Consider the following 142,017-nt stretch of genomic DNA (forward strand, 5'->3'; position numbering starts at 1 on the left):
TGCATCGTGACATATTACCTCTTCACTAGACGTTTCTGATGGAACTCTGCTCTAATTAGACAGCTTCCTCTTTATTGTGACTTTATTATTTATGTCAATTACAAGTCACCGTAAGCTGTGCCAGACGATGTTGTTGCAATTCCTTAGTATCTGATGGAGGTCAAAGGGTTAAAGTCATAAATTACTTAATGTCCCTTTAATACGTGCTCGGCTACTCTTTCAGTTGTGTCGTGCAGCTGAGCGTAATCCAAAGCACAAGAACATTATTTCTTTACACACTTAAATCTGCAAGTTGTAGAACTTGCATTTTAAACAAACTTGTCAGTTGAGAGCAAGATATGGTTATGGCCTTACCATTTTATCAAGGTGCTCAATAGATCTGTAGATCTCCCCTTGAGATTCATCATAGTATGTGTAGCGGAACCGTTGACCTTCCAAGAAGAAATGAGCATCAGTACAAAGCTGGATAGAGAGTCATGACATTTTAGGCCCTGAGGATGAAACTATCCCGTGAGCACACAGACTACACTTTTATAATGAGGTTATTTCCAAAGAATGAATTGCAATTTGAATGCAAAGTTATTTGTCAATACGTACCCCAGTGGCAGAAGTCGGATGAGATGATGAAGAGGTTGGAAGGGTCTGCCAAGTACTTGCTGAGCAGCTTCCCATACTCCTGTTCCTTGGACTCGCTCAGAGCGCCCACCAGCACAGGGACGATGCTAAACTCGTCTTTGTGGCTGCAAATGGAACAAATCAAATGACTTGATTAAACAACCTGGATGCAATAACAGCGTCTCACTGCAAAGATTCAGTTTGAGGAACATAGGTGGAAACAAAACAGAGCATCCATCAATGAAAACTAATTAGAAACCTCCACACACTGTAAACAGATCTGGCCAGCTGACTGCCCCCAACCCCTCTATGCGATACCTATTTTTGGTTTTTGGGTAAACATGGTTGGATGGTACGTTGAGCTAGTGTGCTAAGTTCTCTTTATACTACCTGATCTCTGCTTTTCTGAAGCAAGAGACTGCCTTTGACTCCTGCCAACCTAACAGAAGGCTGTATCAATTATGCATGTCAACACATCCCATGTGTCACCGCCCAATGTGATTTGGGTTTACGTATAGAAAGGCAATGGAAAGCATGAAACACATAACTTAAAAAAATGCTGTCTTCTATGGTTCTGTTAATGGTTGCAGATGTTTCAATAATGGTTAAGAAAAACTCTTTCATCCTGTTTTCCTTCAAGGTTTATAGTATCAGCTCTTTTGTGTCTTACCTCTCCATGGCTTTAGCAGTGTAAGGCAAGTGCATTTCAATACTGTGCTCATCTTCATCTGTCTGCAGACTCATCCGCTCAAACATCCCAGTTTTCCAGAGGTCAGCATAAACTGCAAGACAGAGGTGACTTTTGTTTTAATTTGTGAGTATTATCATGTTCATTTCTCCTGATGAAGTCATCTTTGGAGCCAAACACTCATTTAAAGTGGGCATCTTGATGTGAGTGCTCAGCGGCACTGAACCTCATCACTGTGAAAGCCTTTATCCTCAGAGTCGGGGAGATGTCTGGTCCCTAGAGGATGCTTAAAAGTATTTCACTTCCCAAGACTGCTTCAGGTCTGCATATTGGAGCTGGCACCTGCAATACTGTGTCCAATCTAGACTACAACTGACACACTCAAGGAAGAGCACAACTTGCCGCCATTTTTACTAGCAATGCTTCAGTTTTTTCTACAATTCAAATGACCAAGAATGACTGAGAACTATTTCTTTCATCACATTTGTTTTATGATATAAAACACTGCTACAGGAAACTAGGCAAAACTACAATGCAGTCCACATCACCCTGAAAATGAAATTTTCATTTTCAAGTAAGCCCTTGTGAGCTTGTGAGCTCAAGGAAAGAATAAAAGAAATAGTGTGGATTTGCAAATGATTGTTACGAGTGACAATTTAATGAGGAAAATACCCTTCTGGTCGATCCTCAGGTCGTAGAGGGGCGTTCTATAGACCTCTGCAGGTGAGAGGGCACAGCGGGAGAGGGGCACATGGTGTGAGGGTCCCAGGATGAACACCCTACGACTGAAGGACAACAGGACTTCATCTCACTCACTCTGTTCAACAAAGGCTCACCACCAATACTGTATACTGCTACCTGAACTAATATCTGTTCATTCTGTAGCCATACAAAGCATTTCCTACAAACTGATGATGGTTAGGAAAAGGAAAGTGTAAAAATGACTCACGTAACAGAAGGATCAACTTGCTTGTAGGCATGTGCCGCACAAGCACCACAGTAAGTATACCCAGCATGCCTGGAAACACAAACATGTCCAATAAGAATAGGATGGCAGCACATCAGTTATGCCATATGACATGTTCAGATGATATTTTTCTGTCTATTCATTTCAGAATGTCTGCTTACGGTGCTATGATGGCTCTAGCAGGTCTGATAGTGGATTGTGCTTGGGACAGCCAGCCTTCTAGTTGTGCATTCAGCTGGGATCCTGGAAAGGCAGAAGCAAAAAGAGTATATTGTCATGTCAGGTTTTGTGTTCATTGCCTGTTTAAAATTCAAAATTAATCATACACAAGTAGCACAAAAACATCAACATCTTTAATTTATCGCACATCATTAGGAAATACCTGCAACCTCAGGACTTCTCATTACTGAATTTGATCTCTGATCAGTGGAATAAAGTGGAGCAGGCTACTCACTCCATCCACAAGGTATGAACTGTTACTGCTCTCTCCATGTCCCTGACTTACATGCCCAAGAATGTCATAGTGGGTCAGCACTAGCAAATGACAATAAAAAGATACAATAGGGATATGTTCAATATGTTCAATACGGATAAGATTCAATGGACACATGAAAGCTTCAAGTGATGGTCTTGCAAAGACAGATCAAAGTTGTTTTAGAGATTAATTTAGCCTCTGTAAGAGTATGCTATATTGAGTGTGGTATGCAAATGAACTAGAATGAGCTTCAACATATCCTCCCCAAATGTTGTACAGCCAAAATCCCACCTCTGATGTCACCTAATACCGCTCTTGCCAAGCTCTCAGATGCCTGACCTTTGAGTGAAACTCAGCCTTCACCATCAATCTAGAGCAAACCAGTCTATAACTGTTCTGATCTAAACCTTAAAAGTGATCTATATTTTGAACTAAAACCCATTTAATTTTTAACCAGCTTCATGACAAATCAACTTGCTAACTATGCTTGACTATACTGGAATGCATAGAGATAACTGGGTGTTAGACCTGACACCATCTTCACCAGTGTCCAGAGCTGATCCAACAGCAATCAATGACTACATAATTAAGTGTGTAGGAAATAGACAAATCTAGACTCCTTTGTATAGAACCTATCATAAAGAACTGACATTTTTTCTAGTCTGAGCTAGGGTCTAATGCCTATACAACTAGCTTATGGATACTTTTATTGTGCATATGCAGTTAACACAAAGGGTAGTGTACCTATAGGCTAGTGTAGGGTGTTTAGCTACATGTTCAGACGTAAGGGGGAGGGGTATTACTAACATTGCAGTAGGACTGGCTTAAGAGGGATAAACAAGCAAGCTTGCTGGGCTTAATAAAAGAGAACTAGCAGCTAGCTTGTAAAATGGGGGAGGGGGTAGTCGGTGCAACATGAACCTTCAATTTGCTGCCCTGCCCTACCCAGTCCCTTTGTTCCAAGGCAGGGACAATTCTACACTTAACTTAAGCGAGTCGGGGTCAGAAACCAGCAAGACCACAAAATAAAATAGTAGCAGCTTAAACAGTTGCTGGCAGGCTGGCTCGAGAAAATGTCTTATCTAGCCACCTAGCTGGTATAGGCCAGGGAGTTCTGTAATGTTAGCCAAGTTAGCTATTCTTAAGTTGATGCTGACGTTAGCTTAGGTTGCTTGACAAAAAAAGCAGACTTGCAGACGTCCCTTTGTTTTTAAAATTTCCAACGGCCATCCGGGGAGAAAGTGCTGAATAAGCTCAAAACAACCATGCACCGACTGAGATAACAGAGATAAGACAATATATCAGCTAGCTAGCCTAGTTTCCATTAGCTGGATCACAGCCCTTCGATGTCTGATTTGTGAAATCATGAATCCGACAGTTGTTAACGTTAGATCTCAAATTAATAAACGTTATGAAAAATGAAAAGCCAACAAACCCATCAAAACACGCTGCCATGCGAAAAAAAAACAATAGCTAGCTAGCATATGGTGTGCTAAAGCTGCCGGTGCTCTGTTGACAGTTACCCGAAGCAGAGTACCAGCTGCCGGCGTGACTTGCTTCTCTGCACACCACTCGGTTCGACATCTTGGTTCCCAAGCCGCCTATCTTGGTTCACTTAACTCTTGTCAGGCGAAAAATAAAATCTTAAAAACCGGTGTTAAACCCAAAGAGCAAATAACGCCTGCTTGCTAACTTGCTTCTCTAGTAGAGACAAAGGGCAGTTCAACCAGAGAGCTGGGCTAGCTGGCTAGCAAGCTTGCTGTACCGTCAGCTCGCCGTTGTGTTGTTACCGGTATAATACCAAGTTAGCCGGAGAGAGCAGCTAGTTAGCCAGTCTAGCAATAATATATAGCAACTTTAGAGAGGCACAAGATCTTTGATCTTTAACTGTCGAACGATTGACGGCGGATCTAGCAGGTTTGTAGTAGGCTGCCAGAAAAGCAATAACAAAACCAAGAACTGTCACAAGTCGGGATCTGTGGATTACTGGTCCGTAGGGCTATCGAAGCAGGTAAGGGGCGTGTCTGAAACTCTTGTCAGCATGACGCTAGTGTATGTTGATTGGTTACTTGATCAGCAAACGTAAAGTGATTCGTAGAAAAATATTGTAGGCGTGGTATTTACTAAGATGTACGCTCGTTTTCCTGATTGCTCAGCCCGGCCGCCAGTTGAGCGGGTACGGTGTGTTCAAGTAGCAGTTTGAGTGGGGAAATATAGCATGTCATATTGTATAATGTGTCATTTAGTTTAATCTCCAAAGGAGAAATTAAAAAGTACCCCAAAAAACACTTCATTTTTAAATACAATACCTTTAGCTCGGGGTCAATTTAAAAATGTAAATGTGAAGAGTACAATGGCCTTGTGCCTTCCTATTTCATGTGTATCCCAGTGTCACTCTCCTCTCTACTTTCGTTTACAGGATTTAAAAAACGTATTTTAAGGAAATGATTGTTAACAGTCATGATCAAACAAAAGCCCATGTCAATTTAAAATCTGGGCAAAATTGTAAGTGCAAAGGGTGTAGTAAGTGTCAAGTGTCTTGCTACAAATATCTAAAAACAACAGTCTAGTACAGGCCAGTTCGTCTTGATCGAGCGATTTGATTGGCTGAGAAACAGCCTACCAGTGACGTTGTTATCAAAGATGTTTAAAATGACTAATTTTAAAGCCATCTATTCCAATGCGTCCCGAAACGTCTCCGCTAGAACGATTTTGCACTTGCGCACATACACACAAGGGCGTGAGATAAATCAAAAACGGATTGCCCTTTGTCATTTGAAACAAAGATGCATCACAAGTGACATCGATACAGAGGCGGTCTGGTACGAAAGAGTAAATACGGAAGTAAGCTCGACTTTATGGCGATTCTTCTCTCAAGCGTTATATACTCTTCGACAGCAAACCGGAAACTAGCGTGGAGCTGTTTGTGTCAAGATGAGGCTTCAGAGTTACTGGTGTCTTTTTAGCAAAAAAACTTGTCTATGAGCTGCCGGACTGCGGATTGACCCGGTTATAAATACGCTTTAAAAGATACATTTAGCCGTTTCATGTGTCATAAGTAGCTAACACTAACTTAGTTTCGTTACAACTGCGGGCAACGAGACAAAATCATGTCGGCCAAAATAAGCGTCCCTAAGAGCAAAGACAACACCGAAGTTGTTAAAGGCCACCATAAGCAGGCGTTTGAATACACATCTCTGGCATTAAGGATCGATGAAGATGATAAAGGTTTGCTTATTGTGTTATTCATGAGTTATTAATGTGTTGTGGTGTGTATGGCAGCTTGCTATATCACCCCACGCCCTCTCTCTCTCTCTCTCTCTGATGGCAGGTGTAAAGGAGGAGGCTGTTCAATGGTACAAGAAAGGCATTGTTGAGCTTCAAAGGGGTATTGCAGTTGAGATCACAGGACAAGGTGATGCCTGACTCATCAAAGGAGGTGTACATAATTGTGTGTGTACATGCTGTGGCCTTACTCCTTGTTTGTTGTTTTCAGGAGAGCAGTATGACCGGGCAAAGAGACTTCAAGATAAAATGCTCACTAATCTCACCATGGTAAAAGACAGGCTTGCACTTTTAGGTAAGTGTGCATTTTGCTAGTCTGGCGGCCTTAGGTCTGGCTCAAAAAAGAAATGACCCAGGCTGTCATGTGATAGCCTTGAGTCATGAACTGGAATCTGTTTAGTAGGTTTACCGAAAGGGTATCACTACTCGATCTAAACTGCTCTAAATAAATCCTGATCAATAGTGATCTTATTTCACAGAGGATAAATTGGCATCTCAGAGGAAAAGTGATCCCCCGAAGGCCTCAAATCATGTTCTTCCCCAGCCGAAGCCCGTCCCCAAAAGCCAGTCTGGAGCGGGCGGTGTGTCCGGTCTCATCAAGCCCTCCAGCGCTGTCAGACCCGGTCCCAGGTCCAACGATGTAAAGGTAAATTTTTTTTTTTAAGCCATCAGTTATGTAGTTGTACATTCATTTCAAACTGTCTGCTTCTTGTAATGTGCCTGGTGTTTTCAGCATGGTTTTTTTCCCCGTCTAAGGTTACCCCGCGGGTGGGGAGAGGTCAGAATGGCAAACCTGTAGCTTTGAAGTCGCCCCAAAAGAGGGATATGAAAAACTTCAAGAATGTGGACAGCAAACTGGCCAACTTGATTCTGAATGAAATTGTTGACAGGTACGGTGAAGGGAGGCTCTCACCACACTTACTGATGTGACTGTCAGTGAACTGCAAAATTGAAATAAGCTGCAGTTGAAGTAGCTTTCTGTGTTCATTGCAGTGGAACGACTGTATCCTTCGAGGACATCGCTGGACAGGATCTGGCCAAGCAAGCGCTCCAAGAGATTGTCATCCTTCCTGCCTTAAGACCAGAGGTGACCGCTTGAAAAAAACAATGTCTTCAGTGTCATTGTCTCACTCTCACCATCATTCAGATTGTGAGGCTCATACAGTTTATGCTATTTCACATTTTGCCATTTAGCTCTTCACTGGCCTGAGATCTCCAGCGCGTGGTTTGCTGCTATTTGGGCCTCCTGGAAATGGGAAAACCATGTTGGTGAGTTGAGAAAATGTAAATAATTCATGCAGATCTGACTGTACTGTCTGCATATGGATGATAAAAGTGATGCCTCTCCCTAGGTGAATCCATATCAAACTCTTGTTCAGTCATCATCAGTTGAATCGCCTTTACATTTCCTCTTACCAGGCCAAAGCAGTCGCCAAGGAGTCAAACGCTACATTCTTCAACATCAGTGCTGCCAGTCTGACCTCTAAATATGTAAGTGGGCACTGATCATGCGCTCTTGGGGTGTTGGACTCCATGGTCATTATTCTTTGAGCTTTCCTCTTATCTCCATCACAGGTGGGAGAGGGCGAGAAGCTTGTCCGGGCGTTGTTCGCAGTCTCCAGAGAATTACAGCCGTCTATCATCTTCATCGGTTTGTAGTCCTCTCTTTACAGACCCAACAGAACATGCTGCAAACACATTTCAGCCCATAACAGCCCATGATAAGCGTCTATTTATTATTTCTATCTGACATTCTTACTCAGATGAAATCGACAGCCTGCTTTGTGAAAGGAGGGAAGGGGAACACGATGCCAGTCGTCGATTAAAAACAGAGTTCCTCATCGAGTTCGACGGGGTAAGAGCAGCAGCACTGTCACACTCAGGCCTTTGAAACCTGACTCTTTACAGCACTCGATTCTAGCCGCTGTTATCTCTATCTGTGAGTATTGATGTATTTTCATAAGAGCGCTTGTTGTTTTCAGGTGCAGTCAGGAGGGGATGACAGAGTGCTGGTCATGGGAGCTACCAACAGGCCTCAGGAGCTTGATGAAGCAGTGCTCAGGTACATGCCGCTCTATCTATAGTATAATGTGTTTGTTTTTTTTGTTGTTTTTGTGTTTTTTTTTGTGCAAGGTGTCATTTTTCTCTTTTTTTTAATCTTACAGACGCTTTGCAAAAAGGGTGTATGTGGCATTGCCAAATGAGGAGGTATGTACTGGAGACCATTTTGTGTCTTGTGATAGTATTGAAAAAACACATTATCTCAGTTTATTACACTGTGTGTCTTTGAAAAGTGAATGGTGCAAGATTGTTTGGTTTCAGTTAGTCATATGATGTGACTCTCATACCCCCAGACAAGATTCAAGCTGCTCAGAAATCTGTTGGGAAAGCATGGGAACCCACTGAACCAAAAGGAGTTGTCCCATCTAGCAAAGTGAGTTCGATATTTATCATGTCCGTATTTATCCATCATACTATATTATTATTTTATTATTTTTATTTTAACTTTCATTAATACCTGGATATGTATCTTGGCAGAAAGACCGCAGGATACTCAGGAAGCGATCTCACTTCATTAGCCAAAGATGCTGCACTTGGGCCAATTAGGGGTAAGACTGGTTCCTCACATTAGCCTCAAGTTGATGTATTCATATTTTGGCTTTCATGATGTGCTTGATCAGCTTGTTCTTCAATTAGAAAATGCTCTTTCATGCAGAATTGGGACCAGAACAGGTCAGGAGTATGGCTGCTAGCGAGGTGAGATAATACCTTTTCATGTTTCTGCCTCTAACAATAATTTTGTAATAACCTTTACCTTTAAATATACTCTTGTGTGTGTGTTTGCAGATGCGGAACATCAAGTGTAAAGACTTTGAGGATTCCCTGAAGCGTATAAAGCCCAGTGTCAGCCCACAGACTCTTGATCTGTATACCAAGTGGAACACGGACTTTGGCGATACAACAGCTATTTGAACTTCACAAAAGTTGTTCACAAAAAAAATGCAAAACAGTCTGATTGTTCTGTTTTGCTTTGCTCTTGCAGGTTCAAATTGAAATTGAGGAATGCAATTAATCTTAATGTGTTTATAAAATCCTTGTACATAGACATGCGGCATCAAAAAGCCTTATGAGCAAGCTTCCTGTTTTATGGGAATGCTTTGCTAATTATTGAGATTTTTTTTCTTATGAGTTTCTTTTCAGTATTAACTAAATGCACTCCTCAAACGCGGTCTTGCTACAAGATAAAACATATTTATTCTCTACTACTCCTAAACCAGAACAGGTCTCTCTCCTGCCTCAGGAGGGCAGCACATTTCTGTAAAACAAGGCAGAGCCTGGCTGACATTTCTATTGATGATCATTCATTGGGTAGCTGATTTATTGACATGTAGATGGTATTGATCACTGCTCTGTGTACTTTTACTCACTACAAGACAAAAGTGATTTGCCAAATTTAATGCTTTAAAATTTCCATGCTAACCATTAATTGTGGGAGTGTTGTGGAGAATTTTTCATACATAGTCACAGACACAAATACATGACTTTGATTTAAAAGCAGGAGACCTAATGATTTGGTTGGGCTGCCCAACTGTTTTTTTTTTCTGTTGAACTGATGACATTTTCTTTTCATTCTATGAGTTTTGACACATTTAGTGGATTTAGCATTAGCATTTCTTTGAGAGGAATCGTGTCATGGTTGCCACTTCCCTTGTGTGACAATAAACAAATGTCTAAGCAGTTACTTTAGCAGTGTTTTTTTTTTCCTTTTCTTTAAAAATAGATACTTTAAGCCACTGATTCTCAACCTCTTCTCTTTTCATATCAAGGACCCTAATTTAGTCCACATTAGAGCCACAGACCCCCATTTGATGAGATTTAGTCTCTCAGATTCAAATCTGAGAATAGTTTTGTCCAGAATTCCATGACTATCTGTATTGTAGGTAGAGAGATAACAGTGAAACTATGATCAAAACATCATTCATCTACATTTTCTAATTGTGTTAACTTCTTGTGAATTAAATAATGGTGAGGTTTAACACATCATCAATTTGCTGGGGACCCCCTGGAACCCCCTCAATGACCCCTGGTGGTCCCTGGACCCCATGTTGAGAACCACTGCTTTAAGCACCTGCACAGATGATTCACATGCTTTGCTCTTCTGGATAGATGGCGCCACAGTTCTACATTTGTCCATTTCGTGTTTCCCTGCTGTGGCCTCAAGCCACATCTACACTGAATATGATATTTGCCCACAATATGTGGAATGCAGTAAACCACTGTTCATGAAAACAAATTCTGTTTTCTAGTGTGGTGATTTTGTTGTCAGGCTGAGTGAAGCGCTGGATGGAGTGTGAAGGTTTGAGTATGCCAGATAGTCACTCTTGCACATACATGCGGGTGCAAGCGCTCCAGAGAGAGGTCACTGTGTTGACGACTGAAGTCATGTTATACAGCTTTCTGTGGCCAAGGCCCCATAACTAGCCAGCACCTAATAGCGTGCCAAGTGACTGAGCAGGCAGAGGGGTCATCAGCTGTCAGGACATGCAGCGAGCCGACTCTGGCTCGGTTTGCGGTCAGGCGTAGACCTCAATCTTCGTTTCAGTCCGCGCCAAACTTTTTCACTGGAAATGCCATCTAAATTCAACCTCTCTCCCAAAGGCCCTTCCCTTGGTCAGCTAGCGGTGTTGCCTGTGGCTTCTGTGGGCTTCCAGCTGTACTGTCTGTTCCTGCAGATGTTTACAGGTCCAGTAAATGTAAACCTGCTTTTGGCAATTAATTTCACCTCAGAAATCTGTCTTTAGACGTTCATTTCTGCACTGCTCAAAGTCATCTTCCACCCGTGAGAAGAAATGAAAAAGCACACAAATGAACAGTCAGACGTGTTCAACACACACACACACACACACAGAGTCCCAACCACACCTAGGACTACTTTCCCCCAGGGGAGAGATGTTGGATGGGGTGTTTTTATTGCGTGTCATGACTGAAGAGCTTCTTTCATGGCTGCAGGCTGGAGTGCAGAGTGTTAGGGGTTGTAGATTAGTCATCACTGTATTTTTTTATTTACTCTTCGCTGAGAGCATCCTGCACATGAAACAAATGGGCTTTATGGCAGACTATTACAAGTCGCAAGACGATTAAGCCTCATTATTTCCTTACTGACAACATTCTCCCAGCTTTTTTTTTTTTTTTTTTTTTTTTTTTTTAACGTGTCTGAGACTTAGCTGGCTGCCTACAGGTGGTAAGCTTAGGGAGCATTTACCAGGCTTTTTGCTGAACTACCTTCTTACAAGCAATTATTTTAACGAGGGCGTATCATTACAATCTCATAATCAGCTGTGCTTTGAAATGAATACACGTCAAATTCTAACCCGCAGAAGACAAAGCATCACTGAGGTGGATTCAAACATGCAGGTGATTGACAGCTTTCCCTCTTCAGTTGCGTGTCAGAGCCGTCCGCCTCCACAGTGGCTCATTGATGCTTTGACCACTACATCCACTCAGGGGAAAACAGAATAGGTGATCATTTGACACCTCCACTGAAATAGCCCACCCTGTAGTGAGTAGAATAATAGTCAACACAGTGAGGACCACTCACCAACTGAGCAAACAGAGCATGAGTGTTTCTTCAAGTGGCCCGTTATCAAAACAGTGTGTGGATGGGAGGGTTTTGTTATGCTGCGTCTCGCTTTGAGGCTACTGGAGCTGCGGGGAGTCGTTCTTTGAGTTCGTGGAAGTATTAATTGCAAACTTGACATCATTTGTGAATAACCTGGACTTACAGTACAGTACATTAGACACTGAGAGGCTAAAAGAAAGACAGTACACCAAGTGTGTACAGAGAGTGGCTGTGAACTGCACTATTTTTTAAGAAAAGCCTGATTGTAAATTGTTCAGCTGGTGGCAAGGGATTTCCTTCCAAATATGGGATTTGGCCCTTTTATCACCCCTGGTTTAGAGGTGTGTTTCAGGGCTTACACAGTGGAAAGCGTTCAGGACTGAGTGTGTCCACTTTCCAGCACTGGCTGCTACTGTTCCACTGGCCTGCACAACCAATATATAACTTCATTTACCATGGGAGTATTATCTTTCTCTCTCACGGGAGGCAAGAAGCCGAATCTAATCTTGTATCCAATGGCAACATCTGTCTTTTATGAGCAAATTTATTTTTCTTACTAGCTATTTATTTATGGTTTGTGTGTGTGTGCCTATGGGTGTCTCTGTGTGTGTGAGAGTGAAAAAATGTGGTGCTGGTACATGGATATGCACATATGTGTATATGTGAACATGGGTTGTCTGTGATATTTTCAGCTTCAGCCCTAGGCTTTTAGAAGTGTTATGGGTATCTAGTTCTTCCATGTGAAGTTTACACTTTAAAAAGTTTCAAATATTTTGATCTCTAAAACTAATGTCATAAATATTATCAGTAGCTTCATATAGGAAGTAGCAGAATTTAATTATTAAAAATGCATTTAATTCTCTTTATATCAATATATAATAGTAACACTGCATGGTTTGGAATGATTTGGGGTCAGATTTTCACCTTTTATATATTGACTTTTTATTTACCTAACCAGTTAGCTAGGCTGAGCTGACGCTGTGTATTTTTAAATTCAAATGGCAAAACATGACACACATGAGCATTTAAATTGGTTTCAGTTGAGCTAAATGATACAAAAACACTAACAGGTGAAGTGGGATGTATGTATGTATGTATAATGTTTTATGTCATGTATTTTTTTATGGTGAAGCCAAAGGCAAATTTCCACATTGTAGACAATAAAGTTTTGTATCCATATCATATTTGTATTTGTATTCGTATTCGTATTCATATTCGTTTTCATTTCGATGGAATATCATAACCGATACAAACTACTGCCAACTTGCCATGCAGCAGGACACTATCTATCACATAAGGGTGTTTCATTGGGATTAGGCCGACAGGAAACAATGAGATTTTGCTGTGGAATTGCAGTGAGTTTAACATGGCAGTATAATCTTCTTTGTGGGGACAACTGACATCGCAAGTATTTCATTTTGCCACACCACACACTGAATCTAAACTAGGCCAACACCTTGGAAACCATACCACCCACTCTCAGTTCAAGAGCTCATCATAACAAAGCTGAAATGAGACACATGCATGCTATCAGATGAGAATCAGCTATATTTCACATATGTTTAAAGAGAGCTATGTAGGTCTAAATCCCCAGCTATTCAGGAGCCTGAGGGGTTTTTGTGTTTGCTGGCTGATTTGTACATGCCTTGCACTTGGGGAATCAGTTTAAACAAATCACCTGACTGTGTGTCATTTCTTCATCTTCAGTCTGGCAGTGATAGGTCTGTGGTGAGGTCAGTAATAGCAGGTCTTACTACCTCACTATCTAATTTGGGAAGCCACCACCTTTTTACAAGGTTTTTACAACTTATTCTTTTGGGGTTATAGTGTGTATGTAGGTGCTTGATAAAGGCAGGGAGGGGATTGTTTCTGCCCACGGGGGATTTTGGATAAGAGGCTGTGTGAAATGCTTTTAGAAACCCCACACAGCAGTGCAGGAGGGGTCTCAGGGTGAATGTATTCCATGTCTGCATGCCTTGGACTGCACCAAGCTAAGTTCACATGTGTTTTCTCTTTGACTGCAGCCTGCAGCCACAAAGCTATAAATGACTGGAGTGGACAGAAGGGAAGCGAACTCTCCGTCATGCCCACACATGACCTGTACAGGCATTAATCTCAATAACCTGTGTGAGGCGATGAGAGGCCGAACCCTTTGCCTTTGACTTCACCGACACCTTGGCAATGTGTCAGACAGACTTGACTGGACCCGGTGCAGCTGTGTCTGACAAATCGCTAACAAGGTTTTCAGTGTCACATCAGGCTGGTCAAAGCCATTAATGTTAAAATATCAAATGGATTCCATGTCTTAAGCTAAATGCTCATGCCAAAATCATCAATACATTGGCTGGGTATGTGAGCGTCCCCATCATGCTGGCTTCCCTTTATGTCCCCTACCTCCGTGGACAAGTATCCCTGCCAGATGATGCTCAGGATGCGTACGGGACCGGGGCGGACATGTCGAGACGTGGGCTGGGATGCGGGGAGGGAGGGGTGCAGTGTCAGGGTGAGCTGCAGGCTGCCCCGCGGTGCATTCCTGCAGCCCGTGCGCAGCCAAAACACTTGATGAAAAGTGAAAGTGCAGCGAAGAGTGTGTGTTTTCACAAGAGTAATGCTCCGTCTGTCTGTCACTGGGCTTCTCTCTCTCCCCTCGTCCTCCCCGCTTTTATCTCTTTGTTGCCTCTCCCCCCGGTCATTCATGTGAGGACAGGAGCGGCTGGTTCACCTCCACCTCTGACCCCGGCCAGGTTCACCGTGCCGCAATTAGCCTACCACCCCGTTCCCATCTCGCACCACCTGGTCAGCTTGGGCCCTGCCCTCCAGGTCCAGGATTAAAGACAGCTAATGAACTCGATCTATTCATCAACTCTTACTTCCGCTTTTCACCAAGCAGAATATCATATATCATATCATATATCATAACTAACCCCCGTTAGCAATGCCCGCATGTGACTTTTCCCAGGTGTTAAACTAAATTTGTATGTGATGGAAGTCATGTGTTGTAGTCTTCAAACGACAGTGATGATGAACTTCAGGTGCACTGTTAGGGAACCCACACAAGACAATGTAACTATTCTCTTCAGCATGCTTGGGTGACACCCATCTCCAGACAGAAATAAAGACCAGATCAAGTGACTATAGGAGTTCTGGGCTGATATTGTGAATTTGGAGCTTTATCCTCAGCTAATCATACTAAAGTCAGTCATGAAAAATAAACTGGATCTGATGCCAGCGAGTCTACTTGACTTAAAGAAAGGTTTAACAATGATCAAATAAGTTCTTCATCTTAATAAAACTATTTCTTAAGCCTCCTTCTTAGTCTTCAAAATCTGGATCACAAAGCACAAACTGTTGTTCTTGTCCAAACACTCTTTTGTATGCAGAATAAATATGTACAAAGATTAAAACAATTAACTGTAGGTCTTTTGAAGATGATTTTCAGTGGGTACTGAGAGAGTTAAAGAAAACACTCATTCCAGCTTGACATTAACAATAGACCCAAAAGGACTGAAGCTGTTTGCAGAGCGTAGCAGATCTGAACACGTTGGCATGCTCCACCTGCGTGCTGCCAGCTTGTACACCTTCAGCATCTCTGATTGAACAAAAATAACTATTTGGCAAAGTAACCCAACGAGTTATCCTTCTCCCACTGGAAGCAAAATGTTCATCTTGGGACTGGAGCCCCTGGAAATCCTTCCTTTAGAGCCTCAACTCACAAAGTAGTTTAAAGCAGTGGTTCTCAACTGGTTGTGTGTGTTTGGACCCAAATTTTACCTTGGTGTTGAAGTCATGACCCATTATATGATGTTAAAAACTCATTAATTAATAACCAAAAGTTAATCAAAAGTGGCCTTGAATCTGCATTCAAAACAGATTTACTCAGTTTAAACCTTTGAACTTGTGGATCCCCTCATGGGAGTTCATCATTTCAATGTGATCACTATGGAAATAACAGTATTAAAGTATCACACCTAGGAACATTCCTTCACCAATCCATCCATCCATTTCCCATACCCGCTTACTCCTATTCAGGGCCAGGTGGGGGCTGGAGCCTATCCCAGCATGCATTGGAAGGAACAATCCAACCAGAAATTCATTAATTTTCTGTCATGGTGGATTTCATGCTCCACGGATCTCACTGCCTACCTTTTTATCATGTTGCACGCAACATATGTGTTCTGGAGCATTTGTGGAACCTGCGTGAAGACGAACATGTTTGCACCCGTTTGCACGGGATATCAAAGCCTATCGAAGACATCACAGTGAAACAAGCTTATGGTGCAGTTCGGTTCCATCAGATGTTTGGAAGCAGGCCGTCTTGGCCACGTGCCCAGGAACAGGCCTGGAGCCCTTTCATCTCTCTGTGTCTTACAGCATCTCACTGTCTCACAGCACCACTGTGAAATGACCACATGACACAGAACACACACACACACGTACACAGCAATATCTCAATCCTAGTCCTATTAATCGCCACAAAGTACCATAAAGCGTACCACAAAGTACCACAAAATGCACCACAAAGACCACAAAGAATTACAAAGTACCATAGAGACCCTAAAGTACTGCAAAGCCTACCACAAAGTATCAAACAGTACCACAAAAAAAATACAACAAAGTATCACAAAGTACAGAAAAGTACCAAAGAACCACAAATAGCCTTTTTTTTTGTCCACTTTCAGAATAACAGATAGAAAAGTAACTCCATACACATGTGGATGAACAGTAGACACATACAGCCTCACATACACGCACTCTTCTTTGTGGTACACCTTATGGTAGTTTGTGGTTCTTTGTAGTACTTTATGATACTTTATGGTGTGCTTTGTGGTATTTTGTGGCTCTTTGTGGTACGTTGTGGTACACTTTTGATACTTTGTGGGGATCAGTGAGAATCTGTGTATTTTTCATATAAATAAATGTCAATTTTGCTACACTCTATCACCAGCTAATATAACACAACAGTGATCGAACCTAGGGAATATCCATTGGCGCATAGGAGGTGTTGTGATTTATAGTTTTGACAACAGCAACAGCAATTTGCTTGGAATGAACAGAAGAAGAACTCTGTAGTTAGGATTACCAGTGATAACCACCATGGCTGACAGACAAAGAAAGGAGTGGGGTGGAAAAAAAAAGAAAACTGAAAAGGCAAAAAGGTTTACAGAGATTAACACTTTAAGCTTAAACGACTCATTTGACAGGACTCTTTTTACTTGCCATAATCTCAAACCAGGGCAGAGACACAAGAGTCTGGGTCTGGATCAGGCTTTGAGACGGAGCCAGTATCTCCAATCAGGACCTGTTTCTCCCTTCTCCTGTGTCTAACAGTGCACAGTCAAGGAGTAGACCTTGACCCCTATCACATGACCTGTTAAACAGAGGTCTCGTTATCCAGAGCATCAGACCACGAGGTGCAGTCTACTGGGGGATGGGACAGGGGAACGGGGTCACTCTGAGGATGTTGTTTTCCAAATCTGTTACTGCATTTTTAATGATAATTCTCTGAGAAATTTTGTGGATTTTGTGGCATGGTAAACACAGACTGCAAGAGTCAAGAAGCAAATTAAACTTAATACAATAAAGGCTCAGAGTTGACATTCAGTATATAATATATAACCTTTATTTAACTAGGAAGTCACATTGAGATTAAAATCTCTTTTACAAGTGAGACCTAGCCAAGACTGGGTCAAATAGCAGCAACAAACACATAACAGGACAATAACATAATAACTAATCACAACAGCAACAATAGGTGTGACAAGAATACATTACATAATAAAGTGCATAAACAAAAACAAGGCAGCAATATTTAATCAAGTGTTTGTTAGTTGAAGCAACTGCAGCTAACAGTGACCGCTTCCATTATTCTAAATGTAAAATAATTTAAAGGGGTACGGGTATCAAGTTTAAGATTGGCCTGCAAATCGTTCCAGGACCAAGGACCGTAGTAGAACAAGCTTGATTATGATTTGCCAACCTCTGTTCTGCTAGAAGGCACTTTAAACTGAAGCCATTTGTGTGACCTAAGATTATGACTGCTTTGCAAAGGTAAAAACTTCTGGCTTAAGTAAGTAGGTAATTTGCCTGAAATAATCTTATAGACTAAAATGTACCAGTGTTGAAGCCTACGCAAAGTGAGGGATGACCATCCTACCATGCTGTATAAGGTACAATGATGGGTCCTAAAGCTAGCATTAGTGATATACCTCAAGGCTGAGTGATACAGGGGATCGAGTTTGGACAAGGTGGACGATGAGGCAAAACTATAGATAGTATCACAAAAATCATTCTGAGTCAGAAAAAGGTCAGCAACCAAGCGTTTTCTTGATGCCATGGAAAAACAGGACTTTAGCCTGTACAGAAAGCCCAGTGTAAATTGTAATTTCTTTGCGAGATAGTCAGTCAATGTGGAATTTGAAATTTAAACTTTTGTCCAACCAAATTCCCAAGTATTTGTAATTATCAACGGACTGAATAGAGACACCATCAAGGGTATTGATGGAGAGGGTTGGAGCCTTTTTATGCCTAGGGGGAAAAAAACATCGTTTTAGTTTTGGTTGAGTTTAAAAGCAATTTCAGATCCGATAGGGCGTGCTGCAGGGTGTTGAAATCAGTCTGCAGATTAGAAAAAATCTCTGCAGTGGGGGTACATGACTGTATCGTCTGCATACAGATGGTACTTGCAGAATTTGAACTTATCACTAGAAAGATCAAGGGTCCCAAAACCGATCCTTGTGGAACACCCTTTGTAACAATGACTGGGTTGGACATGGCATTGCCATGTTTAACAATCTGTGAATGATTAGTCAGATAGTCGTGGAACCACTTTGCCGCTTTGCATCCAATGCCAGCACTCAGCAAGGTGTTAATGAGTAATGGGTGGTCAACAGTGTTGAAAGCCTTTGTAAGGTCTATAAACAGAGACACACATATGAGTTTTTTGTCCAAAGCTTCTTTGATATCATCCAAGACTTTCAAAGTAGGGGTTACAGTGCTATGCCTTGATCGAAAACCGGATTGCATATCGTTTAAAATATTGTATGAATCCATATATGATTTCAGTTGGTTAGCGACTAATGATTCCAAGATTTTTGAAAGGACAGAGAGATTAGAAATTGGCCTGTAATTATTCATATCAGATCAGTTGCCAGATAGGTTGCCAGCTTTAAGTAGGGGTGTAAGGTAAGCTTGCTTCCAGGTAACTGGAACCTGATTAAGACTAATTGACATGTTAAAAATGTGGATGATGGGCTCCGCTATGACCAATGCAGCAGCCTTTAACAGGAAGGGGACATTCAGTGTATATCTATTGACCAAGTTCTTATTTTCTTTTTTTAGCAAGTTAGCAGATAGCATCAGACATTGTCACACTGCACATGTGCAGAACGGAAACAACTTTCTAAACTAATTTAATTCTAAAAACGCTTCACTAAACGGTAAAAGGTGTACTAACAATCACCTCAGGAAATTGTGTCATAACCCTACAAGTCCTTCTGCAAAGCCATTTTGGAACGGTCAATTTGATAACATCAACTAGAGAACTGTTTTGAATTTAACGTGTTGTGTCAACAACACAACTGAAGAAAATTAACCTTGAGATTTTCAGTTCAATAGAAATGTACATACAGAATAACATAAGTCAGCACAGCAATCACTTTATATTGGAATTACATGTTTACCATTATTGATACTGTACCTTGTTGAGAAACTCTGGCCCCTGCTCTGTCAGCAGTCTTTCAGGTGCACCAAATTTGTAAAATAAATCCAGCATACAACTGGTTACCTCATCTGCTGTTTTGCTCTTTAGTGGGTAGGCCTTTGCCTTTTCCTTAGGATTGTCTCTCTTAAACTGGCACTCTGGATACTGAGCTATCTAAAGCAGAAAAATATCAATATATAATTATGAACAAACCAATAATAAGATACACAGAAGGTGTTTAAAGCATATCAACAGAGATTGATAGTATTCAATGGATATGTGGATAGATTTCCTCCATTCTCAAATAAACAGTCATCATCACCCTGAGCTACACTAATAATAGGATTTAGTCCACCTCATTACTTTCAAGATGTCAACTTACCCACTTGTGATTGTCATCCTTCATGCCAGGCCAATAATAACGGCTTATTATTGCACTGTGGGTTTTTCCTGCACCAGCGTCCACCAAAACGGCTAGAAACAGGCTATATTATGAGCCTCCTCAGTGCTGCAGACATTGACAAGATGTTCCATTCAGTTTCTTTTATGTCTGCAGATGTAAAACAGGTCTCCATCTGGTTTGATAAAGTCAGAAGATTAACTTTGATTTTTTTGAGAGTGCGTGGCAAATCATGACTGATTTTCAAAAGTATTATTCCATACCCTTTTCTCTTTATTATAAATCTCTCTCTACTTGTTGATCCTGGTTGTGGAGTTTTAAATCCATTACCTCTCTAATGATTTTTGGATCCATTTTGTCAGTCTCCGGTCTACACAGTGTCTTCCACTGTTCTCTCTTCCTCCGTCTACCTCCTTCTCTCCTTCACACACACCAAAATTGGATGTGGATGGTGGGTGAAGACTGGAGAGAAGGTTAAGAAATCATCTGTTTTATCCTACACCAGGTGATTTCACTGATTAGTTCCTCCTCTCTGGTTGAAGGTGTGTTAATCAGTGAAATCAGCTGCTGTAGTCCTTGCTTGGAATGAAAACCTGCATACACTCGGCCCTCCATGGCACAGGAACGCTGTCCCTGTGCTGTTGCTTCATATCTCCTTGTTTTCCAGGTTGAATTTTATCAACTACATCTCAGTCCCAAAAACTATTACATTTATTCAATATTCACTGAAACCCAGAAACACTTTGACAGGGTAGCCTACTAGAGCTGTTCAAATCCATAACTTCAAATCGGCGCTGAGGAGAATGAAAGCAGAACGAGCGTAAGATCTGTTCTGATCGTGTGATTGGTCGGGAGTTGGTGAGGCTTATGGGTATTGTAGTAGGTGTGATGGAAACGTGTCGGAAATTAAAAAGCTTATTTTTCAACACAGAGGTTGAACCACAGCCATTGATGATAGCAATCACATAATGGAGCCTTGATTCACCCCTAGAAACTTATCAGCCTACTTGATACAGATGGGCTGTAATCAATGACAGAAAGAAGTTGGACGGGTGGTTAAACGTAGATTTGATTGAGGAGAAATGTGTGAGAGCTGAGTCACAGGAAAAGCTGTTAAATGGTAAACGGCCTGTTTTAACTACCTGGAAAGCACTTCTGAACTGAGGACATTTTAGAAACTACTTCATATAGAAGGGAAAGAAGAGGTGAGATACTGAATGCCTGCAGTGATTATTAGATGTTTCAAGTGGTGATTTTGATATGGAAGTATCTTGGAGGTAGCATTATGGGTAGTAAAGTTAAATGCATACCCTTGCAGCATCCTGTGCAAACCACTGTATAATTACTGTAAAGTGTGAATCAGCCTCTGCAATGTGCCCAGTGGTAATACTGCTAATTGGCATTGCAGCCATTCCTCAAGGTCACAGGCATGGACGCAATACCACAGTCAAACCTGTGTTTTTAAAGCTTGAAAGGGCATTACTGCAACGGAAGTTAGAGCAGAGAGCATTTGTGTCATCCTGGACTGTTTTTTGACATCAAGAAGAGTTGAGCATATTGCAGCTGAAGATGAAGATGAGAAGCTGGAAGCATCTGCACACAAAATAAACAATTACTCTAGCTACAAGCATGCTATGCGCTCTTCCACATGTGGCACACAGAGAGGGTGAGAGGGAAAAAGATGAAGCTACAAACTTTATGATCACATCAATTAATGGGCTGGTGTAAAATCAGGAAGCATTATTTATGGGAATGGTGCTATGGGAATCCTCAAGGGATGAGTAAATTTACTGTATCCTAACTCACATTCCTTTCATCACCCTTATAGATTTATGACTGCTCTCAGATTTTTATGATGTGTTACTTTTCTGATAAACGAAACATATGTATTTTAACAGCAGACCGCAAAACAGATTCTAATGAGGAAATAGTGATAGATTTAATTGTGACTAAGCAGATCGTTGCAGCAACAAGCAGCAAACCATCTATTTGATCTGTAGGCTCAGCTGTTCTGTAAACACACACACTGTTAACATACAATGCCATGTGGCTGGTATTTTTAGTGGAAGCCTACATCTTGCCAGGTGTGCTACAGCTGGGTGTTGAACACTTAAGTGAGTCACTATACGGACTGTCTGGTATGTTGTCCAGGTGGTCAGGAAAAAGTTGCCCTCTAAGTGAGACCAGGCCTCAGAAGGCTGATCCTTCATATTGGAAATGAGCCTGAAAAATATGTGAGAACAGCTTTGAGAACTTGTTTCCTTTGCTTAAACATGCACATCCACCGTGTCACTCTGCACATCTGCCCATCTCTGCACATCTTGAACATTTCTGATATGTGCGTTCATGCACATGACCTGTTCATGTTTCTGTACATATCACTGTATATGAGCTGGTACATACTTATGGATGCATTTGTGTACAGTTTTGTAATGCTACTTCCTTCTATAAATGTGATCTGATAACAAGAACAGCTAACAATGCACCTTTGGATTGTTTACAAAGTGTATTTACACATTTCAACAAATTTGCAAGTCTAATTCTGTACAGAATTCTGACAAGTTCTGTACTTAAGTTTTTCCATCAGAATATCTCGCACTGTGAACAGCTGGTGCTGCACACTTGCACATGCTCTACACATTGAATAATGTGGTGCACCAACAATTTTGCACACCCTGTGTATATGTGGTTAATTATAGATCAGTAACCTGTAAACTATAAGCTTTATCTTTATTTGTATTTGGATTAGCTGCAATTATTTGTTGCATTATCCTCAATACTCTGTAGGCCTATTTGTTCTATTCTTACCTATCTTATCCTATTATCTGCCACTGCAGTGACCCAATTTATCCACAGGGATCAGTAAAGTTTCTTCTACTCAAGAAACAGAAATGAAATGTACTGGATTTATAGTGTACAGTGGCTCAGTGGTTAGCGCTGTCGCCTTACAGCAAGAAACACCCAGCAATTTCCAGCAATTTTTGTGTGGAGTTGGCATCTTCTCCACATTCCCAAGACATGCAAGTCAGGTAGACTGGAGACTCTAAATTACCCGTAGTCACTAATGAGAGTGATTGTCTATCTGTGTTAACCATGTGGTGGACTGGCAACCTGTCTGCAGTGTTTCCTTGCCTTCCACTAAATGCATGTTGGGATAGGCTCCAGTCCTCTGTGACCCTGAAAAGGAATATACAGGTAACGACAATGAATTAATGAATGGATTTTCCATCAGCATGAAGATTTTGCTTCAGTTGGTCTGTTGAATTTGAATGGTCCATTGAAATATTTCTAACTACATTTGAAGGTCTATGATAGATGAGTTCATTGGCCCTGACAGGGGCCACATTCACCCAGCGGTCAGCAGGTCAGTTTGAGCGTTGTCCTGTTCCTTCTTAATTAGGCCCAAACAGGCATGTGTCATGGGTCATCAGGTGAAACGAGTGTGTCATCTTTGGGGATAACAGCTTTTGTTGCTGAGGGAGAGGGTAATGGTTTACCCCAGTAACCCCCTGTCACACACGGGTCAAACCACTGACCCTGAGGGGGCGTCAGGACAGCTGAGAACATCAACGTTGTTAACGGGGTCACGCTTTTTTAAGGAGATTTGAAATGCTTGTTTGATCCGACTTTGATCCTGAGTGACAGTTTCAAACTTGTTGACTCCCTTCCACCGGCGACTGAGGCGTCCATGTGTTACAACACAACAGGCTGGGGGACAGGTGAGCTTCCCTCGAGATGCCCGTAGAGATCTGCGATGTGATAGGACGTCAGTCTGTCAGGCTCCTGCAGCTGCAGCTCCACAGAGGAGTCAGTGCACTAATCTCCTCAGTCCCCACAAGGCCCAAGGAGAGTATCCAGTGTCCAGTGTCCGTAAACAGACCTTTCACTCAGAGTAGGAGGCTGAAGCGATCAGCCATCCATAAGCTCTTCACCCGTGCCAAGCAGAGCTATAGAGATGCCAGCTACTCCAGTCAAACCTCAGTGGAAGCAAAGGCCTCAGTCTGTAAGACATCAACCAGCTGGTCAGACAGAAACGATGGCAAGGTTCCCTTGAAATTACATTCAAAACTCTCCCAAGGTGTGTATGTGTGTATGGTAATCATGGTTGCTTGATTTCCCCTTATTTCTTTCAATCCTCCCTGTTTCTTTTCCATATTGTCCACACATGATTGTGTCCACATCCCAACAGGATGTGAAGCTTAATTTGCACATTTCCATTTCCTTGTGGTAATCACTTTATATTTTGGCAAAATATCCCTTCATGTCAAAACTGATGTGCCTACCCCTTCGGGAAAGGCATGTATTCAACCCTAAATGAGACCTACTTACATAAGTTACCTGCTTAAACAAACACAGAGTCTGGAGGAGAAATTGCAACCTGGACACAGTGCCTAAATAAATGTTTGTATGTGGTTCAGTGCCAAAGATCTTGAGCCACAAAAGCAATCCACATTGCTCCTTGGGCTCTACACAGAGCCTGTGTTCACTTGCTTTGGACTGAATACTAAACTATTCAGGTATTCTTTTCCTATGGGGTTTATTATGGGGTATTATGCATAAAGTATTTCACACAACAGTGCAGTCCTTCTCTCTCCACCATAATAGTTACAAATAAGACCAATAATACAAAGTGCACTTTGCCTGTGTGCAATTTCATGAATCTCGACGTGATGGCAATTTAAGCATGACTAAAAATCTGTTACACCATGCATTTGCTTGCAAATATCATTTAATTTTTGTATTTTAACAGCAACTTCTACCTCTGCAGGCTTGCCTCGTCAAGACTGGGAACTGTTTTGACGCAAGGGAAAGAGGAAAAACAGTCCAGTCTTTGTACCTTTGGTTAAGTCACTGTATGAGCTGTGGTCTGCACTGATGAAGTTTAGCAACCCTTGCCCTGCCGGGAGCACTTCTCAAACCTCAGAGCCATACCATGAAGCTTTGGAGTGAGGTAAACACGCTGTCCAGCTGTTACCTTCCATATCCTACATCCATGTCACATCCATATCATATCAGGGCATGGATTTTTCACAGGGCTGGAGATGTTGCAAAACTGCCATAACGATATTGTGCCTAACACTATGGAAGTGTAGTATCAGTGTATCTTCAATGTTACACAGTTGTTCTGTTGAAAAATTGCTCTCTAGTGAAATAACAATGAATACCCCATTTCTCTAAACCAATATTACTCCTAGGAGACTCAGAGCCCTTGAGAAGAAGGTGTGAACATGCAGTGGGCAGGCAGCAGTGATTTATAGGTTTTTGTTACTGGACCCATGCCACCTTCAGCTGTAAGCCAGCTGGATGTTCCTGTCAATGAGTCTTCCTGTTTCTGAGAATATGGAGTGGAGATGAAAACCTTTTCCTCGTTTTCATCTGATGTTCCCCAGAACAGCTGTACTCTCTGATAGGCTTGCTGTTGGAGGCACGGTCACAGGTCTGACTCCCATCTGAGAGACAACTCATAAAATAGGCCAGGCTTTGAAAAGCTTCCACGAACAGAGATTCATCCCAGATTTCCTCAAGACGTTGTAGATTATTCCAACCAATATCTTGTAACTGAAGATAGCTGCAAACTAAAAGAAACTATAGAATAATTTGTTGCTGTGAAGGTCATCCACTGAGATCAGCCATTTATCAATATCCTGCACAGTTTGACCCAAAAGAATTACAGGGAAGCCATTTACCTCAATACTGTGTGGAGCAAATTCACACAAGCAGTCCTTGTGTCTGTGCGCCCTCGCTCAGTGACAGGGAGAGAGAGTGTGTGTGGACCATTTCTCCCATTTTCAGTCTTGAAAGTGAACCTTTTTAAGGAGAACCTATATTGGTCTCTTGACCTGGTGTATGTCCTCTGTGAAGAGAGGCTTTGTTGCCCTCAGACAGCTCATAGCTTTTAACACACACCTCCATAATAGTATCTGTGTCTGTGATTTTCCATTTGGAAAATTGTGAGCTTTTAACCTCACATCCCCAGCTCTGCTATAAAGAGAGAGAGAGAGAGAGAGAGAGAGAAGGAGCGAGAGAGGCAATCATCATAAGCCTAATGATACAGTGGCCCACTGTGGCTCCACTGTGATTGCCACGCTTCACACACACATGCCAAAGCACACAGACGAGAGTTAAGATAACCATGACAACCACTTCCTGTAACGTGCTCACACCTGAGCATTGTACACTGTACAGTACGTGTCAGTGTACTGTGCTTAGCGTAACCTCATTTGTGGTCAACTTAATGCTAGGCTAACGTTTTGCCACAACAGAACATGAAAGCCTGGATGATTAAGGATTAGAAAATCACTGCAGAAAATGACCATTAACTATCTGACTGTGACACAGAATGCAGAGTTACTTTCCCTGGGTTAGCACACACTTATTTCATGTCCACTGCCTACTGCCACAGATACTCTTGGTCCTTAGCACCTGTTGAATGCAGGTTCTGCCTTGACCTTTGGCCTCTTAGCTTAGCAACAGTGTAATCTCAATAGCAGCTGTCCGCAACACTGACGGCACGACAATTGCTGCTGATGGCCTGGCTGCTACCTAGACAGGCTGATCTCTCACTTTCACTGTAGGAAGATGACCCTCCTAACAAGGTGCAACAATCATTCATGAGAGTTTACAATACATTCCCATTGTCCTCTCAAGTGAGACATAATTTTTCAGCCCAAATAAGGGATTCCCCCTTTCAGTCTGATCAATACGGGTGTGAAATGGTAGCATTTAACTATGTCCAATGCTAATATTGATTATTTTTGCTTTTAGGGGAGTCCTCTGTTATGCATTCCTATATTTGTTGAGGTGGATTCTGAAGGGTTTTGAAGCTGCAATAACAAAAATCCAAAAATCGCTAGCCATACTTAGCTTAGCATTCCAGCATTTCATGGCTTTGTAAAGCGAGGATAACATAGAGTGAATGGAGGATAACGCAACGCCCCATGGTTGTAAGAAAAATATTTTTGAAAATTTAAAGTGTTAAAATATGTAACAACTTTGTCATATATCATTACTACTTACATTATTTCACCCATTAACAGATAACAAACGGGGTTTGCCAATCGTTTTGAGGACTTGAGAGGACTATTGTAAATCTGTTATAATTTCCAATCATGAACAACAAACCTGTTATGCAATAAATTCATTAGAGATTCAGTATTCAGTATCTGTATTACATTAAACTTAGCACCTGGCACAGCTTCCATGAGCTGCTACGTTATGCCATACTCTTTATACAGGCTTCTGTGTGATGCCTCCCACAACCATTATCACATTATCCAGTCTGACCAGAAGACTCACACCACAGCTGCATCAGAAAACCTCCCTCTCTCTATGGGCCGCACACACAGGGACCGCTGCCGAGCCGAGGCCTTGTCGTGTGGCGTCTGGGGTGAAGGTGGGGGTGAGAGATGACTGGGAGCAGTGTTCGCTGCTGGACGGGTGACAGTCGGGGTCAGAGGTTCACTCTCTCTTGGCTCCTTCTCTCCTCGGACTCTCTTTCTGGGGCTCAAAGGAAGGGTTTGACGAGAAGGACTCGGAAGCGCCAAGGCATCTGGCAGCAGCAGCCCTTCCCTCCACATCCTGAGGGCCAGCAGCGGCTCTGTGGCGGCTAGAGGAGGGAAACAAGGTGTACACTGTGATCTAAACACAGGCCGGGGGGGGGGGGGAGTTCAGGTTACCCCCATCGCTAGGTGTTTTACCACAGAGAAGCTCACTGTGAAGAGGGAGAGAGAGGGGGGGTGGGGGATGGAGAGTTGTGGTGCAATTGTAAGTTTACTAGCATACAGAACAAAAGATTTCAATCAATACAATTGTACTAACACATGTTGGAGGGATCCCAAACATGTTCTTCCCCCAAACTGTCATTGATAAGTGCCCTAGTTTGCCTTTAATTTGTTTTTGTAATATATCATGGGATATTCGGTTCAACAAGACACTTTCATGTGCTTGTTTCCTCTTGTTTCCAGATGCTCTTACGCTCACATATGAATCAATTTGTCGGTGCACATATTAGCTCACACAAATGTAATCATACTTCATTATACTCCTGACCCCAGTTAGCTGCCTTGTACATGGGGATGACTGTGTTCCACATTTCAGCCAAGTGCAGTCATGTTGGTAGGACTGCAGTCATCACCTGCATGACCCTTCCTAAATGGAAGTGATTAGAGAAAAGTAGAACACCTCTCTGGGGGGAACGCAACCTCAGATCCATTACCCCATAGTCATCAGTGTAGGAGTTAAGTGCAAAGTGCAAAGGAATTTTTTTAATGGTTAGGGTGTTGCAAATTGTTGCCAGCCTATATAAAGTCCAGTAAAAGCTTAGCCACCAAAACATTAAAAGAGAGGAAATATAAGGTGACAAGAGGTTTCCCAGTGCAGTCCAGTATTACTGTTTTTCAGCATATATGTTCGTGAAGTTCAGTGTTTCAGTATCTTGGACAGCATGTTGTCTCTTAAGCATTTTGGCTAGATGTTGGATGTTGTCTTCTTAGGATTATCAAAAAAAATTTTCATTGTTCACAAAGTTTGATGGTGTTACATTAATCTGTTTGGACGTTTATATTTGTGAGAATCCTCAAAAAGTTATGAATGGATTTGCACGAAACTTGGTCATGGGGCAAGGAAGAACTGATTAACTTGTCGTACTAATTGGTCAAAGGGGGGCGTGGCGGTGGGTGTTGCTTCTCACTAAAATGCATGTAACGAACGAACAGATTCTTGTAACACCATCAAACTTTGCGGCCTATCAGCAGACAGAGGAAGACGGAAACGCTCCATTATTGGCCCAATCAAGCAACATGGGGGCACTGGAGAGCTCATTTCCAGTTTAGACATAACCGCCCTGCCAATTTTAACAAAATTTGGTACAGTGGTAGAAGGGCAGCCCTGATGGCCACTTAACAAATTTAGTACTGATTGGCCATGTGATGTTGCAATAATCGTCTAAAATGCTTAAAAGTAGCTAGAATTTCAACATGCATATCTCAAGTCTGATTTCAGGTCCAGTCATGAAAATGTGTGCATCTCCTGATGTGAAACAAGGTGGTAATGGGGCATGGAAGAAATCATTAGCATTTGGTGAAATTCCGGCATGTTCTGGCATAGTGCCCTCTAGTGTCATTTAGTTGTCTCTGTGATGAAGTGGATTTTAGGATTAAAAATTAATTTAAGTAAAAGAAAACCCAAATAAGTCACATTTGCTTTAGTGGAATGGCTTACTGGACTTTTTCTCTATTGGTTAGGATTTCCCCCCAAAATCTCTGCTTAGTCGTTAAGAAATAAATGGGATTACAGGTGCTATCATTTGGACAGTGAGTTGTGGGGTATTAGTGAGTGTCTAAGCTGGATTTAGGAGGAATTGACCAACAGTCCCCACTGGCATAGCGCAGCAGTGTCCACTGAAAGCAGAATAGCGAGCACAGAAGCCAGCAAGGATTCATGCCTTGGTATCGAAATTCAGGCCATGGAAATAACACTGAAGAGTTATCCTGTCAAGGTTGTCAATATTCCATGGAGGAATAATAACCTCAGCACTCTGCACACTGAGCCTCCTCTGTCAGAGCAAGGAGAAACCATCATTGGAGTTTATCTGTTAGTGCTAGGTAAGTCATATATTTGGAAATTGTATAGCTTTATAGGACTCATTTGAATTGCTTACTTCCAGTGTTTAATTTGCATACATTGTGTACACTGTGTAGCTCAATGTGTAGAGCATGACACTACCACTGCTAGTATATGGGTTGGATTGTCATTGAGACTGCCCATACCAGAAATATATGCACTCATGCCACTGAAAGGCACACTACATAAAAATGTCCACCCAATGCTACATGTGCATTGGTGATAAATATCTTCTTCTTGGAATCCCCTCACAGTGCCACCATGAAACAGAAAGTTTTGCCCTTTATGTTCTTTTTACCAGAATATTAACAAGAAAGAAAGAAAGAGTCACACATTGCTGAAGTGCCAGCAACAAAAACAGCTGTTGTCCCTAATGTTTCCAAGGGCCAGTCCCCAGCTGACACATACAGCCTGGCTGCTGTGTTGGTGGCACAGTTGTCTGTGTCCCCATGTCAACTAACACAGTCAGGGGATTTAGAAATACTTTCCACAGACTGAGGGACAAAGAGAAGCGGGCTACTGTTGGGCTCCTGACCGCAGTTCTGAAGTGGTTTAAAATTGACCTTATATCTACTAACTTCTATTACTTCTATTATTCAGAAGTTTTGTTTATTTTAGTATTTCAGCACCGTGATACTGTTATCAGGAATCAGGAATGGTACAATACAATACCATGTAATAAATATGACATACTATACTATACTATACTATACTATACAGTACTGTACTATACTATACTATACTATACTATACTATACTATACTATACTATACTATATGCAAGGTATATTTGATACTGTTATCTGGAATCAGGAATGGTACAATACAACACTACACTGTATTGTACTGTACTGAACTGTACTGTGTTATACTATAATGTACATACTGTACTGTACTGTACTGTTCTGTACTATACTATACTATACTATAATATACTATACTATACTATACTATACTATACTATACTATCCTATACTATACTATACTATACTATACTATATTATGCTATGCTATGTTGTGCTATGCTATGCTATGCTGTACTGTACTGTACTGTGCTGTGCTGTGCTATGCTATGGTATGCTATACTATACTATACTATACTATACTATACTATGCTATACTAGACTATACTATACTATACTATACTATACTATACTATACTATACTATGCTATACTAGACTATACTATACTATACTATACTATACTATACTATGCTATACTAGACTATACTATACTATACTATACTATACTATACTATACTATACTATACTATACTATGCTATACTAGACTATACTATACTATACTATACTATACTATACTATACTATACATTATTAAATGTGGCTACATCAATAAGACTATGAGGTTGTATAATAAATGCTATTCGTTCATTATAGTATTCATAATGGACCACTGTTGGGTTGAGTTTTGTGTGTCTGTCTCTCTTAGGTTGGCTCTCCTGGTTTGGGAACAGTTTAGTGATCTTTGTCCTGTACAGACAGAGAGCCTCGCTTCAGCCATCAGATTTCCTCACTTTAAATCTCGCCATCTCTGATGCCAGCATCTCAGTATTTGGCTACTCCAGAGGGATTCTAGAGATATTCAATATCTTCAAGGACGATGGATATTTGATCACCTGGATCTGGACATGCCAGGTAAAAACCAGGCCAAGACGCTTATCATTTTTCAGTAAGATTGAACTTGAATTGGAGTCAGGTGTGTACAAAGATATTATGCTGTAAATTCCCATAACAATATCCAACAAATCTCTGTCTGTCTGTCTGTGGTACAATTAAACAACATATTGTAGGCGGCTTTAACAACTTATCAAAACCCAGGAATGTTGGTTTGGCTTAAAATGATGACTGTGCTTGCAAAAGGGACTTGTGTGTATCCATCTGCTAATTTCTTTGGCCAATCCCAATTAATGAAGTACGGTAAAAGACCCTGAGGAAGTCTTACAATAAAGCGTGTGTGTGTGTGTGTGTGTGTGTGTGTGTGTGTGTGTGTGTGTGTGTGTGTAAGGGATTATACTAGTACCCATGTGGGCTGGAGGTTAAATCTAATCAGATTACTACTGTGGGGCCCTTTAAATGGGGAAACTATTCAAGCAGCATGGCACCTGTCAACAACCAAATAGGCAACAAATAACAAGTGCAGGGTGGATATTTGTTGCATCATTTTATTAATAGTTCTTAGGTTGCTTCTGAATTATGTTGTAATCCAGTGAACAATACTGCTTTACAGGACCAGGTCAACATAATCAGCAGAGAGCAATTATTGGCCAATTCTACTGATACTTTTATATTAACTGTGTTATTCCAGTGATCTTGGATAGCTAAAAATATTATCTACCAACATTAACAAACGTATCTCAAAACTCAAAACCCGGTAGTGTGAGGTTATCAAGAGACACTTTCTGGTGCTGCTCCATCAACACTGAGATGGAGACTGACTCTGTGGCATTTTAAGCTTTTGTAGCCAACATTTTGACAAATCTATACAACATAAAATATAAGTCATAGATAGATAGATAGATAGACAGACAGACAGACAGACAGACCTGCTCTTAGAGGACATACAGTACTTTAACATCTTTCTGCCTCCAAAGATAAGCTATAAAGTGTCATATTAACAACATTTTTGTGTGCAATTTGCAGGATGCACTATTCATTTATGTTTGCCTCCTCCCAAGGCCTTTGCCTGCAATGAAATAGTTGTCATACTTTAGCTTGGAATTCTTCCAGGTTATTTTTCTTGCTCAAGGCTAGCCTGTGGTGGAAACCGTGATATCCGCGCTCCTATGAGAGGAGTCTCTGTGGAATCGTAAAAAAACATCGGCGCAACAATAACAGCTTCAGTCTCAGAAGCGCCAGACCCCATAATCTGAGATAGAGATAGACCGAGGGTCACTGCTGCCTGGCTTAAGCACAGCTCTATTCAAGAAACAGCAACTGAGGTGATCTCATCTCTCAGCCATCCAATCTGAGGGTTTTCAGGTGAAGGAGAAATATTGGGATAGCAGTACGCCCCTCTCATTTCACCCTCCCCCGAGAGAGGGGAGAGGTAGAGGAAGGGGGCAGAAGAAGCAGAGAAGGGGAAAAGCAAGAAGTGGCAGAAATAGAGGAGGGACGGAGCAGGAGAGTGAAGGAGACAGGCATGTGAGAGGCATTAGCAGATTACTGCATCAGCATGATGGGACATGAACATGTTACACACAGTGTGGGCTGAGCCAAGCTGGGCCAGATCCCTGTGTTTTCCACTTTATGGGACAGGAAATTATTGAATATGATGGAACCTAATGAGACCCTCTCACCTTGCAGGGGGAAAGAATTGCACAAAAGTGTATACGGTGTATAAAGATTTTGGCCTCCTGGTTTGGCATCATTACTTTTGTGATGCTTGGTCCACAGTCCAAAGTGTCTTAATGCCAACATTTTCTTGTCAGCACAGAGGCAGAGGTGAAACATAGCTGGATGTGCGTTGTACTGTGAGATGGGCTGGGAGGATCAAATCACATCAATTCAGGCAAAAAAAACATCCCTATTAAACGTGCAATAACCTCACCTTGAGTCAAAAACTAACTGTTTGGGCAAATGCAGAGACACCGGCAGCACCGCAATCTACAGAATGTGACGGTTAAAAAACGTGATGATTGACAGTAATAGGATTAGGACTTAAGGAAGATCAAGAAGTAATCAGTGAGAGACCTTAACGGAGCCATGTCACCCGGCAATGTCACAGCAGGGTCCGTGGGTGTCACCCAGTGGGAGCCATATTGGAACACAGCAGGACAGTTTCCTGAGAGAGGAGCTGTGATTATAGGATCAACATCTATCTTTGCCCACAGTAGACTGTATGTATGATGCTAACATGTTTTGGTCATTTTAAATTTTTTATTATGTCCACAGAAAATTTCCATCGAAATTGAGGTGAAAACTGTGTGGTGCATTGGTATTGTTATTACTGTGCCACATCCGAGCTGAGACTTCTAGTAATGGCTATAGTGAAGATTCTCATTTTAATCTCCCAGTGCCGTTCCTCCAGGTTAAAACGGAAACGCTCTGGGTCTGGAACATATCAGCTAACTGTCAGGAAGGGATCTTAAGCTTTAGCGTCTCTATCTGATACAGTCCAAAGCAAAACAAACTCAACAAACAAAGGTCTGGGACAATTAGGCAGTCAATGGGTTCATCCCTTAGAGCTCAGACACTTCCACAGACCTGTTAAGTGGCAAACAGACATTTTGAAGATGTGATCTCATGATTCACTGACCCCCTCTTTCCCTCTTTGTGTCTCCTTCCAGGTAGATGGTTTCTTCACCTTGCTGTTCGGCCTTGCGAGCATCAACACCTTGACGGTTATCAGTGTCACCAGATACATCAAGGGATGCCACCCAAACAAAGGTGAGATCTAACCTTGTTCCTCACAGTGGGAATGTAAAAAAAAAATGCTTGAGGCCGGCGTCTCTGCCTTCCTCACATTCCACTAGTTCTTATCTGACAGAAAGTGTGTTTTTCTGTGCTAATGAAAGCTTATTACTGACTTCAGCTGTGGGAATAACTACCGCTTGACTCCGGCAATTTCATTTACATTTCGCCATAACATGTCATTAAGTTAATTTGAGGTGAGGCTTTCTATTTTTGGGTGTAATTGATGCTGAAGAATGTCTTAATTATATGGAAATTAGGTAGAGCAACTACCTCTGCTGTCAGCGTGGAATAAGAGTGTTACTGTTTGTGGTTGTTCATAAACACAAGCTATATAAACTTTTTAAAGGTTTTTTTTTTTTTTTTTTACATTGCTGCCTAAACTATGGATATTAATGGCAGAAGTAGGAGTTCATTTTTGTGCCAGTGCACAGCCTAAATATTTTCCCTCTTTGATTGTGAACGCACCTAATATTAATCTTGTCTATAAAAACTAAATCAAGAAATCCAAAAATGGAATGTGGCTTTAGGTCTACAAATAAAGTGAATTTAGCCTAGTAAAGCTTGCAGGTAAACTTGTGCAGGTTGGAAAACAGCAATATAAGGTCATACAGCCTGACAGGTTGAATAACCCATAGGAAGGTACTGTATATGTCTATCTTCTCTCACAAAATGTACTGCAGATATATTTACATAAGATATGTGAGCACCGCTTTATGAATAGCCTTGGAAATAGAACAGACCGATTGATTTTTTTCTTCTCCTGAATACAAAGCTATGTGTACTTTGTCAACAGAGGTTCTTTTCAGTCAAAGTTGTTTGCAAAGGCTGTCGGGACTAGAAAAGAACTCATTGTTCAATAAATGTCACAATCTGACATTCATAACAAGGCAAGAATGCTGCGTCTTTAAGTGCCTCTCACTTTTTCTGTCCCGTGTTTGCCAAATTCGTAACATTTAACCTTTCTAAACAGCTGTTCCAGGACTTGGGATTCATATATTTGGTCTTGTAAATCACATGGTATTCATGCCACACTTCCTTGTTGTGTGTATCTGCAGCGCACTGCATCAGCATGAACACCATCGCCGTATCACTAATCTGCATCTGGACCGGAGCATTCTTCTGGTCTGTGGCTCCACTGCTGGGCTGGGGAAGCTACACAGGTCAGTTATATAACACCATATAAATAAACTAAGAGCAGAAAGAGAGATGTATGAAGCCATGATCTGATCTACGTGTCCCATGTTCCACAGACAGAGGTTATGGTACCTGTGAGGTGGACTGGTCCAAAGCCAATTACTCCACCATCTACAAGTCGTACATCATCTCCATCCTCATCTCCTGCTTCCTCATCCCCGTCATGATCATGTTCTTCTCCTACGTGTCCATCATCAACACGGTGAAGAACGCTAATGCCATGTCAGCTGATGGTTTCCTCACCGCCCGTCAGAGGAAGGTGGAGAGAGATGTCACCAGGGTAGGTGAACAGGATGAGGCCTAGTTTATTTTGGCACTTGCCCGCCATGAAAACATAATATAAACTAATCACCAAGATCAGATGCAGTTGGACGAGTTTGTAGCGTTCAGATTTTTACTTCCCATTCATTTGAATGAGGCCACGAAAATAGCCTGAAAACTTACATTTAACATGTTCATGAACAGATTCAACAACAGATCCCACTACTGTGATTTTCAACTGATTATGGGTCCAACGTTTTAGAACATAATTTCGCCAAATAGCATTTTATTGATAGAAGAGAACATAGCAGAGGGATACCATTTAGGAGAGATAGTACCTGTTTGGGAGACTGGATCTACTTTCATTTTAAAATACAAATTTTTGTGTAAGCCAAGAATAGAAATGCTAAATGACGATGGACCAATTACTGCTTTATTGTCTTCAAAGGGGGATTAACCAACATGTTAAATGTAAATTTGCAGGCTATCTTCATGGCCTCATTCAAATGCTACTCATCCCAGTTGCATCCGATATTGGTGATTAGTTTATATTCTGGTTTTCATGGCGGTCAAGTGCCAAACCCCCATGTTAAAACTAAGTGGAATATTGCTTCAAGGATGTATTGAAAAGACTCGGTGGCAAATGGAAAATGAGCAGCTAAATGACACTTTAAAGCGCCTCTCAGTAACGACCCTCCTTCCCACACCTTTCCACTCCTGACAGTTGTTTCCTCATGTTCCTCTCTAGATTTCCATTGTAATCTGCACAGCGTTCATCATGGCCTGGTCGCCCTACGCGGTGGTGTCCATGTGGTCGGCCTGGGGCTTCCACGTGCCCACCACCACCAGCATCGTCACCCGCCTCTTTGCCAAGTCGGCCAGCTTCTACAACCCCCTCATCTACTTCGGCATGAGCTCCAAATTTCGCAAGGACGTCTCCGTGCTGCTGCCCTGCGCCCGGGAGAACAGGGAGGTGGTGCGTCTGCAGCGCTTCAAGAACATCAAACCCAAGGCCGAGGCCGCGCCCCCCGCCGCCTCGCTGCCTGCCCAGAAGCAGCAGGCAAAATACGCAGCAGGAGAGCTGATCCAGCACAGTCCTGACAGCGACTCGGGGGTCAACAGCCCTCCTCAGACCCCGCCGCTGGACACACAAGGGGTCTTCCACATCGATGTGCCCTCGCACATTGAAACATCACAGTACTGGTGCGACAGACTCTAAACACAGCAACTCTGATCGTTTCTGTTTCCATTTTACTTGAATGAAACTGCTACTTGAATTATAGGGGGGAGATTGAGAGTATTTTTGTATTTTTTGGTCTTGCCCATGTTAATAAATGATATGCTTTACACATGTTGAAGCAAGAGTTTTCCTTTCCAATTCCCTGAAAAGTCACTCATCCAGTCAGTGGTGCTTAACTGGTCAGCCTGAATGGATTCAAACTGTATCCAGCTGATGAAATGTGTAGTCAGCAATGGTAGGGAGACAAGTGATGCATGTTAACATCTGGAAACACTGGACTGTCGTCGGCCCGATAGAAGCAACATGATGGCATGGTATTTGGTCATTTCCCCAGCGACCCCTGAGGGGGTACATGCTGTTCACATCTCCTGTATGTCCCACATTCCCCAGGAGATGCCAGCCAGCACTCTACCAAGCACTGCTGCCCCACAGAAATGTGCCCTTTTACTGTAAATGTCCCACATTAAAGCAACAGGCATCAAACTGATCAGTATACCAAAGAACACATACTTGGCAAAACATCATCACATCAGTCAACTGAGTAGCAGGTTGGAGCAAAGGTTTTGATTGGGGGAAGGAGGGTGGCTGTTTTTTTTTACAGTAAACTGTCAGAACTCTACCAGTTGCCTATGGGTGAATTAGAACAACTCTGGTCTGTTGACAAGCTATCAAAGTAAGCAGCCTGTTGAAAGAAAAATGGGCAACTCTGAAACAGCACCATTTTTTCTAGCAATATCAATGGGCAATTATCTACTTGAGGCATGAAAGTGTAATCTCAAAAGTCCCCGAGGCGGTTTCTACATTTGCAATGAATGACCATAATCACAACACAATGAGCTCTTTTACAGAGGCCCTTAAGACCATTAAATCAAAATGGCAGCCAGCCTCAACACAGCCATCCGTCCATAATAACACAACTTTGTGTGCCAATCTCCAATCTGCATAAACCAACACGCTCTCCCTGGTGCCCTACCCCTCCTCACAGAAGGTTGACATAGCAGTGTGTGTGTGTGTGTGTGTGTGTGTGTGTGTGTGCGTGCGTGTGAAATGCCATGCAGACAACAACAGCAGACAAAACCCCTAAAGTGAAAGTGAGTGTGACTTGAAGTGTCTGTTTCCCAAACAGGTGTTGATTGGTTTATTTGGTGGCACACTGGGAGGAGGAGTGATGGTTCTGGTGTGAGTTTACACACTTGTCACTCTTGCTTGTTGTATTTCTCAGTCAGTGGATGGAGGAGAGCTGGAGTCAACAACTTAAGCAGAATCATACCAGAAACATTTTCCCCCCACAGTCTTGAAAAGAAGCTTTCCACATCATGCAATAGTCTGTTTGGGCACGCTAAAATCCTAAAAAAATGTTTAGTGGTTCTGTCCTAAAGTAACTTGTCAAACACACAAAAAGATGCTGACAAGCTGAAATGCTCGCGCTGGTATGCTGGAGGTTGCCAGCAGCTTGCATCCTCTCTCTCTCTCTCCTGATGGCCCTGGGCTACTGCTCTGCTGCTTGGGTGAAGCTGTGTGAGCCTGGAGTGGGACGGGCAAAGGGGGTAAACTCTGGCCCCGTCCCGTTCTCCACTTTTAATGAGCGCTCCGATCATGCAGACCTAAAAGTCCAGGTGGAACAGTTCATTGGTTGTTGATCCGCACTAGGTTTTCAATGAAGCAGGCGCTATTCTGAAAAACTTGCGCCGGGAATTATTTTTTTCTAACGCCTGGGGAATTATTTCATCGTCTCAGGTAAGTTTACCTTTATTGCTCTGATGAAATTTGAATTCTGACCAGACACGACTCTATACTACTCCACGCACCGAAATATGAATTGGGGATTGTGTGTTTTCTATTGCGTGTCACGATGCGGGTGAAAGAATTATCCACTTTCTTGGTGATGGAGCTATCGTGCGTTATTGATGACCAATTGTGTTCAAACGCGTTTTTCCTGGTTATACTAGGCTATTGGTCTTGAAATCTATTGGTGAATTTGAATCAATAACATGAAGTTTTGCTGTTGTTAAACTTTTTAAATATTTATTTTAAAAAAAAGTTTTCACTTCAGCAGCGCTAGTACGGACTTGACCGGCTGCCCAAAGCACACTGCTGCTTAAATTCTGTTTTTTCACAGCAAAACGCTCCTTTCCCTCTTTTCTCAAGTGAGTTTTAGCTAAATCAAGTCGTGGAGGTGAGGCACTGACCATTCATACTGGGCTTCTTCTCATGGGTGATGGTGAAAATCCTTGGAAAATGATCAGGCTTTATTTCTGTTATTACTAAATCTCTATTTTCAAATGCCATATTTGACTAATCTCAAAAAGCAGCATGCCTTAGAAGTAAACTCTTCAGTTTTTATTTTATTTCCATGCGCAGTATAATTTTATGTTTTTCATATTTCTGTCTTTGTACGTTGGAAGAGCCTGATCAAGCACAGGTGGTCCTTATACAATATGTCCAGCAGCAGGCTACAAGCTCTGGCTTGCATGGGAGACAGTGCCAAGAATTAAAGTAATTCAGCCTGTGCTGCACTCAGTAAACAAACAGTGCCTCAGCAGTGGTAGAATATGAAATGCAAAAGACTGCTGTGCAAGGAAATGACCTTGTAGAGACATGTTGGTTTTCCTGTGTCTCTGATCTCTCCTATGGGTCTTAGTTGGCTTGTTGCTACAGCGCTTGGCACATTTCTGACACCTGTGAATTAAAGCTGGGATTGAACATTACCAGGCCATTTTTTTATGTAGTGGCTGTGTGTAAATTAAATGTCTCACACCACCCATGCCATCATTCAGAAACACTATAAAACCAGCTTCACAGTTGGTCATGATACTCACACAAGACTCAATCCTGTCCAATACTTCTGTGCCTGTCTCTGTATCCAATGGTTACCCCAGACAAGGAATGTGGGTGCTGCTGAAATGGGGTTAAATTGAAATACAGTCCTTGTGTTTTGGGAATGAAGTTTCATGGCAGGACAGTTATGCCCTAAAGTTCACTGTGATTGATGGCAACTGAATTGGTTGAATACATCAGGAGTGAAATGTGGATTAACTCCTGGCTGCATGTCCTACTCAGAATTTATCACTGCTTTTGTTCAACACACATAGCAACAGCTCCCATTCAAGCATTTGTAAGCAATTTTGCCTTTGATATTGACTGAACAGAGACTTCCCTCTCATTCAAGCTACCTGCATGGTAAGGCAGGTGTGTGTGTGACCTGCTTTGTGAGCCTATTGTGTGCTGGGCTTAGAAATAGGCCTAGACAGCTACTGTGTATCCTGTTTGGACCATACAGTATCTACTGTATCTTATCAGCAGACACCTGGAACACTCCAGTAAAGGAGGATTTCAGCCAATACAGTGTCAGATTCCCGGCGGTTATGCATTTGAATTTGTCACTTAAGAGAAGGGAAATATTCCCGCAGGAGCTGAGCCGCTCGCTCAACTGCAGCAGCAGACCGATAAGCTTGGCTTTGTGCAGAACAACTTGGCCTTGTCTAATCTTGGTATTGTTATTTTGCTACATGTAATCCAGTGATCTAACGTCGTAGTGAGAATGTTATCCCAAATTCAATAGTGGTTTAATTCCTCAAGCTATGCGACCTGTCTGAGCCGTTGAGTATTGTATAAAGTGACTGAGGCCCCTTCCACGCACAGACACACATCTACACGTCTACTTTTGCACTGGCTGTGAAACCGACTGGCTTTTGATGGAAATGTGATATTGGGAACGACATACATGTTATACGAGAATATAACATTTCTAAGAGGCAAGCTGAAGCCGTGGCAGTGGCACAACCCATATCTAAAGTTCAGCACAGGTGTATGCAAGATGTACATACAACACCTACAGTACGCAACCCCTCCCTCTTTGTAATTTATGGCGATAAGCAGCGGGTCTGAAAGCCCCTTGCATACCGTGACATTCTCCACAGCTTCCTGAGCAGGTGATAAGCTCTCACTGATCTATGTGCTCTCTGTTTGTTTAGTTTTGATCCTTTCTTTAGCTGAATGCTGCTTGGAGATTGTGTCTCTGCAAGTCCCCTCAGGATCCATTATCTACAGGAAACTCCCCACGGTGTTTGTGAAAAGAAAGGATATCATTTGCATTGCCTTTCATTGCTGGAGGAGGAGGCGTTTAGAGGCGCACGCTCTCAGGACAGAAAGCGAGAGGTGTCAAGTTATTGCCTTTTTTTATTACTCATTTAAAGATTTTTTCTGACAATGAATGTGTGGCTCTTTTAAGATTCTTCAGAATAAACTAAATTAAAGACCTTTTAGGAAACTTTTTCGCTAAAAGTAGTTGAAGGCTCTAGTTTGGGAGATAGGGCTTACACAGTAGGCTTTAGTTCAGATGTAGTCACAGGTGTTTGACAAATTCATACTGTAGTTTGCCTCAGTCAGTGGAGCGCGCTGACTCACCTCTCCTACGCTGCAGGTCTGTCTTCTACAGACGCACATATCTGCCCCGGCTTGTTCCCGGCCTCAGCCCTCTCTTCCCTGCGAGGACAAATTGTAGTACTATGCAGCAGGGGATCTACCTGCCTGTCAAAGCACAACACTGTGGAAAAATCATGTCAATGCTTATGAATGTCAGATAAGAATGCAGAGCTGCATCAGAACTTTCACACCACCACCATATTAGTTTTACTTTAACGTGATATGTTTTGTTTGCAGAGTGTATATACTGTAAAAATCCCAGTATGAGATGAGAAATCATACACTTCACAAGCAACTCATGCCCACTTTACTTTAGGTTAAAGCAACTTCACATGTTGGCAGCTCCAAATGGCAGCGAGAGGCAACTGTGTGAAAAATTTTAACTTCAATACCCATGACTGTAGCACACTCATGTTTACCAATTAATTTATACCTCACTTTGTAATTTAGGCCAATAAGACGGGTGCATCTTTACATAAAAATCTCGCTATTTGTTGCTTTAATAGGAGTATGTCACTCCCATTTGGCCCGTATACACTGTATGCTACATGTCACACTGAACTGCATCACATCTGACCCTGCCTGAGAGGTCGCTGTACGATCACATGTCCCCACTTGATCAAACTGAACCTGCCGGTGTGTGTTGGCGGTGACAGACGGGACGCCGGCCTCGTGGGAGGTGCGGCATTCCGCCGGTAACAGGGAGGCTTCAGTCGTCACCTCCCCAGTGAGGAGTTCTGCCCCGCTACATCCTCAACCCACAGTGTGTGAAGGGCAGCAGCAAGGAGCTGTAAGGCTTTCTCTGGCTGTCCCTCTGATTACAAGTTCTGCTGTGCAGGAATACAGTAAATCTACACCCACAGAAAGACCTAGTTATCCATTATCACCAGCGCTATCATTACTACAAGGGAATCGCAGTGTCTGGAAAGAAATCTTGGCGACTCAGTTATTTTCTTGTTTACACAGGCTCTGACATCGTTTCATGACTTCATACGGGTTTACCTTCTGAATCAGCATGACTTTGATTTGACTTTATTGTCCTTCTCAGTGGAAATTTGTCTCAGTGGAAATTTGTCCGCGAGACATTTTCTGTGTGTACTGTAAACAGCCATAAATTAAAGGATCTGTATTTGAGATCGTGATTCGACTTGATGCGGCTGTTGCTGTCAAACATAAAGCCAGCTGATTAAACAGAGTTCCCCATTCCTCATGGATGATATTATGTCTGTGTGATCTCTCTAATTGCGTCTGACGCCATAGGTATTAGTAGGAGACACTTCTGTCTCCGAGCCCAGATGTTTGTTGCCATGCAATTCTTTCAGGCTTTTGTAACACATATCTGATCTAGCTGTGGGAGCAAGTGATAAGCATCTAAAATGTTTGTAAAATGTATGATTGACCGAATTGGCATTATTTATGGTAGCTATGATGGTTGTTGTTGGTTCTGGACAAAACATTTTCTCATATCCCATACGATTAGTACTGGTGTTGTTCCACTAACTCAGTCTCCTCTTTATTCAAATGCTCCTGAAAGCGTTGGCTGATGACACAGGTTTATTCTGTCTTGTTTCAAGCCAGCACTTGTCATGCTCACAGATGTAGATTTATGTGTCAAAAGTTGCTTTTACAATGACTTTGAGTGGGCGGAGGGAAGGTGAGGGAAGGTGTTGCAGAGGATAACGTAATGAAAGTCTGCTGCTTCTCCTCTCCACCTAAGGTTGGGAGGTTATACAAGGACATCTGGCTGACCGGCTGAACCAGCACACCACCCAACATGATCAGAGCATCACTCACTGCCATCTGCCTCGGTAAGCCTATCCCCCCCCCCCCCCCCCCATTCTCTTTCTGTCCCTCTCATCTCTCTCTCTACACATACTGTACTCTCTGCATGAGTACATTGGCTTTATATGGTTTTATATATCATTCTTGATGAGCATGTTTCCATAATACCCTCGGTGCTAACTCCGTGTTTCCTGCACATTAATGACAGTGAACACAAACACTCTCTGTATTCTGTGTGTACAGTAAACACACTGATGATTATGTTACTTTGTCTGCTAATACGTGAATCTCCCTGGCTTATTTCTGCTTTCCCCACAGCTCTCCTCCTCCTGTCCTGTGCTTGCTGGGCCAGGCCAAATGGATCAAAGAACAAGAAGCCAAAGCAAGGTAGACATCACAAACAAACAAGCCTGTAATCTCTGTGTCAGTCCCAGTATTATCGTCTCCACTTGCTCTCTCCACTGCAAGATTGCAGTGAATTCATTTAATTCACTCAACTAAAAATATATAATTCAATTAATTCAGGTGCAAATAACCTAATAGTTTCTTTCTAGGCTGGATATAAAAACTTTTTGAAATCCACTTGACCCCAACCTTGCTCTACCATACCTCCTTCCCCCAGCTGTTCCAGCCATAGAGTGTGATGTCAGAGCAGGAAAGATCATCCTCCCCGAGTTCATAGTCAAATGCCCAGCCCACTGTAAGGAGACCAAGCAGCAAGTCTATGGGACAGGGGTGTTCGCCTCCATCTCCAGCATCTGCAATGCAGCCATCCACAGGTAGAGTACTAGACAATGAACTGCAATGATAAATCTGATATACGCCCCAGAAAACATTATAGGTGATTCACTATCCTGAGGGTGACCAATTTGCAAGAATTTTTACTTTTGGATGATTCCTGGTCCTTCTACATTTCTGCAATGGAAACGGCCTGAAAAAGCTCCTGTGGGACTTCTTTGTTGTAATTTTTTTGCCCCAAAGACCCAAGAACCTAGAAGGGCACTCGGAGAGCGCAGACCTCCGCCAAGGTTTGTGCTATTATTGCTTGTTCGTGAGTCAGATCCGGATCCACTCCAAAATTTAATGGGTTCTTCCTTGGCCCATGCTACACCCTTCCACAAAGTTTCATGAAAATCGGGCTAGTAGTTTTTTCCGTAATCCTGCTAACAGACAAACAAACAAACAGACAAGCAAACAAACTGCACCGAAAACTTAACCTCCTTGGCGGAGGTAATGATACCTGCTGCAGTACAGTATGCAGTGTTGTGCCTCAATCAAAAGCATTTTAGAGCATTCATTCCCAGTGTAAATTCTGTGTCCACAGTGGAGTCATCACCAACGCAGGGGGGAAGGTGATCGTGAGGAAGATGGCGGGGCAGAACGTCTACAAGGGCAGCAATTCCAACGGAGTGCGCTCTCTCTCTCTGCCTAAGTGGCGGGAGTCGTTCGTTGTCTCAGGTATTACGGTGAAGAATACGATGTGAATCACGGCTCCTTCGGGTTAGGCCCCCGGTCCTCAGTTGACTCTGTTGTGTTTCAGTGGGGAAGCCAAAGAAAGGAGTGATGTACCCTTTTACCCTGGACTACGCCCCTTCAAGACCCACCTATGTGAAAACAAGTGAGGAAGGAGTTGGTTTTTTTTTTGCCATACACATTTTAAATGAACATGCATTGCTAGAGTACTAACTGCAGCCTGTCAATGGGTTGATTGACAGATGCTTAGTGTTTCACAATGATCAAACAAACCGATAAGCACAGAAGGTTATTAGATAAACTCTTGTCACCGTTCAAGGATCCCATGATGGGCTCAGGCATTCTGAAGCCCCGCTAAGGCTGAGTGAGGAGCCGGGGCGCTGCGGCCCGGTGAAGAATGTCAAGAATGCATTACAACACAGCAGTTACTGTAGACGCTCTTCCTCCCTATCCATCCATCTTGTGCGCTATACCTCCTCCTCCGTCTGTCGTCTCCTCGCAGGTCAAAAGGAGGCCAAAGCTGCCGTCACCACAGTGCTGCCGGCTACGACAGCGCCTGAACCCACCACGACCGCTGCACCCGAACCCACCACCACCACCACCACACCGGCACCCACAACCACCACCACCACCACCACCATCGCCAGCACAACACCCCCACCCACCACGACCAAGGCTCGTGCTGCGGTCCACAAAGTCAGGGATGCAGGTGAATTAAACACATACACACATACATGATACATACACCTCAAGTTTAGCATACATACATGTCACAAGAGAGCATTTTCTCTCTCACATCAAAGGATCCATGTATGTTATGTGATGGATTGTGTATTTACTCGGATGCAGGACAACATTAACGATTAATAAACTTAACACCCGATCCAGTAATACCAATCCACAACACCGCAGATCCACCACAGTCAGTGTGTCGGCTAGTGATGTTGACGTCTAACTGACAACTGCGGCATGGAGCTTACAGTTGGAATCACTCTGATTGCCTGAACAAGCTTTCATTTGCGTGCTACTGAGTGATGAAGATGAATGATTGCAGTTGGTAATTACAAGTCGCAACTGCAATTATGACAAATTACAGTTGGTCAGTGCTGAGATTAGGACTGTGCTGCTCTCCTTGCTTGACTGACCGAATGCACTGTACATTTGATCACAAGACCATTCATCACTTAAATGAAAACATAATCAGACGGTAATCAGTGTGAGTCGTCCGCCCCATTAGGATATAAATGCAGGTATGTAGACAATGCTGCAGTGTCTTAAGGTATGTGTACGAATGAAGTGGACTATGTGCCCCCCCCCCTCCTCTCTCCCTCACTTTCTGTAACTCTATCTCTCTCCTCTCACTGGCACCCAATGTGTGTTTCTTCTATCTAGGCAGCAGTCACCCGTACTTTGCCTCTGTGGCAGCCGCAAGCTCAAGTAAGTGAAGCAAAGCATAGAGGGGTCGGGACCTTGGTTGGTGGCATGAAGGGGCGCGGTGGTGTTGCTTACCACTGGGGTGCGCAGTAATGTTTTTTTATATACATATATCAAGCATCAGGTGTTTGCTTCGCACTAGTCCTCTGGGATTTGTGTGCATCAGGATTAAAAGCATTCTGTATTAAAGCTCATAAGGACATTGGTAGTCCTGACATTCAACAATTTCCAAAGCAAGTTTGTCATATATGAATGGCACAACTTGTGTATTTAAAAATGGGTGAAATCAATCCAGTTGTTTTAAGCCAAAAACTTAAAACACCAGTTTATTCTAATCTACAGTTATGAACTGAGCTAGTTGCTTATACTAAAGGCAAAATAATGGTCTATGTTGAATTTGCTACGTTTTTTACATTGAAATAATACAAAGATTTTTTTTACCTAAATTCGCCCACATTGTGTTATTCTCAACATTGGTATAGGACAGTCACAGAATGGTCAAGGAAAGCCAAGCCAAGGTATGTCCAAACTCTCATTGATTCTGACGCTCTTGGAAAGTCCTTTGCAGAAACATACAATAATTCAAGTTTGACTAAACACTTACATTTCTCCAAAGTATTCAGAGGAAGTGCCTATCCGAATAGATTTTCATCACGTGCCAATCCAGGTAAACCAAGCTTTAATCGTCCTGATGTGTCTTGTCATTCTACCTTTGGAGCCCAACATGCAGCTGGAGTTCTGTTCTTTTATATGCTCTTTTTTTCCCCCTTTCTCTCTTTTTTCTGTCTTTCTTTCTTACTGATCTACAATCTCTAAACTCTGCATGGCTTCTCTGTTCTCTATGTGCACAGCTGCCTTCAAGACTTTTACTAGACCGCTAACACAGGGCCAGAGCAGAATGTTCTGGAGCAGCCCAGCGTCTGTTCTGTTATCCTTAAAGTCGAAAACCACTCAATTACAGGATTCAAATGTGTTTTTCAAGTGCCATCGGACAGGCTCAGTCTGTATTAGTGAACATTTATCGTTGCCCCCTATGGCCAGAAATGAGAGAAGAGTTTATCTTACCTCTAATCTAATGGATTGTTTCGGGGAGAATGGATGGTAAAATATGGAAAATGTGACTGTTAGAGAATCTGCCACATTTATCAGGAAATATGGGTATATTTTCTGGTTAAGAGCTGTTAGCACTACTATAAAATAACACTCATCTGGCTGTAAAAGTTCAAAGATGGCGTGTGTCCATCACATCAGTCTCCAGTCACAGCTGCAGGCTGTGCATCTTGATGTCATCACACATCACATTTTCTCCACAGATGAGGTTTCTAGTTTGGTGCATGAGATGTTCATGTTCCCACAAAAAACTGACCACATGAACCACATGTGAATTGTGTAATTGAGAGGTATTCCCTTTTAAACAAGGCCATACTCCTGGCCCATCTACACTCCTGTATCAAAGCTAACACCCTGTTATTTTCTCTCTGGCTTACAAAACATCGTTGCCATTGTTACCAAATCAAAGCATTCTTTAATTGTACCATTGTTTCGTTGGAAAGGTTACCATAGAGTAGATCATTGCAACACATGAATTCATATTTTTAGTTATTCAGTTATTTTATATTATGCCATGTTATGTTTGTCTCCCGCTTTTGGTCCCAGGTCTGCGCAGACCAGAGGCAGGGTCGACTATCAGGAGACAGCCAGCCTCTCCTGTTGGCTCAGGTCAGCCTCATCACACACACACACACACACATACACGCAAGTTACAAACAGGTAGACACGGTGGGACGGACAGGGAATGTGGGTCAAGGGCAGCAGTAGACAGCAGGGGGGACAGATGGCTTTGTGGGAGCAGGAGTCCAGGAGACGGTGACTGTAGGCTGTAAGTCTGACCCTGGTGTCCACACCCATAAGCCCCTGTGATCTTCACCCCAGGGTCACCGCTAATCCGCTCCATCATGCATCTCGGCTAACATCGCATTCCTTTCAAGATCACCGCTGTTAACGGCTGTCCTCTGCCATCAGGCACATCCTCTTATTCATGTTTTGATTTTCCGAGATGAAAAGAGCAAATGATTTTGCTAAAGCCGAGTTAAGGCCTGTAAATTTACCCGGCATATATCCTCTTGTTTTTGATATCATGCTGCGGAGAAAATGCCTTCAACTTCAGTCAAAGCAAAACAGCTGGGCTGCATTTGTGGATGGAGCCCTCGACCTGAAGCTCTCTTCTGCTTTACCACCCCCCACCCCCCTCCACTCCTCCCCATCCTCCCCCTTTCCTCTCCTTACTCCATCTGCCTGTTTCTCATTGCTACAAACAGCTTTTAACAGGGTTCAGCCAGCCCCACCTGAGAGGACTCCCAACACTGGCCAGTCCAACCCCAGTAAGTATCTCCAGACCCTGAGCGGGACTCCTGAAGCCATACTTCAAAACATCCATACTTAGTGGAGGTAGAGAAGCAGACAGGTCTGATCAAACAGGGAAATAACCCGAGCAATAAAACCCCAGTTGAAATGTTTTATAAAGCAGCACTAATGTTAACCCTCTGTGGGACGCTGTGGTTCAATGCCTGTATAGAAATTCAGGCAGATATTCAGGTCGACAAACATCCAACCGACTTTCACGGCACCCGACATGACATGGTGGCAAATGGACGGCAGGTATGCAGATATGCCTCAAAGATGAGCGGAGGTGATAGCATTGTCCCGAAGTCATCTTGTGACATATCTCTGTGAGACAGCTTTCTCTTTAGATAAGACCACGATGAGAAACGCACTCTGTCAGTACTGTAATAATATCCTATGACAGATCCCATCTGGTGTGGCCTCTTCCCCTCCCTTGTAAATGCTTACAGAGGGAGAGAGATGAAAGCAGCAGCACCAGAGTGGCCCGATGGAGCTCCCAGAGAGAGAGACTCATGACCCAGTCCTCAACGGCGCAGACGCCTGCAGGATCTGGGTCCTCTCTCCAGCTTGACTAGAAATAGGAATAGAAAGCTCTTGCTATTCAAGTCCAGTCCAGGCTTGGCCCGCTGAGGAATGCGCCTCTGTTTTGCTTCTGTGGAATGCAAAACCATGGATCCCTAAAATTAGATTGGATTATATCCTCTTAGATTATGATTCATGGTATAATGCGGTTTCTGAACTGCAGTGCAGGCTGATTCAAGCCAGCGGGTCAGTTGTCCCGTTAACTTGTTGCTGTTTGGAAGCTATTAGCTGTGATGTTGTGGGCTAAATATAAGTCTACATGAAGGTGCCGTGTATTGTCTGATCAGTGCTGAGAACAGGTACAGAGATGGGTGGTTTAGGGATAATAATGTGATACGTTATTGATCCCCTTAGGGACATTCTTTTTATTCGCCCCCTCCACTGGGAGGTCAGAGGTCAGGGTCAGATACAGAGCAGCAGGCCTGGAGCTGGTAGGGATTCAGTGTCTTGCTCAAGGACACTTCACCAGGGTGGATGCTTGCTGACTCTGGGACTTGAACCCTGGTTTACAGGTTGAAGGGTGATCTCCCTACTCACTATGCCACCCTGCTGCCCTCAATCAGTGTCTGAATTTACTGTTGAGCCTTTTGGAGACGATATGACCCAATTCAATCTAACATCTGCAATGAGAGACGCCCACTTGATAAGCGCAAGATATACCCACACTCACCCACCACCTTTCCATGAATATTAAAGCCAGGTTTCTCCGTTTACCCATATTTAAGAGCGCAAGAGATAGCGTGAGATTGTGTCCAGCAGGTTCTGTGTCATACTGCAGACCCCGAGGTGAGGATCACTATCCTCGATTCTCCTCTGACCTTTTGGCCGCAGCGTTCAGCGAAGTGTGTATGAATCCGAGAGTTAAAGTCAATCCTTTTAAAGCACCGGTTTCATCAGAAAAAAATAACATTACTGTCTGCTGTATAGTGCTTGGCCTTTGACCAGCATCAGATTACTCTAATCTCTGTGTCCTACAGTATATACTGTCCCTGGGTTGACACCAGCATTAGAACAATACTCCCACGCTCCACCGGGCCGCTAGCTGGGCTCTCCCAGCCGATCCCAGTCAACAAAGGCCCAGTTTGCTAGCTGCCACTGGATGGGAACCCAGGGCCCAGGCCGTGTGTTTTTGTAAGCTCCTCATCCACTGTTAGGGAGGGGTTAATTGAAGTGTTGTCATGGCTAAGTTAGATCAGACAGATGCAATGTACTGTTATGGGTTTACTCGACTGTTTTTGCTACCGGTGCTCTGTAACATTCTTGCACACTTAGATTAACCTCTAGCCATGCGAGCCTCTGACTTAGTCCTTTAACTGCCTAATATGTTGCCACGTTACCGGTTGAAACTATGCTTTGGAGTCTGTGCAAACAAACTGTGATGCCAGGAGCAGCAGGTAGCAAATGTAAGAATGAGAAACACATTTGCTCAGTGAGTTGGGCTTCCTCTGTCAGCTTGTCTCTCTACTCTACAGGTAGAGAGAGAACGGCTCACAGTGGAAACAACTCGGTGCTACGCTTCACATAAACACCCCTTAGTCGCTTAGTCGCTGTATGGCCCCGGGCGACTATGTTTAGTGTCTGACTGAGGCTGAACATCTTGTGCATACCCCACTAATCAGGTGGCGCGGCAGGTTTAGTGGAGGTCACAAGTATGCTAGTCCTGGTGATGACACTGGCTGGTGCTTGTTCATGAACGCAGCTTTCTAATCTTCTCCTGCACAGCTTTTCCCAGAAGGGATTGGCTGCCCCCCTCCTTTGTTCGTCCTGATTGGTTCCCTGGAGCTAGACGACCAGCAGGTATCAAACAGAGGATACATCATCCTCCTTAACACTTAAACAAACCATAAACATATTCTAATCCAGATATAAATTGTTTTATAAAGTGTTCAAACTAGCCAAGGTAAGATGGTCTAGATAGAATTATTGTAATAAAAATCAAAACATTTTGACTTAAGGTAGGTTTTATAATAACCTAATGACCTAGATCCTTTTTATATACCTTGGAAAAAACTCTTGAGCTTTAACAGTTTAACATTTAAGTTAAAGGGGAATACCACTGAATCTATGCTCAGAATTTGGTCTGTATAAATAAACATTCAGAACTGTCACTCATAGTCTAACCAGTATGTAAGTAGTTTTACCCCCTAATCTATGGTGACGCACTGATGCACAACTCCATAGAAAATTAATTGGAAAAAAGCTTATTTAGATGTAAAAATTTAGATGAATCATATGTATTCACTAGACATTTGCAGGTTGCACATCCATATGATAGATTAGAGATTCTTGAGTCTTGAGTCAGCTATTCACACATTATCATAAATACAGATTATATTCCATAAAAATAACATGACGTGAATTTCGAATGTGTGGCATTCCCCTTTAATTGCATTAACTCTACTTCTGATCACTTTAATTCCCATTAAAATGTGCATAAGGGGCTACTGACTAAAGACCCAATCCAGACTATAACACCCTTCTATCTCCATCACCCCTGACCCAAGTGCCACTTGATTTTCTTTCATGTACTTTATTGGATTGCAGACATTTCTACCTCTCAATTTCACTGAGTGAGCATAGCAGTTTAAGATATCATGTGCTAATTTGAAGCTCTAAATGGGTTGCTTATATTGCTTTTGAGACTTTCTCCATCAGCCATCAAGAATCACCATGTATACAGCCATCATTTCTATTGGATTGGAGCTTTAAGGTCATATGAAGCTAACAGTCCTCTACTCCCTGAAATGTTATCCCTGTAGTTGCTGATGCCTCCACCTTCTCTACTGTACATTCAGATGTTAGTTACCCAGCTCCAGACTCAGGCTACACGTGGAGCGAGGCGGACACACCTGAGATCCCAGGTAAGTCACCACCCACTGGCAGACAGCACCACATGACAGCTTGGTGTGTGCCGCCCCCCCTCACAGGGGCAGGTCACTACACCTAGACTTGTATGCATTTACGTCTGCGTCCAGTGCATGTTGGAACACGGCATGCTTGTGTGACTGATCCAGTTTGGTATCTGCTGATCATGTGTGTGTTCAATGTGCTCGCCTCTGTAAGTATGTGCAGTGCCAGTGTTTCTCAGGATGTTTTACTACATGCCATCTGCCTGCCATATGACAAGATGTACCATTCCTGTGATGTATGGAAGGGATGAGCATATGGGCAGGTTTACTGTTTGTGCATGTCAAGAGAGACTCTGTAAGAGGATGAGTCTGCACAAAGTCATTCTCTGCAATGGTCTGCGATTGGTTGAGAAGGAATATGTGCAGTCTGACCAATCGCAACCATGGAAATCTGTGCATCTCCCTCTGATGTTCACTGTGGGAATACTAATGGGTCTGATGACGTCCTCCTCTAGCTCGCGATCACAGGCCTGATATCTCAGAGTATGAGCGGTGGTATTATAACTTTGGACCGTACCGTAAGTGTTTTTCCATTCTATTTGCTGGGAACTAACAGGTGTTGGTGTTGAGGTTTTATGTTGTCATGATGTACAGTATGTGATTCTGTAGACTTAAAACCTGTTTTGTCTTAGAACCAAAGTGCAATGTTTTCTCTCAGTAACACAACACACTCTATCCTTCCCCCTCTCTCTCTCTTTGATCACACACACACACATGCACCACCACATTCTCACTTTCCCCATGAGTTCATTTTCTGAAACATGGCTACTACAATTTTATCTCATTTAGTTTCTGTTGTCCAGTTTGTATGTTTGTTTGTCATTGTGACTTTTTTCTTTTGAGGTGAGATGCAAGAAGGTGAGATTTATAAGCCATTTGGAGTTTCTTTATCTCACCTGCACATTTTTCCTCTTTCTTCTCTCTTCTGTGTTTTATTATTTATATTATCACATAAATTAAACCAAAATTCTCCCACACATATGCTAATAATTAAAAGGATTTCTCCATACAGTGTTGAAGCAACCGTACAAGCTCACTAAGAACCGGGCCATAACAATTCAGTGCTTTGAAAGCAAAAGAATTTGATTTGTTTTTAGTTATAGCCTTCACACTAAAAAACAAACCATTTACTACATGGCCCAATGACAAGACACAAAAGCATGCACAAAGCCCTCAGATTCAGATTATAGGCCATGGCTCCATCTGTTTGATGACACTGCCGAGGCATCTAAATCTAGATAGAAGAGCCAGGGTTTGGAAAACCAAGTGGCTTAGCTGTTTCCAGCGCGTCCCACAGGAATACAACCACACATCCTACCAAATGAAATGTTTTGCCATGGTGTATTTGCATTTGTTTGAGATAATGTCATGTGTCAAGGTCTGAGATGACTGTTGAAGTCTTTACTTTCAGCTCCCCGTGCCACTGACTCAGATGGCAACCGTAAAGTGCCACTGGATACAACCCACACTAGAGGTGAGCAGTGCTTACTGTGGAGCGCCAGCTTGTATCCATTAAAGCATAAGGTTGCACACTCCATACAGCGTTCATAAGGCAATCTTCATTTTGACTTTTGCATAGGGGGTAGAAAATAACTGCCACTTCTTTTGCTCTGCTATTAGTTGCAATTTTTCTGAAAGCGCTGCTGCTTTAGCTTTCCAAGTGTGAGGAGGGCCAATGATTAAATCTCAAGAAAAGCAGTATTTTCCTTTTGTGAAGAAGAGGCCCATTTCGCCTTTTTGTGTAGTCATTATGGTGAGTGGTGTTAGTTAGCTACTTGTTGCTTTGTGGTGGAAGTTTGCTAATGCTGAGCTTGTATGATATCATCTACACAGTGGAGCCAGTGGATGCCTGGAAGCCAGAAGCAAACATTTATGAATCAGGTGAGATAGCTTGCACTGCTGCAAACCTCTTTTCTGCCTTTCAAAACAGCCGCTTTGCCAGAAAGTGTTTGGTTCTGACTCTGAAAGTGCAAGCCTAACCGAGGTTATCCAAGGTGAAGGCCTCTTGAACCCTCATCCTAAAAAGCATCTGGGTTTCCACACCACTGCTCACTCTGTAATTGTACGGATCTGGAGTGAAATTCAAATGGCATGGTTGCTAGAGTATGAAATCAGTTCCTGTTTGGTATAATTCTTGCCACAACAACTACTGAGGCTGGGAATACTTGCCAGGACTCCTATGGTTTTGGATATTTGGAGAGTGGACAGCTGTAGATCTAAAGGGCAATTCCACCAAAACTGGCTTGCAGGTTGTTATTCTGCAAAAATAGAACTTTTCCTAAAATGTACCAAGGGTTTTTCTATTGTTTTATTAGAGTTGTGGTATGAGTTCTGAAGGTTTAAGAATAAACACTTCCATGACAAGATTGCATTGCCTGAGATGGTTGAAAGGCAGTGACTGTCCATAAAATTGTTTCAACCATCCCAAACAAATACCATAGAATTGAATTTTCCATGATACTGAGAACTCATAACTCAACAGCCATTAAAGGACAGAATTTTTGAGGGGAATTCTAAGAAACTGTTTTCTTTTGCAGAATAACACCTAAAAAGTTAATTTTGGTGCAATTCTGCTTTAAGGAGTTGTGTGTTTCTTGATTTTCAGGCTTCAATGTGAGAGATCAAGACTCCATACCCAGAGCACCGGAGCCTGCGTCCCAGGGAGACCCGAGTATGTCCCTCGTACTTCACACATGTATGAAATAAACACACAGTGTGGCATCTGTTGCGTGTTGCAATCTTGCAGTGTTTCTTTGTTCCTGCAGACTGTATGGTGGACCTCGCCTTCCTGATGGACGGAAGCTGGAGCATCGGGAAGCGCCGCTTTAAGATCCAGAAGGACTTCCTGGCTGAGGTGGCCCAGGCCATCAACGTGGGCGTGGCTGGACCCATGATGGGCATCATCCAATACGGGTAACCTTGCTGTCCCTGTTTCCTCTATACACCATTTGTACAGGAGAAAATACCTACATAATGATTGTTGGTCTCTCCTGTTTTGTCTGCAGGGACGACCCAGTGACAGAGATGAGCCTGAGGTCTTACTCCAGCTCCAGGGATGTAAAGACAGCCATAGATAAGATCGTCCAGAAGGGAGGCCTCTCCAATGTGGGTGAGTGACCTATTTGCCAGCTAAATGCCTACAAACGCAAGTGTGAAAGTGAAAGGAGCACAATTATCGCATGGTTCACTAGCCAGATCACATTTTCACATGCAAGGATAGAATTAAATCTAAATTTGCCGCGAGACACTGTTACCTAAATTACAGTCCTGCTTCTGTAAGCCGTATTTTTCTCTCGGTCTGACCAAAAGCATTTGGTTTTACCAGCCCAGGGGGTCAGTTTACAGAAAGTAAGTGCTGTTTTTCTGCTTAGGTTGGTGCGTCAGCATGCATTCACTGCCACATGTGTCTTTATGACATGCTAAATTTTGCAGCCTGATACAAATAGTGTTGTTTGTGTTTGCCCAGAGGTTCCCTCTAATCAGGCAACAATGCGAGTGGCTGTAAAGCCTCCATAGTCATTAACAGCAGATCCTCTCCTGTTGTTAGACCACCAACCACGCTATGACAGGCTTAATGATATATTGTTGCTACTTTCTGCAAGGATATACAGTACAGGCAATAGACTTTACAGAGACTCGTGTATTTTTGTATACAAAATACATGGTAAGTAATGCTTGTATCTGGCATAGATGAATGTAGGTGTTTTTACAAGGTAGCTTCTGTATGGTTAAATGAAGCCATACTGACCCTGACTATCAGCCTCTGACATACACAACATCTGGTCCATTGAATGCATGTAATGAACACTACATTTTTACAATTTCTTTTTTTTATGGATCTAATAGCATGCAGAGATGCAAAATGAGCAAATCTTTTAGAATCCATGTGCATGCATTACTCAGAGTTTGAGTAACAACTGAATACAGGTTTAATGGTGTGAAATACTTTGAATATTTGAAAGCATTTGACTGCACGTAACATTTTATTATCTCAACTCGACTTCCATTCTCAACAAACTAGAGTGTACTCTTAACAGGGGGCTTCTCGCACTTGTTCTCTCCAAAGTCCACGCATGTGTTTTACTGTAATCATCTCTCTACTGCCCCCTTGTGCCCTAACAGGGAAGGCCCTCTCCTACATCAACAAGCAGTACTTCAGTGATGCCAACGGCAACCGAGGAGGAGCTCCCAACGTGGCTGTGGTGCTGGTGGACGGCTGGCCCACTGACAAGGTGGAGGAGGCGTCCCGCCTGGCTCGGGAGTCCGGCATCAACATCTTTTTTGTCACCATCGAGGGCCCCGATGACAACGAAAAACAAAATGTGGTTGAGGCCAACTTTGTAGACAAGGTAGAGTGCTGTCACAGAGGGGGGTGTATCAGGGCTGGGGCCATTCATGAACTGAATTGAGAATGCATGGTAAAGTCCAAATCAATTCCTGGAGTTGGAATTGGAATTGCACACAGCTCTAAGGAAACAGAACTGGAATTGAATTGGAATGACAGGAAACAGAATAGAATTCCATGAAATTCCATGTAATTCCACTTCTAAGAGAGGCTGTCTTGACTTGCTAAACATTATAAGTCAAACATTATGAATCAAATAAAGGACAGTTTGACAAATCAAATACATTCAATCATAATGTATGTATTCACAATTATATGTTATGCATCAAATACCACCTGAAAAGTACCTTTAACATTTTATGATATACAGTAGGCTATTGATAATAAATGATACAATGTGTAATCTCAGATATGTGGTAAGAAAAAAAACCCATGGAATTTCATAGAATTTTGTTCGAGTTAAATTGAACTTCCTAAAATTCCAATTCAATTCCAATTCTGGCTTCTGTAGTTTTTTTTTTTTCAAATTCCAATTCCTCAGTTGAATTGGAATTGATGAGTCCTTCATGAATTGACCCCATAATCACAACATAGGTTTGAAAGAAATGACCATGTGCCACTTCATCCCCGCAGGCTGTGTGTCGGACGAGCGGCTTCTTCTCCTTGCCCGTGTCCAGCTGGTTTGCCCTGAGGAAGGCCGTGCAGCCGCTGGTGAAGCGCGTGTGCGACACCGACCGCCTGGTGTGCAGCAAAACCTGCCTCAACGCCAACGACATCGCCTTCGTCATCGACGGCTCCAGCAGCGTGGGGACCGGGAACTTCCGCACGGTGCTGCAGTTCGTGGCCAACGTCACGCGGGAGTTCGAGATCTCCGACACGGACACGCGGGTCGGAGCCGTGCAGTACACCTACGAGCAGCGGCTGGAGTTCGCCTTCGGCCAGCACAACAACAAGGCCGACCTGCTGAACGCCATCAAGCGCATCAACTACTGGAGCGGCGGGACCAGCACCGGCGCCGCCATCACCTACGCAGCGGAGCAGCTCTTCAGCAAGTCCAAGCCCAATAAACGCAAAATCATGATTGTCATTACAGATGGGCGCTCCTATGATGATGTTAGAGCGCCTGCACTGGCTGTCCATCGCCAAGGTGAGGGAGGTCCAATCACACAAATCATAAAACATAACTATCCAGCTATCTGATAGGAAATACTGACTTAGTTTATGTTTTGCAGTCTCCCAGTTGTCTTGCCTCCTCTGGTCTGTGATCAGTCCACAGTGTGGCGTCACGGTGTGTGTGTTTGATGTAACGAGCAGGTGTGAGGCCTGTGTGTAATCTCCTGTCTCTCCCATGACCCAGGTGTGATCGCCTACTCCATCGGCATCGCCTGGGCGGCCCAGGACGAGCTGGAGTACATCGCCACGGACCCCGACAAAGAGCACTCCTTCTTTGTGGACGAGTTCGACAGCCTCTACAAGTTTGTGCCCAAGATCATCCACAACATCTGCCAGGAGTTCAACTCGCAGCCCAGGAACTGAGGAAGGCATCGTGGGCAACATCACCCAAGGGACACTGGGGTTGGGGAACCATAGATTGGGAGGGAGGGAGGGAGGGAGGGGCAGAGTGGGACCAAGTGGGGGGTGGGTGAAGCGGGTGGGGGGTATATGGAGTTGGCCATCTTGATCCTGGACTGTCACTACGTCTATTCGGGGCGGTCTTAACAGAAAACTGTAAATTTTCAGATTCTGGTGCCCAGATGGCGGTGCTGGATTGGCTACAGCGCCCCGAGTTTGAACAGGGAGGTGTCTAGGGGAGGATTGTGGGTTTGGATAAAACAAATCTAAAAATGAAATGGCACTGGGTCACAAATATACAGTTGGTGCTAATGGTAAAGGATTTGGATACACACAGTGGCTCATAATCACATTGACATATTGACATCTCAAAGGATACTTTGATGTTCAGTTGTTCTCTGTGGTTGTCATAGAGACAGGGTGTATTCTCATCCTTAATCATGCAATATGATTGACAAAAGTAAAGCTACCTTATTGGGATACGGTGCTTGCAGAGAAATGTAGATTTTAAGCATGCCTAGCACTTCCTTTTATGGCTTAACATACTGCATAAACTTAACATGGTGCTTTTTTATACAATTCTCTGTAAAGAGGACATACCTTCTTAGAATTGGTGCATTTTGATCTTCCTAATAGGAGAGATTTGATAGTAGGGACATTGTTCAAGTTCCTCACAAAAAGACTACGGTGCTGATATTTACTTGCTATGTTGGTATTAAAGGTACTGTGTTGAAATAAGGTTCATGTGCAACTAACAACACATGTTAAAGATGGATGTGGGAAGGCCATGCAGTCCTTCCAAATCAACAATATGGAACAAGGAATTAGACAAAGGTGTTTCAGATGCGAGGATAGAGGAGCTTTGCAGGTTGCTCAGTACATAACCTTGTATGCAGTGATGGCAAATCATACGTTTGCTTCTCAGGAATGAAAGCAGTTCCTCTCATCACTCTTATTTTCTAATAGTGTGGTTGCTTTTTACGTAGCAGGTATTTCTTGGTTTTGTTGAAAGAGTATTTATGATATTCTCCCTGTTATGTCCTGTTTGTACATATGCATATTAAAAAGCCTTTCGCTTATAATGTTCAAATACATAATTGATCAATATTTTATTGCAATTTTTAATAAAATAATGAAAATGAAGAGAACACAATGTGGTACTGTTTTCTATTGAATCATTTGAGACATTTAGTGACAAGTCTGAAAAATTCGGAGAATTGATTGATAATTCCTGAAGAATTTGGCATCTTTAGGTATTCTATCGATCGCAAATAGCATCACTTCTGATAAATAATGAAAGTAGGACCCAAGGTAAGATTTTACAGCAGGTTTTATTTTGAACAGACTTTCATATACAAACCAGTGACTGAGAAAATGGCTCATTTGAAGCTGTACTGTACATGTACAATATCTTGATGGATTTGTATTAGTTTCCTCCTCACAGAACTTACAGTAAACTGTAATCGCAGGTCTGGGTAGTCGGGACATTCCCTTCCCGACGTTTTGGATGCATCACTCATATTATTTCAAATAGTCCTATAGTACTGCACTAACGTCCTGCTAAACATTGGACTACTGTAAATATCTGGACATGATACATCACACTGTAGTCAGGCATGTCCACACAATTGGGGAAAACTACATACAGTACAAGCCATTCAATTCAAACGAGAGCAAACTGGCCAAAATCAATTGGTTATTCCTAAAATGGACATCTATATCCAAGTTTGAATTGTAACCATATAACCCAAGTGGTTTACTTGGAGACATATGTTTGTAATCTTACTTCTGAAGTGTACAATTACTTGAAAATCTAACAAACAGGCAATATATTTAATGGTCTGTATCACTCTGCCAGCTTTGCTTTGAAATGCACAAAACTGATTCCCCAACCACACTTATCAAAAAGGAGCACTCAAACTCACGCTGCACAATAAGTTTTTAAGACTGAATATATATTTTGTTTATTATAAGTATTTGTAATTTTACATCCAATGTTTTGTTAAAATGGACAACATTGTGACAACCAGCTCCATCCCCCCCCCCCCCCCCCCCCCCCCCATTCCCCAAAACAAGCTTGGTAAAATAACATTTTCAAGACCTTTTTAAAGCAAAGGCACATTTGTCAATAAGTGTTTTAAAAAGGAAAGCAAAAGGCAGGCCGGCAAGCAGAGTCGGTCTCGGAAGCGAAGAAAAGTGAGAGGCTTCCACGACAGCTCCGGCGAGCCTTCAGTACCCCACGTTTCTGGAACAACACAACACAAAACCTGACTTGGAGGAAGGGCCCTCGACCGCACTCGTCTGAGAGGAGAGGTCGTGGGCCACAGGGATTCGGGGTGAGCATGAAGTCATAGGGGCAGAAGACCGGCTTGAAACCTCGTTTCTCCGGTCCGCACTCGTAACACTTGTCCTGACCCTCCTAGCTATGGAGGGCGAGCTTTAGTTTGTCTGTGTAGGTGCCGGGGGCCCTGTGGCCGGTCACACCCAGGCCTGCCTGGATGGTGGATGGGGACTAGAGAGCCGTGCGCCCGTAGCAGTTCTCCTCCTAACTGGCCTCCCAGCTAACCGTGGCCCTTTCTGCGAAGAGCCTGTTTGAGGCTAGTGGCTACAGAGTCAGCCGGTCCAACAGGAAACCAGTGGCCAGAGAGGGCTATGTGAGGGGGGGACTGGACCCATGCCTGAAGGTCCTTCCCCTCCTGTGTCTCTATTGGTCCCTGATCTTGGGGAGGCGGTGTCAGAGAGCGGGGCTGCAGGGCGGGAAGGCAGCTCCGCGTCATACAAACACCTTGGCGAGAGCGTCTGCCCCGGCACTGGCAATGTAGCATTTAGACGGATGAAACGCCACGTCGTGAATCGACTCCTCGAACTTCTTTCTGTGAGCTGTGAACTCCTGGATGCAGGTTTTACTTTCCAGGTTCCACAGGCGGATAGAACAGTCATGACCTGCAGAGGAGAAGATGAGTTTAAGGTTAATGGGGGTAAATGGGGGACACAAAATAAGAACTGAAGGTATTTTGCTAACCTAGGATAGTGCAATCAGTAACAATCAGTAACAATCAGTAACTGCTTTCTCCTAAAGCTTGAAACTGACTTGGATCTGTGGTATGATATGTGCCAACGCTGTGCTGCCTGGATGGTGTGAACATTTACTTTTAAAAAAAAATAGTACTTGTTCATATTAATGGTGTGTCTCATCATAGTGCCAAGCAGATAATACATTTATCTGCTTGGCACTATGTGGATTTACAAATTGGTATGGTATTTTCCCTTTAGAAAGAGGGTAGAACATGAAGACCTGTTTAGATTGTCTGTGAATAAATTTGTCTCTTTCACAGACCTGCTGCAACACTGAATAACATATCGCTACTGTCAAAAAAACAACAACACATGCATCTCCACAAATTAAGTTTTTCAGGAATAGTTTTGTGATTTCAGATCGCTGTTAGACAAAGCTCAATAGTAGCAGTTAGACAGCAGATACTCACTGCCCGACATCAGATACAGTCCGTTAGGGTCCACAGCTAAGCTTGTGACGGCGTCCAGGTGGGCCACCATGGAGTGGATCATCTTCCCTGTGTTGTTGTCAAAGAACTTGATGTGTCGGTCCTCCTGTGCAGTGATGGTGATGGGAAGGGTGGGGTGGCTGAGGACCTTGTTGATCTGACAGGGTGTGCCTGGTTCAAAACAGACAACTGCATTACACTTCACACAGTAGGAGTCTGGACTAATCTAACCTACAGTCAGTCTGGTTATCATGACTAACCAAGTTGCCTAAAAATAGAAAAACAAAAGCAGGCTTAATCGATGACTCTTTTCTTTTGCATGGCCAAAGCATACAACCCCTATACAAGCTTAGCAAGCAAAATCTGCAATTGTTACTTAAATTTAGATATTTATTTTTAAGTTAAATAAATAAAATTTTGTTAAACAAGTATTTATTTTAGGTTAGGCTCATATATCAGACAAAATCGGATCCCAGTATGTCAGTGTCGTCCACCTCCAACATGATGGATATCACACAGTTTGTTTGAATACAAAGTGATCATATAATTTATCAATACTACACTGGTTGTATGGGAAACCCAAATTGATTCTAACTTAACATTTTGATCAGATTCCACAAGTACACCTGAATATGTTTTTATTATTATTATCATTATCATGGTTGTTAGTTATTGTTGAGAGTTTTAGTGTCCTGTGGTCTAAATGCTGTTTCAGTTGCTTTTCCACTCTGCCAATTATAAAATTCTCACTGAAACCTGTGTCAGTCAAACCCCAGTTTACTCTTGTTTGGTAAGTACATCATCCAACAATGAACCAACTAGTCGTTTAATTGTTCCAGTCTCTATCATACAGTACATCAGGCTCAACCCAGTCCAGTCCCTGCTACTGATCCTTGACTCCAAGTCTACCTGGCTCCAAAGTGGACTCCAGGTTGAGGACCAGCTGACGGGTCTCCATGTTGAAGAGGCCAATCTGCCCGCTGGTGAAGGACGTGACCATGTGGGCCGGTTCACTGCACACCAGGTCTACTGAGGAGGGCACTCCCAGCTCTGGTGCAGGGAAACACACAGGTGACTTGACATCAAAATCTTCCAGTAAAGCAAACAATTAGTATAGTGAAAAATCATAATGCAAGAGAAAAGTCGGTGTATATATTTATCTGTACCTTTGTTCTCGTTGAATACAGCAAGGGCGGGGGAGGTGCTGTTGGCGTCCCACAGTCTCACGGTGCCGTCTGCGGAGCAGGAGAGGAGGCGCTGGTGGGCGCTGCTGTACACCAAGCCCCACACCGAGTCTGTGTGTCCACACAACGCCCCCCGCAGCACTGATGGCTCTGGCAGAGAAAACACAAGAGGAACCAGGTCAGTTCTCCTGGTTTGACTTGAATATCCTCAGACCCAAAGCGTTTGGGACAGAATTTTGTATGAAGGATGAAGATGTTGGATGACATTGTTACCGTAGGAGTCGTAAGGGTCGATGTTGGGATTGGGAGTGTTCCAGCTTTGGATGGTCCCGTCAACCCCTCCGCTGAAACACTGCTCCCCTGTGCTGCTCATGACCACACTCAGTACAGCCCCCCTATAGGTAAAACACCATGTTATCAGTGATGATTTAACAAGACTTCTTGTCTATTGAATCAACATTGAAACAGAAACATTGTCCTTATTCATGAGAAATGTATTTACCTGTGGGCCCTGAAAGTGTAGATTGGCTCCACATCTAAAGAAGCACTCCTGTGGAGAAAGAGAGCGCTCATCAAATTTTTAACATACAAAGGCAATCAGCCATAACTACTTACCGTAATAAATTCCAGCCATAAATGCTAATTATATACTGTTTACTTCTGTACCAACAATCCAGGGAAAGGAAAAACTCTGAAGTCATTTTTCTTAGTTTCACTGCTTGCACAGTTGCAGCTCTTTGGCTTTGCAGGGCAGAAATTATGTTCAGATCTGTTGGCTTGTTTTCTGATAAAGCCATCCCTAGAGTTGGGAATTGCTAAGATTTTATCAATGTTGATTCCTTAACGATTTCCTTATCAGTTATTTTCTTGTGTTGCCTTCAAAGCACCCAAAAAATAAGTCTGTAACTGAATTGACTGAAATTCCACCACCAATCCCAAATGAGACTAACAAAAGATTATTAGCCGTTCATGCCATATCGTTTTATTGTGTTACTATTGTGTTACAATACCCTTGACTCCAAAATGACTCCAGCCTCCACAACTGAACACACATCACACAACTGTACACTGAGTGACTGTGAGGTTGTGACGTGACATAGTGAAGCTCGGGGAGCAGAGTGTGTTCAGTTCAGTTCTCCGCCACATGGAGGCAGTTTCCTCATAGCTGAAGCACGTAGCAGTATAGCGACAAAGAGGACAAGCTACACTCTTCACTGAAGTGTAGCTACACTTTGGATCTGTTCTTTCTAATGCTGTCATGCTTGCTCTGCTGCTTCAGCTACAACGAATCTGCTCCCACACTGTGGAGAACTGAACACACTCTGCTCCCCGAGTGTAACTGTCTCCCAGACACACAGTAGATGAGGGGCGAATGGACAGCAAGTCAATTTGATATTAAATTAAAAAATTGTGCATTTCTTCCCATTTAAAAAGGAGCAGGAAATCGATAATGGGAGTCAATAAGGCAAATGCGCTTCGATCCCGGGGATTTTGGAACCAAGTGTCTGTTCCCAACCCTGATGATCACACATCTAGAGGTATTCACTTAGAGACAACTGAAGACATCCTTACTTTTTGGCAGGAGCAGTCTTTTGCAGGTTCCACATCTTGAGTGTGTGGTCCTCTGAGGCTGTGACCAGGACGGGCTCCACAGGGTGGAAGGCCAGACCACGGATCCCGTCAAAGTGGCTCCGCAGAGTGAACTTGGGGTTCCACGTCTTTCTCAGCGCATCCTTATTGTTGCCGATCTGAGGAGGGGACATCTGATCAGAACTGAATATTGTTGACAGTGCTAGTAGCTTCACCACCAGTAATTAGTAGTTACCAGCTAAACTGCATTTGCAGTAGCTTTATGGTGATTCAACTAAATTCAAATTTGGATAGTGTTTTTATGTTTTTGAGGTGTAGTGAACTACTGCAAATATTAACTATTTTTGGCTGTAAAAAAGAAGGGAATTATACCGTTTCATCCATTTATTTACTCATTTTTCATTTGTAATAATCTTGCTGCCAAGTGGTATTTTTTACAGCCATGTGATTTTGTATTATAGGACACTGCAGATATCAAATATGATCATTTTATACACGGTAGTTCGAAAAACTTTTTTCTAAGTAACTTTAGTTAACAAAACTATTTCTCCTGAGGGTAGCTTGGCTATAGTTCAAGTTCTCCCAGTTCAAAATAACTGGTAGCTTGTAATACTACACTTTCAAAGCAGCTTCCCCGGGCAATGTTAATTAATAATAACTGTATGATGTATGAATACAAGTTAAGCTGCCGGTGGTACTAGGCGTCTTTGCAGTGGAGCTTAAGTAAATGGGAAGGATACATCACTCAAGGCTGCAGGTTCTGAAGATAAGGTGAACAGAAATAGCTTTCCCCAGAGAGAAATCCATCGCCCTCCTGCGCTACTCACGTCATACGCCAGACTGTCGGCCTCATTGGCCACGGTGAGCCCAGCCAGCTCCCCCAGGCCCAGCTCGCTCTCCATGGCCTCGTCACTGCCCATAATGAACGACTTCCCTGAGGTGGGAGGGAAGGTCAGCGCCTCCACTGGGGAGAAAAAACACCCAACGCGGTCAATAACTAACAGCACAGTTACAAGGGGTGAGGGGAATTAGATGCTTTCATTTAAGGCCACGCTTCAATGCAATAATTGAATCAACTTAAATTTCTGCTCGAGACTCGTAGGCACCTTCATCTGTCCGGTTCGCGTCGTGCTCGTTGAGCCGGGCCACGTTGGGCCGGGCCTGGGGCGTGGATGGAGGCTGCATGTGGGACATATCCTCAGCATCTCTCAGGTTAGCCAGCATGTCCTGCAGCTTGGACCGGTTGGGCCCTGTTCAACAAGTCAGGTAAACCGTGTTACCACACAGACATATGGTGATGGGAGAGAAAGAAAAATAGAAAGGAGGCCAAAAATATGAGAAGAAAAGCAAAATGTCTTGATAAAAATGAGAATATTCTGAAAGAAAGCATACAGAATGAATAAGGAGAAAAAGAAGCATTAAAAAGGGAAGAAAAATAGATGAATAAATTATAAGCTGGTAGAGGGGAGAAAATGAAAGAGACAGCAGTGGAGAGTCCTTGTTAGATGAACTGAAAAAGTAGAATAAGAGGTTTTCAAGAGTGTGGAGGCAGATTCATCTTTAGGACTGCAGGCTGCAGATCCTTGAGATCTCAGACCATCAAGGATTATTTAATATGAAAATTATGGATGCTTTATCCAAAGCACCTTAAAGTATCATGAGTGCAAACATTTTAGTGCAGGTGGCCCAGAGAATCAAACCTTAACACTCTGGTGCCAGTGGGCTATACCCGAACCATATCTGCCAAAATAAATAAATAAATAAATTCAAGAAATCCCCCACATCCTAACAGATGATCTCCCTTCACACACCCACAAAAGTGATACAGCGTGAAGAACAAAAATAGAGCTGTGCTGAAAACGGAGCAGGAGAAAGCAAAGTGAGGAAAATGGTGATGCACATATATGGAATAAAGAAAGTGTGATGAACTGTTAGGCGAGAGCTGTGGGTTGTTGATCTAATGATTCAACCGCAGTAAAAAAAACAGCAGCACTGCAGAGCTTGGGCCTTGCAACAATATGAAATCTAAGGGCTCTCAGCCTTTGAGAGGCTCAGTCTGAAGAGGGCTATTATTCAGAGTGCAGGAGTATTCAGTTGAGTCACTTCACTGAGTCACTGAAAAAGCTTTTATGGGAATCAATCTACAACAGCAGCAGAACTATTTACTACTTTATTATGAACATGGCTGACAGATGATGATGATAATGGTGATAATTATGTTTATAATGACTGGAGAAGATACCAATGTAGGGAACAGATGATTGTAGAAGCTAGTGCTAGTCCAGATGGGACACAGATGGACTTGCCGTGGAGACTAACATTGATATTAATCGCTGATGTTTGAGCGTGTGGACAAGATGGTGTTTTGACATTAAAACCAATACATTCAAATGGGGGACAAACGCATGCAACATAGAAACATTGAGCATTACATTTTGTACGGGAAGGGAAATAATGGCGACACTGGTTTTGTATGTACAGTGCAACACATAGTACAAACAAACACATTGCACGCATTCACCAGCAGACAGAGCCGACATTGTACATGAAATGACACACAGGACAGAGTTGAGGACAGCCGTGCCAAGTAGAAGGCGTAAGGAGGAGCGGCTAGAGAGGGAGATGAGAAAAAGAGTGAAGATGTTTGCTCTTGATTTGAGGCTTTTTTTTGGCCGAACTCAGGCTCAGAAAGTCAGGCTCTACAGAGAGAGGAGAGGGAGGCAGCAACGCCCGACAGGACTTACTCTTCACCCCCTTTTTCCCCTTGCGCTCCTTTCTGTACTGCTCCTTGAGTTTGGTTATCAGGCCCTGGTCCACATCCCAGGCCTCAGAAATGGGACCCTGCTCGTCCTTCTCTACACAGGGGGACAAAACCAGACCGAGAGGCTGTTGAGGCACTGCCCTGGTCGGGGCCCAAGTGGCCAGGCAGGGTGGGTAAGGTGCAGACACCTCTCTCAGACTCATACTCTCCTGGAGGTTTTTATGCTCATCTTGCATTTCCCCCTGCATCGCTGAAGCTTGCGGACCAGACTCAGCTGGGTAAACTGCGCCCAGAGTCCAGTCCAACAGTTCAAGAAGAGTTCAGAGGTGGGTAGAAAGCCTCAAGGAGAGTAGTAGGCCTTTTGGACCTGGGATTAGCTTTTTTTTATTTAAAGAGACCACCGCCACCACAGTGAGATCTGAATCCCGAAGTTCATTCTGACCATGAGAGGCATAGAATTGACTTCATTTAGAGTCACTAGATGTGGCAGCGGACTCTGCAACTCAGCCATCTCTTTTAATCTTTTACACCTTTGCTTTCTTTTGTATTGAAGAAGTAAGAGTGGTGGGAAGGAATTTGATGCCAGCTGGGGAGTTCTTTCATTTGAACATTTGGATTCTCAGTTGTGAGAAATTCAACTTAATAATCAAATTGTTGGATACCCATGAATCACATGATATAGGTCAAATACAAATTATTCATTATAGGAGCATGTAATTACTCAAATCCATGTCCAAATACAAAGGAACACCTCAACGTGACATCAAGACCTGTTTTTCTGGCTTTAGTCTGAGGATCTGTAGGACTCATGTCACAGACTCAAGGGAATCAGGTTGATCTGACGACACACCAACACAGGAGTGGAACAGACATTGTGGTCACAGGCTGGCTATGGGAACACACAGTGGAAGAGATCACAAACTATGGGTTAAACAGAGAAACTCCAAGCATCATGATTTATGACCACAGCATGATATGTGAATGATGGACACGAGGACTCCATGAACAGTCGCCAAACTATGAGCAGATGTCAACTGGACCGGAGAAACGGGCAAATCATAAGATTAAGACATAAACAAAAGAATTAGCAATCTTTTCAATGACTCTTCAACTGCTAGGATATATTTCTAGGTAAATAGGACATTTTTGGAATGACACGTTTCAATCACTGTAAGAGAAAGGAAATATGAACTTTCATACATTTGGCACCTTACTTGCTTTTGACAGTAGTAAATAAAAAGTGTTTTCCTGTTCGATTCCAACCATGCCCTCCATGCCCTGCTCTTAACAGACCCTGTATCTGTACTCTCAGCAGTCCCATCATGCCTCTGGCCCCCCAGGCACCACGACTCACCCCAGTCTGTGCCGTCCCCCGTGCCTCGGGACTCCGGTGATGTGTCCATGTCGTCGGGGCTGGACAGGAAATCAAAGCCCTTCAGTGCCTCCTCTGTGTCTGGGTCCTCGCTGGTGTCCATACTGGCGGGCGATGGTGAGGCAGCGGGCTTCTTCCTCATGATCTGGGGAAGACATAGGGGGCCGTTACAATGATAAAACTGCAGATGGCTGCCCCTCCACCCCAATTCAGCTTTGTATTGGCGCAGAAAGTGAAAGCCCAGGTTTTCTTACCGTCCTGGATTCCATGATCGTCCTGTCCTTCCCCTCACTATCCTCATCCTCATCTTCATCACTGAAGTCAGCTGCCGCGCTCTCTATGAACTTGAACGCCTCCAGCACAGCGCTACTGTCAGAGAGCTCCGCTTTCCTGTTAAAACAAAATGATGCATGCATGAACATATGGTCGCAATTAAAATGTGTAACCGCTCATGTGTCACAGTTCCTCCTTACTGTATAATGACATTATTGTATATGGACAATGTAGCGGAAAATAAGGCCATAACAAATACATGAAGGCTTGAACAGGCATGAACAGCTTGCTTGAAGACACAGAAAGCATTTTCACTCAGACATGATGATGGGCAAGCAACTAGTAAATTGTCTCATTATCACATTCAGAAATGATCTCACCCTATCCCTACTGGGTGCATCTCACACTGGGTGCATCTCTGGGATATATGAAAGCATGATGGGCATGTTAGTAACAGTTTGTGATCATGTCCCTTTATCTCTCATAAAAAAACAGAACAGTATATATAAATGTATATACACAGTATATTTCCACCTTTAGCTGACCAAACAATATGCTTACAGGCTGAGTCTTCTATATTTCTGAGTTCATAAATGATGAACTTCAGGTAAGTCCAGGTAGGATTTTTCCCAAAAAAATGAACATGAATTTCTTCAAAGATATAGAAACTATGGGACTGATTTCTATCTGCTGTGGTTATATTATCCAAGCTGGTGTAACATTAGAGTAAAATAAATCAGGCTTAAAAGCAGACTGGTACATGATTTATGCATATACTGAAAATATTGGAAAGTGGAACACCTGAGATAAAAACCAGGTATATCTATTCTATGTTGCAATATTGTATAATTTTTTGTCGAAATCTTTAGGTGGTCTTTAAATTTAACATAGACTGACAGTGCTGTGAGTAGAACATGGGGAAGTAACACGCTTCAAGCACTAATTTTCCAGTTTTCTGCTTCAGTCTTTGGGCCTGACTGGCAGTATTTGGACTAATAGCTTTTGAGAAAACATTAAATCACACCTCTCTCTCTGCATTTGGAGTACTGTCTTACCACCAGGTATTGCAAACAGCCATTCATTCAGATGGCATTAGATGTCACAACACATGGTCAGAGCATATTGTCAAATTCAACATTTTCGTTGTTATTTCACTAAATAAATCTAGAGGTCCTAAAACACCAGAAGTCCTTTATTTTGTTTTAATAAATACTTAACAAATTGGAGGCATTTTTACACACAGTACAAGTCTGCCCTCTCCAAAGCCTCTCACTAAATTAATGCTTTGATTTACATACTGGTTTGGAAATATGGTCAAGACCCATTACCTTGTTAGATTATAATGAGGAAGATAGCATGGATGTCTGGTGATACGTTTTTATGGAAAGGGAGGAAACTGAACATGACACTTTGAACTTTATGTACAGAACGCGTTTACAACATTGTGTGCAGGCTTTGTGTTTGCACCACAATGAGTCAATCAGCTTTGAAATATACATAAAACATCAGCACTTGGGACTTATCGCATCAATGCAAGAAAATAAAGAAAATATTACATTATATAGCTGTACTGATTCCCTGCACCACTCTTATTGGAGAGCACTCACCCCCTGGTGCCCATGCCCTTTGTTGATGAGTCTGTCCCGTTGACCAAAGGCTCAGTACTGGTCCTTTCACCTGTTCTCCCACCTCCTCCATCCCCAGCCAGGCCCAGCAGGGCTCTGACCCGCTGGGACTTCACATCCAAGATGGTGTCTGTGTAGCCCACCTCCTGCAGGTACCTGAAACAAGTTAGATGAACTCAAGGCTGGTTGCATTTGGTCTACATCAAAATGCCGTGTGTTATGAAAGGAATGTGGAATATAAACATTAAGTGCACAGAGCATTATTTACGAACGGTGAAAATGCTTAGATAAAATGCTCAGCAATGAAGATGCTGGAAGACTGACGTAAATTAGTTTAATAATGCTGTAAAGGGACTATTAAGTTGATTCTACTTTTACAATATAGTTGACAATAGGTTAATCTACTATAAGTCTTTAAACATGTTCATAGACAAGCAACAGTACAGTACTTGTTACTGTCAAATGCGTGATGTCCTCTGGCACTAGGCTAGTTACCAATGTCAGCATGTGCAGTGTCTCATCCTATATTACACCTATCCTGTAGGGACTGACACAGCAGAAGCTCTAGTGATTTGAGCAGGCGACTGACTGGGGGGAGAAGGGTGTTTTAGCACATTATTGATCTGCCGCTTGACACAGGCTCAAGAATAAATTGGCTGCCTCATGAGCCGGCGTGTTGGGGCAGATGATGTGTGAGGCTGCCTGATGGTGTCTGGGATAAAGGCCTGAACCCCGATCATTTACAGAGACTGAGTGGAGAGTACGATGAGCAGATAACAACACTCTCCTGAGCCTGCTAGGTACACAGGAGAATAACCAGAGAGGGCAGTGACTTGTGCTGCCCAGATGAGGGAGCTCTTCTCCATAGTTTTTCTGGTCATAGCACTGCTGGCACAGCAGTATACTTAGTTCAGAGATCCTGTTATGTCTGGCACCCAACAGACAAAGAGACTGACACCAGTAATGCAGACCAATGTAGCTGGGGGCCTTTCAACATCCTGGTATTTAGATACAGTACATCTTAGTGAAGTAATATTCACCTATGATAATGTATTGTTCTCTGCAGTAGTTGGGTTGGGATATTGGGATATTGGGATACTGGGATCTGGGTCGGGATATTGTCATGTAAGGATAAAAGCGTCAAGTATACTCACTGTCTGAGGAGCTGGCGGCCTTGCTTCCACGACAGCTGATTGTTGAGTGATCCAGGGCCCTCGTTCTCATTGGCCTCATCTGGGGGAGAAGAGGACACAAATCACAGCTCCACAAACACACAGCCACTGACATTAATTCCACTCTACAAACAAAACCAGAACATTCCTGTATCATAGCATCAAGGCAACTATGCGCATTCAGCCCATAGCAGTTGCTTTCACTAAGTCAACAGAGGATTATAATTAAGTAAAAGGGGCTGTTTGAAAACTGGATGAATCCTCTATTGCTTCTCTTGTGCCATTGAAAGTATACTGAAATATAAGCTTGGTTGTTTAATGTCAATTTAACCTCCTACCCCTGCAAGTATGATCAGTAACTAAGCTCTAACCAAGTCATCCTCTTGTTAAATTGTTGGGTTTGGACCTAAATCAGCATTTGTGTTACCATCTGCAACTGCAATAACTAGCCTATTCCTAATGTTTACATCCCAGTGGGCACTTATCGCCTTATTAAAACATTGCAGACAGTAGCAGTGGAAACAGAGGAGAGCGGATTTAAAACTCATTAGCAATGGCTCTTCCTTGGCGCTAAAACAAGAAACAGCCTCGGTCATTATGGAACAGTTCAATATTTAATGACGCATTCCAACACCTTCAAAACGGCTGTTCTCTGCTCTAACCAGGTCCCATGACATACTAGAAAGAGCAACAACGTGTGTCTGTGCCTGCAGCATCTAGAACAGCATAGTCTTTATTACTGTCTAAAGCACCGACTGAACAAACAATGATGGGATTCAAGGCTCACTTTCATATTCAACATCATCAGCACTCTGGTGGCGAGTCGGCTGGGATTCTAGCATGGGGCAGAAAGTCGTGTTAATAAAATGTAGATGGGGTGCGAGTGTGTATGTGGGGTGCGAGTGTGTGGTGTGTGTGTGTGTCAAGGTATTGAGTTGGCAGGGCAAGGAGAGGAGGTTGCCTCAAAAGTGGGTCATGCCTAATTCAGGAGGGTGAGGAGCGGGCAGGTGCGCCACCATACGTGCAACAGCCCCCCCCCCCCCCCCCCCCCCCCCACCGTCCGTCCGTCCTCCCATCCCGTCCCCTCCACCTAACACCTCTCCCCCTCACCTCCCTCCTTCATCAACACTTCAAGGGCTCTGGTGCTTTGAACCGCCTTCATGAATAGAGATGAAGATGGTAAAAAGGGAAATATCACAATCTGACTTAATGATGGGAGGGGAGTTGAACATCCAAGTCCAATTATACTACAATAACAGGAACAGGTAGCGTACTGATCGGATATTGGGGCGATACCAGGGTAAATCATTGAATCCTGTGTCATATGTTGATATGTCAGTAGGTTGGGTGATTGTACAGGGCGGTGATTACAGCGTTCTTATTTCTTCATTAGCTATTATAGTGTTTTATGTTGTTTGTGTCGCAAATTAGGTGCTACTGTGACAGTTGTTAACTGAAGTGTGCGTCTGTCAGATATTAAAGCAAAATGTCTCAACTCTGCCTTTTTCCACACAAAGGGGTCTTAGATCTCTTCAAATGAGTAAAATGGATTATATTTCAAATTCCTGTTACATGTACCCACATGAATGGTCTAAATCTGTACTATTCTCTACAAGTAATGGATCGGTGTTTGGTACAGGCTGACACTTTTAGTAGCTTAAAAAGCTGAAAGTGTCATCTCAGTGCATCCACAACACCTCTCAGGAAATTACACTGTGATGAAACTATTGAGGCAAACAAGATTCAACATGAATGCAGTCTTCACACACGTACCAATGCTGTCACTTGAGGTATGCGAACACAACAATCACAGTGATTTAGCAAGGAGAAATGGAGGTGGTTCTTTGTGGTTCCATACTTACCAGAGTCGTAGCTTGGGGGCTTCATGTCACCTTGATTCAACTCTGTCCCATATTTTAATTTGTGGTACTTTGCTCTGGAAGTTAAAAAAGGGGAAGCACACAAATAAGCAAACAGTGCTGATCAAAAAGGCTTGACAACAAGCTATTTAAAAAACTCATTATGCATGGCATCTGCATAGGCTTTGAAAGTCATCTCAACACTAACTTGCACTACTTACCACAAACTCATTAGCTTGTTTGACAGAGTGGCTTGTATGCCTGAATCAACTGCAGTGATTCCATTCACACGCAATTAGGGACCAATGTAGAAAAGCGGCAATGTGTGGCTTATGTCTATTTTGATTATGTCCATTTTGGTATTCTCTGATGACCAAAATAATGCAGTTTCTCCCATGACTGCACACATCGATATCAGTAGAATAGGTAAAGAGTAGATACCAGGAGAGCTTGCATGCGCGAAAGCTCACATAGTCCACACCAGTTCCCCAGTGATCCAGAAGAAGCACCCTGTCAAACCATCAAATTCCTTTTAAATTGGGAACATCCTGCATTTCAGAAGGCCATTCCCGATATTGCTTTTAGATACCCTCTGAGACGTGACCTGTTGCTAAGCAACCGGGGAAAGCGGTAGTCATTCTAGGTTAAGTGTTGCTCCTGAGGCAGAGCCTGTGGTGATATCACTGGAGAAAAGTAGATAAATATACACTACTAACAGCTAGTGGACAATTCCACGCATAACAAACCTAATGATGATGTTTCTGACAGAGCAAAGGTAAGGAAAATTTAACTACCCTTTAAGCAGACTAAAGGAACGACAGAGCACTAACCTATTTTGACACCTGTCTAACTCGGTTGTGTCATGGCCCTCATTAGCCTAGACAATCTCAGACTCCCAGCTCAAATTAACAAGAAGCCTGCAGTCAGTCTTTTCATTTGCTACCCTCTGAACAACCTGTCTCAGTTTCCATTTTTCCATTCTTAACCTTTATTTATCCAGGGATGGTTTTGCTGAATACACATTCTCTTTTTAGCAATTCTCTGCCTCGCATTCATACAGTTCCACACATTCCCATCTGGTAGTTCAATACAACCGCAGCCTTGTACTGTCGGCCACGGAGCAGCTCTACTGGTGCGGTCAAAGGTTAAGTGCTGTGCTCAAGGGCATCCTCAGTGGTAGCTGTTGAGGGAGGCGAGAGTTGCTTGTTCACTTTCCCTACCTTTCCGGTTTCAAGCCTGCTTCACTAACCTTTAGACTACATATTGAATCATGCCTGGCTCCTACACAAAGCCACCAATAAACCACACCTGTAGGGAATGGCCAAAACACTGTGAGCTACAGCTAACATTTCAAATTGCTGATTCTGAGCCATGCTGATAGAAACATTTCTTGTCATCCCTGTTCTGCTTTCTGTGAGCTAAGTTATTTGCATGATCCAGGACAACTGATGCTGGCTGCGTGAAGTGTTGACATCATCAATATATCTCTGCTCCAGTGTGCAGCCATGCGTCAAGGAGGAAGGAAAATGCAATGTGTGTCACCTCTGTTACCGCAGGGAAGCAAGTTGACGGGGCTGGCGCACGGGGAGAGTGAAGGCTACGCAATTCTGCTGGTTTACTGGAGAAAGAAAGCAGCAGCGGTGACCTTGTCTTGCCTGGAGAGAGAGTTCTCCTCTCCTCTCCCATCCTGTCCCGTCCTTCCACTGAGGACGCTGCAGAGTCATCAGTATCAGACAGCAAACAAAGCCTTCCTGCCCACACATCCTCTCGCCCAGAGACATTACACCAGCTGCACTCCGGGGAATCTCTCTGGCACTCTCACTCCATTACTGCTTCTACTGACACCAGCTGAGACATAGCTCTAGTACGTGCAGTGTATAAACCAGTGGAAACTGGAATAAAAAAATATATATATATTTTCCCTTTTACAAACTATTTTCCATTTTACACACTATCAATTATAAACAAACTTGTTAGAAAGCTATGCAGACAGTTGCACTCTAGAGTGTGTCTGCTCTGTGCAGGTGCAGCAGATGTTGAGTTGTTGACCAATCAGAATCCCACACTGCACATTTACTGCTTTTCCAATTTTCTCAGTGGGAGTAATTTATTTTTAGGAGCAGACAAAAAATAGAAACACTGCAGTTGTTCTTATGTCCTGTGGGTGCGTAGACGCTGAGGTATTTGTGTGTGGTGGGTGGGTTGTAGTGTTGGCAGGCAGTAAAGCACCCACCTCTCTTGCTTCAGGGCGTACTCCAGCATCTTGATCCTCCTCACTAGGTCCTTCTTCAAGTTCTCCTGGCCTTTCCTCTCCCCCTGTAGGAAGGCGATTTGGGCCTGCAAACACAAAAATAGGATTGCCAGGGCACAGTCTAAAGCAGGAGGGATTTAAGTTGCTTTTATATATATTTAGAGTCAATGCTTCCGGTATCTTGGTATCTTGGGCATGAGCTCGCTACATTAAAAAAAAACTGCCTTAGAAGTGAACTGCAAAGACAATCTCCATGAGGCACCAACATCTGAAGAGAACAGCCTCTGTAGAGACTGAAATAGGATGGTGTCAAATCAATATGCATGGCATGATGGGAAATAAAAAGACAATCTGTACAATTCTATTTTAATCTAACCTACTCATTCTCCCACACACCATCCGTCCCCCCTCCCTCCATCTCAAATCCCTACCCTCTGCACACCAGTTTCTCTCTTCAGTAACAGGCAGCAGCTGTTGACGCACTCAGTCTGAGTCAGCATTACGTTGCAGGGTACCACACACACGCATGCACACACACACACACACACACACACACACACACACGCATACACACTTTTAATGAGCGTAGTAGAGCACAGCTCAGAGTACAATAGCATCCAGGAGCTGCACCAGACAGACCAAACACACCAGGACAGATGACACATCTACCATACGGGTGAATATACTGTATAAATCGATACGGTACGATTACTATTATTATTGTCACAGAACTCTCTAAATTTAGTTAAAAATTACTGTTGGTGCTAAAAGCCAAACACATCAGCCTTTTGCACTGCAAAAATATGTTTTTATTTAACAGTATGTAATGATCTATCTAAATCTTCACACATTTGTAAATTGCACACTGGACATTTACCAGCTTTTGCTCTACTTAAAGCTTCACATTTCATCTAAGTTTGTACCTTTAACACTGTATAGTTAAAGTTGTTAAGACAATGATCGCTGTGGTCATGGTACCACCGGTAGGCTATCTGTTAATTTTGTTACTGTTTCTTAGTGTGGTATATAGCAATATTGGCCCAGCCCTAGTGATAGTCTGAGGAGCAGAGATCGACCACAACTAAATACAACAAAGCCTGTCCACACAGTCTGTCCAGTATGTTGTGGGTTACAGCAAGGTAAAGACTGCCAAATGACGAGCGAGCCCTCCTCTCAAAGCTGCTGAGGGCTGCCTTGTTTAAGGAGAGGAGGATAAGCTTGCTGTTGTTTCCCTTTCAGCACCTCATCATAGCTACTCTTTATCCCTTAGACTCAATCTCTGTTGTGGTAAATCACTACTAAAAGTGGGACAGCAAGACAATGAAGCAAAAGAGGTGGACTTAAAGTGACACTTAAGGGTAGAAAAGATGGCAAATGCTTAAAACCTATTATGAATCAACACAAATATGAAAAAACACTTTGAAATACAGTGAACCATCAGTAAGCAAGAGCGACAGCAGACGCTTTGTAAACGTATTACAAACCAGCTGTCTAGCTTCAGACAGGGAATCCAAGTTTTCTCTTGGGATTATTTAGATAGTTTAGAAATGTTTTTTCAGAGTTCAAATTTCCCTCCTAAAACTACATATTAACATCTTGAAGGCAGTGAAATCTAGCTAACTTAAATCTTTGCGTTTCAGTCTGCATGCAGGGGATGGTGCGAGTTTGAGTGGGCTGCATCACAGTTTCTCCCGAATAGCACTGCTGCTACTGCCTGCAACAATGAGTCATGACGGCACTTCAATCCGCCTTGTATTAACGATGGGATTTCATACCATCCACATTTCTCTGCAAAGAAATTCAATCATAACAACCTGCTCTAACTCCACAGTGCCCTTAGGATTTAGGGCCCTGTCCTCAGTGTGACACTGTTCCCAGGCCGGTTATTTGTAGCTCTCCAAAATAATGCCAAAAAAAAAAAAAAGTTTACTAAGTGCAGTTGGCACCAATCACATGCTAGCAGTCTGCATCCATGCCAGCAGTTGATGCTTTGAAAGGTAGCTTAGCTCAGCAAAGACATCACTTTCTCTAATACATTTATAGTCTGCAGTTCCTTATTCATCCTGTTTTATGTCCATCTGTGCTCAGCTCGATCCATACTAATGCATTCTTGATCGACAAGAATGTTAACAGAGTTTGGTCTCCTTTACATGCATGAGCCAGGATCATTGGGCATTACCACATAAAGCCAAAACGAGGAAGAAAGGTCCTACTAAAGTGCCACAGTACTGTGTGCTTGGCATAGTGGCCATCTAAATTATTTTTCACAATTAATATTGGAAGGTGAGCAGTACAATATAAAAAACAGATATGATTAACAACCACTGTAGCTGACAGGTATGAACCAGGCCTATCTACAGTATAGCCTCCGCTACCAATATGGCCAACAGAATATGCTTTGGGTGGCATGATCCTGATATCTGAAGTCAGATGTAGCCCAAAACCTGATTTAGAAAAGAAGCCTAAACTTCACTAAATTACAAATCTGGTGCATTTATATTTATAATCTCAGCTACTGTGTTGTAGAATAAGATGACAGAAGAGAGAATGCAAAAGCCCCAGCAGTCAGGGAGCAGTGAGTAACCCATTCATTTTTTTGACTGATCAAAACCAATTTATCTGGGTATACACATCAATGCATTAAAAATAAGCTTTCTTTAACTTCATTATATGAGAGGAGAAAAGTGTTGTAGATGACAGATGATGGCAATAAAGCAGGCATCACTTGTATTTGGAGGATGGGAGAAGGGGCACATCAATGGGCAGAAAAAAGGCATATGGAAATATGGCATAAGGAAAATACTGCATATGGAAAAATATCACTGTTTGGACAGGGCCAGACTGTGTGGCTCCCAGAATAACTTACTCCGGCTTAAGTGGCTCCCGTCCAAAAATCTAAGTGAGGACCACTGCCTCAGGGCCTTGAAGCTGTATCATCTGCAACAGGCCGGCACAATCTACAAATACTAATTAATTAGGCTAATTGCAGAGCTATTTTCCAATAAATGTCTCTTGGTGTCCAGCTGGAGGTACTGAATATTACTGGTTAAACTGTTACAGAATTGCAAATAAATTCACAACCCAGAACCTCCAGTAGAGTAGCATTGTTTCTTCAACAGACAAAACAGCTTACTCATGTCTACAATGAAAGCTAAAGTAAGGCCACAGTTCAGTTACACAAAGTCCGACTGCAAGTGTGTCACGCCCAACACAATGACAAATATAGCCTATGAATAGGTTGCCAGGAGCTTGTTATACTGGATGCGCCCAATAGATTACCTCAGTTGATGCATCACGGATCAAGAAACAAGAAAACACACTGACAAATTTTTCACTGTAGATGAAACCGATACATCTGTGTTGATTAAGATAGTAAACTACCATTCACTTCCTAATCCAGATAATGTGCTGGCCCCAGAGCCCTTGGCGTCCTGCGGTGCCAGTGCCAGAGCCAGAGAAGAGAGCGGCTCTGTGAATCTCTGGCTCAACATCTCTCCTCCATCAAACATTAACCTTGGGAGGAATGCAATGAGTCAACTCGGGCCATAAAGAGACACAGGAAGCGTTTAATTCCAGGCCTCACACTGACTGCATTATTGGGCTGCTGGATAAGGGCTCCTTAGTCTGTCCCAGTAAGAGACATGTAGAAAGGGGCATCCATCTAGAGCTCAGGCCTTTTCAGAGACAGGAAAGGGAGACAGAAGGGATAGCCTAATGGCTAGGGAGGGAAATAAACACCAGCCACCGGCCAAATGCTGATCAGCTTAAGTACGTGTAAGTTTGTTTACTCTACTAGCCACTTTGGCAGGCAGTAAGTCATGGTTTGGGGGTCCATTTTTTACTTTAATACTCAATTAAATTAGTAAAATATAGAAAAGTGGTGGGTACATTTTAGAGACCCACAGCCACTTTGGCTGGTGAGCAAAAAACTTTTCGTTTTTAACATTTTCTTTCCTAAATTGTCATCTGAGAGCCAACATTTGAGGAGAAAAACATACAATAACTGCAATCACACTGCAGCTGGACCAGTTATGCAAAGATATAGTCCAGCTCTTTTTAATGCAATGGTGAGTATCTCAGAGGGATACAAATTCAATTCGCCTGTTAAGTTTATTTGATGTCAGATGAGTTAAATTTAAGGATTCTTAGTCCAACAGGCAAGTGGGAGTTTCATAGCAGTGAAACTGTTTTCTTCAGTTTCACAGTCGGAGCACTGGCATGACAATGGTTACATGTAGTTATTCAGAGTAAGAGTAAGTGAGAGTAAAAAAGAGAGAAAAACAAATTGTCACAGCCTATATCTTCTGATTCAACATTAATTTTTACTCATTTATAGAATGACGACTGCAAAACCACACTCCCACTATTTTCAACAGTGGGAAAGCCCAGCGGATCTTAAAGGAGTTTTGTGAATTCCAGACATGTTTTCTTCCAGACTAGTTTTGCGTCATCGCCAAAGACATCCGAAATACAATGAGGCCATTTAAAGTAGACACAGTGAACTCTGTGAAAAGACCAGCACATCTCAGCGGCAAGACTGAGCTCACTCCATTTCAAAAACAAATTCTATGGATATTCACACAACCTCAGGGCTTAGACACCGACAAAATGGTCACATATGCTGCAACTTGGGCTATCGTCAGAACTGAAGCAGGAACAAGGGCTGGAGTAAAACCCACATTTACAATGCAAACAACCTTACTTTCAATGAACACTGGGTTTACTCTCACAGTTACCACAAACCAGTGAACACCAAGATGGCCGACCTGATAACTAGCCAAGTACATTCCACACATTCCATTACACTAGTAGCAACAGACAAAAGCAGCAAAACAACAGAGGAAAGACAGAGGTGCTGTGCTACAGGGACTACTGCTGTACAGTGGTCACAGCAGAGTTTTTTTTCTATTTGTCAATACTATCAGTTCAAGATAATGTTATCGCCAAAACAGTAAACACTAAGTAGGTTTATTAATTTATTAATATATACAGCAACTTTCAACAAAATTGCCCAAATTCCCATGACATTTCAACTTTTGAGTCATAACCACTGGTCAATTTATATTTTTATCACTTCAAAGACTACATTTACTCAAAGAAATGTGTTTCAAATGGCTTTTGTCTATGCTCAGTTAATTTATGATCCTTTTAAGTGAAAGGTGTCCATAAAGTTTCCAATATATTGTCAATAGAGCAGTTTCAGATATTGTTGCTTCTCTGTATTCTATATTTGATAGAGAGTTGCCAAACTATAGAGACAGTGCATAAAATAGGCCACGCCCATCGTGGGGAAAATCACTGCACCGCTCTCCATTCACTTTGTGTGACTGAATGTACATCCTCGTCATTATTGCCCAAATTAAACATGCCTAAAAGCTGTTGTGTGGTGGGTTTCACAGCCAACAAACTTAAAAACTACGAATTACAGTTTTTTGTGTTCCCGAGTAAAACAAGGGAGCCATTAAGAAGAAAAATGTGGATCCAGACTGTAAGGAGAGAGGCGCTGACAGTGGCTCATGGTAGAAGAGGGGGGGAAACTTTGGGACCCCGAGAGTAAATACACTTATAATGTGGCTAGTATTTTGTCACTGGTAAGTAAGTTAAGTTCATTTTTCAATGTACATTTCCCTCTCTGTTGGAGGCAGTGTGCCGAAATAATTCTTTGACAAACTTGTCTACTCGAAAATAGGAAAAACCTTGTCAGGCTGTCCATATCTGAAAAGATTTCCTCCCGACCGATATTGTTTTCCCCCATGGTGGGCATGGCTTTCGAAGTATGCCGTGCTCCGCAGTGTCTCTATTGATTGATTTGTCCCAAGTAAGGCTGAGTTTGGGTGGATTATCCCTTTTGAGTAAAATAAGTACTAACTACACTTCCACTTCCAGATGTCCCTTCAGCTCCACCTCACCTCAAGAAGGCTAGGATCATTTCACTGGTTGCACAAGAACTGGTCTCTTACCACAACCACTTTCTGTGTTGGAGAATACCTGAACAGGGCGTCAAAGCGGTTGAGGGCACATATTTATGCATATTACCCATTTCTAAGCCCAGTGATCTTAAAATCACCCACAACTGACCTGGACTAACATGCAGGTAGTCAGACCAAATGCTGTGTTTAATCTACTGGTCCATTTTGCTATTTCTGTGCCTTAGAACTAATGCGTTACACTGTGAGAGACTGAAGGACTCCGATCACGGCTGGATCACACCCCTGCAGACGAAGATATCGCACACAGATCCACCCGACTCACATCCAAAGTCCTGGATTCACACTGTTCTGATCAGAGTGCGGTCAGTCAGACAGTGAGCAGCTCAAACCGGGATTTAATAAAGGATTCCAGCTCTGTTGTCTGGAATGCTCCAAGCTTTGTCTTTCACCTACAATACGGATAAAACAAAAATAACAGCCCTGTACAGCGAGGAATTGCTCAGCATAGCAGTCTGACCCATCGTTCTCTGTCCCTAAACCCTCAGAGAGACACCGATTTGCTGTTTTCATCTCATCACTAGTTTCCACTTGAGCTTCATTTTACACTTTGCTGTTACATTGCTGACATCAAGTTGACGCCATGGTGCTACCTTGCAGGAGGTGCAAACAAAGACACTATGTTGGACTTGTTGAGGACGAGGGTGCTGCATCCCATGTTGCTGCATTAATATTACATGGGGCTCATGGCACACACACACACACACAGGCAGGCACAGAGCTGAATCTTTCAACATCAGCGTTTTCCCTGACAAATGGGAGTGTGTGACTGCAAGGTGCAGTCGTGGCACACCTAGACTGATAACAACATCCATGGATTGTATTTATGTCTCATCATGGAGATAGCTGACAACGCCTCGGCAATCTAGAGAGTAAATATATACTGAAGAGCTAAGACGCTTGGAAACGGGAAAAAGATCTAAGCAAACACAGATGCCAACAGCTTTGATGAGAAGAAATATATTATGGCTCTGGGCTTTCATTCAAAGAGTGATGTGGTGCAAAATCAGCAAATGGTAGATCTGACTGTTTTGGTATGCATTTCCTGCAAAATGTCATCTGTCTAGCCAACAAACTAGCCAAGCAGCTAGCCAACATCAGCAACAATGGGCATTTGTACAGTTTATTAAGAGAGAGAGGATTTACATTGATATGGCCAAGCACCTAAACAGGAAAACAGGAACAGCCAATAATGCCTATATCAGAATATGAATTGAGTAAGAGATGATGAAAGGTAATGTACTCATGCAGAGGAATAGACAGAAACATTGTGTCCCCCTAAAGCCTGTCAACCCTCAAGAGAGTAGCAAGCAGGCGGAGGCGCCCTTTGGCCTCTCCAGCGTGTGTGTGGCACCGCAAGATAGAAAAGCTCAGTACCAGGTAACAGCCTGCTGCTCATTTTCAATACCTCTTTGGGATGTCAGGGCTGCCAAACAGGGCTTATAGTTCACTTTTTGGCTTCAGGTCACTATATCACAGATTTGACATGAACAATTATTAAAGCAATGGCTTCCTTGAGAGGAACATTTTCACTTTTCAGCATGCACACCTCCATAGAAGCTCAGGAGCAGTCAACCCTCAGGATTAACTGCCCTGGGGGTCCGCTATTTATTGATAACTGCAGACAGGCAGACTTCTTAAAATGTTAGATCCAGGATACATAATAAAATGATATTATTAGGGTCTATTTTTTCTTGACTGTAGATAAAAAAAGCATTATTTTTAGATAAGGTTTTTCAAAATGAAAAGAAAATGAGGGCCCTGGTATATCCAGTTTTGGTGGTTGACCATTTGTAGACTTATAGAAGTATGTGTAAAAAATACAATTGCCAATGCCAAATGTTATTGTAAGGTAGGAAAACATCGGTGTGCCATGAACAAATGGGGAAAACCAACTGCTAACACATACAGAGCCAGACAATTTCAACCGGAAAGTACACAAGTTTACAACTCTGACAGATTGGCGACCTCAGATTTACTGTAAAATTGGGGGAGGCAGGCAGCTCTGCGGCACAACCAGGCAGCTGTCCTGCACACCCACGTAGACAGATGAAGCCTGTAAGTGTGAATGAAGGAAGGAGAGGGGAATTAACAGGCCGACAAGGCAGCTCTACAGCATGGTGAAAGGCTCTGGTGTGATTCCAACAGGGACAGTGGAGCACAGCTCAGAGGATTAGGCTTTAGTTAAGAGTAAACATGGCTCCCTTCAGCTACTCTCACAGGAAAACCCTGGCTAACCCTTTTAAACTACTCACTACGATTTGAATACAGTAGAATATGTAGTGATATGCACTGCAAAGACTCCCCTCTTTGTGGTGCTTTGTTGAGTATTAGTGCAGTGTTTCTTAAAATTAGGGTTGAGGGAAAGTGCTGGGCTGTTTCTTTGTGAGCAGTTTTTGTGAGGTCTGCAGTCCCTGAAATTTTGTGTCGGTTCCTGAGACCAATAATATTGAGAAAAACAGTAGGCCTACATGGATACTCTTATTGAGGGAGCCTGTACTGTCTTGCTCTTTTGCACTCTCCCATTCTGAGCCACCCATTGAGAGGGCAAGCAAAAATAACTACAGCTTGGGGGTGGAGGTAGTATTGACCGAGGAATGACGGTGCCACCCATTTGGATTTCTGAATGCCACAGTATGCATATATGTGTGTGTGTGTGTGTGTGTGTGTGTGTGTACGTGGCTCAGCGTCTTCCCCCTTGTTGCTGCACCATTGAGCTGAATATGCCTCAAGCATTACCATTAGAGAAAGTAAACATGAGACCAAAATACATCTAACCGAGGTAAGCTATTTCTAGCAGCTTGCTCCACAATTAGCCAGAGTCTTATCAAACATGCATAGAAGCAGCTGAATAACATGAGCCACTTCCTCTTGTTCAAGTTAAAGGCGTTCCTTTAGGTATACAAGGAAGATTTCAACCCAGTAAAGATCAGCTGGTCCGCCTTTCACTCCACACCCACATGGAGCCACCTTACACCCTGAATAACCTTTGACCTTCTCCTGGTGTCAAATTATGGCTGCTGACAGATACTTCTGGGAAGGAGATACCCCCATCGAGCAGGGGTTTCCCCATGACTAGAGGGCTGATGAAGCACACTGGATCACTGCCTGGCCCACACAAGCGTAACTTGACTCAACCTCATCAATCAGGCCTGGAGAGGATCTGTGCTAATCAGAGTTTTAAAGTCTACAGCAGCGTGCTGTGTGTACTCCACTAATTAAAAATAAATACACTTAACTGGTGTGCCTTCACTAATCTGCCTTGAAGCCAACACAACTTGGGCTAACCTATCCTCCTGTTACAGTGCCAAATTTAAGTAACTTTTAGTACCAAGATAACGTAGCACAAATAGAACTGAGCCATAAAATTTCGCTATTGCTAATGAAGCAAATCAGCTTGAGTCAGTCAATCAATTGATTATCAATGACCACTCAAGTGGAGTCTAATCACGGATGACAGCAACCTATGCACTAGACACAACCAGCACAGCAGCAGATCTAGTCAGGCATGTATTGTGCTTCTGTGCCGCTCCAATAGAGAGGAGTGGCTCCTAGCATGACCTAACAGGCTGGCTGGACGGCATTCCTAACAAACACTGGGGTTGGCCTTTATCCCATCCAGTGCCATGGGCCACAGCCTATGTCTTCCATGGCAACGTCTTCACAACCAACAAAAGCGAGAGAGAATTATGGGATGAGAGCATTCATTGGTAAAGTGTAATCACTTTAGGTACAGTCATAAATCATAGATCATAGGTAACCATATGAGGCAAACGATAACATGTCAGGTTGATTCTGTGATCAAAACATAAGTATGTGGCCGCCATGATGATGAAAACATATGTTGGACAAAGGATGAAGCGGAACGGAAAGAACATTGCTGCATGGTATCCTCCATTAAGGCTTTTAGCCCACTGGAACTTTTCATTATTCATACATGTCTATTTCCTTTCATTTTAATGAGTTTGTATCTTTTCTTCCTCGCTGAGGCCCTTTCACTGAGAGCTAATCCACCAATACTTTCTGTAAGTAGCAGTAGTCAATTTGCAATACGTAACCTTCTTCCCTCAAGAGCACAACAAGGTTACAGCCCCACGTGGATTTGACCAGCTTTTCGATATCCAATTCATCTTGATTGCTCAGCTCTACTGCAGCATTGGCAAAAAAGATATTAAAAGACAGAAAACAACAGCTGCTCGCAGTTGACAAAACACAGTAACTCTACTTACATCTATTCCTGCACAGTATATGGAGGTTCAAATACTGTTATGAATAAGCCAAAGGTTTAAAGTAGTCTACTGCAGTCTGAACAGTCAAAATAGCAACTAGCTTTACATTTATGGTAGCTGCACAGCAGTGGGAAGGTGCAACAAAAACAAGAACTCAAATTGAGCGCGCACAATTTTGCCGCCACAAACAAACCACCAAATAAGCCACTTAGCAGCCTCACTCTGCTTTGCTGCAGTTGCTGCTGCTTCACTGATAAGCACGCTTCATGACAGTAGGCAGGAAGCTTAATATCACGGGCTAGATAGAGCGGCATGAGGTTGATGACTCAAACTCCTACTACACTGAGCAGCCTTTACATCACCCATCCAGACACAATGCGGTGTCTCCCTTCTCATTCCTTTGTTAGTGGAGGTCTGTCCGCAGACGGAGCAGCCTGCTGTCAAACCCCAAAACTCAGTATTGCCCTCTTCTCTGCCACCCAACTTCTCCATTATGTGCCATTGTTCTGTGGCACTTGCCCAACAGCTAGGTGTACTGCTATGTCAAAACAAGAAGAACTTCTTTTCTTCAAACAAAGGGCATGAAAAGACTGAATACAAGTAAGCTAGATAGTAATATAAGTTATAGTAACGCCTACTCAAATTCTGGCCAAAAGCATGGGCTGGTACATGTTGCCAAAAGTCAATTTCCTCCACTCTAGATGCTTTAAGTGTGAAGGGGCTCTCATGTAAGCTGCTGCTGATAGTTTCTGAGAAATGTCTCCTGGAATTAGGCTCAACTAATGCCACACACGCACCAGTTACTGGGGCTTCAAATTTAACAATAATTGCCACAGTCAGAATTTGACCTGAAAACCATAACTCATCTCAGCAATAAACTAGTTGACAGGGGTTAACAACCTTTATGCACCTACTAATATAAAAATCAGGTCAGTATACTCTGGCATAGCAATGACACCAAAGCAGTCAAAGGTAAGACAAAAGAAAAAAGGTTAATGAAAAACAACGCTTAATATAAAATATGGAAAGTGAGATTCCAGACAGACTTTGAAACCACAACAAAACTAGATTTTTAGAGTGAACCTATTTCTTGCTAGTTAGTGACTAAACATCACTAACAAGCCTTGCAGGCTGTGTCCTGTTTCCCTTTGGAGAGTTCTGGTTCACAGCAGGAAAACATATGAACAGCTGAAAATGTGCATTGCTGGAGCATTGGTTGCAAATGGTCATGCCAAGTATTATCTCCCATGATTGGAGGGCCAAATAAAAACAGTGAGACCTTTATTGAAGGGTACTCAAAACTGGACTACAGACGAAATAGCACTGTTGATTTTCTGGCAGTGACATGACAGCCAGCCAGATAAACAATACATGATAGTTTACTGTAGCCTACATATACAACACACACTGACTCTAGAGGCTTAATGTGCTGTATGCAGTCAACAGTGACAAAACTTAAGAGGTCAAACCCAGTATCAAAGTTTGTGAAAGTTAATGTTTTATATTACATTAAATGTAATATAAAACAAATTAGCATGTGCATATAGGTAGGTATGTGTGTGTCTGTCTGTATATGCTCCACACAATCTCTCTGGACAAACAGACACATTTACATTTTCCTGATAAATGTAGCAAGCAGTATGTCGTTTAATTAGACCTACTGTAAAGATACTAGCCCTCTCCCCAAAACACATTCTCTCAAGCGTGTTTACCACATCCGACAGGCAGCAAGTAAGTTAGCTGTTTCAGTCAGAGGAAAGAGGTCGGCAACAGTCATCATGCAGTCAGGTCAGGGGGGCGCTGCAGCTCCGTTAGTTCCTGAGCTATAGCTAACAAGCTAGCCTGTTAGCCAGAACAATCAAATAGAGCAACTCAAAGCGTGCTACTAGACAGAAATAGCGCAATGCCCCGGTACCGCCACCAAATGTGGTCGTGTGTTCGTTAAATATGTTGATTTTTACCTGTAATTCGGCCCGCTCCACCTCCCATTGTGCTCTCTCCACTTCGAAACGGGCCCATTCGTGCTGCAGGAAGTGCAAGATCCCCGGGATACTGTATTGCGCCCTAGCCGCCTCCCCAGCGTCGCCATCGGGCAGCGGTCCTTTCCCACCGCCGGGTAAAATAGAGTTGTTATTATTGTTGAAGAACACGCCGGGCCCCGCCTGTTCGTCCATGGCCGGGCTCGGTGGAAAGGTCTGTCTGTTCTGTCGCTGATTCGAGTTACTAGATACCAACGGAAGGGCAGAGACCATTCGACGGCGCTCCGTCTCCTCGGCTCCGGGGAATGAACTCACTTTCTGACAGCTAGCTGTCATTGAATGACGTCAGTGACGACGGCCACGCCCACAGCATGTTGGTTGGGTACGCTCGATTTGTGTCACCACGGCTCTCCGGAGGGAGAGACTCCCCTTGCCGTTTCTACCAGAAAGGAAACTCCACTTGCGTATGCTGTCCCGGATCCCATATCGTTCGTCATCTCCCAGGCTCCGTACAGTCTTTCGCTAAAACGGTGCGGGCAAATACAGAGCCACAAGACAGGCATCTTGCTGGACCATTAGGCCGGCAGAGAAAGGGAATAGCACACTGAGGTTAAAGCAACTTTATTGACAAATCTCAAAAAGCCTAAAGGAGTGGAATATTACATAGGGCCATCTGAGCAGATGTGTCATCATATCATTGCAGGTGATGATCACTTACTGCTGTTCATGTAGCTGTTACAGATGCACAGTTATGGATAAGAGCCTCAAAAAATAACTATAAGCAACATAAGCATGAGATTTAGTACTCAGATTTTTAACAGCAGACGATTCCTTGCTTTTTCAAGGAGAATTATGACAATTTCTCAATAAAAACAATTTGAAAGCTTGATACATTTAATATTCAGAGAATTTAATACAATCTCATTCTGCACTCATGAAGATCAAAGGTTTGTCTAGAACAGTGGTTCTCAACCTTTTTGGTTCGTGAAACAAGCAAAAATTAGAGAACAAGCATAAGAAAATGGACAAGATGTACAGTTTCTGCTTATCCTAAAAATCATCTCACAACCCCCCAAAATTTTCTCACGACACCTGGCAGGTCCCAACTGAGAACCTCTGGTCTAGAACATACCTTAACAACAAGCCATCTCAAAAGAAAAACAGCAGCAGCATCAATCAACTAAAGCAATTCTCTGAAAGCAGACCCTAAGGCCTGCTCATCCAGGAAACAAGCTCCATTAAAAAAAGACATGCATGATTGAATGTCGAAAGAAGAAAAAAAAAAAGACTCAAGTGGTTTGCGATTCTTATGGTTATGCAAAATCATAGAGAAGAATGGTACACTGTACATCAAAAATTGGAGAGTGAGGAATGATGAGAAGACAAAAAAGAAAGGATCAGGAAAAAAGACAAACAAATCCTGAAAAAACCATTAGATTGTGTCCCTTTACATATGTGCATCAAGTTGAAATTACATTCAAACAATGACATCAAAATTTCCTACAGAAGATTTTTTTAAGTGAACATTCAAAGACCCTTTGATGATATTTACATAATTGTCTCCTTGACTTCAAGGAAACAGAGTACTCATCCATCCAAAACAAAGATGAGTTGTAGAATAAATAAATACATTTAAGAGACTGTAGCTGATATAGACATGACCTAAGGTATTCTTTTAAACCAAAAAAACAACATTGAATTAGGTTGAGTGTGTGTACATTTCTGGAGCGTTTAGAAGAAGCTCGTCTTGAGTTTGATGGTTGGTGCAGCTTGCACAGCGGGCTGAGCTTGCCTGGCTGCAGCTTTGGCTTTGCTGCTGGCCTGGTTGGCCCGAATGGCAGATTCCAGGCGGGTTTTAAGCTCAGGTGCTGCTCCAATTACAGTCTTGAAGGCAGCTGGATAGAGGGGGCCAATCCGCATTAAGTTCTGAAGGGCAAAATCATGCAGGCCTTTGGAGACTTGGGGCGCAGAGGAGATGGCATTTTCATCCAAAAGGTAGGAGATCAGAGTTGGTACAAGAACAGCCAGCAGCTGCACCCCTATTGAACACATCAGAGGAATCAGAACAAATAAGAGAGATGATTAAAACAGCGATGCTAATTAAAAGTTCAGTAAAGCTGAAAGGGTCGGGCGAGTTCAACTGTACTGAACACAGATGAACCTTGAGGCCACAAATACAACCCAGTGCTCCCAGCAAAGTTACACTAGGCACCAATTGAAAAGAGCCAGTTGTTAGCAAAGCACCCATACACCATGTTATGAATGTACCTCAGAAAAGGAGAAAAAGAACAACAAAACCACACAAATATTTGACAGGACAGTTCTGACATAAACATCTCAAAAATGATTCCTCTATATACATGTGTTTGAGTATATATACAAAGTTCCTTGAAAAGGCAGATAGATAACCAATTTTGGATACATTCAGGCAAGGTAGGAGAAAGAGGGAAAAAGGAACTCATCAGATCTCCAAGCACAACAGACTGCTTAACAGCCTAATTATTAGTCCATGAATAAAGCTCAGGCTTGCATCTGAAAATTAATACCACCAATATGTGGCCCAGAACAACAAATGGTTCACAAATCAGACATGTTTGATATAAAGCTTACAGATAAGTGATTCCAGAAGCTGCTTAAACACAAAATGTGCCTCAACTACAAATACCACAGTTTAATATAGCATAAACAGAGTTAAATACTTAGTGAAGCTGTACTTACGGTTCTGCTCTTCACCCATCCCCACCAGGTTCTCCAGAACCCTGATGCCCTCCTGCACAGCCTGCAGCTCAGCAGCAGTCCCTGGCCGGCTCCGCTCCACTGCCTTTAGCTTCTCCACCATGAGCGGAGCCAGAGCGTGGATGTAGGGAGTAGACAGCGCACGGCTGGAGTGCTGAAACACTGACAACAGCAACTGGTAACACCGGGCCTGAACCTGTGGCAAAAAAACAATAAACTCTGTCACTTAACCACCTTGGCCACACACTTCTACAATGTCTAATGGACTATTTTTTGTCAGGTGAGTAAAATATGTCTGGGGTGAAGTTGTCATGCTTCATCTGTGTCTGTATAGGCACCCACCCAGGGATCACTTGAGTTGAGGCCATTTCGGAAGCGGTCCATGCAGCCCTTCTGCAGGACGGTTACTCCTACAACCTCGTTGCTGCCAGATAGCAGGAAGAGCGTGATGGCTGTCAACATACTGACCTCATCCATGTCAGGCCTGGACTCATCTAAAGAAATATACAAACAAGCAAACGCATTGTCAATTTTTAATACTAGTAATGAATACTTATGTGATACTTTATTCTCTTTTCACTTGCCCCCTCCACAGGGAGGTCAGAGGTCAGGGTCAGATAGAGAACAGCACTCCTGCTGGTAGGGGCTTTAAACCAGGGGCTCGAAACCAGGTTCACTAGTTCAAGGGTGCTCTACTTACCCAATATGCCACTCCGCTGCCCAAAGTAAGTACTAATCATGTATGAAATATGAGTGCATTTGCTCACCTGGCTGTGAGTCCTCCAGCACCGAGGCCAGGCTGCTCCTCACCAGGCCAGTCCACTGTGCCTGAGTGCTCTCCACCCTGGCCAGCGGGGAGGTGATGATGGTCTTGATGCCCTGCAGGGCGGCTGACACGGGCAGAGGCACAGAGTCGGCGGTCTTAACCGCTGTTTCCCTCAGTACCCCGGTGATTAGGAACAGCACAGTAGGTAGGATGGTCATACTTCCTGTAAAGGCAAAAAGAAACATGAGAAAACTGGGTTACCATTTCGCAGCGAACACCACATTGCTATGCTAATAATATTCATCCTTATTCCTAATCTCTCACAAATGGATATAGCAATTTATAATACCATCTGAGCGCTGAAAGGCACATCTATGCCTAGACAGAAACCATTAAAAAAAAGAGATGGATAAAGAGGATATAGAGTCAAACTGCATTTGCAGTTTGACTTTGTTGTTAAAATTCTAGTAAACCAAAGCAGGGCCAGCTTTGTCAGTGAGATTAAGGGTTGAATTTCTCATTAGCATGCACAAAACAGAACAGCATGGCAGGCTAATTACTATAGAAAGGATCAGAGTCAGGATTGGGTCAGAGTCTTAGTATCAATGTGTGCTGTGCTTGTACGGACTGTATGAAAAGGGACTTTGCTTTTGTGTATGCCCATGTTTCCCATTTTGCAAGGGGTGTGTGTGTAGCTGCAGTTTGGTGTAGGCCTCACCAGCTGGGGAGCAGAGCGAGGGCAGCTCTGCCAGGATGGAGACTGTGTTTGCCACCAGGCGGGCGCTCTCTTCGGGTAGACGCTGGGGCCTGAGTGGCGCATGGCTGGGCGACTCCTTGACCCGTGTATTGAGTTGCGGCAGGTGGCGTACCAGGATGAACACCAGCAGCTCCATGGCCGCAAACACCAGGGACTTGCCTGGCAGGAGTTCCCCTGTGTCTCCTCCCTCCCCTAGGGTGGACTGAGAGTCCTTCTCTCCTCCTTCCTCTTTGCCTAAGGGGAATAACATAGTTTAGCAACCTAGATCAATGGTGATAACCATATAACTGCAACAACTCAACTATATGCATGTACTGTATATATGTGCATATTGAACACTAGTTTGCTTAGTCATCTTCCAGATATAGCAAAACATGTGAGTCACTATGTGAGTGTGTGTTTTGAGAGTATAACAATGTTTCAGTGTGTCATGTAATGTAAAACAAGGCTGAGTATGTGAGATGTGTTAGTTCCTGACCCTGACTGGTCCTCTGCTGCCGCAGATGGTCCAGAGCGGCCTTGATGGTCTCCTGTACTACAGCAGTGACCTGGAGCTGTACAGCCGGTGGGTCTCGGGTCAACAGCAGCCTGTGGAGCACATTCAGCAGCTCCACGGCCAACAGCTACGGCACAAAGAACAATATTCAATAACACCACTCTGAAACACTAGGAGTGTGAACGGTCTCTCTCTCTCTCTGCCTTGACATTCATAGTGTGAATCCATTAAGCTTCTACAGGTCAAATCCATTTAATGCCCTACACTCCATAATACTCATCTGTTCTGGCCTACTGCCAACAAGCCCACACAGACGACCAAGAGTTCATGAGAGGAGTAAAGGGGAAAATGTAAACGGAGAGATGGAGACAAGCGGCATAACCTTTGCAAAATCATACACATTACTGATGCAGCTATAGCGCACTTGTTCCCACCCTCTCTCCAGAACATGCTGCATAACAATCAGCCTTCCTCTGAAGCTTGAACTTATAAAACTCATATGCCAGTCTTTCTTCCTTATATCTGTAACTTCTCTACTTTCTGATTTGTGCCTTTACCTGGTCCTCTGCGATATGGATCTTAGCACAAGGAGAGTCCAGCAGAGTGCACAAGGCCTGCAGGCAGGACATCACATGTTCAATGGGCTCCTCGGGCCGAGGGAAGCACAGAAACTCAATGCTGACACCTGGGAGACAGAACACAAAAATGCACTTAGGGCGTGTTACCACTATTCTGCTTTTTTCAAACTGACACTGCCTTTTCACCATGGGGAGTGGCTGCGATGTGAATGGAAAGCAGTCGCTTCATTCCATCTTGCTCCTTTTTAGGCAGAGCGGAGCGGTTTCTAAAGTTGAGAAAAGTTTAATTTTTTAGAGGAGTGCATGGGCTGCATTTTTTATGAGCTGACCAATCACAACAAAGAGGATGTGCGGTTTGAAGCTACATAGGCAGTTAATAGGCTCTTCATCACCAGAGCCAGAGCAGGCGGTCTTCTCTTCGCTATGGTCAAACAAAATACACAAGAAGTGGTGAGTACTACATTCACATACCAGGAGGTAGCACAGTGATTTTCGAACTGTAGTGGCTAAGTCAACACATGCATTAAATATGTTGTTCAGTGATTCTCTTAGTTATAACACTGTGCCACCACAGCACTTTGGTGTCAACAGGTGGAGTTTTTACAGTCAGCATAGCTTTGCTTACTCCAATCACTTACAGCTCCACCCCACCCATCCATCTCAGCACCTAGAAAGCGTTAGCACATTTGTTTCAACAAAAAAAAGGCAAATAGTTTGAACACACCCTGCAGATAGTGAAAAGACAAAAACAGAGCAACATAATATTCTAAACCATAGGTAATGTGCGTCTCTTTACCCAACATTAGATGCATCCTGTCTTTGACCAGCTCTTCAAAACTCTTGGAGGTGGAGGAGGCTCCCTGGGGGAGGCCAGGCGCCCTGGAGGGAGCAGAAGGGGGCTCTTCAGACTCCTCGCCTGCTCCGAACCCAGTGCTGCGCAGCCACAGGGCCACAGCGTGCAGGACGGGGGCCCAGGAGCTGCGGTAGTGGAGCCGTGCTGTGTCGATGGTCTCTGGGGTATAGAATGCCCCACCTGAACACAGACACACAAGAGTGGGAAACGACTTGAAGAGCAAATGACTTGCAAATGTATATTACATTTTGTACAAATGCAGCACATCCACTAATGTAGACTCACTGTGTTCTGAACACATTCTCTTACATGGTAAATAAAAAAAATAAAACTTTCAGGCCATCTGTAAATTTTGTATCTATCAGCTAAGTTCAGTTTTCTCAATTTCTTGATTTTCAAACCAAGGTGGGAGGAGAAGCATTCACCAAAGTGTGAGACTATTGAGTGGGCAGAGTTGTGCTGTGGTAAACTCTAACTTGTTAATTATTTCTTAAAAACAATACAACCCATCTGATGTTTTGTTACATACATCTTCTAGATATGAAGTGAAGTAAAATAAACATGAAACTTTCAAATTTGACAATAAGTTCCCCAGGACACGTTCGGCAATGTGCTGGAATAACTGATCCGATCTGAAAGATGGGCTGTAAGACAGTACTCCAAGGACAGGAAGGTCTTGTTTTTGTTGACATTTTCTCAAAAACTACTGGTCCAAATCGCATTGATCAAAGCTTTTTTTTTTATGTCTGGAGTAGCTCTCAGGAGAAACCATTGGCAACAAAAATTCTAGGGCCAAAAACTAGAGCAGAGAACTCCAAAACTAGTGCTTGAAGTGGGCTACATCCCCATGTTCTGTTCGCAACATTGTGAGACTACATTATATCATGTATATGCAGGGATGTGATCAAGAACACAAATAAAACAGGGAAAAGGTAGGAAGACAGTAACCTCTCATTAGAAATGAGTGGGAGTTCTAAAATCAGTGTTCAGTGTTTGGGATGACATGGAATCGGTGTTGTACCGTCAGGGGGCAGCTGACTGGAGAACTCAGCAGGTAGAGTGAGCAGAGCGTAGTCTCGGAGCATGGCCAGCCACAGGCGGCTGAGGGACGGCAGCTCTGGCTGCACCAGGGTGATGAGGCTGTCAGGCGGAAGCACATCTGCTCCCAGATCCTCCTCATCTTCGTCATCCTCTGCACTCCGCACCGGTTTGGCCGGCTTAGACTCTGCCTCTTTCTTGATCTTCATAGCCACCACATACACCTGAGAGAGAAAGCCAGCGTCTGTAGTCGGCTTTATTCTATACATCGTTTGCACTATTGTAGATATGGGACAGTATCCTAGGCAGGAGCCAACAGGGTCTTCGTTCTCACCTCAGCCCATGCCTTGAGTACAGCCAGTTTCTCCATAGTGGTGGCACTCTCACTGTACAGCTGGCTGGAGGAGCCCTTCCCAGCCTGCACCTTGTCCAGAGAGGACACCAGCAGGTTGTGGACTCTCCGCAGGTCATTGAGGTCACTGACTACGCCGCTGCCAATCCACGTACTACACACCTGTAGTCACACAAATGGGTCAGGGTGGGAGATGGCAATACTAACTGATGATTTACAGCACCCACAGCCTTTCAGTACTATTACATGTCTTACATCTCTTGAAAGAAACTAAAAATCATCGTGACATAATAGAATGCTCAAGGTTGATTAGCCATCATAAATGCCATCAAAGGGGGGGTCAAAGAACAGCTATTATTAAAAAGGACTGACATCTTACGGCTGCAGTCATTTACAAGATTACCTCCTTCCGAGGAGAACCTGTATTAGGGTGGGCATAAATCTCACTGGCCAAGGGCAGGGATCTGATGGAGCGTTTTTAAAAGGGAGTTACAAATGTGTACACACTGATGCAATGCCCTTAACAATAAACCTTGAGAAGGCTACCTGTTTGTGTATTGACTGGCCCCTTGTTTATTTACACTTTTCAGAGGGATACGTGACCTTGTAGTTCTGTAGGTAGGTAGGCTATTTAATCCTGTTGTACTGATGTATGTTAGCTTTTATCAACCCCCAGATATAAAGCAAATTGCCACTCAGGGATATAAGGGCTTCTCTTTACTAAAGAGAATGAGTCATTCTTACAGCAGAGAAGAGAAAAAAAAAAACAGGGATCAAGCTTCTCCCCGTTTAGATAGAACTGAGATAACCTCAGCTGGTAATGAAAATGCTCAGCCAGAGACAGAGAGGGATGTCAAAGAGAGAAGTGTTTTTAAAAATGTTGCCGACAGCCATATTTGTTGTTTCCCCCTGTCATTCATCTTCCACATAAGTCAAAGAGCATTAAGTCAGAGATTCAACACTGCTGGGTTCTAAGGGGAAGATGACTCACTATGCAGAGGCAATTAGCTGCCTTCACAGTAGCAATGCTACATAGGGCTCTTTAGTAGTATGAGTGTTATGGTACAAACAAACAGAGCTGGGTGCTACTGAAATAGCACCTCTACAGAGTACTAACAGAGCACACCTAAAACAAAGCTATTGAGTCCATGGTATGAACATTACAGTACAAACAAGGGCAGCTGATTCCAATTTAGTTGGTACAGAAAAACATTTTACTAAAACTTTGTGAACAAATCAGGATGTCTTACCTGGCATGCCTTAGCTGTTATGTCAGACGGTGTATCAGGTGAAAAAGCTGGTCTGAGGGCAGCTCCAACCTACATGCATACATGATTACCAGCACAAAATGAATGTCTATTTATTTAATAAACACTGCAATAGGGCTCAAAATTGCTATATTTTTTTTTTCGCGACTGATAGTCATTTGTCCAATGAATAAATAGTCTACTTCTTTAAATTTTTTAGACGCCATGTCACTATTGATCTTGGACTTTTGTGTCATGATGCAATTTGATAGGTTTGTGACAGACTCACATTGGCCTGGTATTGTTCCAAGATAACATGCCCGGGGAACTCAGGCTCTGGCACGGAGGCAAACTTCTTAATGATGTCCTCCAGGGCCTGCAGGCCAGCCATCCTCAACTGGTTACTGTGGTCTGTGGCTGCCATGAAGGCCATGCGGATCAGGTCAGACAAATGGAGCACCAACAGGTCACCTGGACAGACAGAGATGGGAAGGAAGCCAGTAGGGATTATGTGAGAAACAGAGATATGCACTGACCAGAAGGAAGGGGACTTCAGGTGCGGCCACACTGATCTGTCAGAAAGCAAATAGATTTTCATTAATTACAGCCTTCCTCCGAGGCTCTCGGTGTTCACCACCACCCCCCCCCCCTCCCGAAAAAAACTAGGAACGCTTCTTCAATTCTAATTGACTGGCAACTTGGTTAAACCTTCTGTCCGTCAAAACGGATGCTAATCTGACGGCGATGGACACGTCACCTCTCATTAAAAATGAATTGAAAATAACGTATACAGACAGACACAACGGATCAGTATGGCCGCCCCGTCACGGTTTAGAGTTTCAGTGTATACTTGCAGTGACTCAAAAGAAACCAAACATCAACCCTGAGGCTTAGATTTAATTGAGTTTTAGCTGAAGTGCACCTTTCAAGGGATTAGGTGGATGCATCAGCATGCAGACCAACCATCCACTCAACCCCTGTCACTAAATTTGGCTTAGCTGCTACCAGGACTGAAGACTGATGCCTAATCACTACTTTGTGCTCAGACTGTCCGGCCAGTAGAACATTTCCTTCTTTAAGAGAAGCTTATATAAACACTGGGCTCCTCTATCTGTCACAGTGAAAAATCCCTCCGTCCTTTGCTTACTCATCTCTAGCTTTGTTCCATCGTTACATAAAAGCACACTTCAACAGCTGACATAAGACATACAAACTCATACAAAAACTCTGAACTAAGTGAAATAAATTTTTAATTCACTTTTCCAGCATCATCAGCAGCCTGTGCCAACCAAATATCTGTTTTTGTTGGTTAGCAGCACTTTCCGCATATGTAAGCGATTGTATTGTTGCTACATGACTTCAGAAAATCCATTTGAAGCACAGCATTTTGTAAATGTTTAAATATTTTTAAATTTGATTGTGTTGAGGGCTAAAAACACGCTCAGCTCTCAGTGCTCGTGTGAATGCACAATCAAAAAGAAAAGAAGCCAGTGCTGACAAGAGATCCCTGATGGCCTGAATCAATCACAAATCCTCAAGTGAAATCTAAGCCGCTCTGTTTGGCAGTATGTGGTGAGTGGTACCTTTGGGGTTCTTGGCTTTTGTAGAGCGGGCAGCAGCCAGGTCAAAGTGTGCTTTGTCTACGTTCTCACACAACAAGATGATGCGGCACAAGCAGTCGGCAGCAAACACCCGCGTCACCCAGCGCGGTGCCACAGAGGGCTTGGACTTGTCATCTTCGCCCAGAGCTGTAAACATGATGTCATCGTCCATCTCGTCTTTCTTCTCAGAGTCTTCCTCGTCCTTCCCCACCTCAAACGTGACAGCTCCTCCAACTTCTGCAAAGAGTAGGTTGGCAAGTTCATTATACAAGGATTTAAAAGATTGTGAGGGCGCAAGAACACAAAATGTGTATGTAGTAATGCTGGGGTAGTATCAGTATCACAGCTCAAGTCCAAAGTGTAAAATGTTTTGCACCTCACCGTCCGTGCCGGCCTTTGCATCTGCATTACTACACAGGCTGGACAGATAATGTGAATGATGTTCAATTGGGAATGTGCTATCTTTCCCACAGTTGTATCTTTCACACATTGTATCGTGTTGCAGAGTCACCTGTAGTGGCTGCCAGGACATCCTTGCAGAGTTTCAGCCAGTGCGAGAGCTTTTCCACAGCAAGAGAGGAGAGCATGTGGCCCAGTGTGTCATGGATGTCAGAACACAGCTTCCTGTCTGTCTCCCGATCCAGCATGCCAAACAGAACCCCCTCTAGACCCGTCTCTGTGATGTTCAGATCTGGACCAGGGACAAAATCAACAGAGTCACTGTCACATTGTTCCGTTTAGAAGTCGTGACTATACAGAGAACGTCCTTGTCAGCTTATACTCACTGATAGCGGTGTTGTCCTTGCTGTCTCCAGCCCTCTTCGCCAGGCTCATGGCGTACTCGCACACCTCAGCAGCCTCTCTCTGGGCAAGCTGCCTCAGACAGGCCACAGCGGCACGACGCAGCAACAGGTGAGAGCTGCACAGGTGCACCTGGAGGGATCCACAGCACAACAACTCTTAAAAGATCATGACAGACCACAAATATGTGTAGCCTGAAATGCTGCTGCACGCACTTTGTCAGCCACTCATGTATATCACAACATCCATAAGCATTGATAACCATGATTACTGAGGCGTCTTACACAGAGACAAGGCACCAAGCTGGACAGGTTGACATGGCGGGGAGCGAACATGTGCAGCTGTTGCAGACAGGAGATGGCAGCTGCCTGCACCAGGGAGTCGGAGTGGTCCTGCATGATGGCGCAACCAACCAGGCATGACGAGCGGATGGTAGAGATAGTGGCACCGTTCCCTGGCAAACACACCGACAGAGATTAGGCAGAGAGACAAAAAGAGATAGCATTTTCAGCAGTCAGAGGATTTATGTCTCCAAGTCTTGACGGTGGATATAAATGGATTACACTGACACCTGCTGGGAGGGGAAGGGCATATTACATTTACAGGTCTTAGCAAAATATCTATACAGCCAACTGGTACAGTCGCAGTGATGCAAGGAACTTTGTGATTTTGTTACCCTGTAGTTCTGGTCCCACGGTGGTGATGAGGGCTCCCAGGCAGCGGCCCAAACACTGGTGCACCTCTGTGTGGGAGGGGGGCACAGTGAGGAGCAGGGTGAGCACCAGGGACAGGGTGGGTTCTACGTAGCCTCTGTACATGGGACCACTGGAGTCCACGATTAGAGCCAGAGAGTGCAGGGCCCACGTCTGGCAAAAAAGGGATGGAGAAAGTCTGAATTAGTATCGTCTAAAGCATGAGAGATACATTTAATGAGGCAAAGCTGTGTAGATCACATGCAACAAAAACAAAGCTGGTTGTGATTTTTTGTTTTCATTTCATTTTCACAATGAAACACAATAGACAAACAACATAGGTAGGCCCAAGAAAACGGAAATACATTCAAACAAAGGAGACAACAGAAAAGACAAAAATAGAAGACAATTCAAACCTTCATACCTTTCTTTCATTTCTCTCCCAACACACCCACAACCAATTCAGCTATGGGTGAATTTTACACCATTCTTTCTGAGTAATTCCACTTACCTGGACTTCGTGGGAGGATCCATCCTGGGCCAGAGCTAACAGGATGCTGACGCTGGTCTTCAAGTGTTGGCCTGAGCCAATTCCTCCAACATAACGATGCAGACAGCCTAGAGCCAGAGAATGGCCCGTCCTTGACACCACATCACGGGCTGACTTCAGCCTGAAGACAGAGGAGGAGAGGGGATGTGATGAAAGTCAAGGTTAAAGAGACATTTTAGAGACAGATTTAGTGAGTTTAATATGAGGACTATTTAATATGAGGAATATTTATTATGAGGACAGTGGAAGACTGAATCTATTGGAAATTGGAAATGTTGTGATTAAGTTGATTGTTTTAAAACTGTTCCCCTATTTCTGAAATTATCTATGACCTATTATGTAATGTTTCAATTGTTTTTCTGTCTGTAACTAAATATGTGGCTGCTCTTTTGACCAGGTCTCCCTTGTGAAAGAGAATCGTGATCTCAACAGAAACATCCTGGATAAATAAAGCATTAGGGTTAAAAAAGATAAATTCTAGAAAATACATTTATATACTACAGGATGTGACGACTTGCTTACTTGTCAAAGCTGTACTGTGCCATCCTGGCGATGAAGGTGGCCTCTCCAACCACCTGAGCCATCCTGCCCAGGGCCTCTCCAGCAGCACAGCGCAGGATGGGGTTGGGATTGTCCAGGGCTCCCATCACCAGGGCCAGGGCAGACTTACGCACCTCCTCAGGACCCAGAGTGCTCTTGTTCTCTGCCAGGCCCTTTGATTAGGAGAGAAGGAAGAAGAGAGACATTATTGCTCACTGTGCATTTCTGTCTAGAGACTCAGAGGAGGATATGAAACAGGTTTTTCTCACCTTGAGGGCACTAAGCACTGCAGTGAAGATGTTCAATTGGACTGCCTGCTGGCGAACTCCCTTTGCCTGCTTTATGCACTCTGCAAAGTGGTCCAGCATCTGCAGCCTGAATCACATACAAAGTCGGGTCAAATTTATTTCAAAAGTGCTTTTAAGAAACAGGCTTGACACAAAGAGATTTGCTGAGCAAAAATGGACATAAATACAGACCAAAACAATAAAGAACAAACGCAGTTGTTGATGTGTGGCAAATATCAAAAATATCCTACAGCAACTTTCTACAGCATTAGGATTAAATAGCACATTCACCTGTGTTTGAAGGAGACATGGGGGAAGACCACACCGAATAGGGCCACTGAGGCGTCGATGACAGACACGCCCAAAGGGAGAGGCCCGGGGATGGCCTCGCCTACGGGGACTCGCAGGTAGATGGAGGAGGGATCATGTTCCAGAGCTCCACTGCCAGATGCACTGTTGGGTTGCAGCTAGATAGGAACCATCATAACAATATTATATTGTATAGTATAGTATTATATGTATAGTATATTTGGATTCTTCAGATGATTTTATGTTACCTGATCCTCTATGGACTTGTGGTCAGTCTCCTGTAGCCAGGAGCCCATGAGCACACTGTCATCATAGTGACAGAGGGAACGCAGCAAGGAGGTGGTGGTGTTGGCCGAGTTGTCAGTCAAAGTGAACTCGGCCACCAGCTCCCTCAGGAGGGCATTGAAGCTGCCTACACAAGAAGATTACAGGGTTTAAAAACACCTTCCGTGGGTGTTAACAACGTTCTGAGAAGAGCACGGACTGCAGAAACGACTGTATTACCTTCATATGTCTTGGGAGGCAAAAGGGCCAGGATGTCGTACAACCTCAGCCTCACCATAGCTGCACTGGCCTTCAGATGAGCACCATGGACCTTGATGATGGCAGGGACACTGACAAAAGGAGGAAACACAAAAAATGATATATCCATAACTTCTTTATTACTATATCTGAAATGTAATCAGGACACCACAAAAACACAAAATTCTGAAGGAAAAATAGTTATCTCCCATTAGAAATTAATGGGATTTGTGTGTTCAAAAATCCTGTACACAAACCCTGTACTGTACATTATTATCTCAAGAACTTCAGCAAGTAGAAATTAACGTCCACTAAATAAAAAACACCCTCATACTCACTGAGACATCATGGTCATGGCACATTCGATGGGAGTCATCAACCTACGGATCACATCTTCTGTAAGCAGTTCTGGACAATGGGCCACAAAACTACGCATGGCTACAGAAGGGAGGAAGAGGAATGCTGGTCAGAAATGTGTACCATGACATTACAGAGCATGTGCAGATATGCAGGATGGTGTGTTTGTTTACCACACAGCGCCCCGGCTCGGCCCTCCAGGGTGACCTGCCAGGTGAAGGAGTCTCCTCTGGCCTTTTCCGCCTCCAGCTCCTTCTGGGAGCGAGGGAACACATTCCTCCACAGCAGCAGCATCTTGGGAAGGTGATAGCGCACCAGGGAGGGACCTGGGCACACAAAAGAAGGCACAAAGTGGTGGTCATGTTGGTGGTGAATGTTTGATGGTATTACTGACAAATCAAGGCCAAGGGATAAACAATGTCAGGGAGACTCACCCAGGGTCATGAGGGCCCCCAGCAGCAGCCACCCTGCCTGTGTGCGCTGCAGGGACAGTCGACTGTTCTGAGCGGCTGTCCGCAGGAGGTCCTCAGCTATACTCACCACCAGCTACAGGGAAGGAACCACATAGAACTCAATCATTAAAACTAACCAGGGGAATGACCAAGACTGGTAGGGCTACCCGAAGAGGAAAAAAATACCTATTTGAGTATACAGGAGAATGAACACCAACTAGAGCAATATCAAATGAACAGCCTGGGTATCATTACATTCTGAGGCTACAGACCTTGCCCTTGGTGTGGGGGATACCCAGTGGGCACTGGTGTACGCCTCCCAGTAGGGCAGCCATGGCGAAGCTGTAGCCGCTCACAGCCTCGGGGGAACTCTTAAGGTTGTTGATGCGCTCGGCACAGCGGTCCAGCAGTGGGGTCAACTGATAGGGCAGCGCCACGGCAACGCAACGCAGGCACCACGCAGCGGCCAAACGGGCCGCCATGCTCGGGTGGAGCAGCACCGAGGTCACGGTTTCCAGAAGTCCTGGGGAAGAGGACGTAGGATACGGTTTAGGCAGTGGAATTCAAAAAGAAAGAAGGTATGTGTTTACATTTAGACTGAATGTTGAGAATATTGTTTTAGACTCTCCTGGAAACCCGTTGACATCACTTACTCAAAGTGGGCGAACACACATGGAAAGAATATTATGTATTCCAACCAAAGAAAGAAGTCGGTTTAACCGTTTACATAGCAAATCAAATGTTTATACCAACTCTTTCATACCAAACAAAGTTACATTCGGAATAGGCTAGTCTATTCCATTTGAGGTGGTTAGATGAGGCATTGTTATTTTGATTAGGGCATTATTCTGATTATTGATGGATTATTAGGCTCCAGGTAAACCGAATTATGTTTACTGAAACTTTAGGGTATGAAAACAAAAATATGATATCCCATATGATATTGTGTGTGCCTCACCTATGGAAGGCTCCTGGATGAGCGGTGAGGCTGTGGCACTCAGACTGTGAACCAGACTGCCCAGCTCTTTGAGGGCGCACACCATAACATGCTGACTGGCAGAGACATCCGCTGCCCCTGCCTTGTTCTCTCCGCTGATGTCATTCACTACGGCCTCTGAACACACGAGTAGTAGTAGAAGAGAAGGAGACAAGAAGGATTTGTCAGCAGAAAACATAAAAATTGTCAAGTTGAACAAGATCCAAAACCTTGTCAACAAATGCAGCAAAGTGTTGACAAGTGATTACACATAACTAAACTCTGTGATAATAATAATATGCTAATAATCACACACAGCATGGTTGGATAAGGTGGCCTGCACTGAATCACAACTAAGATTGTGAATTTTCTCAAATATAATACAGTGTCATATTTCAAAAGTTAACCGTAATCCTCTGAAACTATTGCATAAAAGAGGCGTAATAACCCAACTGGCTGGCCACCTTAGCATCCATGTGCTGTTGTTACACATTATCAATCTGCAAAGCCCTGCACCTACAGAACTAGAAATCACACTACTATCTGCCACTTACACAGAACTCTGAGGATTTTTTTTCTCCACAAAACAAAAGTGCAAAATGTTGTTTTTATATCTCTATGAATTAATGGCTGTATTGGAAGATAAAAGTGACAAATAGAAAAATGTTTTTCATTTTCATTTCATTTTTTTCAATGTAACCCCAATTCAAATAAATGACTGTCAAACCTCACTACAAGTCAATATTCATGAATTGGAATCCTCAAAGCTCTAAAGGAGGCAACTGTTAGGTTTTATCTTAGAATGTGGCAGTAAATCTCAGAAAAAAACGAGGCAAGAGTAAAATGCAAGAAAGGAAAGAGAGATCGCGCTTAAGGAAAAGGTAAATGAAATGACTTTAAAAGTAATATGGTAACCGTTTCTCTAACTGCGGCAGTCATGTTGTTCCGCAGGGTTGCGGTTCTAGAGATCAAAGATTACAGGACGGCACACAGAGCAGAGAAGTCCCACTTCCATCATGGTTCCAGGAAGTATTATTCCCAATTATATTTAGCATACAGATTTCATTATCATTTCAAGTGGTTCCACAGATTCAGTAGGTCTGAAAAGCTACAAGCAGCAAGTATAGAGAGAACAGTAAAGAGCCCAGGACCGAGTTTTGAGGCAGGGACACCAACATCTTTTTCAAATGCTGTTCTAACATCGAGAAGTACAACATAAGAAGTGTTATGACATGGTTTTCCACAGCAAAGGTTTCAAAGGTTTCAAAGCAAATCACAGAGTAAGAATCATCGTTTTTGAAAGGAGACAAAGGTCATTCTAAAAATGATTGATGTGATGTACTGGGGGAAAACATGACATCATTTGGAGGAACTAAAATCAATAAAACTAAATGATGGATAAAACATCAGTACTTGCAAATATTATGTATTGCTGCTGAGGGGCAAAAATGGCTTGCATCTACTGAGTGTCAGTTGATTTAGTGGCACATGCAGCTTTTCTGCTTGTGTAAGCCATATGTTAACAGTCAGTGAGGCTTATGTTATCTGCCGCTTAGGGTTTGTAATGCGTTAATAGAATGTGAATAAACAGGCAAATAGCCATGTATACTATGCAAGCATGTGTAACTTAAATGTTGACTTGGCAATGGATAATGTTATAGCACCTGCTGTAAAACAGTTGAAGAAAAGAGGGGGGTGATCAAAAAGGAGCAAAAGCGAGCAAAAAAGCAGGGAAAGCAAGAAAAGCCATCTGCACACACAGCACAAGCAAACCATGCAAAAATCAGAAAAAGTATTAGAATGGTGATTTAAAAAGGAAAAAATGTAATAATGGATGAGTACTTACTCTGTAATGCTCTGAACCGTGATATTTCCCCCCCATCCTCCTTACCCACAGCCCTCATCTGTTTGCTGATAGCCTGGCAGATTTCCTTGCCCGCTGCAATCTGCGCTTTCTCTCCCAGCAAGCCGCCCAGGGTGGCGCGTAGCATGAAGGAGACACAGCGCCGCGAGTACACAGCCTCTACATGCGTCTGTGTGGCCCGTGGGTGAGACACTAGGTCCAAAACGTGGGACAGGAAAGTGGCAAAGTTGCGCTCCAGCCACTGACCACCAAGCGTAGTCACAAACACAACATAGGCCTGGGGAAGATGAATAAGGAGTGCAAATGGAGTTACTGAATCAGACAACGCTGCCTCAGATTCTTGTTATGTTTGACTGAGGGTGAATTTGCCTCACCTGCGTGATGCCCACCCGCACCTCCCTGCTGACAGAGCCACCCCCCTTAAGCATCTCGCCCCCGCTCTTCAGGAAGCCAGATCCACCACGCAGGAAGCCAGTGGCCATTAGTTCCAGCACCTCCTCTAGGGTGGCCCGCTTCACGTTCTGACGCATCACTAAGGACAGAGGATCGGGACCATTAGCTACGAGAGTGGTGAGCTCGTCTACTTAACATGAGTTGAAGCAACACAGTAGATCAAGTTTGCACATAAACTGTGCGACTTAAGAGACCCTCACCGGCTGCTTGTTTGGGCATCAGGGCAGTGGCCATGACTGTCCCCAACAGTTTGGATACTGCTACCCGAACCCCATAGTTGGAGCCTTCCAGGGCTTTGAAGCACAGCGTGGCCACGTTTTCTAGTTCTGTGGTCCACATGAATACTGCCTCATTCTGCAGCTCCAGCAGGCACTGCTCAGGCAGGAAGAATAAAGATGGCAACCGATTAGTAACATTTACATTATACATGCAAAAGAAAGTCTGAAACATTTCACACATACATCTTAAAAATTGATTATGCATACAGTAATATATTAATACACTGTTTATACCTACCCTTACAATATTCTGCCCCACTAAAGCCATATTATCAATGATGTGATCTATAAACAGGAAGTTGTCTTTCACAATAGAGAAGAACATTTGCACAACTCAACACATTTTTTACAGGGCTAGGTCAATATAAACGACATAAGAGCAAAAAGTCTGTTATGGTGGACCGTGCTTATTCTAGCATGGCTTAAGGGCAAAGTCAAGGCTAATCATTACTAACACAATGATCCCAACTAATCATCTGGTCCCTCCATCTTTATGAAAGCAGTGGGAAATGCAATCTCAGGTCTGGTGCAGAATCTCCAATAAAGGCTCAACAAATGATAAATGACAAATGTTGTTGTCAGAACAGTGAGTGACCATTCCAGCCTTGGTGATAAGGAACTGTTATCCTGGAAGACACTGTTGAACATGGATCATGGGATGAAGTGTGATCACTCCAAATCTTTCCAAAAAATCCAAAAATGGGTTCCAAATTATTCTAGAGAGGCAAATTACTATGTTTGACCAGATAATTGTATTTTCTAGAAAATGTTATATTAGGCTGTTGTTTATATTATTTTACCAGCACCTTAATTAAACTGAATGGCATAAGAACAGGGTACATTTTTGCTGGATTAGCTTCTGCAATATTCCACAAAACTGCTTGAGAGAAAGTTTGAACACTGAACTGAGCACTGAACATTACTCCCCTAAAGGCCACTGGATTGATTCCATACCAAGAAACAACCCCACCTTTCGAACCCTTCACTGGGGCGGGACTTTATATTAATGTCACATTTAGTTTGACCACACCCTGCACATCTAACATCTAATTCTTGAACAGTCCCATTAGACTTTCTCTGTAACCAACCTTTGCTACTGCGCAGCGCACTGCCATGGATCTGTCTGTGAGCAGGGAGCGGGCGTTCTTGTAGATATCCCTGTGACATGAAGCTGCAGCCCCACCCAGTCCGCTGAGCACCTTCTGCAGACTGAGGAGGATCTCCCCTCTGCCCTGGGACTACATCAACAAAGCAAAAGGAAAGGGGGAATTAGGAGGATTGACATATATGTCAAAGAAGGAGTTGCTGAATCATAAATCTTTCTAGCTATCCATTCCTGTTCCTATGTTCCAGTATCCACTGTGTAACCTATACATTCCTCCTAATTGACAGCTCAATGTTTGATTCTTAAACATACCTCTGCACTCTTTAATGCCTTCAAAAGATTGTTAATGGTATCTGGGAAGGAGCTTCCCAGCATCCTGCCCATCTTCTCATAAAAAGCCCCAACACATGCAACTGCAGCACTGCAAGAAAAGAGTTATCGGTGTTAGAATAAAGGTGGAAATCATAGAGGATTTTCAAAAAAAAAAAAAAAAATTCAATTTCTGATACGCATAATGTTTTTATCAGTAATAGAGAAGCAATATTCTGATGAGGATTAAAACATTTTTTTTTAACCTCATAACATAGAACTGCCATAACTCTTCTTCCATTTATTGTCAGCCAATCAGTCATGGCACTCAAGTCTCCCTTGAGAAGTGGGAACTCTCAGTATTTAATGTTTAGACTGGCTTTTATGTAATGTTTCTCATGAGTTGTTGTGCTTTTGTTTATTTAATTCTACCATTTCTTTCACGATGCTTCTTTCAATTATTTTTATTACTTCCACCTGTGAGGTTTGTTGGTTTGTTAGCAAGAAGGATGATCAGGATCTGGGATTTCCACCATTGGACAATTACTATTTTTAGCCATAACTATTGCAATGCATTCACATGCTGGTGGGAAGGTGCAACATCTGGGACTTCTGAGAAGTCGGCTGCTAATGCCAGTATTGCATTCATGTGCTACTTAGTCCAAAAATGAAGCCCGAAAGACGAATGATAAACAAACATAAACTGTTACAGAGGCTGCAGCTTTGCAAATTGTTCAGTGCTGGCGGTTTTCACCAAGTGTCTTGTAGCGTTCAATATGCTTTGGTTTTATTTTGACTGTAAAATACTTATTTTTTAATGATACGTACAGTAACAACAGCGATAATAATCTCCATCATGCACTAAATTCAAGTCCAGGGCTTACAGCACATTATCGTGTATACCAAAACACTGCAGGTCATAACTGATGTGGTCTCATCCACTGCTAGTGTCCATTAGTGCCAGCAAGAAACACCACACATAATCTGCTCACACACACTTAATCCCCCTTTTTAAACACAAAATGACATTCTGCAGATTAACATTTGGCTTTACTACTAATACCCTTGAGGATGGGCATATATACCCAAAACTCTGACAGCCATGTTGAGCAGCTTATAACATAACGCAAATGTGTATGATCTTAAATGTAGTGTATATTATAATATACAAGCTATACAGAACATCAACCTGAAATTAGAGCTACTAGCCTATGAAAATACACATGGATGTGATAAATGGGAGCTCACAGTTTTGTTGGCAAGTATGCAGGTGTGTCATCCTTGCTTTTGATGATGTCATTGCACTTATCCAAAGTCTGGAAGACTGTGAAGGTGTCACCGATGCTGTAGAGGGTAGCAAGGTTTTTGGCCAGCAGTTTTCTTGTTGGGGGTCCAGGAGCACTGCTGATCAGTCCTGTCAACTGCTCCACCAGCTTCTTCTGCTTCTCCTTCACATCCACCTTCCATTCAAACACAAAACTAAGTTATAAACTGTGTAGCATAAACATTGAACACCTACTTAGCACACAATGTCCAAATCTGAACAGTCACCTTATTTGCTGCCACAAGGACTTTATCCAAGAAGCGGAGCCATTCGAAGATGAAGACGGGCCTCTTTGCCTCAGTGATCTGGGCCAAGGCATCCTCGTTGAGCAGCAGACTATGAGCCAGCTCCATGGTGAGGACCCAGCAACAACCAACAGCTATAGAGAGTCAGGGATCTTCTGTCACTGCCGTATGATGATACAACCTCGCCTCTGTAATGTGATATCAGGGGGCATGTCTTGTCAGTAAATGTTCCTCTTAAATCAGCACTTTCTTGCAATCAGATTATCACCTAGAAAACAGGAAAATAGCTTTAGCTAGTTTAGCTGCCAAAGGTCTGAGGCTTTTTTACACTTACATTTACAGTCTGTCACTCACTAGTCAGGTTTGTGGAAGCTGTACAGTGGATGGGCCCACTAGAACTGAGCTGTCATTGTTGTGATAGCCTTTAAATGTATGTTTAATGGTCGCAGTGTATCTGCTAAAAACTAAAATATCAAAACTGGGTATCGTTAACGTCCGATGTACTGTGTTGACAGCTGCCTGCCTCCAGCTGTGTTGGTGCGGTTGATAGGCGAGCTGGTTAGCAACCTGACGTTAGCTAGTTTCTACGAGCAACAAGCTAAACTCTGGCTACCGCTCCACAGACTCTCGTCCGCATTCAACATCATCTAGCAAACATTTTTAAAACATTTAGCTGCTGAAAAAACTGCTCAGAAACAATAGCCACCTGGAGTTTGGGATATATGTAATTTGAACATCCTACCTGTCTTTCGCTAACCCAGGATGAATGACGACGTATCATTGAGTATTGGAGGTGTCGCATTAAAATATGTCCGATGGGAAACAAATAAATAGATTATTAAATTATTTACGGAAAATGTAGCGTGATATCTTTTGTATTGCATATTCCAATTATTTGTCTGCGGTAATATGCAATTGTTTGTTCTGAAATAATTTATATATGTTATCGTCAAAAGCCCAGGAACTATGCACCTATTGCATAGCTTGGAGCTACTCGGAAGGTATTGTTGAACGACCCAAACATCAGTGGAAGCAAAGCAAATGCAAAACCGGAGTATTAATTGAGGACTCGAGTTGTTATTTTCTACAATATTTCAGTTATACGTGGGCAACATGTCTGACGATGAAGAGGACTATATGTCTGACGCATTTCTCAGCAAAATGTAAGCGGTTTGTTTAACTTGGATTTGTATTGAAATTCCTGGGAGTTGAAATTGTGATATGTTATGTTGCTATGCTATGTTATACTGCGCTATGGTTTCAGTCCTATTAAGCTTATTATGTTAGCTCATTGAGGCATATAAGTTACATTAGAGTTTTCTGTCAGTTATGAAGATCTAGAAGTGGTAGCTGAGCTCTCTAACCTAAAAACATTGATGAGATATGTAACTAACAGGTTTATTTGCCATTGTTACCTGTTCCCCCATTGACAACTTTATTCTTCTCTCTGTCAGACAAGATGTGAAGCCTGGTGTACCCATGGCAAAGCGGGTAAAAACAGCAATGAAGAGGGAGGCACAACAACATGAGAAAAACATCCAGAACCGTCAGAAGACCTTCAAAGAGCAGGAAAAGGAGAGCAGAGAAGCAGCTCTGCATAGCTCAATCAGTAACCAGAACAAGGGATTTGCGCTTCTGCAGAAAATGGGTTACAAAGCAGGACAAGGCCTTGGGAAGGAGGGCAAGTTTCCTCAAGTGATCAAATCTATCAGCTGCTCTTGCATTTGTTGTGCATATTAATGTTCATCTCTCTTACCTTCTCAGGAGCAGGGAGAGTCGATCCAATTCCGCTAAATATCAAAACGGGTAGGCCCTGAACTTTTAAATCCACAGTGTTTACCTTTGAAAACACGCAAGTCACTTAATTGATTATCATGTTTATATAATAATCTGCATGTGATTCCTTAGACAGAGGTGGCATTGGACTGGAAGAGGTCAAGAAGAGAAAAGCCGAGGAGGAACTTGAACATTATCGTCAGAAAGTGCGGGCCAAACAGCAGAATGAGACAAAATCTATGGAGGATTTTAGGTGAAGTCTGCAGCTGATTTTACCCTGCTATAGTACATGTATTATACAGTCTGTGTGTGTGCTATGTTTGAGCATGAGCTTATGCTTTTTTCCCATCCCAGGGTGAGGGTAAGGACTGAGCGAGAGGAGCGAAAGATTGAAGGAGATCTGGGGAGGAGTCAGCGGGCCTGTGAGCAGCTGGACAGTCAGAAGGTTGGAAAAACTTTCAAGATATAGCTATAGCTATTCTGGTAGTTCTGTACCAGAGTGCAGTAAACACGGTGAACTGGTGCAGACATGACTGTGTGTGGGGCGGACTTTTGGTTTGAACTTGATCTACATCACTACAGAAACAATATCACAGAGAGAATTGTTTGGTATTACCTTACCTTGCTGGTGTTACCTTTATTTTGACAATCCATTGAGATAGCATTGGCGTTTACTGTGAATCCTTTGGCTGAATTCCCTTTTCATTTCAGCGCATCACTGTCCCAAGAGAAGACTGGTATTGGCCCAAAGCTGAGGCTGATGAGGAAGACAATGCCGAGGAGAAGCAAGAGGAGGAGGAGGAGGAGGAGGAGGAGGAGGAGGAGGAGATCGTGGAATTAACTGTTAGTATTCAACTAACATTGTTTTCTGATGTGATCTAATGTGTTATCTTCATATGATATGAATCAGAACCACTGTTGTGCAATAAATGCACAGGAATTTGTCTTTGTCATTTTGGTGCAGAGACAACACAAGGGACAGTCAGACATATAATAAACATTCAAATCACTCTGCATACAGGCAGCAATGCATACAGTACGAGTGGGTGACAGTTCATTCAGAGCAATAATATAATGAATAGATATGTGATATGTGCTTCATTTTCTTTTACAGTCCCTTGACAAGCTGCAAATTTTGACATCCTATCTAAGAGGAGTCCATTTTTACTGCATATGGTGTGGGACCACGTATAATGGTAAGAGTGATGACAAAACGCTGTGGTTTTATTGCTGTTTCTATTGCCGCGCTGATGTCGATTTTTCTGCTTTTCACAGACGAAGAGGATTTGTGTTCTAACTGTCCTGGGGATACAGCAGCAGACCACGATTGAACTTGATATAAGAGTGTGTGTGCAGCTTCCTGTCAGTGGAAGGGCAGTTAGAAGTGTTCGACCTCCAATAAGTAGCGTTGTCCATACAGTAATCCAGTGTCTAGATCAGTCTGTTTGGAGAAAGATTTTTTTGGTTTCCCCATTTGAATCTGCTCTCTATCATCTCTGCAAGGACATTTTCTTCCAGCTATTTTTGGGATGACCTTTCATTTTTCTTTGTGTACAGAATGCTGAGAAAAGTTTGTATACCTTGTATTATTTATAATTTTGACAAGATAAAAGAGTTTTGGCTCCCCTTTTGCTGAGATGTGATTAGGAACAGTTCCATACATGTGTTTTCATTAAATGTTTTAAGTTTTCTACCCTTTGCTACCTTGTGTAAATACGTGAAACCTTGTGGTTTATGTAATTTCTTATGTTTGATCGGGAAATCATGGTAGATTCCCTTTCCCATGGTCTTATAGGATTTCTGTGCTGTAATTGTTTGACCTAGCTGCATGTTATTTAAAAGTTTTGCTAGAATTTTTGTACAGTATTCTTCTAAAATTTACTACAGTATTAGAACAGTAGTTTTTATAATGTGTGTTATGGCCTTGTTTCCTTTCTCCCTCCCCCTTTAATTTCTGAATTACGAGTTAAGACTTTCCTACTATACCAAGTTGAGGATATCCGTAAATGAATGCATCATTGCTGCCCTCGTGCTCGTTGAAAGCTCCTACTTCAGAGATTAGAAGTCGTAAATACATGTTGGCTATTCAAGTGCTTTGGGTCGGACGTAACAAAACATTAACAAAAGTGCAACAGAGCTACTTGCACAGCTGCTGTTGGAAATTAAGAGGAGATACTTCACAGCAGACATGAAATTGATGTTTTAATAGATTGTTTCCAAACAAAAATGCCTGACAAGCACATGTTTAACAAAGTGTGAAAATACAAGCATCAACAAAACTATTTATTCACACAGAATGCCAAACGATAACATCTAACAACAAAATACATCACTAACCGCAGTTATTGACACTTATTCAATTCCCATGCTGTCCCTGAACGCCACATCTCTGGAACTCGTTGGAACATGCCCATTTTCCCATGATTTTCCCTGCCCAAGTTACCACACTGTGTGCTCAATTTCTATTTTTTAGATATCCGACACAGCACTTGAAGGCAGAGCACAGTGGACACTTTATGGATTATAGTTGTTAAAATGTATAAAATTCAAATGAAGGGACCGTTTATAAGACAGTGCTGCGCCCCCTATAGGCTGGAAGAAAGGTTTCAGTATGACGTTTTTTTTTACTGAGAAACCGAAACTTAACGTACTGCAGGACAGGTTACTGAACAGAAAGTGAGCAAAAACGAGAGTTCAGAGTTACGACGAAAGCGGAAAGGGGGACAGTATCATTATGAGCTCAGTGCTCTCCTCACATATCGATGTATCTTTGTGCTCACATTCCGAGTTAAGCTTAATTTAAGATGGAAACGGATAATTACATTGCTAAACTAAACGAGTATTCACAGAGAAGCCGTTCGGAGCTGAAGTACGAAGACGTTGGCTCTGTTGGCCCCGACCACAGTAAAACGTGAGTTGATCAATTCTCTGTTTCCCCTGGGATTTACAGACCTGTTCGTTTGAGACCTGCTTAGTCATGCTCAACCAAAATGCGAAGCAATTAAGTGCTTGGAGTGTGGGTCAGAGGTCGCTGCCATAGGATAGGAAATGTGATGATGACGAGTAAATGATTCACCACGAGAATGCAATACCCTCATTGAAAAGAACTGCAGTAATCCCACCATACATTGTAGGAGGATGCTGTATAAATCTTATAGAAATGCTAAAAATATGTAGCTAGGTCAAAAATATACTACCGAAAATTCTTTAAAAAAAAAAAAAAGTACAATAAAGTACAATACTTGTAAATCACTGCCACAGAAACGCCCCATAGGAATCAGTCCCCATAGGAATACTGTAGGATATTATAGTAACTTTTCAAGAGGGTTGAGTTTAATTGGACTTGGGTCAGGAAGTTATTGTCACAAGTTAGAACCTCCTTGGTTGTGGCCTATGGCACAAAGTCGTTTAGTTCAGAATTCTGGGTAAATTGTCCCTTCTGAGTCACTCTTCTCAGAGAGTGGGTGGGTGAATGGTTGGAGCAGTCTGCTTTACTTTACAGGCCTCAATGAACTTGTGTGACCAGAAAGTGGCTGGTTAAAGCCCTTCTTTGCAGCCACGAAAATGCCTTTGAGCAAAGCACTTGACCCCCACATGCTCTAGTGGAGCTGCAAATTGAACCATAGTGAATTTATTGACTTAACAACAATGTTTTGACCCCCGTAGTTCGCTGAAGAAGACCTAAAGGGGTCAAAACATTGACGTGAAGTTAATAAATTGACTACTAGGGCACTTTATTCCAGTGTGTAGATTCATGTCTCATAATCAATGTAATCCCACAGCCTCCACCCTCCAGAGTCAACTTGCCCTGTTAAATAAGGTTTATATTCCTCAGATTCATCTTGAAGGTGTTGGTAAATGGTCAGCCGTATCCCGATGGTGTGGGGAAGACCAAAAAGGAGGCCAAACAGATTGCTGCTAAAAATGCCCTGATTGGCTTGGAGAAGGAACAACAACAGGATCCATCCAACTCTGTAAGATCTCAGAAGAAGATATCGTCACTCTTTGCTGACTGGGTGAGAGAGTTTACTGCAAGTGTCTCATTGATATGTTGTTATTTTCTTGACAGACGGAAGTATCAGTTGAAAATCATACCGCATCAGTTTATCAGAAAAGTATCACTAATGTCAACTTCATAAGCTGGCTGAACGAACGGAGTCAGAAGTACAGGGTCCCTATAAAGGCTGTTGAGTCGACCAGATTGGGCCCAAATAATGCTACTCAGTAAGTCCCTGCACTGCATTCTGCATAATACTGCATAACAGGGTCGGGTCAATTCATGAATGAACTCATTGGAATTGGATTTTGAAAAAAAAATACAGGAAACAGAATTGTAATTGAACTGAAATTTCAGGAAGTTGAATTTAATTCAATGAAATTCCATGTTTTTCTTTTTTCTTACCACATATCTGAGATTACATGTAGTGTTATATGTTATCAATACTGAATATGTTAAAGTTACCTTTCAGGCATTGATGCAATTCCAATTTCAATTCCGACTCCACCAACTGAATTGGACTTTACCATGCATTCTGAATTCAATTCATGAATGGACCCTGCTGCATACTTCTTTTCTCTTTCTTGTGTAGTCACCATTTTAAAAGACACTAAATAATATTTTTGTGATTTTAGATGCTGCAGGTTTGTGTTTGGTGATAAGGAATACCCAGTTGCCTTTGGGAGAACAAAGAAGGAAGCGAAGGAGGAGGCAGCTAGGCTTGCGTATAATGAGATATGTGACAGTCAAACTACAAGGGTAAGTAATGGTGCACACTGATGTAGCTTTCTCTGTCTAGTTTCTCTTGCCTAAATAATAACCATTAATAGAGAATTGCAGAAATGGCAGGAATTGAGCTGCTAGTCATTGTGGGTGAAAAATGGATTATGATAATGTTGCCATAAATGTTGAAGTAAATAAGTAGGAGTATATCTTAAATCTGTGGTATCGCACACACAACAGGCCACAGTTCAGTCAGTCAATCAAATTAAAAGCATACGTTTTCATTTTCAAGACCACAGATGAGAATAGCAATGCTACATCGGGTCAACAAAAGGAGGAGTTGAATAAAAAAGTTTTGGGCGTCTGGTGAGTAGAAACAATCACAGTACACTGTTTCATGTTGATTTCTTCTTCATTGCGAAACATTTCACTGTTTGCAATCGCTATGTGTTTTGACTCAGTTCACCACTAGGTTTGAGTTAGTTTGTGATTTGTCTGTATTATTACAGTGATAAAATGAAGGACTTAAATGTGAGCTCTACAGAACCCAGCTTTGCAGAGACAAATTTCATAGGAATCGTCAACCACTACTGTCAGAAAACAAGAAGCACCCATGACTTCATGCTTGTGGAAAGATGTGGTCCACCTCATAGTCCTCAGTAAGTATGATTAACCCCCTGTGGAGGCTGAATAGACACTACAGACAGACACTCTAGATTGATATGAGCGTATACAATATTGGAATCTTAACACTCTAAACTTAAACATTTCCTCCCTGTACGTGCAATGCACAGATTTTTCTACAAATTAGTTATCAACGGTAAGGACTACCCTGTAGCTGAGGGCAAGAGCACCAAGGAAGCCAAGCAAAATGCAGCTCAGCTGGCCTGGTCTGCTCTCCAAGAACAGTCTGACTGGAACAGCCAGGTATTTACTATTGTCTATTTATTTTATACATGTTTACATGTTTAGTGCATATTCCTCTTGAGGAGTTCATGAATAGTCAGCCACAGATTTGCTGCACTAGAGACCCACACTCACCACTGCTTACCCAGGTATTATTCTTTCTTTCTGTGTCCTGGAACCACCCTTTTAAGAAGTGATTATGCCTGTCTGAAGTTATCGATATTGGCAGCTGGGGAAAACCCCTGAATAACAGTGGTGACAGCAGATTAGCAGGCTGACTGCTTCTGAACATCTATGGCGTAACACTCTGAAAAAATGAAAATGTTCCACCGAAGTGAAATATCACTTTAACTGATAGGTCTAACATTATCATAAAATAATGCTGCTACATCCCATATCAGGATACATCAGTTACTATGGAACATGGTGTAAAATGTAACAGCCAAACACTTTTGTGGCTTTCAGGTATCCTTCAGGTCAACTGTGTCTGAAGATGGAGCACCACCCAGTGTCTCCACACTGACAAGCACGTTGTAAGGCATTTATTAAGACTGGAATAGAACAGATAGTAGAGTCTGGTATTGAGAATGCTCTGCTAATGTCTCTGACTCTATTCTCCAAGGGACTCCCTTGATACAACATCACAAAGTGTGGCAACAAGCTCAGGTTGCTCAGTGATATTCACCGATTCATCAAACCCTCCCAAGGTTCAGGTCGGTTATAACCTCTGTAATCCTTATACTCTGTAACTTTTAAAGGAAATCTGCTGCTTTCTGCCAGCACATGTCATTCTTTCCCCTGTCCACTGCTTTTTACACACAGCCGGTCATTCTTAGAGCTTACAGGGAACCAACAAAGCAGATCATTGGGTCTGCTGTTTGTAACTGAAAAAGTCACATTTTCCAGTGTTTTATTAATGAATAAACTCTTCATGTAGCTTTAACTTGTCATCTACTGTAATTTGATGCACTTCTAAAAGGTATTGCTTAAATTTGATTTGGTTGTATTTCTTTTCCCACTACAAAGGAGCAAAATGCTGATGTGAAACCTAAAATAAGGTAAGTAATCTCTTGAGACCTACAGTAGACCAAGCATTTTACCTGACATTATTCTTGATCATCGTTTTTTCTTATCGTTAGACTTGCACCAAATTTCGGAAAGTCACCTAAACTCAGCAAAGAGGTAGGACCACAGGCCATCTGAATGATTTTTCTTCATTTACTTGATATTTTTTCAACATTCTAAACTGCATATTATCTCATTACATTATTCTCCAAGAGTGGCATGATCCCTGATTTAAAAGAAAAGAAGACCAGAAGTAGTCCCAGTGTGAAGACACCGACCCAACCAGTAATCTCAAGGTCAATTTAAACATTGAATCGCAATGCTCAAATTTGTTTTTGTTGTTTTTTTAATACCTCTGTGGTCTTTAGTTTGTGTGTTGTCTCAATAATTTCTAGGTTTTCACTTTTTTGCCTCTATAATATATATCTGTTAATCTCAACAGGTTTGCATCAGAGTTTGATTCCATAGAGCGCCTCGGCAAAGGAGGCTTCGGTCGTGTTTACAAGGCAAGACACAAACTTATGCAGAGGTTTTTTGCTGTAAAGATCGTCAGCTATAAAGAGTAAGTCTAGTATACAATGCTGTCTCATGTTTTCAGTGTACACTTTATGGTACTTGTGTGAAAGAAATGCACAGTTACAGATGTAGTGCATGATAGGTTGAAAGTGTGATTGACTGAGCCATTTTACTGTAATCCCTTTGATCAGGAAAGCTCTACGAGAGGTGACGGTGTTGGCAGAGTTTCAGCATGCTAATATTGTTAGATACTACGCATGCTGGACTGGGGATTCCTGGGGAAGTGACATAAGTGACAGCTACAGCTCTTCCCAGTAAGTCACACCCACTTATTCAATTCCTTTCTCTACTTATTAACCATTTACTAAATGTGAGGGTATGTAATATTTTTTTGTTGTTTACTTTTCTAGGTCTAGCAGCGATTCATCTGCTCAGTACCTCTACATTCAGATGGAGTTATGTGACAAGAAAACACTTCGAGTGTGGATAGATGACAAGAATATCTATCAGCGAGACTCCAAGAGAAGGGAAGAAAGTCTGTCCATTGCTCAGCAAATAGTTAATGGTGTAGATTATATCCACTCCAAGAAGCATATCCATAGGGACCTTAAGGTGAGACGGAGTCAATCAGTATATTCTTTATTGCTATACAGAGGAGCTAGATGTTTATTTGTGTTTATTGCTGTTGTTGCTTTTCATTGGTTAGCCTGCCAACATCATGTTTGGAAGGGAGGGAGAGGTGAAGATTGGGGACTTCGGTCTGGTCACTGCTGAGGATAATGACGATGACGAGAACCTGATGGAGAGAACAAAGTGCACAGGAACCAAGTCTTACATGGCTCCTGAACAAGTAAGACCATCTGTTTTCACATTTAAAATGTGTGTTTTTGTTTGAATGAGCTCGGTAAGATGTATTCCCACTATTTTTGTCCCACCTCCATGGCACATGGTATGCAGGACATTATGTCATGATGTCTGTGTGTAGACACATTCCTGTGAATGCAGTAACGCAAGAACAATACATGATAGAAACTTCATACTTACACCACAGGTTCCCTATAGAGTAGATGAGCTGATTAGATTTTGCAACACCTTGCTGCATAAATTTGCATATTACGGCCTATGTGTTATGTGACAAACATTTGCTAATTAATGCATCAATTAACTTAATGGATTCATTAGCATACCTGGTTATGGTGAATGTCATGGTGATTATGGGACATTAGGTAACTCAAGTGCCTCTTGTTAATATTGTGTTCTTGTTTTATGACAGAAGAGCCAGAGCACTTATGACAAAAAAGTGGATATTTTTGCTTTGGGGTTGATCTACTTTGAACTCCTTTGGAAACTCTTTACTGGTGCAGAAAAAGCAGCGGTGAGTCTTTCAAACAGAATGCAAAATTCTACTGTATATGTTATTATTAATAGTTTACTAGTTATTTACTAAGACAATTTTAGCATGATATACTATAGGCCTATGCCGATTGCATACAAATAAGGAACCAGCTAGGTATTTACCAGTACTGTTGATTTCTTCTCAAAGGCAGGTATCACAAAGCACAGTGTAGACACCAGATAAGGTGTCACTTGATAATTTGTCTTTTGTTTATGTATTTAATTGCAATGTTCATCAGAACATCACTGGACAAATTATTAGATTATGTCAGACCAATTACATGTTTTTTCTCCCTATTATCATTGCATGAATTCCAGATTTGGAAAGAAGTCAGAATTCAGAAACTTCCCCAAGATTTTTCAAAGACGTTTCCCAAAGAGGTACATTATTACATTATCATCATCATCTTCGATTTATTTGCAATATCGAGTTTGGCCCCAAAAAATAATGCAGTCTGTCCTTATTAATATTGTTATGTTTTTTGTTGTTCTGTTACAGCACAAAATAATCAAGTCAATGCTGTGTGCGAAGCCAGAGGACCGACCAGAAGCAAGTAAACTGAAGACAGAGTTGGAGGAGTGCACTCTGGTACTCAACGGAGAACGAGATTGGCGTCGGGACAACAGGACCATCTGATCATCACAAGGAATTGTTCAAAATGAATAGAAAAACGTCATAACAAGCATGGCTGTTTATTCATCATCGTATCCCATAACACATGTACTTTTGAGTTCTTGCATGCTAAGGTGTACTTCTGGGAATAGGGAAAACCTGTTTGACATTTTTTGTCTTCTTTCAGTGTTTTTTTTTAGAGCTGATAATCACTAATAATCACAATTATGAATTGTGGTGCTTAATGGAAAACGCCATGTATATTTCTACATTTTTCATCAGTGTCAGTATGAGTGAAATATGAAATCAAAGTTGTATCATGCTTTTAAAAAGTATCTATTTAGTTTTTTTGACATAATTCTCATCTGTGTAGCTGTTGTCTACAAATAATGAATTGTGTCCACGGATAGTGACTATTCTGTCGAGGAAATGGTTAAATGTATTTAAATGTCACATGTTCAGCCTTTGTACTGATATTAGGATTGGAGTTGGAAAATAAAGCAATGGTTGTCTATCTCGAGTTTATATATATTCAGTGGGGAGTGGATACTGTGGTGATCTCCACTGAGGATCGATTTCATTGTGGATTCAGAGAAAGACTAATTTTACATCCAGATGAGTCAGCAAATGTTCCCTTATTCCTTGAAGTCATCTCCATGTACTGTTACACTCATTTTCTGCTTTCTCAGATTGATTCTCCCCAAAGCTGTAAGTGCAAGGCAGTTGTTTTTGCTCAGAAATAATAATAAAAAAAATCAACTGTTCTGAGGTATAGGAGTGACAATATTTGAACTCTGTAGTCTCAACAAACACACCTGCATAGAAATGCAGTTTGTCAAAAAAGGATTTTATAACTTGGAATGGTTCTCCTATACTTTATTATTTTTACTAGTTGCTGCACATATGTGCTGTTTAAAGTATACAAGATTTAGTCCTGAGTACAGACAGACTTTGACTTTCAGTGCTAAGAAATTCATCATTTTACCCTTTTGACACTGCATCCCGTACTATGAAGTTATCCACATGGTTTACAGGTGATAACACCATACCACATATGAACAGTATTGGCTTTTTCTGTTTTCATGTTTTAATTGCACAAAGCTCCATTTCCCACAGTAGTTGTTTGATGACTGTTTCAGTTTGACAACTTTTTCATTATGAGCGTCAGCAAGACAAAAACAAACTAACAAGGAGAACATAAAGACTGAGTGAGAATTTGGTTGAATAATAGTGTTGTTTAATTGAACCACCACAATCCAAGCATCTGAGTAAACATTTTTAAAATGTTATCATCCCACACTAATGTGTCATAAAAGCTCAGTGTGGGGTAATGTTCGACTGAGGTTGCACACACCCTGACGTAACTGTTGTTGTGTTACCTGGTGTGACAGCTAGGGGGAGCTGTGGCTCCGCTCAGCCCGGGGTGTGCAGAGCGTGGCCGCAGTCTCCGGGCTGCTCCAGCCTGTGGGAGAGAAAGGTTTATTCACAGTGAGAGGGCCAAAACCGAGGGAGCTGTGTGACATTTAATCATGCCTCCGGCGCATGCTGGATGATTAGCATCTCTGTGGAAAACAACAATAACAAGTGCCAAATGCAGGATCCCACACAATCACCTGGCCTCGGAGCACACAGTCACACAGGCCCGGATAATCAGCACAAATCAGCTCCTGTGGCTCTCAGTGTGTTAACTCTACAATCACCAGACTGCAAGGTTCCCTAAAATTAGCTTAGTGCCTGTGGATAGAGGCCATAGGTGGATCGATTGCCATCATGTAGACTGAATAACCCGGTTTATTTCTGCCCATCATCAGCCACTGCCCTTACTCGTGAGAATATTGCACATTGTGAATCTGGTGGTGACAGGAGCTAAACCAAGGCAAGAAGTTGCTGAAATAACAGCAGTATATCATGTAGGTTTCATCTTTCCTCCCTGAGTAGAGACCACTATAGAGAACACAGGCCATTTTGAACCTTGTGCACCAAGTGTGCTTTGTGATCTGAAGCATGTTTCACCAAGTAGACAGGGCCCCACTTTCTCGGATCAGTGTACTGCATCTCATATGTAGCCTCCTTTGTTGACACAAAAGGTTTCCATTGCATGTCTTACATTACCAAATGATTTTTTTTAAATAGTAGTGGGATAAGGTCTCGCAGGGGTCTAGGACAGGAACAGCATACCATCATTTGACAGCATTTCTTTGTGGCTATATTCATTGGGACTCCACAATAGTTGTTTTAAAGAAAGTTTCCCCAAAAATAATTGAAATATTGCAAGAGAGCAACATGCAGGGACAGTGACAAGAGCCATAACCTCGTCTATATTCCTCAAATGATCAAATGCATTTTTGGTGATATATGTATGTACCCTGGTATAAAGGGTCACAGGTAATTTGGTGCAAAAGTCTTTTGGTTCACATTCAAAACGAATTACTTTTTTCTACTAGAGTCTAGTAGAAAAAAGTAATTCGTTCACAGCTTCGAAGCTGTGAATGTTGAATATAATGTTCAGATGTACTGTAAAAAAAAAAAAAAAAAAAGTATTGATTTAGAGTGAAAATGTATTCTGGCCACCTTGACCGAGACATTTGACTACACAGAAACATACACATTGAAATAATTTTATCCTCTGGGGGTCAATTTTGTTTGTCTGGTTATTTTTGTTTATTGGAGGATGTCATTTTATTTATTGAAATTTGGCATTTTATTTTTCCATTATTGGGAAAGCAATTGCATTTGTGAATTATTACAAAGTTTCAATATATGGCTATCAAAGTTAATGTACTGTGCAGTGTCTCATTATCCCGCTCCAGCAGTCAAACCTACCCAATTAGCCCTTTCTGTCTGAAGATATTGTAACCAGTTAGTCAGAGCTTCACAATTTGTGACACAGGTGTTACATAGGTGAAAGTTAAAATCCAATTCATCATGATTTAATATTCCTAAAATGCTCATTTCCATCTAATAATTACCAACAGAGTTACCAGCTAATAATTTGACTTGTTTCTGTGAGTCAAGGTGTAGATGTCTGAGAAAACAATGAATCATTCCTCCTTTGCTATGTCTACCACAAAGAAAAAAAAAGCACTCTGCCATTTTAGCACTATCTACGATAAGAAACCTGGTGTGTTTCCAATCTTCCTCAGCTGTCGCACTTGTGTGAGCAAGGTTATTGGATGTATTGAGGTCACTTCCTCTGAGAGCGGTGTGGGCACTGAAGCAGCGCTCTAGTCAGTGGCCTGGACCGTGTAGCCTGTGGCAAAATGGACTCGCCAGTCAAGAGCAGAGCAATGGAGTGTCTCCCCAAAGTCCCAGGGGTCAGAGCAAACGATTACTGTGTGGATAGGGTCGCAGCAGAGTTTGTTCTGCACCGTGGCTCGCAGGAATCAGCCTCGCTGCAAAGACAAAACTATTGCCCACCAGCAGATATCAAAATCAAATGACAGTTGACGATGCACATGAATTGTCAGATTGTGTTGTCATCTTCCCTGCCTGTACATATATTTCACAAGTTCCTGTTGTAGCCCACTTACCTCTGGTGAACTGCAGTTAACTGGAGCATGCCCACATGTTGTGCCTCGCTGGACGCCTCGCCTGGCGTTGGCTCCGGACTCTCCTCCACTCCAGAAGCACATCCTGCCTCTGTCCACTCCACTTTCATCCCACTTTAAGGACAATACCTGTGTCATTTAGAGTTACAGCCCATTTACTTCTGTCTACAGTATGTCTAGTTTACATTTCCCAGAATCATTTTGCAATGCATGCTGTATGTAATTAGATTTTTTTAACATTTACTTGTTACAAACTTTATGGTGTCAAACCTAGCTTGAAATTTAACTGCTGTCCCGGCTAACAAAGACGCCCTAAATAAAACAGCGTGGATGTGGCAATAAAGTTTGTAAGGCAACATGTTTTTGAGGGATTATTTCCTGGCGGAGACTTCCATTTCTTCCTGTGGGTGTCAGGTGATTGACAGTAAGCAGAGCATAATGTAACACACACACACTGACATGAAAACACTTAACTGGGGCACAATGAAATAACAGTATAACAGAAGCTTTGACAAAACCAAATAAAGGCTTCATGTTTACTGTGATGGATTATCTAGTTCAGGCAATTTACAAGTCTATGGAAGTTGTGTTTCATACTGTACAAGAATGAATGGCAGCAAATAGCTACTTCTTTTCTTATGAAGGTAGAAAAATTAGCCCTGATATCTCAGACTATGCTGACTATGTGTAGACACCAGCAGGAGTAATCTCAACTAGAATGTCAACCTAGATGATTGGCACAAATTAAAAAAAAAAAACACCAGTCTTATCCTTTAATGTATCTCGCATTGTACTTTACACAGAAGCAGCCAGGTTAGACTATAGGAGCATGTATCATCTGACAAAGTCTGCAGTCTTTTACTTCCACCAGAGATTATCTTGAAAAGGTCACAAAAATCTGTGCTCACCTTTCCTTCTGAGGCATAACAATCAGGTTAGGCCTGTGTATTTGAGCTCTCCTTTTTGTGGAGCTCACCTTGTGTCGACTCTGAGCCTCCTGCTTCAGCTCCAATCACCAGAAGAGATCAGAGCCTCTCCATAACACCTACAGTACATCCTCCCCCAAGCTCTTGTACTCCAGTTACATAAAACTCATATGAGTACTCTGAATGCATTATGAATCAGAGACGACAGACTTGGCAAACTTTGCTCCACATCAACTGAATATTCCACGGAGACTTCATTCATTCTTTCTCACTCCTTCGATTCATTCTTCAAAAAAATATCACTCCACCGTCCCCCGAGAGTAGACCTGTCAGATGGGGGAGATGATATTTTCACATCATAGCATGCTGTGGTTAGCTGTTCTTGTTTAGCATTGCTGGCTAGACTTTGGCGGTGCCTCTTCTTCTTCTACTCACACTCTGAGTCAATCCAGTCAATCAGTCATTCTTCCACACTTCAAAAAACAATCATCTTAAGTGATTTAAGTGTGTATTCGCTCTTAAAATGGTATTTTCCATAAAACAAGTGAAAAACTCAATAAGATAATTGTACTTGTCTCCAATGCAGTTTCACTTGTTTCAAAAAAATTCTTGAAACCAGTAACATAAGGAAGATAGCTACAGTTGTTTCAAACAATGTCACTTGATTCAAGAATAATCTTGAAGAAAGTTTAGATAAAAACAGAGCAAGTGAAACTCTCCCACCTCTTTCACTTGATTCAAGAAGTCAGTATATGCTAAAATTATTTGTTAAAGTGCAGTAATACAGTATATTAGTATATGAGTATCTGAGTATGGCTATGGGTTTGTTCAATGTACAGAGCAGATGCAAGAGCTGAAATCCGGACCAGTCCTTTGAGAGACTCTGTATTTAATAAACTGACCTCTGTATGGAGACTTGGGGTGGGGTTTGATGAGCAAATCTCTCATTAAATAATATCTGATGGGCTGCTGGGCTGTCCCTAACATCCAGACCTAATAATCCTGGCCTAGGCTTACTTGCAGTAGAATGTAGGAAACATGTTGGCTATAGCAAGGAATATTCAAATTAATCTGGTAACTTTCTCCTCCAAAATTCTGTTAAATTTTTTTTTTAATTACTCCTGAGAACAAGTGAAAAAAATCAAAGTTGTTATTTTAATGCCACGAAAATATTTCTCTTATGGAGCCCTTGCGGTATTGTGGTATTGAGATCTCTGCTGCTATTTATGTAAAATTCAACCTTTCCATGTTGACGTATGGGTATGGCAGATGTATTTTTCTTTGTTTTGTTGTATTTTTCATTGGCAGTTGAGGGTTTGATTTATAACATTCCATGTGTGGGTAAAAGCGTGGTATGTGTGTGGGTTTGTTTGTGTGTGTGTGTGTGTGTGTGTGGTTGTCTTGGCAGATGTGTGTGGCAGCTGACAGACCTGTCAGAGCCCCTTGACTCACGCTGCCTCGTGTCACTTTGTGTGGGCTGGTAATTTACTACAAATGATATTGCATTCTCTCTGTTGACAGCTTGCCTACGCTGTCTTCTGGCAAAGCCATCATAGCTGTTTGTCAACTTCCTGCCTCTCAAATCCTCAAACCCTCGCCGTCTTCCTACAGTAAATTGTGACAGGCCGGCCTCAGAGCTTTGAAGGTCAAGGGCACGACGGTGAACTCACCTGGTACGTCTTTAATAAGTCCTGAGTCATTCCCATCTGGAGTTCAACAGTTCAGAGCAGAGCAGCAGGGGAGGCGGCGGTGTGCCAGGAGGAACCTCTGAAGGCTTCTGCAGCCAGTTTACTCCCCTGTTTGCTTTTACGAAAATAACATTGTCTGACAGCCCAGCTGTTGTGTTGATTTCATGCCCGAGTGAAAGACATGTGTGAGGTGATGCAATCATGATGTTATTATGGATTATAGGTCCTCGGGAGAAGTAGGCTCAGGGTATGAAAAAAAAAAAGAAAACGAGAGAAACAGAAGTGAGAAGAAAATGTTCTCTGTAAGACGGACAGCGTGATGCTGTGTGAAGAAATACAACATGTACTCTGGGTGTCAGAGCAGTTTGTGTCTTTATCTGTGACAGGTGCTGGAGCTGAAGGTTACACTCTGTACCCACTGCAACCAGCAGCGCTACTGTTGTTTACTGCGGGATAGATCCTTCCAAGCCAAGGACAGAGACATCCCAACATCCTCCTCTTTGTTGTGGCAAAAACATCCTTACTGTGGTAAAGAGAGACAATATGCAGCAATGATCTTAACAGAACTAGGCCTGTTCAGCCAGAGACACTGCTCCCAGAGACTGTAAAATAATTATTTTATTTGCTGTTAAATGATGCAAAAGGAGGTGCCTACTCCCACATCGCACCCACAGGCACTAACTTCATCGTCGAAATTATAGGTTAAGATTCATGCACCATGTGCTGTAAAATGCTGTATGTTGCTTATTAAAGCTGTGGTTCAGTAGCAGTGAAGTGTTTATGGTCTGGGTTATTTAAAGATATTCTGACACTGAGGAGACACTTTGCAGCAAGGATAAAATTCAGTATTGGCGGAAGCAAGCAATAGTAAGTAAAGTGACTTATATGATATGCAACAACAGTAGAATCAGGTTCCATTGGCGTCACAGTGGTCTACTGAAAAAAAAAGACAGCTTCATTGAACCCAGTGCACTTGGGAATATAGGCCCTCCACTCTTTTCTCAACAAAGTAGCAGGGAAGAAAGAAAGAAAAAAGCAAGCCCATCAAACAGGGAGATGAATTGACAGATAGAGAGTGAATCGACAGGAATGAATTGTGTTTATAGTGTTTGAGGTTTCATGTTTGCCTCTTCCTCTCTGTGTCAGTAGTAATTACGCAGGCACCTATGGGAGAGGCAGGGAGAGAGATGAAAGCACTGTGAAACCAGGACATGAACAAAGCCAGAACAGAAAGAGGGGCCAATGCTTGAACACCATGCCATGACAGACAGCCTTTGGGCTGTTTTATTCAGCTGCCAGGAGCTTTTTAGGATTCGTTTTATCTGCTCTGCCTTCCCACCCACCCACACGCCCACCCCTCTGGATGGTGCTCCAGATGATTTGTGTCCAGTTTGGCTTCACTCAAGCCAACACAGCTTCTAAAAGCAGACACTCTCTGCCTGCTTCTCTGCAATCAGCCTGCCTGTCTTATATTTGAGAGCTGTTAAACCTCTTTTCTGCTTGAGTGGGTTTGTTCGTATTAAGTGAAATGGTCACTTAAGGTTATACGTTTCAAAGATGAATTTAATCAATTTCTTATATATCGTTTCAGCCTGTGTTTGATCTCACTGGTAAATGTCTATTTGTGTTGGTGCAGGGGGAAGAAACATAAAGGGAAGTCCTTGAGAATGACCGTGACTTCCATGAGTGTTGGGAACATATAGCCACATAGAAAGGACGAGTGTGAAGATGACTTGAGATTAAAGACACAATAGGATTAATACATCGCATGGCGAACCTGTTTCTCTGAGCAGCCGTGGTCCCGCTTCAGTGCTCCCATGTACGCTGACGGCACTCAGATCTCTGTGGGGCCCCCGGGGCCTCCTCTCAGCCCTGTCTGTGGTGGAGAGATGGGGATTGATCACAACTCCCTTTTTACAGACAACTGTATTGATCCTTATTGTTCCCTGGGAAGGGGGACTGCCATTTTGTCTGGTACCTCTAAAAATCTGTGTCAGTCAATGTTAGTGAATAGTCTGTAAGGTGAAATATGCATTTAAATAAATGTTTTGCAAAATGCTGACCTTTTACCCCTTATTTGTTTTTGCAGTGTGATCAGAAGGTAACAAATAATTACTGTAAGTAATTGGCAGGTCGTCCCTGATCACAGATTTGAAGGTTTTTGCGACTTTATAATTTATATTTGTATGTTTCCAACGTATTCAAAGCTTGTGGTTGTCCTGCTGCTGCACGGAGACAGTAAGATCACGGCAAACATTGCTGCTGTATATAAAGGTCTCTATATATAATCTGACAAGACATCCTTTTAATAGCCCCTGTGGGGATAAACAAAGTTGAATTAAATTCAATGCATGGCACATCTGGGCCTTCAGAAATCCTTTTAGGGACGGCTGAAAGTCCCCATTGCTCGCGCTCGGCTCCAGTGTTCTTCATCAGGCCCAAATTAGTGGCATTACAGACAGAGAGCCATCTCATAAATGGATTTCTTGTTGTGTGCGAAGCATCAGAGGGGAATCGGTGCACCATGTGGCCATCTGTCTTTGTAGTCGACACTGCACTTCCAGCCTCCTGAGCCACTTTCCCAGAAATCAACACCCTGCGGTCTGAATCACGTTCACCATCCTGTCGTCTGCCTTTCTTTTTCCCAGGGAGGTCTGTAAGCACCATCAACTGCTTTCCCCCCTACGACTGCACGCTGCGCTCCGTCAATACAGGCACATCACTCTGCAGAGGACAATACAGACAATGCTCCCCCTAAGAGCTTTCCCTGTACTGTATGTTATTTCCAGTGATCAGACTATAGCAACACGTGTGGAAATTGCATCTGTATTCTGTCATGGTTGAGAAAATCTGCAATCAATGCTGCCCGATTTATTGTTGACATCACATCCATTTCTTTTTGTGTGTGTGTGATAATACAAGAACCAGTACATCTGTGCTTTTGACTCCTCTGCTATTGTGCTCTTATGTACAATATGTAAAAAGAAACTGTGTGAAAAAATTCTCAAGGCTCTTAGCATCAAACCAGGTGTGGGTTGCAGGCTTGAATGTAATGCTGTGGACTGTTGATGCTTTACTGCTTGTAGGCTTTGTGTGCTGAGGTCTGTTTCCCTTGTAACATAACTAGCATTTTATTTAATTTCAAATGTCATTGCATATTGCAGATAATTTAAGATTCAATGGCTGACTAAGTTTTACAACATCAATCTGTAAACCCAATTTAATACATTTTTTGTGTGATGATGCAACAAATATACATCAAATCCATTCAGGTTGTGATTCAGGTTGATTCAGGTGTGCTGCTCCAGTTAAGTGCTACGCAAAGTCGTTCCTGCCTGCTGCCATTAAACTTTTTAATGAGTCACGCATTTGCACACATACTTTTTTAACAAATGTAACACTATGTAACAATATGTAACAATTTATGTAACAATTTACACATATACTGTACACCATGCTGCTTTGCACATATAGGCTACATTTGCACACATATGTTGTACTTCCATAGTTTATTCTTGCATTGGTATTTATTCTTTATTTAAATTTTTTATTCTCTGTAATTGCTGTTTTGATGTCATTTGGGATGAATTACCTTGTTATATTGTTTGTATGAGGTCCATCGTTGAAGCCTCTTCTTGTTTTTTGTTGTTTTTAGGTTCCTAGAATGTGCGGTCAAAGCCATCTCCTATCACCTAAGCATCATTTCCTGCTCACGTGCGCTCCAACCTTTAACCTTTCACCTGACCCCACACCTTAATTATACCGCCAACAACCAGTAAATGGCTCCTACGTGGCATGTGTTGGACATGTGGAGGGAGAAAAAGAGAGCGAGAGAACAGGGAATTACAATGAGCAGTAGTAGAGGAGTCAGGATAATAATAGCTTGGTGCAGATTGATTAATTCTTAGGTGGTGCAGAACCAGCTGTTGGGCATCGTGGGCTGAATCTCTTGATAGCTTGATACTCATACTCATACAACATACTGCCCATCTCCACACACATGCACACACATATACACACATACATGATGAGTTCATAGCCCGCTGGGCTTCCTTGTAAGATGATCAATGGTATGAATTAGGACGAACTCTGTAAATAGAGGATATTGTTGGAATTCCTGGAGGTTGCTGCATGTCTTTTACTATTGAAAAGACGGCACAGAAGAAAAATGTCGCTGCTATTCTGTGTTTTCATCCTCAAGGTTGTGTACCATTGCTTTATCTTTTGCTTTTGTTCAAGTGGATGAACACTGAAGATGAACATTGTAGTAGCAAACTATCCGGTGTTTTGTATAGTGTGTTCATTCTTATCATTAGCAGAATCTGGTCCCTGGCTTGTACTCAGCCTAAAACACTACAAAATGTGAAAATAGCATGAAACAGACCTTTACAAGGGCGAGACACATTCGATCCCCGCCAGCAGCAAAATACGGGCTGGCAGGGTCTATTGCACAGCAGTAATAGCTGAGTTGGATTTCATCAAATGTTATAATTTCCAATCATGAATAAATATTAACACTGATGTTATGATATTCTCGCTCCATCACTGACTGTCCTTTTCAGCACCTGGCCGCTGTTCTTTCCCATCTGCCGGCTGCCTGGGAGGACAATCACTGGCCTCAGACAGCAGTGAAGTCACCAGCCAACTTGGCCAAGTCCATTTGAAGCCGCAGGCCAACTTGGCCTCTCTCTGGAGTGGCACTTGGGTATTTAGTGTACCCACTGTTCTACTGCTAATTGTGCAGCAGCAAAGGCCAGTCTGGCCAAATGAGTCCCTCCCTTGCTCCATTGTGTTTAGCTGGGGACAGCGCCAGCCTAGTGGGACATGGCAGGGGCATGCAAAAACATATTTGGCCTACATGGCTTTTCCAACTCTCTTTTGTGCTGCTTTTACTTTTTTTGTTTCATTAATAAAACCATATGAATGTATCTTGGCAGACTTTTGCCACACTCATATGCAATATAACATCTGCCAATTAGACAAAATGTTGAAATAAATGCACTCTGCTAATTATATTACATACGCAGTATATTCTCAATCATATTCAGTCGGGTAAAGAAAAACACCTGGAATAGCCCCTAGTCGCCTTGAGCATACAAACACATTCACCAAGTACAGTACGTCCTCCAGGGGGCACTGTTGTATCAGGCTGCAGTACGCCATGAGAGCTGCTGGAGGAGGGAAATGGCAGGGCCAGCTATCACCCTATCTGTGTTTGTGTCCTCACTTTGTAAGACAATGGCACTATATTCTTATCCAATCTAACCTCTACCTGGGGAAAGAGACAGAATGCATGGCACTTTCCCTCCTGCAGCAAATTAAATCAGAATCCCATTATTGAAACGCAGATAACACTCCCACAACTCAATACTGCCATTGTATGACCAAAACAGGAAATATGGTACATGTTGGCTGCAGGATACATATCATTTGAGAGAGGAATAACTGAATGGTTCTCAATGAGGAGAGTCCATCAATCGATACCTTGCCTGATTCTGAATGATAGCCGGTCTGCTAATAGAACTGACTGGCTCATTTGAGTTATGGCTGAATTAGTGGAGGAATGTTGACATCAGCGAGAACAATAGGGAACATACCAGTTTCATATGCATGTGTAATTAGTCATAGATACATGTTGTTATATCTTTTAGAAGTAGAGCTAGAAACAGTTCAGGATGTACTGTATGTAAATTTCCTTGACCTTGCCCTGACTGACTATTTTATTACGCCGCTATTCTAAAATGTGTGATTGGCCTGCCCCTCACATCCCACCTCCGCTCCTTTCAACTCCCAGTTAAACCCACTTGCTTCTCAGGTATTTGAATATGGATACCATCTTTCACAGGGTTATTGGCCTCCTTCTCCCTCTGTGTCCTTCATTACAAATGATCTCTCAGCGCTAATGAGTACATGTCTAAAAATACCCTCCTTGTCCGGAGAGCTGGATGTGTCATGGTGCGTATTGGGCTTTAACAGATGTTAATGGTTATGGAACATCAGAGTGGTGTAATGAATGGAGGCACGGCTACTCAGACTTCATTTAGAGAGAATATTTTAATATTCAGCGTGCATCTGCATCCACCCACTGAATTCCATAGCCGTGGCTTTCAGTTTAGATCCCCCCCCCCGGCCACCTTTTTAACATACCGGTGGTGTTCCCTGTTGCCGTGGTAACACCGCATGACCTTTTCGTGGGAGGTCGAGCTCATGTCAGAATGTTGTTCGAAAGATTTCATTCCAGCAGAAAGGCCCAGCTCTCCACTCACTGGTGGTCTTTGTAGTTGGAAATGTTCTCCCGCTTGACGGATGAGGGAAATGTTCCAACTGGACTTGGTTCCTTTGTGAAAGAAAACCTAAGGTGATGGATGGAGCCGTCACCACCCTCGTCTAATTAACTGACATGGTCCCCTCGTTGCCTGTATGAAGCTCCAATGAATCAATTGATAAAGAAATATGGGGCAAAGTCATGTTTGCTTATACCAACCTCCTCTTAGAAAAAATAAAAAACAAACTCGAATCAAGTTGACCTTAATCTTGGCATCCATTATTGGAGAGGTGATAGCCTACTGTAGAATGGCACCCATTCAAAAAACTAATTATGAGATAATAACCCAGTACTGTATAGTTTATTCATCAAATTTAATTTTGCTCAGTGTGATGAAATAGCTTATAACCAACGTCTAGAAGCTCTGTTCATAGAAAGGCTTGAAAGACTCATCTATTAGTTCATTTAAAGAGACGGCATATTACCTGGAAAGGAAGATGTGTCTGATACTTGTCCTCTGTTTATCCCGTAGATCACTGTTCTCTCTTTCAGCCTATGGAATCAACACACAAGTATGTTTTTGTTCAAGCACCAGAGTTATTGTCCAGGCCGCTAGAATGAAGGCTTGATCTCCTTTCATGATGAAAGAAGTAAAGGACTAAAGGAGGACTGTCCTTCCCAGCCAGAGAGAGAAAGAGACTGAGAAAGATTGCACGAGAGAGAGAGAGAGAGAGAGAGAGAGAGAGAGAGCAACCATCAACCAAACACCTGCTGTGGCCACATTTAGTCATGCCTCTGAATCAGGCTTTCAACTGAGGCTGATGAGTCCCTAGACTGTCCACAGGCAGAGATCCATAATGCCATTTGAGAAACCTGGACATTACACAATGATGTATGATGGCTGTATAGTCATGTGTGGAGAAGCAGTCTGAGTGATCTCATCAGGCTCATGAGTTCATAATGACCGGATCAGAAGTGCCGACCCAGCAAAATGTTTGCAGCATGAGAGTCAGCTGAAAGCAGGACCCCACACCCTTTCCTCCCTCCGTGAGAAACCGCGGAGAGACATGGAGAGCAGGCCTCCCCCCATTCCTGCCCAGGGGTTTGGGACTAATGCAGACAAGATGTTGGATGTTCAACAGCCTCCTTTTCTCATTTGCGGCGCAGATCTAGATGAAAAGGTGGCGGGCGGCAGGAGCAGACCTCTCTGGAGGGGATTCATTAGATATTACAATCTAAGCTTCCTCCAAGGCCAGGGTCAAAGATGGCTCCTATTTGCACCTTATTTCATGGCCAGGAAGATAATCGACCCACGCAGAGTCCATCTGGTTCACATGGAGGTCTTGTTTAATAAGGTTGTCCTTTGTAGCACGCAATGCAGCACAGCTCCTAGAGCCTGTCCCACCCAACGCCGAGCAGCATTCGAGACAAATAAGGACTGGGAGAATGGAGACAGATTTGGTTTGGTGTCTGAAAATTCGACTTGAATCTCACTCGCACCAAAAGACCACAAAAGCACTGTTGAAATGAGAAATGCATTCTTCAGTTAGCGGGTTCAGGTTTTCAGACTGCAACATGTGACGATCTCATGAGTTCCCTGGCCCCGGCCGTTAGCGACTCTGTTGTCTTTGTACAGTCTTGTGGAGCGTGATGATGCCAGTGTAACCTCCCCTGCTGTCCTCATGGTCTGCTTTGTGTCCTCCACAGGCGGTAATCAGATACAGTGGACTGATTGTGGAACAAACGACCCGGGGCAGTCCAGCCGCACAGGGGTACGGTTTCACCCTTAAATGATGATGTCACCGCTCCCGTGTGACAGGGCTCAGTTTCACTGTCAGATCAATTATTCACAGCGTTTAATTGGATCAGCTGAATCCAGATCGCTCCGGGGATCCATTTCCAGTAACAGCAGCTGCAAATAAACCCTGAGCCAGCACCCAAGACACAAGGCTCCAGGTCAACATCCGCAGACAACGGCACACCTCATTGACTTCTAAAAACTTTTCCTACATTAATAAAAACACCCAAATGATGTGCAAGTTTATTTCAATGGGTGGAAATAATACAAATAAAAGGTTGGATTTCCTTTTTAGATGAATCTGGGAAGTTCTGTGCTTATACTGTAACATGAGAGGAGAGAGTGGAGGGTATGATCTCAGGGTGTTGGGTGAAGGCCAATCTGTGATGATGCTGCATTCATTAATCAAACCGTCGTGGACAGTGGCGTACGCAGCCTCTTAGTCATCAGATATTCCCCTGGCCTCTGCTCCCCTCCAACTCATTACAGGCCTCCCAATCAAAGCTGGCCTTTGTGTGGGGGGGTCAGAGCCGACCAGGACAGTCTAGCTCCCCCCACGGCCTTACTGGGTTTCAGGATACAGACTAGTGACAGGGCAGACAGAGAGGCCTCCATTCACAAGGCAGGGATCAAAACACAAGGCCTATATCTCTGTGGAAAAGGGGAAAGAGTGGCCCATTCATCTTTGCTTTTAGGATGGTAGTCACACATGTGAAGGCCTCAGTAAAGACTCCTCTCTGCTTTCACATGAACTGCACACTGTTTTTCCCCAAACGTTTATCACCTCACAAATTATTTATACAACACTGCATGATTTCATTTTATACCTGCCATACCGTAGATACTCACTGTTATCAGTAAGTATGCTTGAATGGAAGCGAATGAAAATGTGTTGAGTAATCCAATGCGCAACAGGCCAGTGAATGTTCTGGTTAAAGGATGTCAATGATTGAAAGCACATAAATTGCTAAATGAAAAGATTTATGAGGCCCCAGTTTCCCATGATCATGAAATTGCCCTCAAGGCATGAATAACTCTTTCATTCACCCCATGTATGCGCTCTTATAGCACCTAAAGCGGCAGAATTCACAAAGTCCTGAGTGTCTCTTGGCAGGTTTTCAGACATGGTCTCAGGTAAAAAAAAAAAAAAAACCAACAAAATGACCCCAGCCATGAGTCCATTCATGTTGTAGTCTTTGACTGGAGAACACTGCCTTCTTTGACTGTCACAGACACGCCATCAGTTCCCACCTCGCCGCTCGGCCTCAGGGGTCCACAGCAATGATTTCACCTGATGCCTCCTGGTATCATTAATGGGCTTATTGTAAGGCTGACCTTCTAAACACTGGAAGGAAATTTTGGATGCAATACTGCTCTTTGTGCATCGAAGCGTACAAATAATCACATCACACTTTATGCGGATAGTTCATTTTAGGCTAACTCTAAATTGAGCGGTTCCTTTAAGCATTAGCGCTGCATTGTAGAACAGTGCGAGCAATGTTCAAAAAGGGAGCCCAACGTAATGAAAAATCAATGGGATTTCTGCATGGATCAGAGCAAGCACAAAGCGTGCTGATCAATGTTTCCCAGAGTCTAATTCTATGAATCATATGTGCTGAGAGGGTTGGGGCTTCCTTGGCGTGTACCAGCAGCAGCTCCGTGGGGCACAGTGACCTTGTGACTGATGACCTTTCTGTGTTTCTCCTCAACCTGAGGGGGGAGCGTGCTGTGGAGACTCGGCTAATCGGCTTTTTTCACCACTCAACCGCAGCAATAATGAGCCTATTGATCTGGATACACATTGATCCAGTGTTCAGTCAGGAGGCAGGCTGGGTTAGCAGGTTGAGCACAGTGTAGGTAACTGGTGGGGGGGGTGGGGGTGTCGACTTTTGCCATTAACAAGCAGACATTCCCACTGTCTGGGAATTTGTTTTTGGGTTATTTTGGGGAAGAAAGCTCTGAGTCTTCTATGAGGTTAGTGATTTTAATATAGAAAAGGCCTTAGCTATCATAAAGCAACAGAACATGGATTCAATAGACCAATGATAAAGATCACAGACCGTGTCATATGTTCAGCCTTGTGTCATTGTACCTGTATCTGCGTGCCTGTGTGGACATCCCAGTGATTAACAGCTCATAATGTAGGGCTTTCACATTAATGAGGATGCTGAAGATAGTGGGAGCGGGATGGTTTACATATTCAATATATGTATATGATAAAGGGGGCATTATGTTGGGTCAGCAGAGACGTCCCTGTGGAATTTATTGGCTGGCTGTGCAATAATAAAGAGGCGTGTGAAATGCTGTGTTTATCACAGGGTGCCGTTCATTCATGTTATGAAATATGAGATTCAATTTTGCGCTTGACTCGTCACAGTATGGACCATAAGGTTTGGTAATTCATATGGGACATCAGATACGGAATGTGCTCACGGTGGGAGTGTATGTGACGCTGGTGTTGCTACAGTGTAAACGTCACGTTTTCAACCTAGTTTCACTCAAAATCTACATCAGTACATGCCCTGATGCTGTCAAAGGCTTGTCCAAGAAATTAAAAATCAAGGCTTTAACTTTAAAACTCACATAATGCTGTGCTGAGAGCTGGTGAACTCATGACTAAATGTTAAACATGACCAAATATGCTGCCACTACTATTTTTGAATACTTACATAAACATTCTCTGTTGTGCCCTGAGCTGTGACAAGTCTATTTCAGACCTTCCTGCCAGAAAAGGCTCTGAGACTCAGCTGCTGTCACTGCCACTCACAAGTCCTGGGAGAATCCTCAACAACAGGATGATTAAGAGACTCTGCTTGGTCAAGGAAGCAAATTTCCTCAGTGAATCATTTCATCAGAGCCGCACCTTTTTTGCTCATGGCTGTGCTCTCCTCTCCTCCCCTCTCCTGGCCTGACCGGCATTCAGGGAGATGATGATCGCTGCCTTACATAACTTAGTCATCATCACAGCTCTAATGGTAACAGCACTTCCCCAGACAAAAAAAAAAGAGAAAAAAAAAACGACTCAACTCTTTCGTAACAAACATGACCTGACAAGAGAAAAGGCTGGGATAGAGAGCAGGGATAGTCAGAGCTGACAGTGGGTTAAATACATTAGAGTTGCAGAACTGAATTAGGGCAAAAAGGGAGCTCAAATGGAACAGACAAGCCTGGGTTCCTCCGGGGCGATTATAAAACTAGCCTTTACAGTGAAATGATTCTCCATTCTGATGCTTTCATGAAACACTTCTATTTCTGGACTATCCTCCCCTCACCCCGCCAAGCAAGCACACAAACATCAGAACATACTCAGCACATTGGACATCACCCCAAGGGTTATTGTGGATGGCAGATGTAGTCATCCAAACATACACAGAGTGCCTATGAGCATGTTCCCCTGATGCACATATACACACTCACACATGCATGCATGCATGCACACATACACTGCATGTGCAAAATATTAGGGACGCTTTTACTCTTTTCGTGAAGTACACGGATGAGGTGAATCCAGGTAAAAGCCATTATCCCTTATTGATTTCCCTTATTAAATCTATACTAATCACAAAGGAGAAGATGTAGATAAAGAGAAGCAGTTAGAGTTAGAGAAGGATTTTTAAGTTTTAAGCTACTTTTTAAGACAATTGAGATGTGGATTGAACCTCAATATCAGGAAGACATCATATATTGTACATTCAGTGTACATGCACAGGCGCACTGCCACAATGTAATGTCCTTTTTCCTGTTGTTCTCATGAAAGGCAGTAATCGGGGTTGAGTAACAATGGCATTGCGTAATTCTTCATTGTTTTCACCAGAACTGATGTGGAAACGCTGCGCTTAACTGCACCGAACAAAAAGTCATACAACAGCTATGTATACTTCCCACTCCCCTCTCGCAAAGCACAACAAACCCACCCCCTCATGCTCATGTCCCACACACATACTTGGCCCCTGTGGCAACAAATACTCCATGTTCGCCTTCCCTTGCAGAGTGAGATCACCAGTCTGTGTGTGTGTGCAGCAAATCTTCTCGGCTCCCCCAGCCAAGTCTGCCCTGCCCCCGTCAGACGGCAAAACGCTTGCATGTGTAATTTTTGGCTGGGGCGTCGATGAACGAAAGTTACAGCTAATTTGCCTGTGTGTGCGTGCACACTCCTTGTGCCAACACATTTTACTATTATGGATATTTGTAGGTGTGTGCGAGCTTAGAATGCTTTGTGTTCCCGTATCGTTGTTTGGCCTCCTCCAAGTGCTTTCTAGCAGCCGCCTCTCAGCAGGGTCAGAGGTCGCAGCGCATATTGTCCCAATATGGAAACCGGTCTTCCAGCTCTGCAGCACAAAGCCCGGCCACACTGAGCTCTTTGTCACGGCTGCCAAAGACCCACGTCAGGTCTCTCCATGGGAACAACACTATGTCTACAAGCCTTGGAACCAATTAACAAAGATTTTTCTCTGCCTCCCAAATGCACACATACACATACATACACTACCAATGTGTTTGTATCCACGGATCCTCCCAGAATAAGCATGCCATCCATTAAATACACTCACATGCAATTTCTACCCTAGTCCGACAGACATGTTTTCTCTCTCTGCAGCGAAAATACTTAAAAATAACTGAATCTTTCTCTCTCTTTTCTGTCTGCAATCTTTTAAAATAGCATCAGAACCATCTGGCTCAGCTCCAGCTGTTATGAGAGGATGGAGAGAAAGAGATGGAGTAGCTCGGAAAAAGGAAGGAGGGAGGGAGAGGGGAGGGGGATAAAAAGATGGAGATGGAGGGAGAGAGCCACAGAGGAGGAGGGGTATCTGCTGTAAAAATCCTGTTATGCAACCCTTTTCTGTGGCTGGCGTATTGCATCTGTTAAAAATGGAGAGGAAAAACAGCTTTGCAATTAGCGCTCGGTATCCTGAGGGTCCTGGTCTCCCCCAATCACAGCGCTCTGTCCTGCTCTCCCCAGCGTGCGTGTTACTAAGCAGATGATGTGACTCAGGCACACACTGCTATTCTTATAGTCAGCTTGGAGCAGACACACTGATACCAATACTCTGACTCTGCCTGTCGACCGGGGCTCACTATTCTCCCAAATAAAACCGAGCCGGCTTATTGTTTCCTCTGCTGCCGTTTCTACCTCGGCTGCTCCCATAAGTGTTGTGAGAGCCTGAGATTAGGATGAGGCTTAGTTAGCAACAGTAGTTCTTTTCTTTTTGGGCATGTACAAGGTTTACAGCAACTTAGGGTGTGGTCTCCACACTCGGGTGCTTCCTCTGTGGTGAGCGGGGTGTTTATGGGTCTGGCCCTGTTTCCTGACTCTCAGATAAGGACCACCCACCAAGGCCTCATCGCTCCAAATCCGTCAGCAGCTTAATGATCCCAGGGGAGGCTCCAACGCTCTTATAGCTAAGCGATGATGTAATGACTCAGCATTTATCAAAGTCTTCAGTAATGCGATAGCTAATCAAATAGATCAAAAATGGTAAAGCATGACGACAGCGGATGGAAATGTCAGTGTTCCCATTTGCTCGGTAATGCCTGGAAAACACCTCCTCTCATATACTGTGGTGTGATGCTTACACTTTTCATAAACACAACATGCAGCGAGCGTTGCCTTAGGGCATGTTGTTAAGAGGGGCGAAATAAGTCAGGTTCAAAGAACGCAGCTCACGCAAGACCTTTCATCTTCATTGTTCCACTAATTGTAATAGAGTTATTTTCAGAGGTTAATCCTAGCTGAAACTAGGCGGGTGTGTAATCTGAGCCTGAAAAGATTGGATGTTGAGGTTGTTCAATTAGGTCAGGCAGCACTAAAATGATGCCTCGCAGAAGCACTCAGAGAAAGGAAATGCCCTATCTGCTAGTTGTATAAAAAGAAAGAGGACGCAGGGGCTGTATTTCATTGTTCCACATGGCCACGGCTAATGGTCTCCATCCCTAGTGTGAATGGAAGGTATTTGTGCGAGAGTGTGATGCATTATTTAAGAGTAAACACGGTGGAGACAGAGAGGCCCAGCGGTGGTGGGGTAGTATTGATTGTGACAGGCCAGAGGAGACATGCACACCTCTCTAAAGTGTCTGGGGCTTCTCACAATGCCCCCACAAATCAACTTTTATTGCTCCGGCTTTGGAGTCTCCACAGTCAGCAGACTATCAGGCAAAGCAGCTTAGCAGAGATAGCCTGCGGCAGTCCCAGAGTGGGCCTTAACGCTATCAATCGATCATTCATCACCGGTCCCTAAGAAACAAAAACAAGCAGCCAAAAGACAGCCAGGGGAGGGAGGCAGGGAGGCAGGGAGGCAGCTGAGCTGGACTGTGTCACACAGCTCTTGGCTGGGTGGAAAAACCCTGTCAGGTTTTATTTGGGAACAGTCCACAGCCTGTTCTGTGCAGCAGAAATTGAAACATTTGAGGAGGAGAAGGAGAGAGGAGGAGAGGGAGAAGAAAAGTAATGAGAAAAACTTTCTGAAAGAGGTCGAATGAAATGTGGCCCCCCGGTGCCCCCCCACCCCCCTCCCCCCCTCCCTCCCTCCCTCCCCGAGCCCTCCTGCACATTCCTCTCCCCTCAGCAGATCTGGCATGCCCCACAGGAGGCGGCGGCAGCAGCAGCACAGTAATCTTTTCAAAAGGGCGGATTTGAGCGGCCGCCAGGGCAGCCGGCCAACTATTTCTCATTTGGAGCTGGCCTGGAGATGACCCTCCTGCTGGAGCCCCACTCTCAGGAAAAACAAAAACGCCAGCACCGAGTAAGGGAGCGCCTTGGCAACGCTGGAGAGCCGGGAACGGACTTGCAAAGGGAAAACAGGGAAACCGCAGGCCTGCTCTCAGGAACATCTGCACCGCCTTCCTGTGTAAAAAGAGAAAAAAAATTAAAACTTAATACTGTCTGCATGAGCCCCTGGGCCTTAACAAAAACACGGGAGGGCTGTGTTTTTTTTTTTGCTCGGAACTCTGTCTGCATGTCTTTTTTCCTTTGTCCATTTCCCTCTCTGTCTAACAATTTCCCGAGCCCAGCAACCCCCCCCCCCCCATCCTGCCTTCCCTCTCCATAGCCCTCCACTGAGCCCTGGCCTCTTGCACTTTCAGTGGAAGCCCACCCTTGGCTAGGGAGGAGCTGGTCTGGGTCTCTGTTATGCTTGCTCAATGATGGATGGACAGGAAGACTAAGAATCCTAGTCCAGCATTCCTGCTTTTACAGTGGGACAAGGGGGTGGAGGAGGGAGGGGGAATTCCTGAGTGTCTTTGTAATCACTATAGCTTTGACAGCAACTCTGATGACCTTCATCCAAACTCGCGGTCAAAGTCCAGACAAGAGTGCCCAATAATTATCTGGGTGTTTCTTGCAAAAGTAACCAAAAAAAGAGGACTTCCAGAAAAAGCAAAACAGTGAAAAAAGCAGGACAGGACATGTGGAAATGTTTGGAGGCTTAAAGGCTTTGTGAGTCAGACCAAAGACATCAAATTCCACATGCTGGGTTCAGATATCGTGTCTGTATGCGATGTTTACTGCCACACTCAGGCCTTACTTGGCCACTGGGCCAATAAGACGCCCCTGTGGCCAGCTTTAGGGAGGGAGCAGGGGACGACAACAAAGAAAGCCCTTATGTTTTCCCTCTAAAAGCCGTCCCTCACAACCCCTACTCCCCCCCCCACCACCCCAAGCCCCAAAAAAAAAAAACGCTCCAGTAAAAACTCATCACACATCTGCCAGATCCGCTGAGGCCTGCCTCCAATTATCCGCCCACCACGCTGGAATCCCAGGAAGGCTCTGTCCGGCAGAGCGTTTGATGTTGCCACGCAACATTTGACAGAGAACAGGGCGGCTTTGAAAATCAGAGTGTAAACTTGCCTGCCAAGTTTGACGTGAAGAAAGAAGGGGTTTGGGGGGGCAGACAAGGAAAATGCCACTAGATGGAAAGCAGCTGCTGAAGGTTGGGAAACATTGCTTTAAATGGGCCCAAATGTGTCAGCGCCATACCAAACCTCGGCCAAGTGGTCAGCATTTACTTGTAATGGGGCCTTGCTGATGTGCGCAGAGTGCTAACAAGGGGGAACTGTGGAGCGAGTTGTGAAAGCATTTGTAGATAGTGAAAACATGCTTAATAGACATT

The 142,017-nt window shown here is 43.0% G+C and overlaps 8 protein-coding genes across 29 annotated transcripts in view; 5 read left to right on the forward strand and 3 right to left on the reverse strand.

Moving 5' to 3' along the window:
* The window catches only part of memo1 (mediator of cell motility 1), an 8,715-nt gene extending 4,000 nt beyond the window's left edge, over window positions 1-4,715 (reverse strand). The window contains exons 1-7 of one of the 4 annotated variants that reach the window (XM_071534566.1): window positions 4,269-4,715; window positions 2,432-2,513; window positions 2,253-2,321; window positions 1,976-2,088; window positions 1,286-1,397; window positions 598-740; window positions 355-431 (exon numbers count right to left, since the gene is read on the reverse strand). In XM_071534566.1, coding sequence (XP_071390667.1) covers window positions 355-431; window positions 598-740; window positions 1,286-1,397; window positions 1,976-2,088; window positions 2,253-2,321; window positions 2,432-2,513; window positions 4,269-4,329 — 657 coding nt within the window. In that variant the 5' untranslated portion in view covers window positions 4,330-4,715. Of the gene's footprint in view, window positions 1-354; window positions 432-597; window positions 741-1,285; window positions 1,398-1,975; window positions 2,089-2,252; window positions 2,322-2,431; window positions 2,514-2,652; window positions 2,731-4,268 lie in introns of those variants that run through there. The other 3 variants (XM_071534574.1, XM_071534583.1, XM_071534591.1) reach the window with 3 other exon arrangements.
* Window positions 4,716-5,668: 953 nt separating this feature from the next.
* LOC139656950 (spastin-like) lies at window positions 5,669-9,761 on the forward strand. Of its 2 annotated transcripts, XM_071534603.1 has the most exons (16): window positions 5,669-5,973; window positions 6,077-6,160; window positions 6,242-6,325; window positions 6,510-6,676; window positions 6,787-6,920; window positions 7,024-7,117; window positions 7,225-7,299; window positions 7,450-7,521; window positions 7,606-7,681; window positions 7,794-7,885; window positions 8,013-8,092; window positions 8,196-8,238; window positions 8,385-8,464; window positions 8,569-8,639; window positions 8,747-8,787; window positions 8,878-9,761. In XM_071534603.1, exons 1-16 carry the CDS (start codon window positions 5,856-5,858, stop codon window positions 9,001-9,003), a joined length of 1,437 nt encoding a protein of 478 aa, XP_071390704.1. In that variant the 5' UTR covers window positions 5,669-5,855; the 3' UTR covers window positions 9,004-9,761. The 2 variants fall into 2 exon arrangements, with proteins under 2 accessions (XP_071390704.1, XP_071390713.1); XM_071534612.1 differs by lacking the exon at window positions 5,669-5,973 and having other exon boundaries at window positions 6,250-6,325.
* Window positions 9,762-29,212: 19,451 nt separating this feature from the next.
* Window positions 29,213-36,477, forward strand: LOC139657244 (opsin-5-like). Its single transcript, XM_071535013.1, has 6 exons — window positions 29,213-29,351; window positions 30,820-31,025; window positions 33,677-33,776; window positions 34,859-34,963; window positions 35,054-35,277; window positions 36,007-36,477. The coding sequence occupies exons 1-6, from the start codon at window positions 29,213-29,215 to the stop codon at window positions 36,475-36,477; spliced, it is 1,245 nt and encodes a 414-aa protein (XP_071391114.1).
* Window positions 36,478-38,017: 1,540 nt separating this feature from the next.
* On the forward strand, window positions 38,018-57,441 carry vit (vitrin). 16 transcript variants are annotated; one of them, XM_071534686.1, is made up of 23 exons: window positions 38,018-38,235; window positions 42,641-42,731; window positions 43,024-43,092; window positions 43,328-43,484; window positions 44,030-44,163; window positions 44,246-44,323; window positions 44,681-44,887; window positions 45,571-45,615; window positions 46,095-46,130; window positions 46,229-46,279; window positions 47,269-47,331; window positions 47,931-47,993; window positions 50,320-50,394; window positions 51,357-51,458; window positions 51,962-52,024; window positions 52,918-52,980; window positions 53,340-53,387; window positions 54,112-54,177; window positions 54,272-54,419; window positions 54,512-54,615; window positions 55,629-55,855; window positions 56,485-56,998; window positions 57,209-57,441. In XM_071534686.1, the coding sequence occupies exons 2-23, from the start codon at window positions 42,698-42,700 to the stop codon at window positions 57,385-57,387; spliced, it is 2,526 nt and encodes an 841-aa protein (XP_071390787.1). In that variant the 5' UTR covers window positions 38,018-38,235; window positions 42,641-42,697; the 3' UTR covers window positions 57,388-57,441. The 16 variants fall into 16 exon arrangements, with proteins under 16 accessions (XP_071390787.1, XP_071390795.1, XP_071390803.1 ...); XM_071534694.1 differs by having other exon boundaries at window positions 51,393-51,458; XM_071534702.1 differs by lacking the exon at window positions 53,340-53,387.
* Window positions 57,442-59,466: 2,025 nt separating this feature from the next.
* strn (striatin, calmodulin binding protein) lies at window positions 59,467-87,497 on the reverse strand. Of its 2 annotated transcripts, XM_071534624.1 has the most exons (18): window positions 87,191-87,497; window positions 74,996-75,099; window positions 72,766-72,839; window positions 71,691-71,738; window positions 70,886-70,964; window positions 69,714-69,887; window positions 68,088-68,223; window positions 67,816-67,978; window positions 66,445-66,555; window positions 64,807-64,950; window positions 64,528-64,664; window positions 63,683-63,858; window positions 62,613-62,660; window positions 62,384-62,505; window positions 62,093-62,260; window positions 61,836-61,976; window positions 60,909-61,097; window positions 59,467-60,366 (listed from the first exon to the last, which is right to left on the reverse strand). In XM_071534624.1, exons 1-18 carry the CDS (start codon window positions 87,479-87,481, stop codon window positions 60,197-60,199), a joined length of 2,475 nt encoding a protein of 824 aa, XP_071390725.1. In that variant the 5' UTR covers window positions 87,482-87,497; the 3' UTR covers window positions 59,467-60,196. The 2 variants fall into 2 exon arrangements, with proteins under 2 accessions (XP_071390725.1, XP_071390734.1); XM_071534633.1 differs by lacking the exon at window positions 71,691-71,738.
* A 322-nt stretch (window positions 87,498-87,819) lies between these two features.
* Window positions 87,820-109,489, reverse strand: heatr5b (HEAT repeat containing 5B). The gene is made up of 36 exons (XM_071534673.1): window positions 109,439-109,489; window positions 108,679-108,884; window positions 108,376-108,587; window positions 107,131-107,239; window positions 106,802-106,951; window positions 105,636-105,807; window positions 105,357-105,514; window positions 105,010-105,259; window positions 103,101-103,256; window positions 102,415-102,665; window positions 102,125-102,236; window positions 101,864-102,016; window positions 101,672-101,771; window positions 101,316-101,425; window positions 101,060-101,223; window positions 100,794-100,969; window positions 100,485-100,590; window positions 100,198-100,388; window positions 99,637-99,796; window positions 99,110-99,299; window positions 98,718-98,887; window positions 98,422-98,565; window positions 98,144-98,348; window positions 97,615-97,869; window positions 96,321-96,502; window positions 96,035-96,103; window positions 94,767-94,946; window positions 94,416-94,656; window positions 93,338-93,574; window positions 92,521-92,648; window positions 91,952-92,090; window positions 91,429-91,701; window positions 90,712-90,933; window positions 90,287-90,438; window positions 89,927-90,140; window positions 87,820-89,247 (listed from the first exon to the last, which is right to left on the reverse strand). The coding sequence occupies exons 2-36, from the start codon at window positions 108,802-108,804 to the stop codon at window positions 88,940-88,942; spliced, it is 6,165 nt and encodes a 2,054-aa protein (XP_071390774.1). The 5' UTR covers window positions 108,805-108,884; window positions 109,439-109,489; the 3' UTR covers window positions 87,820-88,939.
* Window positions 109,490-109,723: 234 nt separating this feature from the next.
* gpatch11 (G patch domain containing 11) lies at window positions 109,724-112,162 on the forward strand. Of its 2 annotated transcripts, XM_071534971.1 has the most exons (8): window positions 109,724-109,859; window positions 110,151-110,377; window positions 110,461-110,502; window positions 110,605-110,725; window positions 110,827-110,917; window positions 111,184-111,315; window positions 111,587-111,668; window positions 111,748-112,162. In XM_071534971.1, exons 1-8 carry the CDS (start codon window positions 109,810-109,812, stop codon window positions 111,801-111,803), a joined length of 801 nt encoding a protein of 266 aa, XP_071391072.1. In that variant the 5' UTR covers window positions 109,724-109,809; the 3' UTR covers window positions 111,804-112,162. The 2 variants fall into 2 exon arrangements, with proteins under 2 accessions (XP_071391072.1, XP_071391080.1); XM_071534979.1 differs by lacking the exon at window positions 110,461-110,502 and having other exon boundaries at window positions 110,151-110,381; window positions 110,609-110,725.
* An 877-nt stretch (window positions 112,163-113,039) lies between these two features.
* LOC139656857 (interferon-induced, double-stranded RNA-activated protein kinase-like) lies at window positions 113,040-120,405 on the forward strand. Its single transcript, XM_071534492.1, has 19 exons — window positions 113,040-113,383; window positions 114,308-114,446; window positions 114,542-114,696; window positions 115,105-115,228; window positions 115,485-115,558; window positions 115,702-115,851; window positions 115,987-116,119; window positions 116,564-116,631; window positions 116,721-116,811; window positions 117,125-117,156; window positions 117,238-117,280; window positions 117,377-117,459; window positions 117,606-117,725; window positions 117,871-117,993; window positions 118,090-118,291; window positions 118,386-118,529; window positions 118,953-119,054; window positions 119,393-119,455; window positions 119,574-120,405. The coding sequence occupies exons 1-19, from the start codon at window positions 113,277-113,279 to the stop codon at window positions 119,709-119,711; spliced, it is 2,091 nt and encodes a 696-aa protein (XP_071390593.1). The 5' UTR covers window positions 113,040-113,276; the 3' UTR covers window positions 119,712-120,405.
* Window positions 120,406-142,017: the final 21,612 nt, after the last annotated feature.

The sequence above is a fragment of the Centroberyx affinis genome, unplaced genomic scaffold, assembly GCF_046629955.1.
Source record: "Centroberyx affinis isolate AG114_WGS23_722 - 3 ecotype Tasmania unplaced genomic scaffold, CSIRO-AGI_Caff_v1 ptg000171l_1, whole genome shotgun sequence".
Classification (NCBI taxonomy): Eukaryota; Metazoa; Chordata; class Actinopteri; order Beryciformes; family Berycidae; genus Centroberyx; species Centroberyx affinis.

Excerpts from the sequence above, each read along its gene's own strand:
- LOC139656950 (XM_071534603.1), top strand. The coding sequence starts at position 5,856 with ATGTCGGCCAAAATAAGCGTCCCTAAGAGCAAAGACAACACCGAAGTT. Across the intron at positions 7,118-7,224 it reads TTCCTGCCTTAAGACCAGAG|CTCTTCACTGGCCTGAGATC; the intron begins GTGACCGCTTGA and ends TTTGCCATTTAG. Across the intron at positions 7,682-7,793 it reads GCCGTCTATCATCTTCATCG|ATGAAATCGACAGCCTGCTT; the intron begins GTTTGTAGTCCT and ends ATTCTTACTCAG.
- LOC139657244 (XM_071535013.1), top strand. The coding sequence starts at position 29,213 with ATGGAAATAACACTGAAGAGTTATCCTGTCAAGGTTGTCAATATTCCA. Across the intron at positions 29,352-30,819 it reads AGTTTATCTGTTAGTGCTAG|GTTGGCTCTCCTGGTTTGGG; the intron begins GTAAGTCATATA and ends TGTCTCTCTTAG. Across the intron at positions 35,278-36,006 it reads TGGAGAGAGATGTCACCAGG|ATTTCCATTGTAATCTGCAC; the intron begins GTAGGTGAACAG and ends GTTCCTCTCTAG.
- vit (XM_071534686.1), top strand. The coding sequence starts at position 42,698 with ATGATCAGAGCATCACTCACTGCCATCTGCCTCG. Across the intron at positions 52,025-52,917 it reads TTATAACTTTGGACCGTACC|CTCCCCGTGCCACTGACTCA; the intron begins GTAAGTGTTTTT and ends CTTTACTTTCAG. Across the intron at positions 56,999-57,208 it reads ACTGGCTGTCCATCGCCAAG|GTGTGATCGCCTACTCCATC; the intron begins GTGAGGGAGGTC and ends CCCATGACCCAG.
- strn (XM_071534624.1), bottom strand. The coding sequence starts at position 87,481 with ATGGTCTCTGCCCTTCCGTTGGTATCTAGTAACTCGAATCAGCGACAG. Across the intron at positions 61,098-61,835 it reads GGAGTCCACTTTGGAGCCAG|GCACACCCTGTCAGATCAAC; the intron begins GTAGACTTGGAG and ends GTTTTGAACCAG. Across the intron at positions 60,367-60,908 it reads ACTGTATCTGATGTCGGGCA|GTCATGACTGTTCTATCCGC; the intron begins GTGAGTATCTGC and ends TCTCCTCTGCAG.
- heatr5b (XM_071534673.1), bottom strand. The coding sequence starts at position 108,804 with ATGGAGCTGGCTCATAGTCTGCTGCTCAACGAGGATGCCTTGGCCCAG. Across the intron at positions 107,240-108,375 it reads GCATACTTGCCAACAAAACT|TGCTGCAGTTGCATGTGTTG; the intron begins GTGAGCTCCCAT and ends CTTTTCTTGCAG. Across the intron at positions 102,666-103,100 it reads CATCCAGGAGCCTTCCATAG|GACTTCTGGAAACCGTGACC; the intron begins GTGAGGCACACA and ends CCTCTTCCCCAG.
- gpatch11 (XM_071534971.1), top strand. The coding sequence starts at position 109,810 with ATGTCTGACGATGAAGAGGACTATATGTCTGACGCATTTCTCAGCAAA. Across the intron at positions 110,918-111,183 it reads AGCAGCTGGACAGTCAGAAG|CGCATCACTGTCCCAAGAGA; the intron begins GTTGGAAAAACT and ends TTTTCATTTCAG. Across the intron at positions 111,669-111,747 it reads GTGTGGGACCACGTATAATG|ACGAAGAGGATTTGTGTTCT; the intron begins GTAAGAGTGATG and ends TGCTTTTCACAG.
- LOC139656857 (XM_071534492.1), top strand. The coding sequence starts at position 113,277 with ATGGAAACGGATAATTACATTGCTAAACTAAACGAGTATTCACAGAGA. Across the intron at positions 113,384-114,307 it reads GGCCCCGACCACAGTAAAAC|ATTCATCTTGAAGGTGTTGG; the intron begins GTGAGTTGATCA and ends TATATTCCTCAG. Across the intron at positions 117,726-117,870 it reads AAGATCGTCAGCTATAAAGA|GAAAGCTCTACGAGAGGTGA; the intron begins GTAAGTCTAGTA and ends CCCTTTGATCAG.